Source organism: Apteryx mantelli, chromosome 1 (assembly GCF_036417845.1).
Source record: "Apteryx mantelli isolate bAptMan1 chromosome 1, bAptMan1.hap1, whole genome shotgun sequence".
NCBI classification, from domain to species: Eukaryota; Metazoa; Chordata; class Aves; order Apterygiformes; family Apterygidae; genus Apteryx; species Apteryx mantelli.
Window position 1 is genome coordinate 21,005,584 of NC_089978.1, and position 144,179 is coordinate 21,149,762.

The window sequence follows — 144,179 nt, forward strand, 5'->3', positions numbered from 1 at the left end:
ATCTCTCTCTTACCATCTTTTTTGTAGAGGTGGTACCATAGGTTGTTGGTTTTTTTCTTTATTATTACCTATTTAGCACTGATGGTCTAATTCCTTTTTTATTATTATTATTATTTTTTTTTCATAACTGGAGGCTTATCTGTCAGCAGAGCCTGGCTCAAGTCGCCGTAAGGAACTTCATGAATAATGGATCCCTCTCACAATTGCCAGCACCTCCCTGTCTCCTCAGCGGGACGCAGACCACAGCCCGATGCTCCTTCTCCCGACGGGGCCGCCCACCCCATCGTCCCCGCGGGCCGCGCTCGCCGCCCCCGGCCGCCGGCCCCGCCGCGGCGGGAGGCCCAGCCCGCCGGGCCCCGCGCCGCGGCCGCCGGCCACCGCGCCGCCGTCGCTCTCAAAATGGAGGCCTGAGGGCGCGGGCGGCTTCACTCCCGTTGAGAACAATGTAACTTGGCCGCCATTTTTAAAGAGGGCGCCCGGTGTGGCATTCCCTGAAAGCAAAGCTTTTTCAGCCTTTGTTGAGGGCGAAACTTTGAGTTATGGAAGAGAGGAAAATGATCATTAACTAAAAAACGACTTCATATTTAATCTTTAATTAAAATAAATAGGGCTTAAGATTCCAGTGATTTTAAACAATGCAGAGATTTGAAATATCCATCTTATTACCACATTAGGACAAAATTTAGGACAATAAATTTATACACAATATTAACAAAACTACAGATGGAATTAATTTTAGCTTCTAATCTAAGTAATTGATTTACATAATCTTATAATTGTCTCTGTACTCAAGAAGAAAGCACTGAAATCTTGATATATTCTCTACTTTTTCTTTGTGAAGAAGTTGAATCTACACAGATACCTATATTCAGGCCTGCACCTTTCTGAGCCCAGCGCCGTCTCCCAACGCACCATCCTCTTGGCCCTCAGCTTTGAGCACCCTCCGGTTTGACGGTGTGTCTGGGATGCCCCGTTGCTCATTCACTCTTACAAGACACTTTCTGAGAAAAGTGGCTGCTTCTTCCGCAGTCAATATATTTGAAAGATAATGCCGTTCTTTTGCTGTTTCTTTTGCTGCTTAACCTTTTTTTAGGGAGAACGTTCACTCTGCCATCAGTGGCGGTGTTGCACTCGCTCAGGCCTCTTCGTGGTTCCCTTGTCATACTTGGTGACAGCACCAGGAGCTTCGTGGCTTAACGTTTCTTAAAAACGCCACTCATCAGAATAACAGGAACTTTTAAAAGAAAGCATATTATACCAAGCTTTAATAAATAAAGGCACTCCAAGTCTATGCTAGTTTTTAGGTTGCCGCTGACTGATTTGACCTGGCAGAAGGGTGACTATTCACTCTTGTATTCACCACCTTACTTGTTTAAATACTTGCATAAAATCTATGATTTTAAAACCAGAAGATGACGCAAGCTATTTGAATTTCTAAGGTTTCAGCGAAAATTTAAATTCCAATGCTTTATACATTTATTGTTTAGTTAGTTTTTAGCTAATGAACTGAATTGGGATGATGTTTTGAACTAAGGCACAGACAACAGTAAATAATATTAGCTCTCCTTTTTTTAAGATTATCTCAAGCTAATTTTGAGAGTGCAGGAGAAAAGCAATGAGTGTGTTAGGGAAGGTAAGTGAGCATTTGGGGTAGATATATATATCCTCAACTAACTGAGTCTTTCTAAAGTCTAAAACTGAGTCAGATATTATGTGAATATACATGTTCCTTTTTATACAATTTCTAGCATTTAATTTCATTTAAAACTATAATTGTAATATATTTTACAACAGATACCGATTATCGCTTGGAATTTATTTCAAGCCCAAAATTAATTAGTGCATTAAAACTCTATAAAGTTAAACTGAATGTAGTTAAGATGTAAACTCTTTGGAACAGGTATTAAGATGTTTATAAAGTCATTAGCGCAGTGGGACGAAGTGATACTCTAAATGATAGTGAAGTGTAAAATATTATATTAAGTTAATCATTATACCATTGGTACTTTCTGTTACCAATATAAGTACTGAACATTGCATTATAAGATCTTATAACTTGTTATTAAAAAAATTTATATTAATAAATGCAGCAGGACAAGCACTCATTTACACCCTCTTACACCTCTACACAATACTGGTTACAAATTGCTACTTTTTAGTTAGACAGCAGTTGCCAGGACGTAGGCTGAAAAATGCTGGGTTTAATTTAAAATTTCATTGCCAGATTTCACACTTTATACTTAGCAAGAACTGTTTCTTGCCAAGCGAACTTTCAGAAGGCCATATTGTGCAAAATGGGTGATACTTTATTTGAAAAATAAGCATAAATCTGTGAACACTGACTACAGTCCATCTAGACAGTGTGAATATTTAACCTAGAGAAGAGCTGCCTGTGAGAAGCACTGTATTTACTGTTCTAAAACATTCTTTGTGTATTTCAGAATCACTTTAGGGAAGCCTATTCCATCATCCTTAGATGCAAATAATTTTGAAGATATGACAAAATTTTAGTTAATGAAGAACTAAAAATATATTCCATATTCTGGTATAAATCTCTTACTTCTCCCAATAGAAATGTTCCAGGATCAGAGGAGCAAACAGTACAAAAAGGAAAACTGAGGACATTGTAGAAATGTGGAAAAGGCACACATCATACAGAGGAATGCAGTAAGGCAATCAAAGGCAACTAATATTCTTTTTCTAAACTTGTGGAAAGAGGCAGAACTGAAAACTTGCTTTCCAGATAGTTTGCATGAATGGATAACTGCATTCACATTAAAGGCAGTAAGATATCAAAGAGCACAGAGAGACCAAAATTGAATGAAGTCTCAGTGAAGAAATACCTTCACAGATTACCTTGATATTACCTTGATCTTCTTGATATGCAAAATTACTTTATGTAGAATAACAGGAATTATAGTGAAAAATGGTTCAGATATCATCATACTGTGTCAGAAGAAGGAAAAGCATCCATCAACCCACTTACCTGCTACTCTTGCTGCGTGTTTCGGTTCTTATAGTCATATATGTTCTACCTTGCATTTGTCTACATTTGGCAGGTTTAAAGATCTGTGTGGACCTGTGTAGGAACTGGTCACAAAACTATCCACCTACAAAAAGAGTCTGATGAATGTACCTAGTGTTCCAAATAAAGGGTGTTCCAGACAATGCAGGTCTCAAGTTATGTACTTCTTAGTTACAACTACAAATCCATTTCTACTCACCTCCCAGATAAATTTGTCAGAGACTGTCTGGAAATAACTGTGAAAAACTGGTTGCCTAATTGATTTTTAAGAGACAGAACATTAAATCTCCCCATTTACTCATTTGAAGCTGTGATGAATATCCCAGGTTCTTGATTATTTTACTAGAATACATTGGTTCCTACTGTAGTTAAATGTGCAACTCAATTAGTTCAATCTTATCTGTAGAAACTGTGCCACTACAGTTGTAAAATTGTTGTCAGTGCATTTAAACCTCTATCTAAATTCTATCTTTAGTCTTTCATAATTTTATTGAGTAAATTAGCTTGCCCTGAAAAGTTGGACGAACTGGTTCTGAGTTCCAGATGATGCAGACAAAATCCTGTTGTTGCACAGCATCGACGTGTGTAAACTTGCTTCAACTCAAAACATTCAAGTTATTTAGAATGGGAGTTTGATAGCCAAATACCTTGTAGGATCTGGATCTTAGGATCCAGTGTTTCAAAAGCATCTATTTCTATCTTACCTTGCCTTCCACTTGTAAAACTTCTGGAAAAATAATTAATGGGATGTTTTACATGAACAGAGGTTGTAATTAAGTAAATCTACTAGCAGTTATGATGAATGTATTTCAAGGGCAATAAGCATCCTGGTAACTTACTGGAATACTGGTCACTTAAAAATATCGGAAGAAACCTTTGAACATGGTTCCAAGTTTGTATACTGGTTCACCTTATGGTACAAATTATACTCCAGGTCAAGCATGAATACAGCATGGCATTTCTGTCACACCACAAGAGCACTGATACAGTGTTTATGCCTCTTCTATACTGACTATTCTCTTTTATATTGTCTGTAAGAGGACAAAAGATCCCTGATTCAGCATAAAGTAAAAGCAGCTTGGTAAAATAATACCTGATCCAATATCTAATCCTTCAGGACAAAGTTAACCTTTACATTTTTTTACACTAACAAACATTTACTTCGAAGTTGCAAAGTGAGTTTGTATGAGCTCAGCACTTTGCATCGTGTGGCTGCAATGTTTCTGATCCAGTACTATTAGACCTCCTAGAAAGAGATTGATTGCCTTGTGAAACTACGGGCTTACAGTCTGTTCCTATCAAGCAGAAGAGGAGGACGGTCTTCAGAAGCCAATTACAGGATTTTTTCTTAATTGAAGCACCTGAGTAATGATTTCAACTGTATAAAGACTATTAAGAAAATGATTCTGAGCTAGTGCACTGTCAAAATTGCTTAAATAGGGACAATTTCAAGTAAATTCCCATTCTCACAATAGAATGTGCCACATGACAAGGCCACTGTTTACTTTCAGGCTGCAGGCAAATTTTTTTGGTATGCTGGAAACTGATTGTACAGCTACATTATGGATCTTTGTATTTTGACAGGTTTATAATGGAGATCTAAAATTAGAATATTATGTCCATATTTCAGTGTCTAAATACACAGTTTGATCTGGGCAAAATTAATGAACAGCTACCACTAAATTCATTAGGAACTATCAGGGGTGTATCACTTTTGAAAACACAGTTGCTTATTTAGTGTCCATCTTAGTGTCTTATTTTCAGCCTATCAAATAACATGTTAGAAAATCTACCCGATCTGAGTGATGCTTTCTGAAGTTTTTCTGGGACATTGAGAACTTACTTTATCTAGGGTAGGATTAAAGCATAGCTACTATAGTCAAGTTCCTGGGGCCCATCTCCTGGAACAATATACTTATATAAAAATCTCAGGGTTGTATTTAAAAATTAAAAAGCAAATTTCCAGGCTCGTGATTGTGAAGGAAACATTGAAATCATAAATTAGGTATGGCCAATTCAGGGGTGTCTCATCTCCTAGCATAAATGAGAAGTGCAAACAGCAACTACCACTTAGAGAAAGAACTCTGTGAACAGACGAAAGAAATCACAGATGGTTTCTTCCACATATAGAAGTATGCATAGCTTGGCTACAGAGAACTACTGTCTATGCATGTGCCCTTCTGCTGCTGCTTCTTCTCTGGCGAGAAACAGGGACCCCAGTAATCACTTGGCTGTGCCTGAGAGGTGTGCTCCCCTGAAGTATGCCTGGCAGGGGATAACAGAGTCAGTGCCACTGTTCTTGCGATGTTGGTGGGGAAGGAAAACCCTGGCACCACTATTCCAGTCAATAGCCACAGCAAAGCTAATGGGAAACCCATGTCATGGTATACCTGAGTCCATAGGCTACCTTAAGGGCTAGGAGAAGATGCCCAAACAGCCTATGGATAGAACAACTCAGATTTGTCAGACAGGTCTTTTAAGCTGAAAAGTTGCTGATGCACAGTGTAGAATAAGAAGGTGTAGGGGAGCTTCTGGTTCTTTGCAGTGTAGGACAATATAGGATGATGATGGTATCTTAAAATAATTGGAAACACTGATGCATTTATAAGCACATGGCTAGTATGAGTAGTCATGAATCTTCACTTTTCACCTGATGCTTCGAAGACAAACATCCCCTTCCTCCACCCCTCCATTTAAATACAACCAAGTTTTAAATTACAGTGCTTATTACTTGATATCACAGGCTTTTAGCATTAAAGAAGATAGAGGGTCAGTCTGCTACCTTAAATATACACATGTGCATATTAAGACTTTGTGGTCTTAATACATGACCGAAGTTATGATCAAATTGGTATGACAGATTGTATTATTTTTCAGGGAACTATAATAGTAATGGGGTAAAACCTGTTCTAAAAGGACTGATAAGGAAATATGCAAAGACTTGTTTCTTGGCCTATCAAGGATACATATCTTTGCTATGAGCTGCAGATGGTAGAGGGACATCTACTGAAGATATTTGGACAAAGAATAAAGGAAATATATATGGGTGTTACCACTGTGGGAATCTATTACAGATCGCCAAACCCAGGTTGTGGGCAATTATGTGTGGGCAAGTAGTCAAGTGATCCAGAGCAATTATTTGACAGTAATGAAGATTTTTAATTAGGACCAGTAAGTCCTAGAATGTTTCGATGACAACTTCTTGATATAGAAGAGGAAAGCACCTAGAGGGAGGGCTCTAAAAGATATATTTTTAACCAACAGTGAGGAACTTGTTGAAAATGGAAAGTTAGGAGAACACTTGGGAAGCACAGACTATGAAATAGAAATTCAAGATCTTTAGGAAAAAAAGAGTAAACAAAAATGGGAGAGAAGCAGCAAGTTGCTGAAAGAAATAATTTAAATACACAAATGCAAACTATTTCATAATGTATGAAAAATAGGAAGTGTAGAACAAGACCACCTTGGCTTAAGTCATGATTTCTTCATTCTTCTCAAACAAGAAGAAAGCACAGAGAAAGTACAAAATAGGTCAGATTACCAAGGATGAAATAAAAAAAATATATCATAAGCATACAGGGACAAAATCAGAAAATCCAAACCACAAAAAAAAAGGAAAAGGAGATAGTGAACTAAGAATATCAAGGAATAGTACATATATTTTAACTACATTAGTAATAAGATGAATATCAAGAAAAGCAGTAACCCATTAATCAATACAGAAGTAAAGTTATCAACAGATCTAACAGTTTAATGCCTTTTTCTGCATCAGCTTTCACCAGCAAGGTCAATTGAGATCAGATGGTAGCACAATACTACAGTTAAAGGAGTAAGTACTCAGCCTAGAATAAGAAAGCACAGATTAGAAAATACTTTAAATTGTGTATTTTCAAATTGTCTGAGTCTGATGAATGTCAATCTAGGATACTTAAGGAACTGGATGAAGTAGTTAGTAGTGATCTTTGACAATTTGTCAAAGGTAATGAGAGATTAGAACAGGGCAAACATAGTGCTTTAGAACAGGAAAAAGAGAAATCAGGGAATTCTAAACCAATCAGCCTAACTTCTTTTCCTGTAAAAATTTTGGAACAAACTACTTGTAAGAACCAGGAGGAACATAAGTAGCAACCAGTATAAAGCAAATCATACCAAGCTAATTTAATTGCCTTCTATGTCAGGTTAACAGATCTTGTAGACAAAGAAGCAGTTGATGTTTTGTATACTGACTTTAATAATGTCTTGATATTCTTTTATGTGAAATCCGAATAGCCTAGAGAAACATGACCTAGATGAAACTACTGTAATGCAAAACTATACTAATAGAGTTGTTATTGACTGTTCTCTGTCCAAGTGGGAGAGTGTATTGACTGGAGTCCTGCAGGGACCAGGTCCAGTATTGTTCACTATTTCAAAAGACAACCTGAATAGTTAAATAGAAAATACAACTTTGCAGACAACACAGAAATATTAGAGATTGTATCTATGTTTAGTCAGGATTCAAAATAATGCTGTAAATCAGAGACATAACATGGGGAAAAGAAAAGGATATAATTCAATAAGGACAAGTGCAAGATGCTACCTTTGCGCAGAAATAATCAAATGTGGCATGGAGAACAACGAAGTGCTTACGTGACTGTTCTACAAAGAAGGACGTGAAAAGAAGGACTTCTTGTAGATTACCAAGTCAACATACAATGGTCTTACAAAAAACCCCCAACATCGTACTGGGATGTATAAATAGGAATATAGTCTACAAGACAGAGAAAGTATAGACTACAAGACACAGGAAATAATTTATTTGGTTCTGGAGACTCTTCAGCTGGAAGACTGTGTCCAATACTGGGCTCTTCTAGAAGATCATGCATCAATTAGCAAGAGTCCAGAGGAAAACAAAAGAATGACTAGAAGTGTAGAAAATATGGTTTAAAAGGAATTGGGAATATAATCTGGGTATATATGTTCTGGAAAAGAGATCTGAAGACTGTCGTAAGATTTTAAATAGATTATTGGGTAATATTTGGAGGAAGGTTCTGTTCTTCATGTCCATTTTTTACAAGGTGAGAAATAAATGGTCTTAATCTTCATCGAGAAAGATTCAAATTGGATGTTAGGGAAAATTCTGAACAATGAAGGTGTTGAAGTGTTAGAATAAAGTTCATGAGGAGGTTGTGGAGTCTCTGTCATTGGAAATCTTTAAAAACAAGCTGGCTAAAGTTTTAAAGAATGGGTCAGGAATGATAAAGGTATCATTAATTTTGCCTCCGGGTAAAGTGATGGACTACATGACCCTGAGATCCCTTTCAGTCTTAGTGTTCTACAATTCCATGTCTTCTCCACAACCTAATTAGAACTATGAGATTTCAGCCTAATGAAGCAGAGGACCAGTCTTTGCCCTAATTACTCCAGTATTCCAAGTTGTCTCAGAAGTCTCTTTTTCTTTTACAAGAAAACTGCTTGCTCAGATGTTTTAAGCTGTGGTTATTTAGTCACAATATTTATTTTCAGTATCCTTCTGTAGATCAAGTATTAGGACAACCTGGTGAGGCCTTAAATTAACCCCTATAAGCAACAGTGCTAGAGTGTATTTCTGTAGACAGAAGATTATCATGGTGTTAACTAGCTTGAGCTAACTCGTTTAATACCACACAGGAATGGAGCACAGATTGCTTTTGTAAATGGCTGAATGAATCATTTCACTAATCCATTCATGGCAGGAGGGTAAGAGGCTGATGTTTCACTTTGATACCATTTCCTTGAAAAACAGCTGGAACTTTTCATATGTGAATTGAGCCATTGTCACTTATGATCTGTTCAGAAATTCTTGTTCTTTGGTCTTAGTACTTTCAGTTTCCAGTTAACTATCTGAATTTGCACAGAATACTTAACTATTCTAGACACCTTTTGCGCCCAAAGATACAGCACAGTAGTTGAAACGGATTTATTCATTCTCCAGCAGTATCAGAAAAATGCCAGGATTTTTTTTCATTTTCAAAAAAAGAGCTGGTGTGGTCTCAAGCTGACCCATTTGGATCACTCTGTGTGCACAGACTGCCTTAGAGTAATTAACTATTTCCAAAGGCACAATACAGCTTCTTTTGCATGCGTTGTTCCTGTTGTTCTACTTTATTGTGTTTCATAAATTCTCTTTATTTGTGGAACATACACCAGCATGTTTGTGACAATAATTCTAATTTTTTACCATTCCCAAATGGACTTCATGATGAATAAAGTAAGTTTCCCGGGAATAACTGTTCTGGTGCTTCATACAATTCATTTGATATACTCTAAATTGTTCATTTTAAGCAAATAAAGATGGAATCAGTGTTCATTTACATGAGTCTGTTTGCTTATTATAATGTAATACATATTAGCTAACACTAGCACACTTTTGGTTTCATGTTGCATCTTCTCTTTTCTCCAGGGTTCAATTTGTGCCATACAGACCAGATGAGCTGCTTCTAGTTGTGTCTTGACCTTCTCATCTGCCATCCCTGATGGCAAATGTGAGAAGTCCACATTACTCTGCTGATTGCTATTTGATTGGTAAGTGAGCTGCTGCAAGGACTAAAATTCCCAGAAACCAACCTAAATATATCATGTTATGTAGTCAGAATTACTAAAGATATCTTGTAATTTACGGAATTCTGGTCCTGTATTCTTTCTCTTCCCACTACAGTACTGGCACTTGCTTTTGATCAGATCACCCCAGGCCTCCACATACACTACCACTTTCTTTGGGTTTTTTTGGTCTCATCACTGTACACATTCTTGACTTGCTGCTTAATTTGGCACATCCTCTGATAGGTCTGGCTTCCTGAGTTCAGCATCAGTTTCTTCATTGATGATGAAACCCTGTGGTTTTTGCTGTGGTCTGTTTTGCATGGTCTATTGCTTGTTGAGAAATAATAGGTGTAAATATTACCTAGTTATTAGTATAAACATGGCTTTAAGTGTATTAATTCCAAGATGCTACTTACAACTGCCTTCAGTATCCATTGGCTTGGGCTAGACTGATCATGGAATATTGCTTATCAACAGTTCATAAGGCAGATATATGCAACATTTTAGGCAAAGAGTGTTGATCTGAAGACAGTATTAGTTAACCTTGGATATAAATTGAGAGCTTTGTAAGCACTTAAGTTTTATATAAAACTTTTCTATATTGCAAAAGATACTGAATGAGCTTTGCTCTATCTTCAAGCACAATTTTGCCTTCCTGTGTTTAAAGGTCCTGTGCTATGCTGAAAAAAGTCATAGTTATGTTGTCTAAAAGGTTAGCTAATTCTGTTTTGCTCTGGAGTTTTGTTTTTTCATAATGAACATAGTTGAATATTCCTCAGCCATTTCCTATCAAATATGAAACCTTCATTTCATGGCCCAAAAGTGTAATCATTGTTCCCTGGGCCAATTCCAAACGTACAAAACAACCACTACCTCAACTGGTAGGTGCCTGGGAATATTCAATACATCAGCTTGCAAGTGACAACTAGATAATGAGAACACTAAAACATAAGAATGCTGTAGCTTCTCTACATTCTTTTTATTTACACATGGTTTGCATTTTAGTCTGAAATTTAAGTGATCAATGCCCAAGAAACATCTGCTTTAGAGTTTCTACAATAGAGGGAATTGGGAGAGTTAGAAATTCTATGAAGCTTTTAAACCCTCCATTGACTCAATGAAAGAAAAAAAAATATTTTAGACTTTTACTCTGTATACTGAGAAATGCTTACAATAGAAGTGCACATTTTATAGTATAGAAATGAAGCTTTTTCTTTTAATATAATTTGTAGAGGCCAAATTCCTGTTTACCTTACTGTTACTTATTATAGTAAAACAGTTTCACTTTAATTCTGAAAACATTCATATTGGATTTATATGTATTGCGATGATGATCTTTCCAGCAGTGACAAACATGATACCCAACTGCAGCAATTGCTGAATGTATCCATTAACCCACACCAAGTGTCTGAATCAGATTATTCTCTCTAGCAAAGAACTAACAAATATACATTGATGACAATGTAACTATTAACTTACAGTATCTATCCAAGTTTGCATATATGTAAGTGTGAAGAAATGTAACCCCTTTGCTTTAGTTGTTGGAGGAAAGTAAGAATGAAAGAATGAAACCCAATTCAGAAAAATAACTGGTCACTTATTATTAACCCTTCATCATAAATAAAACACAAGTTTTTCCTACTATGCTTATCTTCTGAGAATTTAATCACCCTTGAAATGAGATCTCTCACCAAAATGAATAATTTGTACAACTTGGTCAACAAAAAACAACTGAGTAGAAAACAGAACCATACCTCTGTTTAGTTTCAATGGCTATCCCAAGTTTGAGTCTTGATTTGTTTCCTCTGCAAGAAAAAAATTATAATAGAGTTATTTATTTGATGCAATCCCACTTATTTCCAAAGAAATGAAAGAATATATTCTGAAGTATATACAAACAATTTTATCTTTCATTTACAGTGGAACAATAAGGAAGTAATGGTAACTCCTCGCCAACAGTTCTAAGTTCTTTTCTCTCCAGTCCTTTGATGTGACATCCACTTATGTATAATAATGTCTAAATGAATAATAACATGAAACTCATCAGTCTTCCTTTGACGAACTGATTAGAACACGTGGTTTACGTGCCACATGACATTTTTCCATTTTTCTTCCTAATTCTTGATTCTAGTTAAACTACTGGGGCCCTATTAATGACAAATGGATAATTCATGATGGGTTTATTGATTATAAAGCCAGAAAGGGCTATGTCCTCTATCCTGTTTGATTCTAGTTGGGATGCTTGGCTGCCTAATCAACATAGACCAAAATACTTTCTCATAATGAGCTTCCATCTCAGTTATAACTTTTAGCAAAAAAAAATCTGGTTAAAACATTTGCATGTTTTAACATGATGAAGAATACATAACAAATCTTGATAAATAGTTCCAAAGCAACCTATGACTTTCTTTTGTTTGAATATGTCTAACTTCAGCTTCTAGTCGATAAAGAGTGAGCTGTGATACTATCAAATGTAAGTTTCCCTGGTGAGAAAACATAAGAAAAGTTAGGTTTTGTATGAAGCTAAAGCCAGCTGGGCTTCTCAGTACAGTGGTGTCTTTCACTACAGATTGGCTTGGCTCTATTTAGACATTCAAAAGTTTGGCATTTAGAGTAAGTGAGCATCAAGACTACTCCCAACAGACAATGGAAAGAGAAAAAAACACACAGAAATACTGTACCATCTATAGGGGAATCTAGCTGGGTGAGATGAAAACCTTATCGTAAGTCTGCGTTTCCAGTCTTTTAGGTATTCTTTATGATATTTTCAATAATGTTCTCTACTTTTTGAGCATGTTTCAGACCAAGTACTCCAGTACTGGTCCATAACTTTGCCCAGTACAGTTGTAATATAACTTCCCTACAACCTCTTAATATTTTGTTCCTTATATATTTAGGGATTATAGTAGTTCTTTTATCTACAAGACTGTGCTGAAGGATCGTATTTCACTATGACCCAGTTATCACTGCTCAGGATAGAGTCACCTGGCCTCCTAAGGGTTGTCAAAGTTCTTCCAGACTGACAAGTTTGTTTGTAGAAATATTAAAATGCATATTTCCTCCTTGCATCCACCTACTAAATGATCCAGCTACAGATTAACTGTATTAATTAGCTGGTTTATAGTCAGAAAACAAGGAAGACCCCACTTACATTATAAATGCATTGCTGGATCACATTGTGTATGTGCTGCCACTAGTATAGTGAAAAGTGACTCCTCATTTTTTCCTTGTGGGTTCCTGCAGAAATTAAGGCAGGAGTTTCTTTAAATTATGCCATCAGCTTTGCTATTGCATAAGCTTTGCTGTTATTACCAGTGGCTCATCAGGTATAATGTAAGAAAGCTCTGTGATACTCCTTTCCCATTCCCAGTTTGTTCCTTACATGACTTCCCTCTCTCTGCCTCCCTAGACATCTACTGATGGAGAGTTCTTCATAACAGGAATTTTCCAGTAATTACCTCTAGCCATTTTACGTTTTGTGTGTTGAAAAGTGACTTTGTAAAGTTTCCAGCCCAGAATCTTTCTTCACAGACATCTTCATAGTTTTACTTCTTTTTCATAGTTTTACTTTTTTTTTAACCAAAATAAGTAAAAATGGAGTCAAATGCTTTATTATTCAATTTGTAAAATGTATCTGTTGACACTTTCCCATTAAATTAAAGGTCTATAAACTGCAGAGTTGAAATTTATGGCATTTGGCTCCCTTGTAAGGGAATTTATAATAAAGTATGTTTTAAGTTCAGCTCAAGCTTTCTCCTGCAGGTTATCTGGTCGTAAGCTTTCTCTCTCAAATGCATTACATCAAAATTCTGGATCTTTCTTCTCTAGAAACTAACTGGCATCTCACTCCTATATGAATGGAGAAACAAGCCACATACCTCTGTGGGTCATTTATTCTCTGGCAATAGTAGTGACTTTTGACAGATTGGGGTCGTTTTGCCGATATGGTCAATGTTAGGCATCTTGGAATCCTGAATCTACAACATGACACATGAGTAACTACTTTATCCAAAAGCCTAGCAGGAGGGCCCATAGCAATCCATTAACATCTCCAGTTTGTTCCAAAGAACCTTGAAACCTACATATTTAACAACTATGAGCCATGGTAGTTTTTGCAACCTGTTGTTTCCCACCTCTCTCCTTCTTGATGTCTATCCATTAACCTAGCAAAAGTTCTAAGGTGGAGGCTGAGAGAATATTCTGGGGAAACTTCAGTCTCTAGTTGTTGTCTGCTCTTCTCTGGACATCCACCATGGCCACTGCCAGAAACGGGATCCTGGGCTAAACAGACCTTTGGTTTGATTTCTAGAACTGCTTCTATGCTTTTATGTTCTTGTAAGCCTGAAAATTCTCTTTTTGCACAAGATAACTTGCCATTAATAAATTCTTAGAAGATTCCATCCATATTGATAATGCTCCAGTCTGAGGCACAAACCTTGTAACTGTTCCTGACAGACTGCTATACTGCCAAGAGCTGAGAGCAGGGGAGCTGTGCTGGAATACAGAAATCTGAGAAGCTATGCCTTAGGGGTTTTAAATGATTACTGAGACATGGAAAGGACAGGAGCTGGAAGGACGATTCAAAGAGATAAGGGCCTAGGATATTAGCCTCAGATATACCAGGACACATGTCCTAGAACTGGAAGTTAGAACATAGGTCAGCAAAGGGAAGACTCAAAATGAGACACAGGCTACAGGGCAGGCAGTGACAGAGAAGAAAAGGATTCTTTTGAATGCAGGTTAAGATCCAGAATTCCTGAGTTAGCTCTTCTGTTAGCAAACAGACAACATAAAATATTAGTTTATCTCTCCATAGTTGTTAGCTTGCACAGAATTCAGAGATGATAGTTTTCTGCTGCTTTCTGATGTTGTTAGCTCACGTTAACAAAATCTGTTCTACGAACTCCTGAGTTTTGAACTTTTCGAAGGAGCCCCAGGGATGTCAGTTTACTTCTACAAGATAGGATTTCTGATGGTTGTTTTTCTAGATTGCTTTTCCAGAAATTGCATCCTAAAAGTAATTTGGACAGTGTTAAGATTACAGAAGTAGGAACACCCCAAAAAATAGAGAATACTAGAACTCAAGCAGCTTCTGAAAACTTAATTCAGACCCCTGGAATATATGTGCTATGATACAATCTTTTATTTATGAGATCACATACTATTTTTACCACAGGACCATTCCTTGCTTCAGTACACAGGATACGTAGTGTTCAGAGTATGAAGTCATGAAGTAGCCCATTGTTTGTACAACCCTTTCCTCATCTAGTACAAAAGCTGGACTGAGGCAGAAGATGTCAAGAAGGAAGAATGGGTCATGTGTTTTGGACAGCAGAATGTCTCCTGAAGAATTGGATTCTAACTTTGTTTTTTTTCACTGAAAACTGATTTCGTGCTGCAACTCATTTAATTCGTATTCGGGATAGGTGACAAGATTTGAGCATTCCTCACTTCCTGGATGCCCAACTTCATGCTCTGAGACATCTCAGTTGCAAGCAAAGTGGAGGACAGATGTGATTTCAAATAAAGTGTAATATACTGTAATGTAAAATGCTATATCCTTGACAAAACTAGACATCCAAGCCAGGCACACAATATTAGCACACATTTTTGACACTAATATAATTTTTCCTTATATTTAAAATGGGGATAAATAGATTAATGTTTGTGAAGCTCTACTCTGCCACTGACAAGTGTCACAGGTAAATTATTTAGAGCATGGAACAGTGTTTCTTAAATAAAGCATGAACCATATGCCCTAATATGAGAATAAAACAAAATGTTGAAGGGCATTCATGAGTGTCATTCACCTCAAATGCTGAAAGAGACAGAAGCCATATGGAAAGGAGTATTGGTGCAATTAGGGAATATGACATAACACATATGCTTGAAAGTGCATTGCCAATTAATAACAGGTTCAAGGGGTGGAAAGCATAGGAGCAGGTCTAAAGGTGGGAGCACAGGGTGGGGATTTCTGAGTTCAACTCGGCATGAGCTGACCAAGTGGGAAGAGGAGCTGTTTGCTGAGCTGAACATAGGCAGTGTGACTCCACAGGCAGTGTGATTCCAGGATAGGTGACAGCAGCTCCAGGGAGTGGAGAGTATGGGAGGTGGTTCTCAAAAGCCGTTTCAGGAATTAGCTGTGATTTTAACAGCTGGTGTTATAGAACCAGACTGAACTTAAGTTGCATGGGCAAGTAGGGAATGTTGCATTTCTTAGCCTTTAAGCATTTGACTTTGCAAACTTACTATTCCTTAATTACTTCTTCATGCATAATATATATAAATTTATAATTAAGAAAATAAGAATGGTTTGGAATAAAATGAAAAAATGTTTGTGAAAGAGGATTACATTTTTAGAGTAAGACAGTGGAGGGAAGGTACCTTAAGAGGTATTAAAAGGGAGGGGTGGAGCTTTGGAGGACCACTAAAGTAAAGAGAAGACTGCAACAGATTTGGAATTTAGGGGGACACCAGTGAGGGGACTGAAAGGGGGGATCAAGGACTGGTTAATGCAACAAACAAGGAAAAAAAAACTTGGCAAATGTGAAAAAGAGGCTGCAAAAATAACAACAGATTTTTAAAGAGAAGAACAAGAATTTTAGCTTCCTGGACACAAGCAAAAGTCTCATTGTAATAGTCATTCTAAAGGAAGAAATGGTAAGATTAATGAGCCTTAAGAGGATCTCATCACGCAATCTTGTCTTTGTGGAAAATAAGGGTGGATCCATCCCATTTGTAAGGCCCTGTGTGGCACAAGTTTTGAGACTCATGGCAAGTGAGTGACACTGCTGCTTAGCATATCCTCCCATCCTCCTTTTAGCTCAATGAAGCCCTGGTGGAAAGATCCTGTAGTAAATCTCTTGGTGGTGTCCTGTCCTGGCTGATTTTTCCAAATGGCCCTTTAGCATATAAAATAGCAATACTTTAATCTAGTCTGAAGACACTGATGACCATGGCACACTCCTCATCCAAAAGGAAAGAACAAGTTGCCAAAAAAAAGCAACTTTGTTCACTGCTAGAACAGTCTGAGACACTTTGAATGAAACTGAAGAAAAATGTCCTTGCTTTGAAAAGGTGTGCAAAAATTATTGATTTTTCCAGTTTTTTATATGAAATACATATCAAAATACTGTTAAAAACATTGTCAAAATGATTTACAGCATGGAAATATTTTGATGACTTTTGATAATTTGATTTTTAGATTACTTTAAATTTCCTAAAATAAATTTCTTCACTGATCTTTAAAAAGCTGACCAATTTTAAGCCTTATGAAACAGAATTTGCTTCATAACTTCCTATTTTTTCATTTTTTTCCCCTCAGCCACCTCTAAACACCATTAATAACCAGTTAAAACCTACACTGTGAATCTCACTAAGATAAAGCAGAAGCCAGATTTTCAGTCAAAAAATGCTATTTGCTTTTCATCCATCCATCCATCTATCTATATCACCACCTTGATTTATGTAGGCTAGCGGTGCAGTTTCACAAATGGCATATGCATTGTTCCTCTGTGCTTCCCACTACATCCCCTTCTCTAGTGCTATCACTCATTTGATTGCACATTCAGCTATCTTGTTGATCCAATGGAAAATTGGCCAATTTTTAGCCACATGAATACTCATGTCAGCATTAGAAAGGTGACAGAAATGCATAGCCAGTGATGGAGGAGATGACAGGACCACTACTTCTGGCAGCAGCTTTATCATGCAGCAGCTTAAGCCAGTCATGAAACCACACCCTAAACCTTATCAAGCCTGATCTCATTCAAGGCCCTTTGTATGACAAATAGCAGGAAAATGAAGGAAAACCATATGCCAGATTTAATGGAAAGAAACAGATTTGAAGGTCCCTGTATACTGAAGTCCTCTCTTTCAACACTGTTCTTACAGACACCACAGGAAGAGATCTTTACCCTGTAAATAAAAAGAATCCTGTTAAGCAAGGTTTGATTTACCAAATCTAATACTTGCTTCACTACTTGTGATCAAATAGTTTCTAAGATTCTCTAATGAAAACTTTGAAAGAAACTGGATTTAGAAAGGATAAGGAGCTTTCTTTATATACATGCATACATCCATATAAAGATGCCGCTCCAAAGTCAGGTTACCGTAACGTGAGAGGCTAGGATCATGCAACTCCCTCTTGCTGCAGTGGAGCGTCTTTTTCCACTTCCTCCTTCTTGAGGCTGCTTGGTCCTGTATGCTGTCTTTGTGGGGACTGTGGTACCTGTCTGACCAAAAAGTCACTTCAACTCACTAAGCTGTCAAAAAGCTATTCAGTTCTTTTTTTTTTCTTGCTTAGCTTAGTAGATCGGAGAACAAATGTTACTAATGGTGGCAGGGCCCCAGATATAGCTGAATGTCATAGCTGGCAGCTTCTCTCAGCAAATGTCACTTAACCAGCACGAAATGATGCTATTTTAGACTTGGATTTATACTTGAGGATAGTACAGAATAGCTAATTGTAGAAGATAATCTTGAATTATTAGTTGATTCAGTCTGAATGGAATGGAAAGTAAACCAAAGCAGGTCTGTATGTAAGCTGGTCTGTGTGATTTCAGTAAGGAAAATTTTGGTAAACTAAGGGACCTAGTTAATCAAGTCAACTGGACTGAGGAGGTCAGCAGTTTGGAATGAATATGGTTTGCTGTTCCTTCAAGGGGCAGGGACTAACACGGCACAAAGCTGCACACTAAGCTAGTAGGAGAAAACAGAAGGAAGCGTGCTCTGATGTAACTATATGAAAAAATAACTCAAAAAGGTAAATGAGAATAAGAGAGCCTTCAGGAAAAGAAGGACTGACTAGCAAGAAAAGTTTTGTTACAAATCAAGATGCATAGGGATAAGATGAAATTTGCCAGAGTAAAATGAGGGAAATGGCAGCAGGTAGTACTGAGGAGGAGAGTGTCAGCCTGGAGGGTGTCTGCTAGTAGGCTTCTTCAGGAGTTGTTTTGGGGATTGATCTTATGTTTGGCACAGAAGACAAGATATGCTTACTGCACTGGCTGGTTTCACAAAGCTAGGTGGCATCATCAACACAGAGCTGCAGTGGGATGTCATCTGGAAAAGCAATGAATGACCTTGACGATTGAGCTAATGGAAACAAAACAAACTGCCATAATACAAAATGCAAGGTCATGCACTTGGTGGCTAATAAAAATTCTGCTTTTAACTTGGAACTTCCCAATAAATGACTGAGGTAGAAAACAATGTAGGTACTACTAGAATGGTAGCTGGTCATTATCTAATGTAACTATACAAAGAAATAAGTGTACACCTAAGAGTGTGATATTTCCTGGAGATACGGAAATGTACTGTACAGTGTACTGCTTCAATTTAAAATTAAATATTATGGGAATTTGAACCCATATTAAAGAAAGATGAACTCAGACTGGGAGAAATGGAGATAAAGACTAGTAGAATGATCAGGGTAATGAAGATCTGTTGTGTGAGAAGAGACTAAAAGATCCTTGTTTAGTCTAGCAAAAGGAAGGCTGAGAGGGAATATGATTACTGTCTATAAATATATCAGGGGGTAAACACCAGGGAGGGAGAAGAGCTATTTAAGCCAAAAGACAAATACTGGCACACGAACAAATGGATTCTTGAAAAAATTTAGTCTGAAAATTAGAAGAAGGTTTCTAACCACCCAAACAATCAAGTTCTGGAACAGATTTGCAACAGGAGCAGGGAGTAAACATATCAAACTACCATTAAGATGGAGCTTGAAAAGTTTCTGGAAGGGATTATATGACATAGTTTCCTGTAATAGCAAGGAACTGGACTCAGTGACCTAGGAAGTCTCTTCCAGTCTTAAGGTCCTGTATTCTGTTTTGCACTGTCATTTCTTCTCCATAGAGACAGGAAATTCACACAACTAAATCACTCAAATGTTTAAAAAATAATAACAAAATTCTATGCAAGTAAAAAAAGTTGTGATTATTGTAAAGCTCACTAAAAGTGATTTAAGAATAATACTGTATTGGATAAGTATTACAATCTTAGTCTTTATTGTATTAGAATATCTTTTAAGGAGAGGTTGCCTAGTGTAGAGTGTTAGTTGTTCCTTACTTTTTCAAAACTGAAATATGGAATGTGGCATAAAGGTCATTTCAAGGCATATTATATTATGCAATGAATAGTAATCTTATAGTATCCATTGGATAGCATATATTGTCTCATTATTTGACCTTTTGAAAGATCACTTTTGGTTAAATAAGATAACTGCAAATTAAACAGCTGCATGCAATTTATTTTTAGATACATATTGATTTGTTTATAAATATTATGAAAAGTATATGCAGCTCAAAAACCATAATGAAAACCACAGGTAATGCTTTGTAGAAAGCCATTTTTTTCAATTCTGCAAAGAATGGGGTCTGTTATGTACTGTACAAACATATACACACATATGGCCCCTTTTCCTTAAGAGCTCTAGCTTAAAGAACATCTGAAATGCCTAATGAAACTCAAAAATCAGAAAACCAATAGAAGGAATATTATAGAATAAAAACAAAATGATCAGGGTGTTACTGACCACAGGTGTTTTAAAATCCTAAGGTTCTTTTTTTTACTTTTTTCCTTCCACTACTATTTCTTGAAGTTGTGTTGGGAAACCAAATAGTAGACCAGAATTCCATTATGCCATGCCCATACAAATATGACAAAGAGACAGCAGTACATGTTCCATGGACAAATAAACTTTTTCCACATCTCCCTTCTCCCTGTTGGAGAACAAAAACATCAGGGAGGATTGGGGCTAGGTTGAGGCAAACAAATGAGATAAAAGATAGGAAAGAGAAATGTTGGCAGAAATTGTAGGGGAAAAAATAGGGAAAAGGATAAATAAAACTGTATGAGGCAGAGAGAAAAAGGATTGTGGGGAAGGACAGGATAGAAATCAGCAATGACATAACAGAAATCTGGGGGTTACATATTTTACAAAGGATTAGACTCCATTTTCACTTTCACATGTCATAGGAACACAGACATTTTTATAAACATGTTTTATTTGCATTCCAAACATAAATTTTTCCAAGCCAGTCTTCAAAACAGTTGTAGTAAATGGTGTTTTAAAGAGTTTCATGAACCACTACTTTCCAAATGTTACATATATGAAGTACTGAAAGACACCTTCCTTGTTCAAGTATTTCCTCTTCATTCTTCAGAACTCACAGTTCTAGACACTGCAAAGCTTCTGCTTTTGGTTATATTGACGTAAACCTAACCAGTGTTCAGGCTGAAGAAAGAGTTCTTCGATACATGGAATATTCTTATTTCTAAGTCTGGAAAGAATTCCACTATTCTTTGTCACAGATAAATATTGATGACAGCAGGAGGTATCTTTAAATTAGGTATGTTCAAATCTTACTGTGCATCATTTTAAGGTTGGCTTGGTAGTGTTCTCAAGATCCCTGCTAAAACATAAACTCTTTAAAATTTATCAAATTACTCCTTCTCATTTCAAATTCTGTTGACTGCTTTTTGACACAATTTTACTCCATAACACATAGAAGGGTGTCATTCTTTATGTTAGTCTTTGATCATTCTCTTGGTTCAGCTTTGTTGAATTATCTACTGGCAGTCAGTAAGTTAGAACTTTTACAGTGAAGTTGTTGACATCAGGCCTGTCTATGAAAGTAGTGGTGCGGAAACTATAAATACTTCAGTTTCAAGTCTGTGGTGTTCATGAAGAGGATTTCACTGCTCAGTGTTTGGGCTGTTAGCTTTTTCAAACCATAAAACAGAATTACTTGATCTGAATCATTAAAAAAAACCCCTCAATTATACATGGTTTTAAGATGAAGAAGAACTTACTAGGTGTCTAACCTTTTCCCTCACCTTCTACTGCTGTCAGTTGAAAAATTAATTGAAAAATATGTGGTGTAATCCATTATTTTTGTCTGTTTGAATATATGAATTCAAAAATGGGGTTATGTATCCATAGGGGGACTAGGTTTACTAGGATTATAGAGTTTCATATATAAATACATTTCACTACAGTTCCAAAATTGCAAGCTAAACATTAACATATCTGTTCAAACTGTATATTCTTAAATGTGAATGAAAATGGTCTACACTGCTATTTAACTAGTCCTAGGCAACGGTTAGGTAATATCTATTGTTAGGGCAGTGGTAAAAGCGAGGTGTTCTCTGGTTACTTTTTTGAATGACTAAGTAAGAATTACAGGTTTCACCAACATGTTCTAATTCAGAAAAGCACTCATTTTCTACAATCCATTTCTGTTAATCAAAGCTCTCCAAAACAGGTGCTTAAGTCTTCTTGAATTTTTTGCTGAACTTCACCAGAACTTAAATGTTTACCTATATTCAAGAACAAAGACATTTTCCTGAGATGTGCAACTGGAAAGGTAAGGAAAATATGTAGAATGACTTAAAATGGCTTTGACTTTTACCAACTGAGAAGATATTCAAGGCTAATAAAGGAAATGGTGAGGAACCAGCTGACCTGATAGACTATATGATATTTAATGTTGAAACTTCAACAGTTGTCTGGTTACCATCAATTTAAATAGCTGGACACTGTTATATTGTAGAACGAGGTTTATAAATCTCCAGGGCAAATTTGAAGAGACCTTCAAAATGGGTTATGATTACTTTCATTAACATTTTCTTCCTTTATAGGCGTTGTGGTAGGGCTATTCCACCATCAGCTCTGCTTGCTTTCAGACACGAGCAATGGCAGCGCAAGAGCCGATCCATACGCTGCCATAGCCATGAGGTAACTCTGTCCCCCCACACCAAGAAGCCCCCCAAGCTTCCTCACACAGCTAGGAGGGCGTGAAAAAAATCATTAAGTCCCATCAACAGCGTACAGTAATAGTGTGTCCTAGAAGTGTTTGGCTTGAGTTGTTGACTGAAGTCTGTGTCTCAAGGTGGGACTGGAAGGAATGAGATGTACTGTTGTGCCAACAGAAGACACAAAATTTCTGGTCTCTCCCACACATGAAAATTATTAACCAAACTCATCAAGGGGAAGAAGCCAGCGCTTAGGTGAGTCCTGCTCCGTCCCAAAGCAGAGCTCCTGCGCGGATTATCCAGGCTGATCCCATGGGGGCTGGGAGCTCCAGCAGGGGCGTGGAAATGGCGCCAGCGGCTTGAGCCCTGCTCCTTACCCATGCGAGAGGCGCTCTCCAGGGGACACCGCGCCGCGTGGCTGACACGAACTGATACCGGCTAGAGAAGACAGGGCGGGTACTTGCTCTCTCTTTCTCCCTCTTCTGGGCAGAGGAGGAGGAATAAATGGGGCAGAGCGGGACTAGCCAGCAAGACGGCAGGCTGAGCTCTTCAGGTCCTCGAAGAAGCAGGCGTGAGCGCCATGGCCAGAGAGGGGGGACGCAGCCTCGCAAGGGCAGCGCGCATCCTCCATTTTGGCGGAGGGCGGGCGCAGCGCTTGGCTCCCGGCGCCTTGCTCCCCTCGCCGCTCTGAGCACTCGTCCCCACCCCGTGGCACTGCCCGGGGCGCCCCGCTACTCTTCCCGCGGGGAGCGGCGCAGAGGCGCCTCAAATGGACGCCCTGCTGCGCCTCACGTTGGTTTGAATTGGTCCCAAGCTCCCCGCAGCGCATCCGACAAAATGGAGGACGTCACCACTGCTACCACCACCACCACCACCAGCTCCTCCAGGAGCCATGGCGGCGGCTGACATGGCTCCCTCCCCCACGGCGGGTGGGGGCAGGAGGGCGTCCAGAGCGAGGGCGGCGAGGAGGCTCTCCTCCGAGGGGCAGGCTGTAGGTGTGTGGGGGAAGCTCTGTCCCTGGGATATGTGCGCGCTCTCGCTTTCCTGTGTGGGAGTGCTTCCATTATTCACACTCTGTCCCTCATGGAAATGGCCCCAGGTTCATAGTCCTGCCGGGGGAGGAGTGGGGCGGGACCTGCAGAGGGCTATGGACGGGTCCTCCCAGCCCTACTTCTCGGGGCCGGGGGAGGGGAGGGGGCAAGAGGGAAAGATCAGCCCATGCCCCACGGCTGGGGCTGTTGTGTCCATAGGGACTAAGCACAAGGCTGGGATGGGTAGTGCAATTTCCTCCCGGGCAGATGGCTGGAGGAGCATAGCTAGCCTATCGCGGCAGTAGCGCAAACTTCTGCAAGTTGCTGCTGTCAAACAGCTGTACTGGGAGCCCGAGGGCAGCCTCGCAGCCCTCAGACCCGGGTAGGGAAGCTGGTGAGCAACGATTCGGGTTTCCCAAACCTGATGGATCAAAGTGGGAAGAACTCTAGACATGGCTAGGAGGGAGATTGACAGTTTATAGGGTCAACCGGCTGCGGGCAGCGCCGATGGATGGGCAGCCCAGGCAATCAGCTAGCCCAGCGCGAAAGCCCGCCCTCTGGGGGAGCCAATGGCGGGGCAGGGGGGCGGCCCCTTCCCCAAGCTCGGTTGGCCCTGTTCCTCCTCCCCTTCGCTAGCAGCTGCGCCTAGCCCGGGACTGGACCGAGTTAGAGTTGAGGCGCCGGAGGAGTAGCGCAGAGTGCGTGCGTCCCCCGCGGGGGGGGTCCGTGCCTGCGAGCGGCGGGGAGCCGGGTAAGGCGGGGGTGCGGGGTGCTGCGCCTCGGGGGCGGGCTGGCGGGCGGCTGGAGGCGCAGAGCTGCCTCCAGGGCGGGGATGGCAGAGCAGCCGCCGTGCCTCACGGCTACCCGGGCTAAGTACCCCGCGGTGTCGCCGCCGCGCCTCCACCTCTGGCGTCGGCGGAGGGGGCGTCGGGCGACGGCGGGGGCAGCCCCGCAGATAATCCGCTTGGCCCGGAGGTGGGCGGCGGGGGTAAATGGGGGGCGCTCGGGGGCAGTGGTGAGGGGGGGCCGGGGCATTTGGGGGGAGGGCCAGGTCTATTTTAGCGCCTCCTATTTTAACTCCCTCCCTCCTTTCCCCGCCGGGCCCTCGGCTGTTGTTCTGCCCCGGTGCCTTTCTCCCCTCTCCACCCACCTCCCTGGCCGCCCCCGCCCCCCCCGCGGGTGCCTCCCTCCCCTGCCCGGCGCTGCGCTCCGCGGATCCTGCCGCCGTCACTGCTCCCCTCCCGTATTGTTTGGCTGGGTCTCTCTAATGGCGGACAGGAGGCGGCAGTGCTGCCGGCCGACTGCAGGGGGGCAAACCCGAGGCCGGGGGCAACTGCCGCGGGAGCGCGCGGGGGGCCGCGGCGGGCGCCCGGCGCCGCGGCGGCACTGCTGAGGGCCCCGCGCCCCCCGGGGCGCCCCTTCGGGGCTGCTTTGGGCAAGTTCGCAGGTAATATTTTCTCCCTGCCCCGGGGGCCGCCGCTGCCTTTTCCCTGCGCTCGCTGAGGGAAGCCCCCGGTGCAGCTGCGCCCGGGGCGGCTCCTTGGAGCGGGGGCAGGAGGAGCGGGCGTGCTTGAGGAGTACCCCACGACCCACCGGCGAGGGCAGTTTCTCTTTTATTATTTATTTATTTATTTATTTATTTTATTTATTTTTAACGCTTGGTATTAGAGGGAAGTGGTGGGTGATGCAGGCGGTACCTGCCCTGGCCAGGCGGAGGAAAGCCTGCTCGGGGGCGCTGCCTGCTCCTCAGTGCCCCACATAACCCCACGTCTTTCCCTTAGGCTCCAGCCCAGTTTGGTGCAGCCTTGGCAGAGACCGACAAGGAGAGGGAGCTCTATTGTGAGTGCTGTTTCTGTATCTATTTCTGCCTCAACTAGACCTGCTCAGGGAAGGCCTGACCCCCGCCGCCACCCCCCTTCGTCTCCGGGGGATGGGGTAAAAGGAGGGGCCTCCAGGGTTGGGTGGGGAAATTCCTGGGTCCAGCAGCTGCTGCCCTGGGGCGAAGCCCCAGTAATGGCTGTGAGGCGGCTCCTCCTCGGGGTGGGCGCTGCTGCTGCAGACATCGCTCCTGCAATACCAACTCCGGCAAACAGACGACGGGCTGCCGCCGCTGCTCACGTTACCCGGCTCAGGAGGGAGGGGGAGGGCATATTTCGGGTGCCCTCTAGAGTTTTAGAGCGTACATTAAAATCCATAACGAGACAGCTTTAGCCATCTTTTTTCCCCCCGCTTTCTCCAGTCCCGTATCCCGTGTATCTTGAAGCTAAGAAGGGGAATGGGAGGTTTAAAATAACCCAGCAATTTGTGGAGCATACTCCAGCATCCGGCCTTTGTGCACTTGGACCAGTTCTTTACGCTTGTGGGTTTGCTTGGGCGGTTTTGGTAGGTGTCTTTGCCTTTCTGTGTGCCTTGGCAGTACTTCTGAGCCATCTGCTTTGCCCCTTCCCCAGAACACTGGAGGTCACTAGGGAAACCCACAGCTTCTCAGTAGTGATCCTTTTCAGTGTTTTCATCTGTATGGGATTTTCAAAGCAGATTGTGTTCTCTGTTGGGTGTTAGGTCAGCTAAGGAGAGACCAATTACCAATCCCTGTACATAGGACTGGGGAGTAATTTGACACTGGGTTGCACCCTTTTAATAACGTTCTTTGCCACGCATAGCGGAAAACAGGTATTCTGAAATTATGAAGTAGCGCAGTGAGGGCGAAAGTAACACGGTGGGTGTAGACGTTTTAGGAGCTCATGAGTTTGGATGTGATTGTTGTCTGCAGGCTCTTGTCACTAGAGGCCGCTGCAAAAACCTTAGATAGCCCTGAAAGATCTGGTTAATAAACGTGCGGCGCACAGAACAAAACAAAAAAGGAATGTGTACTTTGTGCTCTAGGTTCTTGACTTGGGTACAGGAGGAATTTAGGTTTTTGTAATGTTCTCAACCACTTGCATCTTGAATTTTTTTTTCCCCTTAATATTCTATGTAATAGATTTTCCAAATTTACATAGTTTGCAACTTCTTTTGCTGCTTTTTGGTGGCTTACGTTTATAAAGAATAAGTGATTCTCTGCATAGCACCATTGTATAGGAGGAGCAGCATCAAATTTTGATTTATTCTGAACTTCTAAAATTATCAACCTCATGAAAGGCACTTAGAATTTGTGTAGCTTGTTATTATTAATAAAATGGTCTGTTCTAATCTTTGACTTACTACTGTATTTTTTTTAAATTTAATTGTAACTTCTTGCATTTTATTGTGTTGGATGTAAGGCTACCATCTAATTTTACTTCTGACTCATTACACATTCTAGCTTAATAACTATTCTATTTTTTTATGATACTACTTATTGTTAAAAAAGGTTATTTCTGTAGTAGCAGTGACCAGGGCAAATGATCTTTTGGAAAGAGGAGGGTTGCTGTGATGGAAAGGAGTGAAAAAGGATGTTGCGTGCTGATCTGGAAAAAAAAAAAAAATTGCAGCTATGAGTGGCTGCGTATGCGAAGATGAGAATATCGCCAAGAACAGCTGTATGGCTAAGACTTGGTAAACCTGGATGAGTAATTGCCAGCTGGTTTGTGAACTAGTCTAGTTTTTTTGCACAAAGGCCTAGATGGCACACTGTCCTCTACCAACTGCGGTGGTGGTGATACAGCCTTTCTTTTAGCACATGGCCTGAGGGAAAAAAGTGTATTCCATGGCACATGATAGGCCGCACGGTTCCATGCAGGAATGTATTCAGTGTCTACTGCTGCATGGTCATTTCTAGGAACCAAACTTCTCAGCTGTGATAATTTGTGAAATAAAGGTGATGATGTAACATATATTAGATATTTGGAGCAAATCACTTTCTTTTATAAAAGACTGTCTTAATCAAATTTAGCAGATACTCTGATTTACATTATTGATATTAATCCTCTTTGACCTCAGCTACCTGATTACATTTTACTGTTGCTTTGGAATAATATGCTAAGAGGGATTTGCATCAGCAAGAATGTACAGATGCTAGTGAAAAAGTGGAAGTGGGTTTCTCTGGTCTTCTGCAGAGCTTGTGCAAGTGTGTGGAGGACTGCAGGACCAAAAGTAATATAACTTCCTTCAGATTTTTGCTGGCTTTCTTTCCTTATCTGTTATTTTTTGTCCAGCGCTGTCATGAACAGTCTCGCATTGTTACAGTAGCTTTCATTTTGGTTTCAAGGACTAAATAGAGAATTATTGAAGTTCCATCTACTTGTGTGGTAGTTGGCAACCAATTAATATACTCTGCAACAAGGGCAGAATGAAGAGTTTTGTGGAGATGTTATATAAGGTATTATTACTAATGGAAAATCCACTGTTCATGGAGAACAGTTATTTTGTTCCGAAAGCACTACACATCACAAATAGCAATGAACTCAACCTAGCTGTGAAAAAGAGTTAAGATTTGAAGTTCAGCAGACTTGAAAAGACTGGACTAGAAAGCTGCCCCTTCTGAGGTGTTTGAGATAATGCTTGCCTCATGATGCTCTTAAAACCCTGTATGCAGGGTTTGCATACAGTTTTGTTGCAATTTTGTTGTCTACTAAAACTCAAGTTGGTTTACTCAACAGTTGAAAGCTTTTTTTTTTTTTTTTTAATCTCCTTTCCCCAACTTTTAATGTTAAGCTTTGTTTTGTGGTTTAGTCTTACTAGGTGTATGCTCCAGGAAGATAACTGGGTTTCTGAGGGATTAGAGTTCAGAGAAAACTTAGCTTCTCTTCCATACTTGGTAGTCTATCCTACATGTTACTGACAAACATTGCTGTCAGTAGAAGTTAATTTGGTATATGAATGATCTGCTGAATTTAGATCCTAGTATCAAAACTCTTAATTTTGGACCAACGTTTGTGAGTTTTGTCAGAGAGTCTTTTGTATTTCTAAGAGGAAATCTTAGAAGGGAGTAGTGTGAGTTTAGGAATACAGTGGCATGGTACATTCTCTTCAGTTAATATATAGACTATATAGATTTAAACTGAACTTCCGTGTACTTAATTAGATTTTTGGCAATTAAAATTTTTTTAATTGAGCTTCCAGAAACAATCAGCTTTCAGAGGAAAAACATTAACCTGTGAAACTCTGTTCTACTAGAATTTAATGGGATTCGCACACAAAAAAAAAATGTACACCTGTATGGATGAGAACATCTGCAGTTACATTAGATGGGATCAACTGAAATTAAACGTTTTTAGTGTGCTTCAAGGCTTGAGCCAATCAGCGGCTGTCCTTTATAGACTTGTTAGATTGTAATTGTCCACTAAGTGCTTCATGGATTAGACATGTTGATGATTACTGTAGTTTACGTACTGCAGTGTGCTCTCAGGACAAACTTATTTCAACTAATGATTATAATACAGACAATGAATTCAAATTTTACTAATCTAACATAAAGAAAATGAAAAAAGATTTTTCAGTCTGTGGTCAAACAAGAGTCTGTGTAGTGACGTGGTTGCTGCCAGCGCATTTCTGAAATTGCTCTTTGAAGGATATTTACTCCATGTATGCTTGCTCTAATGCTTAAACTCTCCATATCTTCTCTCTGTGGCTCCCAACTGTTTTGGAGCTACCCTCATCATAACATTCTTCTCTGGCTCTTCCACCATCAGCCACAAACAGAATAATCTCATGGGAGTTGCACGGGTTCTTCACTGAGGCGGGGGATTCAGAAATAAGTGTTCGTACCTTCTAACTGCAGTCCTCACTTGAAATTTATCTGGGTGTTACCAGTGGTGCCTGCTTGACTGTTTGGGGAGCTCTCCCCAGCCATATTGAATATCAGTAACAAAAGATGATTAAAAAACAAACAAACTTGTTTTACTTGAAATAAACCAAGTAGGCACTCTGTATGTAACTGTGCACTATGGCCCATAAGCTTTTTATCCTAACTCTTAGAGTATAGGAATCCTTTGGTTTGTATTGCTGTAACATCCAAAAGCCATAATCTCTACATTTGTGTACCTAGTACTGTACAAACATCTATCAAGGCGTAGTTCCTACTCATTGGAGTTTTCATTTTAACACTTACTGGCACATGTTAAGCAGGATGTCATCTTAATTCCACCTTTTCCCCTATGTAATAGATTATGTAAAGTAGCAATACACATAATTGTGTGCTCTCTTAATTCATAGGACAATAACTGATTAAATACTTGCACCATAGCTCACCAGTCTAACTCTTGGAGGTGCTATGAAGAAAGCAGATTATTAGGAGAGGGCAGTGACATTATGGGAGAGTTTATACAGGTTTCTACGTGCAGTTTCCTCAATTTTTTTGGTCTTGAGAGATGGCCTGGGGAGGAAAAGGTCAAATTGGATATAACTGATGGCATAATGGACAAGGGAAGTTTTTATAGAAATATAGTTTTAATTTGTCTTTATGTTGCTATATTTGATGCCTTTCTTCAAACAAAATCAAAAACTGAACTAAACTGGATTTGTGTGCAAGAGGTAATTTAACTTGAACTCTTTCAGTGCACATTCACACTATGGTTATGATGCTATGCTAGTGCCTATTGAAAGTATGGTGCTAACCCAACAAATCTACTTTTAGCTTTGTAAGTGAGATTTTGAGCTTGTCAAAAAAGAATACTGACTTCCTAGAAGTCCGCTTTGCAATGCCTTAAACAGACCACAGACAGGATTTTTTGAATTAGCTGTACTGTGGCGCACAGTCACCAGTCACCCTTAGAAACAGGGACCTATTTTTTTTCCTTTCCTCTACAGACGTTTTGTTGGCAACATAATATATATTAGCCTCTTGTTGTCCTTTAGCCTTTTCCGTGTGCAGTATAACCACACTGAACTTAAAACAAAAGACCACTCATGATGCAACTGTCTTTGTTGTTGTTGTTCTTTAAAGTTTCAGCTTGGGGAAAATGTTACTTCTTTCTGTAGTTCTTTTTCTTTAGATCACTGCAAGACCTCTCCAGTTTGGCATATGCCTCTGGTACTCCATGAAATTTCTATATAACTTACCTCGCTAATCTCATTCATAAACTCAACTGTCATCTCTGTATGGATGACCTTCAGATCTCTCTCTATTCCAGAGTTGCTGCCTTCTATGCCAGATAAATCTCAGTGTGTGCTTCCAGCATCTCTTTGTGGATGTCTGACCTTTAGCTCAGGCTAATATTCTGAAGGCAATCCTTCCTTCCCCAAAAGGAGGACTGTCCATGCTGTCTTTTGTCACTTGTGGACAGTGTTGTCATGAGGTCTCTGCAACAAGCCTTTAATCTAGCCATTGTTTTAGACACAAAACTCCCTACTCTGCTAACAAATTGCACGTTTTTTCCCTCACATAGTAAGCTCTCTCTAAATTGTTTCACATAACTAAATCTCATATCTTGTCTTTAATCTCTGTATCTTGTGGTAACACTTTTTCTTATTGGTTTTAACAAATATGATTCTGCTCCGTTGATTTGGATTCAGAATCCTGAAAAAGTGTTTTGCTAGCCTTCTGCTTTGACAGTCTGGTCTCTGCATCTTATATTTTATAACAATAAAAGTAGCAAATTACCCGCCTTTAATTTAAAGGTGGGACTTAACTACAAAGGGACTTACCTATCATTTCTTGTTGATGAGATTCTAAGTGCTGTTTAGAAGGCTGACGACATGGGCAGTTAAACACTTTAGTTCATTCTCCTTTGATTCTCCTCATACTTGGAAAAATTCCCTGTGTGCACCCTTTAAAGCAATTACAGCCTAGTAATGCAGAAGAAGCAAACTTTAGGAAACAGTCTCCTAAAAACAAAATTGCCTTCTTCCCTCTGCCCTGGCACCAAAACACCCCATCCTTAAAACAAGATCCAGTTCTAACCATTGTTTATGGTGGTGCTGTTTCCTTGTATTCTCCTTTCTGTCTCTCTCCATCTGTTGTCCCTTATGTTTAGGTTGTTTGCTTTTTGAACAGACACTCTTATTCTGTGTTTGTACAATGGCTAGCATAATGTGGTCTGTGACTTGGTCTCCTAGGAGCCTGTGATAAGAGATGCAATATATGGGTGTATTATTACTGTCATTTAGGCCTGTTCCTTACTGCCCCCCCCCTTTTTTGTGGAAAGGGTAAGAAGGCCTAGTGTTCTGTTGCACCTGAAATGATTGCTCAGAATTTTATTTGAGCAATAACTGGTGAATAATATACCAACCAATATACATTTAATAACTTTTACTAAGCTGGAAGAATAGATTGACAGTTACTAGGCATCTTTTAAGTTGTTATTAGCTAATATGTCTCTTGGGATTTTTGGAAAAATGTTCTTTCAGAAGATGAGGTTTAATGAGGCACCACACACTAAAACAAAATTAGCCAAACAATGTCTAGAAAAGTAGGATAAGAGGTTTTCTATATAATATACAAATTAAAAAATGCAATTTGGAAGTGATAGAAATTGTAGAGAGCAATAAAGGGAAGGGGGTTTTTTCTTTTTTTTTTTTTTTATGGGATGCAAATGTTGAATATAACCTGAGATTGTTGCCATTGTCACCCCTGTTGGCCATCCATGTATACTTCTGTCCAAGGAATTACCAAATAGAAATACTGAGATGGTGTGGCTAGTATTGTGTATAGTACAACAATTGTGATTGAACTTAAATCCATCATTATTTAATAGTTAAAAATAATTGGAGAGTTCAGAGAAAACATACAAGAATGACTTGAGTAGAAAACATGTTTTGTATTAACAGATTTCAGAAACTCAACCCTTTTCTCAATTTGACTAGATTGCGATGAGACTTAATCCTTATCTGAGAGAGACTATGCACACAAGAAGAATGTATTAAATAATTGCTCCCCCTCCCCCTTCTACATTAAAGACTTAATTTCTGTGTGCTGATTCTTGCTTAAGCAATGCAAAGTCAGGGAATAGTGTGTAACGTTTAAGCAATTAGAGTAACTAACAGTTGGAATAACTTATTGAGGCATCACTTCTTTTTAGGCAAGAGTATAAAGAGGATTTGAAAAGCTCACCATTAGTGCAGTATATTGGATCTTTAGGAGGACTGGAATATACTTTGTGCTGTGCAGTTACAGATTTGAACTCATCAGACAATGTTGGCTTAGAACAAATGTTATATAATTTTCATGGGGTTGATTCAAATAAGCATATATGCTTGGTTGCATGACCTTTTAAACCCACCTAAATCAGGGCTATCATTGTTGTCTTTTCTCCTTTGTACTAGTGCTGGCCTTCTCTGTCTTTGGAGTGTGTGTGTGAGTTTAACTCCATGAACCAACACGATTTTTTCTTTTTTCAGGGGAGTTGTGCAAGTGTTGTGTAGCTTTTTTTTCTTTTTTTTCTCCTTTCTTTCTTTCTTCAGCTTTCTACTACTTTAGCTCTGTTGACTGGCTGGCTGTTAGATCACATGAACACCTTGGTGTAAATGGAAGAAAGGAAAGAGTGGATTGAGGAAAGGGGGAGAGAGGAGTGGGAAGTTGACACCACAGATGGCCTGTCCTAATCTGGATGTGTTTTATTGTTGTGGGACTGCAGCCTTAGCAAGTAGATATGTATCTTGTATGTGATTAAAATAAAGCTACTTGTTACGTTTTAAAACTAGCTGAATTCTTTGATTCCATAAACTGGAGTCTTGATTTCATAATGTAATTTACTACCAGCCAGGGAGTGCAGCTGTGAAAAACCTGTCTTACCTGCTATGCTGACCATATCCATTCCTGCAGTGGATTCCATTTCCTATCAACCTCACTTCTATATAGAACTTCAGCTTTGTTTGTTTTTTATTCTTCCCCTTTCTCTATCTCATTTTGTTAATGGTGTGAATATGATTTTCTTTCCATTGTTATTCTATGCTCCATTGGTTCTGTTGGCTTGTAGTTTAGCTGGGCTTCCCTCCAATATCTAGCATAGTATGGAAGTACTCTCTTGAGTTCTGTTTTTCTTGTTTTGACTTACCAGATGTGTCGAACACTAGTTGTCGAAGGCAGACTGTGTTGGAGAAGCTTGTCTGTACTTGGCCAAAAGTGTTAGGTTGTTAGCCGATATTTGGGTACTTCTTCAGCAATGAAAAATATCTAGTCAAGGCTGATGTTATTCCATTTTCCTATAAGCTTTTCAAGTAACCATGTACAGACATCTTGTTAGCTTACAAACTATGTGGCAGGGTAGTTTTTCATCCTTTTCTTTGTGCTGTCAGGCACTGAGAAACCGCATGTGCCATTAGGCATGATGGTTATCAGCTATCCATGCAGAGTTACTTGTTTCATGAGAAGTACATACATTGGGATAGATTGCCTGCTAGTTTAAAGTCAAAATACCTTAAGCAAAAGCACAAATGAAGAATAAAATTAAATATGCATGTTGGCAACCAGTAAAGTGTCTTCGTTTGTAAATTGTATTGCTGCCATACAGACTGGGCACTGACTGGATAGAAAGCAGCCTTGCAAAAAAGGACCTGGGAGTCCTGGTGGGCAGTAAGTTGAACGTGAGTCAGTAATGCATTGTTGCAGGGATGAATATGAACAGCATGCTGGGCTGAATTAAGAGTGTAGCCAGCAGGTTGAGGGAAGTGATTGTCCTCCTGTTCGGCACTTGTGAGACTGTGTCTAGAACACTTTGTCCAGTTTGGTATTGGTCCCTTTCCCCTCCCTCCCCCCAGTATAATTAAGACATTTATATACTGGAATGAGTCCAGTGGGAGGCCACCAGGATGGTTAGAGGGCTGGAGCACATAACAAACAAGGACAGGCTGAGGGGCCTGGGTGTATTCAGTCTTGAGAAGAAAAGGCTAAGGGGAGATGTTACTGTAGTCTTGAACTACTTAATGGGAGAGTATAGAGAAACTAAAGCCAGGTGCTTCTCAGAGGTGCACATTGATAGGATGGCAGGACACAGGCACATGTTGCCACAAGGGAGATTCTGTGTGTGTATATGAGGAAAAGAATTTCATAATGAAGATAATCAGACACTGAAAGAGGGTGCCCAGAGAGGTTGGGGAATTTGTATCCTTGTAGATACTCAAAACAGTTGGATATGATGCTAGCAACCTGACTTGACTTTAAAGATGGATCTCATTTCTAATTTGTCACTGCTCTGAGCTGGGATGGAATTTGATAAGATGACTTCCAGAGGTCCCATTCAACCTCAGAAATTTTATGATTCTAATTAAATTTGCAATGTTTAGGCTGTCTAATATCATTTAGTGACCAAGAGGATGCTCTCTATAGATATGTGATTCTTTAACTGTAGGTTAACTTGGACACTTACATTCTTAATTTTGTTAGAAGAAAAAATTGTGCTATTTGGAAAAAAATTTGGAATTATATATGAAAATGTACATGCACAAAACATTGTTTAAAGACTTTGTTAAAATTACCTTAGATGTACTGATTTTTTAAAAATCAAATGATATTTTACCGTAAAGCTTACTTCTTAATAGAATTAATATTACTCTAGCAAATAAATTTGTCTGTTTCTAGATGTGCAGGTCTGCAGGATATATTAGAACTAGTAGATACCATTCTCTCACACCTGAAGTGTCTTTTCCTTTTTCCTGTCCATAGTTGGCTTTTGAACTTCGGGTTACACATTATGAACTACCCCAACTTTCTTGTAACTTTACAAATTTGAAAGATAGCATGCTACATTTAAATATTAGGTGCTAACTGATCAGTATAGGTACTATAATCCTAATAAGTTGTATCAAAAGATATACCTGATGCAATTATCTTTCTTATGAAAAATATAGAAATAGATTATTTGCTTAGAGTTATAGAGCCTTTTCTCATTTGTGTCTATGCTACTTTTAAATTTACAAAATATGCTGTAATACATTTGTTACCGAAGTGAACTGAATACTTCCAATTCTAGTTCCTAGAACCTGGAACATTTAAATACTGTTTTTAAAGGGTATTATACATGTTGTGTATCACTATCTCAGTTTAATCTCTCAAATGTTATCAAAGGCTATGGACTTCATAGATTTGAATTTGGAATTAATTTTTATTAGTCCCCATGGAATGAGCATAAGGCATGTTTTTGAAATGTGTGCTGTGACCCACTGATACTTACTTATCAGTGGCCTGATTAATTCTTTTGCCCAGTCTGGACATATAAATAATTTTACTATTCTCAGATCTGTTTCTATTCTAGCCAGTCAATATGTATTTTTTTCCTACTCCATACTAAATTATTTTTAAAAATTAAGATATGTCAGATAACAGTTTGTCTTTTTTGCATGCTATATTAAGGCTTTCTACTTATTTCTTTATTTTCCTTTTCCAGTGTTTTTCTTGTCCTTTTCCCGTTTTCATATTATTAGCATAGTGTTTCTCTTCTGTGTTACTCTAATGCTCCCTTTCCGCTTAGGTCATCTTCCAAGTCTGTTGCTGCAGTCTAATGTTCCTACCTGCACTTGGATGTAACTAATAGATAAGCATTTGGATATAACTTCTTCTGTGGGTCCTTGTGGTGTTTCTTTCATCTTATTCCATTGTTCTATTCCATTTATAATAAAGTAAATAGTAAAGCAGCATGTTGCTGCTTGAATAGTAGAGGGACATAATTTACAGTTTACCACATCATACATTATGGCTTTTAAGGCTAGAAGTGGTTCCAGGTTCTTGCTGATCAGTACCTTTTCATGATTAAACATCTATGAAATATTTTGAAAGTAAGTGTATGAAGGGGAATAAATATCAGTATGGCTGTCCTAAACCTTATACATAGTAAATGCTATGATTCGCATTTGCCATGAATAGCTAAGCCAGTTGCTACTTATTTCCCTGTGAGTAATCTTGAAAATTTTGTGTGGTAGGTGTGGGTAGGCTTGCATTCAAAATTTGCCCTGAATAGACTGAAATTCAAGATTGACCCTGAATTCTTATTCTGTTCGTGCGTATAGGGAGCAATTCTCAACACTGGTCAAGTAGTACCACCAAGCAAAGAGGCTGTGTTAAATAAAGCTATTCAAAAATACCTGAAATTGTTGGTTGGAAAGCAGTTGTCACCATTCACACCTAACACTGATAGCTACAGTACAGCTAAGGTGCTTAGGATATACTGAAGTCTGCACTTCCCTACCTCTCACTTTTGCAGTGATCTTTAGTTTGTGTATAAGTAGTTTCTCTTTTGAATACAAACAAAATTTATTGACTCAACTGATTTGTTTCTTTCACTGCGTAGATGCTTGCTTTCTTTTTACTGTTTTGGATGTTATGTTATATAATGAATTTTAGTAAGTTAATTTCTTCAGTCCATATCAGTCTTTTGAAAGTCCTGTGGACAGAATGAAATCTGAAGCAGATTCCAACTTACTGAAAATAGTCTTCTAAACCAAATGACAAAAGAGAAAATGGCAAAAATCGTAAAAAAGAGACCTATTATCTCGTTTGCCATAAAGATCTTTAAAAAAAAAAAAAAACCCCTTCCATTAAGACTAACAGTAGTATTATGGTATAGGATGGTACTTCCTACCATTTATGAATGGAAAGCAAGTGTATATCATTTGCTCATTATTACTTCCAGAGTTGTTGTGCTTTTATCGTAGTCATAAATTGTATCGGAAAGTATTTTCTGCATGTTTTTGTTTTCTAAAATGTTAAAAATTCGAATCTTCCATGGAAATATCCTTAAGTTTGCATTTTACCTTAAGTTTTTAACACAGGAGAGCATTTTAAGAATCCGGATTCTCAGCAATGTCCCTTTCGTGAGGCGGCTGTCAGAGTAGTAAACATTTAGAGGTTGAAGCAGTAATGCTTTATTGAGTTTTAGGCTTCAGTAGTATCTCTGGACTGAAGTAATGAGATCTCAGGCTTTTCTAATGATGGTACTCAGACAATCAACAAATCAGATTTATGAACCTAAACTTAAGTCTCCTATTACTGAAAGTTTTTACCTGTGTTCTGAAAAGCAACAATATAAATACATTGATGGGTTAGTGTTAAATGTTATTCAGGCTCTTTGTTAATAGTTACAATTAATATATATAATATTTCAAGAAAATGTATTGTTTGATGTTGTGAGTGTGTGTTTAGCTTTAAGTATACAAGTACTTATGTTGAACTTGCTAGCATGATTTGTGTGCAAAGCTGGTTGATATATTTGTCATCATGGCCTTACCTTAGCATGCTAGGCTTGCCTAAAGTCTTAAAACTTTCAGATACCCTACTGATAATTAATATGATCAGTGGATATGCATACCTGCTAATACTCAGTCCGTCTTGTTGCATTGATGTGCTTCCTGCTTCCTTGTCATTTAGCACAAGCGTTTTGGAGTAAGACTATTTTTCACATGTGAATTGCTGTCAGAGTAGTGCAGTTCAGTCTCTGGCTATCAGCCTGTCATAACTATCCCTTCCACAAAAGTGATTTCTGCACTGAAGTTCAAAGCTGTGGCACCGACCTTCTAATGTTCAGGCACAGCTGGTAGTGTTGCTGCGCTGTGAATGTGGCTTGGGGAACTGATGTGGCTGAAAAGGACTTCAGAAGGAAGGGCTTTGTCAGCTGGATTGACTTTGGTTCTGTGTGTGGTTGCAGCAACAACTGTGCCACATGATAGCACAATGGAATGGTGACGTGGGGTGCAAAAAATTGTCTTAGGTAGTATCAGTAATGCAGAAATGCATAGAGAAACATAACTTGATTAAGAGATAAGACCTGGAATGCTGTTAGCCATTGGAGACTATAATTGAGGGAGAAGGGTCATGAATGTTTTTATGAAAACACAATCATACTACTCTGTCATGTTGGGAAATAAGCTCTTGGAGAGAGCAGTCAAAGGCAGTGGAAATTTAAGATTTACAGAAGTGAAATTAGGCAAGGTGGGATTCTATTTTAACATCCTCCCCTGCCCCCAGTGTTAGTAACTAATGCTTTTGAGAATTAAGTACCTGTTCTCCTTGCCTGCCACATTCTCCCTTAAGGGGCTTAGGAGAAAGGACAGGGTAGCCACATCTTCTCTCTTGAGAGACTGGGGACCTAATAAGTAGGTGGCGCTTTAGAAGGGTTAAAATTTTTGTTGTAGGCTGTGAGGCAGAGGTTATGGTAAATCAGAGCAGCCACATATCTGAAGGATATCCTTGCTTAAAGTGTTAGAGTTGATAACTGGATATCCCTCAGGAAGGATAGAAGGAGAAAACACAAAATGCTGAAAGCATATAGTAAGAATGTTTAACAAACAGAATTTTATTGTGTGATTACCTGCAGTAGCAGAATTTTGTCTGATGTCCTAGGAGGGCCCTACAAATCTATTGTTTCTACCATAGGATTCTACCCACACAGGCTGTACACGCATACTGTGTTGTATTGTTTGCTACATAATTGAGATTGCAGTAGCAGCATTCCTGTTTAGTTTAAAGCTGATGTAAATTGCAACCCTCTAAAAATGTTTGATTACTTTTTTCTGTTCACTAACACTTTCAACCTTTTTTGGGTGGTTATAGTTGGGCTATTAGTCTGCCTTCAGTTGTAGAGTAAAACAGCCACTTAAAGGTGGTTTTAATTGGTATGTTTTTACTTTGTGTTTGGAGTGAACTGTGGCATGCATTTGGTCAGCCACGGGAGGGGGGGTTCAGTGCGTGGATCATACCCCAGAAAGCCATAGTATTGCATCTGGTTGTGTAGGGAATGTAACAGACCTGAGTTGTAGTGAGAAATTACACTGTTAATCTGGAGAAATGGCTTCTTGATAGTTACATACAGAGAATCTTTACAATAGACTGAATTTTTGATAATCAGACTTATGAAAAGTCAAATGATAAATAAAAATTTCTGTAATGAGGAAGGGTGAGAACTGAACTAAAGAATTAAAATGATGTTATGGTCAAAGGAACATCAAGGTCAGTAATTGATCAGTAGAGCGTCCCAGAACTTTGAGATGAGTTCAGAGTAGTCTCTTACCTGATTATTTTGATTAAATATTGGTGGTTGTTGTTGTTATTTTTTTCTCTCCAGACTAAAGTCAACCTCACAAACATAGGCCAAAATTCAGATTTTGGTAAATGGGTGAAACATGAGACTAGTGCCATTTCTTTATATATAAGCATATTAGTATATAAGCATATTATTTCTACTCTCCTAGGTTAGAGTAACTGCTATACTAGGTTAGTAGACAGTTTGGTAATCTGTTTGCAGCAGTGAGATCTAGGAGTAGGAACTTGGCAGGTCTAGTGTGATTTTTCTGCAGGTGTATTCTTTTGGCTTTCCGCGACTGGCTGTTTAAGGACTTCCTGAATGTACAGTTGCATTTGGACTGTTGCGTTTAATGGTTGTTAATGCATTTATTTTCATGAGTTTGCCCAATCCCTGTCTGAACTGGCTGCGTTTTTGGCCTCTGTAGCATTTTGTGGCAGTCACTTTCACAATTAAGAAAAGAAAATGTTTTTCTGCAGAATAGATTATTAAATGTATGTAATTGTTTCATTGGCTGCCTTTATGTTTGTATGTTATCAGGCACTGGGCAGAACTTTCCATTTGTTCTCTATATTCTTTGTTTTTACAGATTTATCATCCTTTAATCATCAGTTGTCTGTCTTTTCCAAAGAGAAGACTTTTCCTTTAATATAAATAGTTCCTGTAACTCATCTCTTTTCTTCAGGAGTGACCTGAACATCTTTTGATTTTTAAAAACAAACACAAAGACAAACAAAAAACCCTCAGACAGTTCATCAGCTTCTTTATTATATAGCAATGGGTGTTTTCTGTACAGTTCTTAATTCTTTTAAGAATTCCTAACATTGTGGTTTTTCTTTGGTCATTGATGACTGAGTAGATTTGGTTTCAAAGAGTGATCACAATCTGGATCTTAGCCTTCTGATTTACAGAAATCACTACGTTTAACTTTTCTCCCTGTTTATTGTCTTCCATCTATCACCGATGATTTTTGCCTATTATACTGTCTGATTGTTCAGCATTGTGATACCCTTCTGCAGTTCTTTATAATCAGTTTCTGTTTTCAACTACTGCAAATAATTTTTTTTATCATTAAGAAAATGTCACTTCGGTAGTCATCCTTCCTTATGGTTGATTTATGTATAATGTATTGACCTTTAACTTTTTCTTTTGGGACCTTATTGGTCTCTTCTCTTTATTGTGATAACAGGAAACAATGCATGATTTATTTCTTTATCTTTAAATAATTACAAATCCACAAGAGGACCCTTTCTCAAATCTTACGACAGATAATTTCCACTGCAGTCTTCGCTGGGGAACCTTGCTGAATGCCCTCTGGAAATATGACTTCTCTGTACAGGTTTAATTAGTGTTGGTCAACAAGCATGTGAACCCTTCAAAAGACCTTTCCAATAGCCCTGTAAGTTGTTAACTTTCTGTTGCAAAATACATGTTAATTCTTTCCCATGTATTATATTTTGCTGTAATATATTTATTCATCTATAGTTTCTATCAGTTTCTGTAGTGATGGGTATAGGACTGTAGTCTGTAATTATCTGGGCAATTTTTATCACCTTCTTGTTTAAACAATTGGTTACAGATACCAAAATGTAAAATCACTGCTGTCTTTAGAAATCTTAAGTGAATGCCACATGGCCCTGGTGATTTGTTCCAAAATCCTCCTCTATTAGCACTTCAATATGGTATCTTTTCTCCGACTTGACCGTAGGAAGAGAGCTTTGATGTGGTCTTCCCTGATCTCTTCCTTACTGAACATCAGTGCAAAGAATTTATTCTGTGTTTTCTGCTGTGGTTTGGACTTCTTGGGTACTCTTTTTCCTTTAGGAAAATTTTACTGTTGTATGAGGATAGTTGCATTAGATGGACCTTTGTTCTGACATAGCTCAGTAGTCTGTCCTGCTAGTCGTTTTTACTCTGTCATTTAACTATTGTGGCTTTGGGGTCTTTTTAGACTGGTTATATACTTAATATGTGAGTTTTTAAATGGTCTCCTTGCTTTCAAGCAGCTTTCTGTCTTGCTGCTTCATTTCCTTTCCTTTTAACTGGGTTTCTTGCATTTATGTTGTTCTCCTTTATGAAGTTAAATATTACAGTAGTGAATTATTTTTCATTCTCCTGTGAATTAAAATATGCTATTCTGGAGTGTTATCTTGATAATTACATCTTGAACTATGTTGCATGGCTCAAAATTAGATCAAGAGTTGTTTTTCCTTGTGTTAGTCATCTAGCTAGTTGCAGTCAGCAGTGTCATAAGAAACTGTCTCCATCATTACTTGTTTATGTCCGCCCTCTTCTGCCAGCCTAAACAATAGTAGTTGAAGTCCTCAGTTATTAGTGTTTAGTCTTTGCAACCTCTTTTGTTCCCCCATATCTCACCTTTGCTGTCATCATGAAGTGATTGATAGTATAGTATTAATATGCTATTTCTTCTTGGATATGGAATTTAAATGTAGTACAGTACCTGTTGAGGTAAATAATTTAGTGAAGACCCGGGTTTCTTAACAGAAAGTGGTGTTGCTCCACTCAGGCAAATCAATCACTCTTGCACCTGTATTGTTTGTACTGCAGTACAACACTATCCCCTGAATTTTATTAATCCATTTAGTTTTGAAGATGTCTTAAGTATTCTCTTAAAACCAGTTTTTCAAGTTTTCCTTTTTTATTTTTAAGCTTTTAGACTAAAAGCTGGAAGCGCTTGCAGGTGTTGGTCTTAGTTTGGATGTCTATTTCAGGTGCTGTATTTAGTTGGAACTATAGTTTTGGCCAGACTTCACTGATTCCTCTTCATTTTTATGTTCTTGCTCCCAGCGTGCATAACCATGACTCTGCTCTTTCATTTCTGCCACCTTCCTTGCTGGTATTAGCAATGGCCCTTAATAAAGGCTTTTAAACTCAGTTTAGCTTTGGTAAAGGTGGAGTAGTGACTGTGGGTGACGACCAAACTGGGAGGAGTGGCTGATACACGAGAGGGCTGTGCTGCCATTCAGAGAGACCTGGACAGGCTGGAGAGCTGGGTGGAGAGGAACCTCATGAAGTTCAACAAAGGGAAGTGCAGGGTCCTGCACCCAGGGAGGAATAACCCCATGCACCAGTACAGGTTGGGGGCTGACCTGCTGGAAAGCAGCTCTGCAGAGAAGGACCTGGGAGTGTTGGTGGACACCAAGTTAAGCATGAGGCAGCAATGTGCCCTTGTGGCCAAGAAGGCCAATGGTATCCTGGGGTGCATGAGGAAGAGTGTTGCCAGCAGGTCGAGGGAGGTGATTCTCCCCCTCTACTCAGCCCTGGTGAGGCCACATCTGGAGTACTGCGTCCAGTTCTGGGCTCCCCAGTACAAGAGGGATGTGGCACTACTGGAGCAAGTCCAGCGAAGGGCTACAAAGATGATTAGGGGACTGGAGCATCTCTCTTATGAGGAAAGGCTGAGAGAGCTGGGCCTGTTTAGCCTGGAGAAGAGAAGGCTGAGAGGAGATCTTATCAACGTGTACAAGTATCTGAAGGGAGGGTGTCAAGAGGATGGGGCCAGACTCTTTTCAGTGGTGCCCAGCGACAGGACGCGAGGCAACAGGCACCAATTGAAACACAGGAAGTTCCATCTGAACATGAGGAAAAACTTCTTCACTGTGAGGGTGACAGAGCACTGGAACAGGTTGCCCAGAGAGGTTGTGGAGTCTCCTTCTCTGGAGATATTCAAAACCCTCCTGGACGCGATCCTGGGCAACGTGCTCTAGGTGACTGTGCTTAAGCAAGGGGTGTTGGACTAGATGATCTCCAGAGGTCCCTTCCAACCTCAACCATTCTGTGATTCTGTGAGTTGAGAAATCTTTATGTAGACCTCCTTTCCCTCCCCCCACCCCCAATTAATACAGTTCCTGATAACTGAACAGATGAATGGAAAAAAAAGTTTTACACTTAAGATTGGCCTATGAAGCGTTTCATAGGCCTGGTTGCCTTAGAGGCTGCCTGTATTTTGCTTTTTATTTCTTCCAATGATTAGTCCCTGAATGTAGCTTTAGGATTATGATTTATTTCATCATGAAGACTTTTATATATGCATGATGTAACCTAATTTAAAAGGAGGACATATAAAGCCTGATTCAGGAAGGGCTGTTGTATACTGGTGGTGCTTGCGTTTCCATCTGACCGTAGGATTGGTGCCTGTATGCTACCACAAAGCGTTGAACTCATTCTGCAGCAGTATTGAACACTGTTACATTCTTTGCAGACTAAGTCTCACCGTTTTTGTTGGTTTTGATTATTCCCTTTATTTTTCAAAGCCTCAACAAATCATCTAGCAGTCAGTCTGATCAATCTTATGGGATTCTAGCTATCATGTTTCTCTCATTAAGCATCTTTCACTGGTAGTAGTTTTGCAGCATGAGTTTTTTCCTGTTTTTGCTGCTCCAAATTTCTTATTTTCGTTCTGTAGATTTTCTCCTTTGGCAGTTGTTCACTTCAGAAATACTGACTACAACATTGCCTGTGTAGTTTTGTGCTTTTCCTCAATACTAGCATTTTTAGAAAACTAGCTCTCATTTTGCAAAAATGAAAAACAGTTTTGTAAGTTTCTGGAATTTCATTGCTGAGTCCTACAGAGGTAGGAGATGATATTTATGAGGAAGAATGTGCAGGTTTTACTTACGACTGTGTTCAGTAACAGGTAAGCACATTATAAGCTTTTCTTATTTTTATGTCATACTGAATAATTCTGGTCACCAAAACAGAATTTTCTTGGAGAGCCTGTGTGGGAGGGAGGAAAATGTGTTTAGGCAAAAAGATGTATTTCATGCTGTGTTACAATACACTCAGGTGACATGTAGCAAAGATAAGACCCAAGTCTGTCTTTCTACAAAGGATCTGTAAAAATAGGAATAGCAAAGGTTTGAGTCAGGACTGAGGCGTGGTCTTAGCATATTCTCATTTCCTCTTTGCTCCTGTCTGTTCAGGTATATTTAAAACTTTAATAAAAGCTTTATATGCTTGTGATGCTTTTGTGCTTGTTGTGAAAGAAAATATATGAAATGAAACTGAGAAACTTTAAGAATCAATAAACTGAATGAGTAATTTTCAGCAAAAGCTGAGATATAGGGAAATCCAACTTTGAATTACTTAGCCCTATAGGGAAAAATATGATATGTAAAAGAGAATATTGGATTAAAATAATCTTCAGTGTAACCAACTGATTTCCAGGGAGGTGCATTGATTATACAACTTTTTGGTAAGCAAACTGCTTTCATTCCAATTGAATGTTACCAATGTTACCTTTAGTAGTGTTTAAATGCTGTTACATAATGGCATTTGGCTGTAAGGCTAACATGCAAAAGGAATTAAAAGGCAGTCTCCTCTCTGGTTCACAGCTTTGCTCTTTAGATCCCCCCCCCCCCCCCCCCCCCCCGCTTAGTTACTTGACAAGAGGGCTTGAATAATGTTGTAAATGCTTTGAAGAATATTTGAGATTTATTCCTCTGGGCCTCTTTACTGTCTGGGGATTCTAACGACTGTCCTCAAACAGTAGATAACTACACAAGTTGATACTCTCCATTGTAAACAAAAAAACAAACAAACAAAAAAAACCACCACTGCCGAGTCTGTGAAACCTAATGACTGTTGTAAAACCTGTAGAATAAATATAGGTTTGAACTTTGAACATTTTCAGTCTCTTGTAAATTGTCGTATGCATTACTATAAGCTATGGGTGTCTGGTCAGAGTGAGAATCTTAGTATCACTTGAGTGCAGTGTATACAAGTTGAAAATATTAATAATGTAAGGCTTATGTTGCATTCTAAACCTGATTTATAATGTATATTCTGCAATTTTCCTTTTGCCGTGTCTTGATTTAAACATTGTATAATCTGCTACAAGCATAAGGGAAGCTGACATGGTAAATGGAAAAGAAACATAACTGCTAAGGCTTTTTTTTGGCAATAGCTCAATTCAAACCATTTATTTATTTCCTATTTATTTCCTAAATAATATACTCACTTTTTAAATCTGGTGTTTGATTACTTAATTACAGCCATGTCTATTTCTTATCAAACAATTTTTTTTTTCCATCTATCTGTGTAGTATCAAATAAAGGATTCTGGAAATGTGAGATGACAAAGTGGAAAATCTAGAATAAACAATAGTGCTGCTGATTTACTTTTGGAAATAATTTTATAGACAGACATTCTCTCTAATATGGTATGACAGCACTAAAAATCAGGTTCAAACTTAAACTGTAAATTAGAAGGAAATAAGTTTAATAAAGGTTGGTACAAAGAGGTTAGAGATGAAGAAACTGTTTTAGAAATTTAATATTTATTTGTTTTAATCCTTTTTCAGAACACACTGTTTTTGTGGAGGGCGGCAAGTTGATACAAGAAGAGCAGGTTCCCCAAAGAGAGCAGGGGAAAAGTCTTGGAGTAACTTATTAAGGTAAACAGATTGCAGTGGATTTCTGAATGGGTAAGTGTTGATGAGCAGGATTTTTCTGCTTCTGCTATTCACTTTTTTCTTTATAAATTCTTTTTAAAGAAATACACAGAAGGCTGCTTCTAGCTTTGCGCAGAGGTTCAGTGGTATCCCACATTAGCATATACTCCAAGATGTACCCAAATTATCATATAATTATGTCTGTATTTTTCTTGGTATATCAATATCAGCTTAATTTACTAACTTTTAGTACAAATGTTCTTTACAAAGATTTTTCTCTATATTGATTGTAATGTATGTATGATTGTATACTTGCTTGGAATTACAGGTACAGATATAACTTAACTTGATTGCCTTTTGACACTTTAAAATTCATGCTAGAATTGACAGTGTTAAACGGCAGACTCCCAAAACTATAAAATTACTAACAGCAAACAGAAACCCATGAACAAAGTAACAGTTGGGAGGGAGACTGAAGAAGCATCTCATGCTGAGAGTGAGAAGCAGAGAAAGTTGTTGAAAGCTGCAGTGGAACATGAGGTGGTAAATCAGAGCCTCAGATGAGCTGCCTCTTGTAGTGACTTAGAAACAAGAAGTTGCTCTGCATCCTCCATTACTCAGTAACGATGCTCATTGCATGCAGCGCTCTCACTTACTTCTATGTCTCAGTTATACTGTGGCTGTGTAAGGAGCTTCTAACTATGTGGAATTGGGGAAAAATCAGTTGAATTTCAAGGTTATTAATATGCAAAATGATTTTTACATTTGTTCTTTTTGCTGGGCACTTGGATGTGTTTTGATTGGTCTGGCTTCAATCTTGTATTGTATAAATCTATTGAAGTTGCGATTTTGTAACATTTCTAATAGGAATCAAATGTAATAAGACTTCAGGCTTTTCAATCTCCTTTGTCTAACCCTTGATCTTACTTTGCAATTGAACAAAAACAGTGTTGCAGGACCATTTTAGATTCAAGGGTGGGAGAGGGAGTGAAAAATCAAGCTCATGTAATAAATACCAACAAATTCCATTTCCACTGTGTGTGTATATATATTGTGCTAAACAACGATGTGTAGCTGTTAAGTGGAAGTGTTGGTAATGGCAATGTCTCTTGCTAGTGTAGTGTTAGAAAGGAGATAAATGTAAAGACAATCAAAGAAGAACATAGCGAAACTTCATATTTTCTTTGGATGATCTCTGTTAAGAAGAGAAAACAAGTAAAAGCTGAAACTATTTTAGTTCTGTAGTTATTTTAGAAACGGTTACTGAAAGGTTAAATCTCACTCTGAAGTTGATCTTCTCCCCCCCCCCCCCCCCCAATGTGTTTTTCTTTAAACAGCAGATCTGGAATGGACACAAGTTCTCTGGGAGGATTAGAACTGTCTGAACAAACCCCTAGTCTGCTAGGGAATACCACCATGGCAGCGGGCCTTGCAAATGTAGGAAATACGTTTGGAGGTCCACCCAGTTCTTTAGTTTCTAGACCTAATAAATTCCAAAACTCACCTATAGAAGATGATGATGATGTAGTTTTTATTGAACCTATACAACCTCCACAAACTTCTACATCACTGATACCAGATCAAAGGAGCACTGCTTTTACATCCTCAAAAAATGAAGAGCTTCAAGGGAATGATTCCAAAATGCTTCCTCCTCCAAAAGACTTAAATTCTCAAAAGGGAAGTATAAGTGAAACTATTATTATTGATGATGAAGAAGATATTGAAACAAATCAAGGACAAGAGAAGAATGCTTCCAGTTTTAATGAACGAAGACTTCCAGAGTGTAAAAATAGAACCAACGATATGGAATTCTCAGCTTCCAGTTTTTCAAGAAGTAAGGTAAATTCAGGAATTGGTAATAGTGGTATAACCACAGAACCAGACTCTGAAATTCAGATTGCTAATGTTACCACATTAGAAACAGGTGCTATGAGCTCTGTGAGTGATGGTCATTTAGAAAATGCTGAAGGGCGTGACATGAACTTAATGATTACACATGTAACATCACTGCAGAATTCCAACTTGGGAGATGTATCTAACGGACTGCAGTCAAGTAATTTTGGTGTTAATATACAAACATACACCCCATCTTTAACTTCACAGACCAAGACTGGTGTAGGACCTTTCAATCCTGGTAGGATGAGTGTGGCTGGAGATGTATTTCAAAATGGAGAATCTGTCACTCATCATAATCCTGGTAAGTTATAATATTGAACACTTCCTTAAAAGTTGAAAAGAAATCATAAAATATTTGATTAAAATGTTCTTGTAAGTTACATTTTTAGAGAAGAGCTTGGTTTCCTTCGTTCCCACCACAGCCATATGTGACTCTGTGGAATAAAATATGCTCAGTCAATGACACAGTGTGTTGGGTAGATAAACTGTTCCAGTTTAGCAGTTAGTAATGCCTTCAGATGTTTTGAGACATAAGTATATGTATCTAAAAAGCAAAGCTTTCTTTATGCCTTTGGTGTGCCCCTTTAATGCACACAAAGGTTAGAGCATCTATGTAACTTTTGTACCTTTTTGTATACCTTACTTCTACTAAAACTATTATACAGTTGTGACTAGTATAATGCATCAAAATTATTTAAATAAGTATTATTTTGCTGATTTTTATTGTCTTGTCATCTGAATATTATTTGTCATGCAAAAAAATGAATTTGAAAGTCTGATCTTAGTCATCCAAGTAGTTAGCTAACATAGTACACTGCATAATAATAGCAGTTCTCCGTATTTACGATGCTTAATAAAATGGGGTCCAAGTTATTTGTTTACTCACATGTTCCTGCAGTAGGTTATAAACACTTTGATTAGTATTCAGTCACCTGTGATAACAAGTATTGTATTATACAATATTAATTGGGTTCAGGAGTTGGCTGTTTTATTTCTGTATCTGTGTGAAAATAGCAGTAAAATGTCTCCTGTTTAGCAAGTAAACAGGCCTCGCTCATGGCAAAATGGGGCAGCTGTGAATGATCTTCTGGAATTGTGTTCTACAGAATTTAAGCTTTCACATATGTAGTTTAAAATCTTCCAGTATGAATGTGAAGTTCTAATACATACTGATATTCTGCTGCTCTGTTAGGCTAGAAATGGGGAAAACAAATTATAACTTCTGCTACAGGTTTAACTTCAGATTGGGTGGGATCATTTTAAAAGGAAGATCTAAAACAGTTAAAATCCAGTTGCAGTAGACCCTTGTTATTAATACACAGTTTCTTAACTTGCTAACATGCAGCTTAAAACAAATGGATTTTCTACTTGTTTTCAACAAATACTTAAATAAGTTCTTCAGTTTGGTCATACATTACCAAATGTACTTTGGCAAATTTATTTTATTTTAATACCACCTTTCATATTGCACTATAAAAATGGCAGTATAAAACTAAGCTTTCTTCTAAAAGAAGTCAGTTGTTAGTGTTGCTTTTTAAAACTGTGTTAATCTTAAAACTAATTTCAAAACTTGACTTGTGAAGTTAAACTTAGAAATTTTTGTTGTCTGGTTGTCTTCATTGGATAATTTAGAAATTCAGTTCCTATTTGATCTTTTAAAAATAACATTCCCACTGTTGATAGTTAATCCCCCAGCCATGTGGTATGATTATTGTGTCATCACAGATGGTCACAAATAGTAGTAGGTGTATGGGAACTTACGGTATTTGTTACCTTAAAATATTGCCTTTGTTTTAAGAAAACCAGCATGGGTTTTCCCTTGAAATACTGTACGTTTATTTTTGTTGTGATTAACAGTGACACACCAGAATTTTGCATGAGTGAAGTCTGATATGCAGGGACCATAGCAATATTGAAATAGATTGAGTTCAGAGACCCTGGGGTAATGGCTGGGTGTCCTTTTAAGGACTGAATGAAAGGAACTCACTCAAAGAAGGGAGGAAGAAAGAAGCCTAAAAGTGAATATGAGATGTGTGTATATAGGATCTTTTTTATGCCTGTGGTCTTTGTATGTGAAAAAGAAATGAAGAGCAGTAGGCTCAAAAGGAAACGGGAAGGGCTACCACAGGTAAAAGGGAAGGAGGAAAACACAAACAAGAGAGGAACGAGAAAAATGACCAAGAGCATGAGAAGAAGAAACAAGAGGAGGAAAAAGGGAAGACAGCTATAATGGAAATGACTCTTACACAAGAAAAAAAATGGAACACGGTAGGTGTGGATCTTTACAGGTTTTTGTACTTACTAAGATGTAAGAGAGCTTTTTCAAGATACGCATTTCACATTTTGTTATTTTTCTTCCCCAGAAGCTGCCTCCTTTTCTTCTAGAGAGAGACTCAGTATGTGCTTGTCAGTAGAAGTTAACACTGCCTGTTAGAAACTTTTCTCTAATATCATGAGGAAGAATTTGATCTTAAATATGTTGAAAATAGTCTGCATAACTCTCATCTGATTGCTAAGGATAGATCCATATTTTCTGGATCAGTGGTGTTCCATCTGTTCTGATTTTCGTATCTCTAAAATATTTCCAATAGAAGTTAAGAATCCTACCTAGTTAAAGCCTAGTGATGATAAACATGCTTTTCTTTGTATCATGAAAAGACCACAAATTGAAAACCACTGCCTGTAGTTCAGAATGGGATGCAAGAAGTCGATAGCAAACTTTAAATGTATTCAAGTATCACAGCTTTCTTTAGGGATTCCTGCTTGTTAGCATTTGTTATATGTGAAATCTTTGGATAAGAGCTTAAATATAATCATTTATAAAAGCAGTTTTGGGACTAGTCCATTACCTAAAGACATTCTTGCTAGCATCTTGGAGAATTATTCATGTTTACTTCCTAATATAAATCAAGACTTAAAGTCTTGAAGATGCAAACCTAGGGTATAGTTTTCTGATACAGATTTTATATATATATTTATTTTTTTTTTTTCCTTCTAGTGGAAAAGATTACATCTACACATTCTGAGGAAAATAGTAGATCAAAATGGTTGATGGTGAGGCTTGTCAGAAGTCCATTATATGTGGTCACAAACCTATTATAGGTGGTTTGGAAGATTTCTTTTGGATTAGTGTTAGCCTGTTTCCCTGGGCTAAATGCATCTGCTGTATGGGAGGTGTTTGGTGCCCGCTAGAGAACCTTGTGGTCCACACGTTAATTTGGAACCTAATGCCCTAATAAGCTTTAGAGTACATTTCAAGTGCTTTTGGGCTGGAACTTAAGTTTAGTGTCTGAAAGGAATCTTAGTTTTTGTGCATCAAAACTGTCCAAGAACAGAACCAACACATAGTAAATAGGACAGCTAGGGATACAGCTCAAAACTGCACTGATCTGAACCAGATAACTAGTGTAAATGTAGCTGACTTTCAAGAGCTGCATACTTCCACAACAGTTCGTAAACCTTTCTTCCCTGTACCAAGTTGTGCTGATGCAGTTTCTTGTGCTTTAAGGTTTTAAAATGGCATCATTACATTGAGCCACTTTGCAAGATGCCTCCACAAATAAATGTATTGGTGCAGTTGAGGGGAAGCAATAATTTTATAGCAGTTTAGAGCAGGAATGAGTGAGAAAAGATAGGAACATTGTAAACTGCCATTGGAGTAAGAAGAGATCAAACATAAAACTGTACCATAAACTTGACCATTAAAGGAGAGATTTGCAGATAGGAATCTGAAGGATGAAGATATTAGGACAGTGGAGTATGCAAACTGATTATGAATCAACTAAGGAAGTGTAATATACCTTCTCAATTCAAGGACATGAAAAACATTTTATGGGTTCTTCATAGAAAATGGTTAAAAAGTGAAATGTGACAAAAAATCATGGTATAAAAATGAAGTCTGAAGGTGGAAGATGGAAAAAGTGAAAGCAAAAGAGAAACAAGATATCTTTAGATGTTCCTGTGGTGTGTTTGTGGAAGGAAAAAATGCAACAAAATGTCAATTTGGGGGGGCTGTCTGGAGCCTTAAGATTTTAAGCAAATAGAGATTATCTCAGTGAGGTACTAGGAAGTCATGGTAGAAGTTTCAAACCCAAATAACCTAGCAAATTGATGTTTTGGTAAGTGGCAGTTGAGTGCTACTAGAATTACAGGCATATGTTATGTAATCTTACTGGGCATGCCTTTTATTCTGGATAGAGGAGAAATACAGTGCATTCCCACTTGAAACCTGTTATAGAAGAGGAGAATCTCAAAATATTTTGACATATTAAAGTGCTGCCAGGAGATGCATATGTCTGAGGCAGTTGACACAATAGTACAGAAAAGTTTGAAGAGGGCACTCAAATCAAATTTAAATTCAAGCACTGTGGTGACATGCCTTAGTTTGTCTGTGTGGAGACTCAGACATTAAAGGAAACTTGCCTAAAGGTTTAAAGAAGAATGTGTTTTGTTCTGCTTTCTTTCAGTTTTCTCCTCATGTCTTTGTCCCAGCTCTTCTCTTTACACTCATGCTTTATAATGGGTCAGTTTTCAACTTGTCTTGCACGCCTGAGAAATAGGACATCCTTGATAGCTACAGAGTCATACTGGGAAATGATCTTCCCCTTGTACAGGAACATCCACTGTTTGTTGGTGTATCAAGGGTTCTCGGGACGTAATGTTCCTAAACTGAATTTTAAAACTGTGCAGCAGAATGTTCTCAATAAAAGCCTTTAGGGGAAAGAGAGGACTTCAGAAAGTAGAAGGGAGCCTTTCCTCATATGATTTAATGAAGGGTTATGGACCAGATAACATCCATTAGGAACAGGTTATGGACAGTTGCTGAAATCTGTAGGTAACCACCTGAATTGTAGACCTTAAAATTCTTTTATGCGGTTGTTAATACCCCTTGTAATAACACTCCAGGAACATATTGAGTTACTGCAATAAGTCATTCAAGGCTTTAGTATTTTTATTTAGTTATGATAAATTCTGTGTTCACTCTAACTTAAAAGCGGTAGCACAAGTACTTACATAATAGAGTAATATTTATGTAGATGAGGATGTAGTGAAATGCCAAGCTAGTAGTGAAATACTGTTTTAGGTGCTTGGAATGACAGTCTTAAATCCACATGCTGTGACAGTATTTGGGATAGCTGACACACCACTGAAGACATACATAAATGGTTTGTTGTAATGTAAAAGTTCCTGTTTGGGTGTGGTTTTTGTTTGTTGTTTTGGTTTTTTTTTCATACTTAAATGTCTCATTCTTGGCATCCTTCAAAAGCTCAAAGTTTCTACATTCTGATGAATACTTAAAATGAAAGCTTAAATTCTGGAGAAAAGCCTAGAAATTAAATTTTAATGGAGGATATTTTTGCCAGAACTGCATATTCTGGATCAAACCGAGATACTGAGCATATAATTCAACAGCAGCACGTGACATTTCTAGATGCATTTCTGTGGGACAACAAACTTTGCTTAAGTTCCTATTATGCAAGCTACTCTAAGATGTTATGCTGTAAAAATTGGCCAAGGATGAATTTGTTTTGTAGTAGCCTGTTGTCCAGGAATAAAGACAGAAGACTACCGGAGTCTAGAACATGGGGAGATGGATTTGTTTACTGCCAGAACTTAATGGAATGTAATTTCCTAGCCTTATTGTTTTCTGATGAGGAAGGCTAAAGGCTTTGAAAGTCTCATGAATTTGTGAGTTTGCGGATTAAGTGATAGCCGTTGCATTGAAAGGGTTATTGAGTAAAACAAGAACACTTACAGGAGCTGTTGACATAGATGCAGATCATGGCTTTGTTGACCCACTGTACTTGGCTCTAACTGCAGTACCGTTCTCTGGCTGGAAGCTAGGCTAAGAAACTGTTATGGGAACCCTAACTCTAGGATTATCACATATTAACTTCTTCAGTTGCTTGTTAAAGCTTACTTGAGATGAAGATAACTAATGAAAACCTAAATTTTCATGTTTTTAAACAAATATGCAAAGCTTGTATCTCTGAAAACTCAGTTTAGAAATTCCATGTTCTTCATTGGTCTCTCTTTTTAACTGCAGTTGGCAATTGCAGTTTTGTTTGTCTGGAGGTACAGCTGCCCATTTGCAGACACTGCAAGTCAATTAAGGTCTGTAAAACTTGCCTCCAGATGTAGAATGGGGCCATCTTGAGACTTGTTCATGCTCTGAAGCTTTCTGTGATAGTGGAGAGTGATACCATCAAACTGAATTTTATTGTAAACCTGAACTTCTAAAGTAATGATTTCCTCTATCAATTGTCAGTTCCAGCAAATAATTCTTTTCTGATTGCGTATCTGTGTATATTGTCATGTTTTGTGTATACATAAATGTCAGTTCACTTAACTTTATGGATTTTGTTTTTTGTCTTTAAGATTCCTGGATATCCCAGTCAGCTTCATTTCCTAGGAATCAGAAGCAACCAGGTGTGGATTCTTTGTCACCAGTAGCATCACTTCCTAAACAGATTTTCCAGCCCTCTGCCCAGCAGCAGCCTTCTAAACAGGTTAAAGTCACATGTGCAAACTGCAAAAAGCCTTTACAGAAGGGACAGACTGCATATCAGCGAAAAGGATCAGCTCACCTTTTTTGTTCCACTACCTGCCTGTCATCATTCTCACACAAACCCGCTCCAAAGAAACTCTGTGTTATGTGCAAAAAGTAAGGGTGTTTTATTGTGTTCCGTATTAACAACTAAATCCAAAAATACTTGAAAATCTCATGCAATTACAAGCAATGCTCTATTAATAATAATTATAAAACCTGACTATACAAATGCTTCATATACTGTCACTTTAGGTGACCCTGCTTGAGCAGGGGGATTGGACTTAGATGATCTTCAGAGGTCCCTTCCAACCTCAACCACTCTGTGATTCTGTGTAATTCATTGTGTATGCTACAACAAAATAAAACTTTATCGGCTTTTGAGTTCAGAGTATGGCAGATTCTTTCTATGAAAGACAATATACTAATTTTTTTTTTTTTTTTGACAAGGTGTCTTAGTGGGTTTCATATGCCAGGCTCAAATTCTCTCAATGCTTATTTCTACAAAGCTAGTTAAAAGCACTCTGTAGTCTTTTTCTTAGTTTGTACGCATGTATACAGCTTTAAATAGTAATTTGGTGACCTACCATATTCAGCTAGCTGTATCATATACAAAGACTTTTTTATTATTATTTCTGAATGAAATTTGGAAAACTCATGACTAATTATGTTAATTTGCTAATTCTTGCAACTGATTGCAACATTGCCCTAAATGAAAATGTTTTTTTTTTGAATGATGAGAAAATGCCATATTTCTATTTTTTTATTAGTTTGTATAATGCATTTGATTCCCAGAGAACCTCTATGAAGTCACCTTCAGACAATTTTTGAGAATATGTTGGTCTTTGAACTCTTACCTTTATTATTCAGTTGCTCATTAAATCACAGTTAAGTGGAACACAGAATATGGATGAAATTGTTCCTCATTAAACCATTTCCTTATGAAGCCCAATCTTCCCAGGTTCTTTTTGCTATATTGCTAAATTTTTGCTACCTAGTGGTAGCAAGCCAGGTACTCTGTATTTTCTTCTGTGTTCTTTTCCTACTGATGCAGATGTAATACTAGTCAGATGGCAGTTCAGTGAAAGGCTACAGGAACTTCAGCAAAATTCATGAGGTCTTAAATGTAGGTTGGGTAGATGATAATTGCTTTGTCATAGGTGAGATTTTTCAGAGGTAATGCTCAGATTTATCTTTAAATGTAGGGTTTTTTAAGTGCAAAAAGTGAGGCCTAAGATAACTGTGTTTTAATTGTGTAACTTCATGTGTAAATTCATAATTTTTGCATAAATCAAACTAATTTTCAAAGTAGTATTCTTCTGAAATAAAACCTTTGTAGCTAGATAATAGTGTAGGAATGGTATTAAGAAGGAGAGTATAAGGGATGCTTGGCATTCTTAGTGTTTATAAAACTCAATTTTTACTGGCACTGTTACTTTTTGACTTAGACTTGAAACTACTCATGTGCTTTCCTAAAAGTTAATTGTGTTTGTAAGTCCTTGTGGAATTCAGCTGGAAACCGTAAGCTCCTCAGGGCAGGAGCTCTGGGTTTGTTTTGCAAAACAGAAGTGATTAGACTCCCCACACCACCCCAAATCCTTTCTGTCTTTCTGTTGCCAAAATTTGCCAACTTTCCTGTTGATGGAAGGCAGGCTTCCAAGTGTTAATGTCCGGGGCAGTACAAGTCATTTTCAAGGGAGGGTGTCTAGGGAAGTGCACAGCATTTTTCCAGTAGCTGTACATGGCCAATATTTTTCACTCATCCTAGTTTTAGGGCTTCTAGATATGAGTGTCTGGGGCATGGTTTTCCCATTGTGATGATCCATCACTGTGTCAATAGTGATTCAGACCTGCCCAATCCATTTTTTCTTTATTCTGCCTAATGGCATTTCTAGTATGTCAATAATAAAGAGTTTTCTTATTCAGAAGGCAAAGAGAGAGTCTTATTTCTTCTCCTTACTGCTTATAACTTATGGTATGTGTATGAATAGTCCAATGCTTCATGTGTTTTATAGCCTGTCTCTGTACTTGTCTTCAGAAGATACAGATTTCTTAGTCTGTCACTCTAGTTTAAGCTATAGTAACTCATTTCTAGATGGCTTAATTCTTGTCAAGATAAGGGGGGGTTCTTGCTAAATAACGACATTTATCAGGAAAATTTCTAAGCTATGATAATGTACCCAGAGCAAGTCTGCTAATTGATTACATGTTGCACCAGTCTGTGACACTAATGGACGTAACTTCTTGCTGATAGTCACTGCAGTGTGAAGCATTATGTATGTTTAAATTGAAAATATTTCATGAATCCTTCCATCTCAGAAAGTGCAAACTAATATCCTGCAATTTTACTCAAAAACAAACAAAAACCCACTTAACTACAGCTGAAACTGAGTAGCTTTAAAAACAATTTTTACAAATATATTATGTAAATCAGGAATGGTAGTTTGGCATTAAGAGGGAAACTACCCAGTGGGATGGCCTTACAAATTCGGGAGACCTGATTAAATAACAAAGAGAACGAGAAGCATTGCGTAGATACTTTGCTAAGTTTGCAAGCTGTGCAGCACGCAATCAAAGATCAAGGAATTCTAGAATTAACTTGAGTGAGAAACAATGTGATTCAGTTTAGTTAGGAGAGGGTTTGTCCTATCTCAGATTGATTTTGTTGCCAATGACTTGTCTGGTTTAACAGATTAAGTTGTTGCAGTTTCATGGAAAGCTACAAGAACTGTTAAAGTGATTTGGAACTTTAATGGTATCGTTAAACTTTTTTTTTTTTAATTGATAAAACTTGTATAAGGCAAGTTTGCGGTAGAGTTTTAATCTTGATTATGTTTATAAGAACACAGTACCTTCTCTTCTCCCTTCGTCCTATCCTGAAACTAGTGCTGAAGTGGTGGAGTTCTCATAAGCAAGAAATGGCCTTTATTTGTGCTTTATTATAGTTCTCATTTTTTAATACGAAACTTGACTAAGTATAATTTTTGTGTAAAGCTACAAAAAATGCTAGTTTAATTTCAGTGTGTTAATTCTTTTGCATAAGATTGAATTTGCCACAGTTGGTACCTAATGGTATGTTAAAAAAGATACTTAGTTCTGGAATAATGTAATGTGGAAGAAAAAAAAGCCCAATTAGAACAACAAAACAGATTTTTACACTGAAAATACAGTGTACTTATAAATATTTATATTAGTTGTAAAAATGTTATTAAACCTAATGTTTGACACAGGGCTAACAATAGTATGCACCCAAAACCGGTTTGAAATGTAAGCATTAAGAAGAATAGTCTTTATAAATGTAAAATGTTCTATCTATACCTATTACATATACCCCCCCACACACACTGTAGAGGGCTTTTTTGTCTTTCAGAGATATAACAACAATGAAAGGTACCATTGTTGCTCAAGTTGATTCAAGTGAGTCTTTCCAGGAGTTCTGCAGTACATCATGTTTATCCTTCTATGAAGATAAACAGAATCCCTCAAAAGGAGTTCTGAATAAATCGAGATGCACTATCTGTGGTAAACTAACTGAGGTCTGGTTGTGTTGTTTTTTGGCTTGGGTTTGGTTTTTTTTTTTTTTTTTTTTGTTCCCCAACCCCCCCCACCCCCTGCTCCCCAATGACAATAATAGTAATAATCTCGACTTAAATATTCTAAAATAAGAGAATTGAACATACGGAGATTAAAAAAAGTTCCATATTTTCATATGCAATGAGATAGTTGATATTTATTAAGAGCGACTGAAGGAAGAAAGAATTCAAAAAAGTTAAGTTATTCCTGTTGACTTCTCTATTGGAACTTTGTTTAAGAAATGAAGTGCCTCATGTTAATATTTTGTACCTACTGTTAACAATTTTATAATTGCAACTTTCAGTGCTTAATAATACAGATTGATCTGCTGCATACAAGAATTGCCGTTAAAAATTGGTTTACTATATTACATATTCTGAGATTACTCAAATGTTTTTAGAGATATATGTAAAATATACTTAATGATTAAATTCTCATTAATGTATTTATCCTGGATGCCACTATTGGGCCCACCATTCTTCAGGCTATTCCTTTGCTCAACCTTGAATGCATGTGTTTCTGGCCAATCTTCATATGCCACATTGTCAGCCTACAAATTGGATTTTTGACAAAATTGCAGAAGTTGACCTTCTACTCTAATGGACGATTACTATATCCTTCCCTGTGACCTTTGCTTCCAGGCTCCAAGAACAAACAGGTCCAAGAGTTTGCCCAGAAATTTGGAGACAACAGAAACATCAATGTTTATATTTCATAGTCATTTCAAGCATCTCTGTCACTAAATTGTGCAGTGAGCTAGTGAAATCTGTGTTTTAGTTGTGCTAGAGCTTAAGACTTGATTTGTCTGATAGCTTTAAGTAATAACTTTGTGCTTCTATGGTGATGAAATACTTTCTTTATTTTTTAGATTCGTCATGAAGTTAGCTTTAAAAATATGACTCATAAGCTGTGCAGTGACCACTGCTTCAATAGATACAGGATGGCAAATGGTTTAATAATGAATTGCTGTGAGCATTGTGGGGAGTATTTGCCCAGTAAAGGAGCTGGAAACAATATTCTTACTATTGATGGTCAGCAGAAAAGATTCTGCTGTCAGAACTGCGTTGGCGAATACAAACAGGTAATTATTTCTTAGCCTATAAATTAAAATGAAATAAATATTCATACTGCTTAAATTTGTCCTGTTCTTCATAACATGGTTTTAATCTTTGTTAGAAATCTTTAGTAGTATAGACTTCTAAAAACGAAATTAATGCAAGTCAGTGCAAACTAGCTGGAATGGGCCTTCTACTGCTGCCTTTTTTGATGTTACAGTAATAGCAATACCTATGTATTAAGCAAAATATCATTGAAATTAAACCTTCTGTTAATATTTTCTACCTCTTTCTAATGAGCATCATTTAATAATATGTTACTAGCAAGCCTGCTGATATGTAAACTTACTAGTCCATAAGTGATGTTGTTACAGATATAAAAGCCTGCTTGTATGCAGTTGAAACATTCAGAAATATGCAGTGCATACAGGTGGGAGCTGTGCGAATACTCTCTAACTGATTGCACATTGGCCACGTGCCTGTACTATGTCTAATCTCCTTCACTGTGTAGCATAGGATTCCAAAATTGCTTGTCACCTTCATCCCTCTGTGTGTTTTCATCTTTCTTTACTTGGTTTTGTTTTTATTTGTTCTTAAGACTATTAAGCTAGTAATATTTGTGGTTAAAAATAATTCTAAATCAAGAAGTCTGATACTGAGTGGTGATGTCTTTTACATACTACAGAGCCAGATGAGCTGAAGCATTTCTAATACTAGTTGGAAGGTTCAAATGTTAATCACACTATTGATAGTGTAATAGGATGGTTCCAAAACATTAAACATTTTGGGGGAGGATATGGAATTTGAGAGTTTTATGTTTTCTTTATTCTTTTGCATATTTTATCTTATTTCATGATGGCCTGGTACATACAGCATTGAGTTTCTAGGGATAGTGTTGCAAAATGATCGTTTTACTTGGAAGGAATTTCCTTACTTGGTTTTGAAGGTCATGCTTTAATGCGAGTGGTGCTAGTTCTGTACACTGCTCTGGGGTCCTTCTTCATCTCTTTCCACTTTTAAGAAATCAGTGACCCAAAAGAAAGGGAGCTTAGTGTTGAATGCTAAAAGTTCCTTAATGTTGCATCATCTATGTTTGTATTTTCTCTTTGGATGCTCAGTTCTGCTACTTTTGGGGATGGCTGTTCTTGTGTGTATGCAGTGTCCAAACAGCAAATCTGGAAACATATGCATGTGTAAATAGCGCGACTGAAAGCATAACATAAGCATTGTTCTTTTGTCACAGCTAAACCAAAAGGGACAGGATAGGTTTCCGAGATACTAAAAACATAGGCATGCCCAGAAGCCATGGAAAGACTTGAAGAAACGTTGAATACTGTCTCTCGAAGAAACAAAAAGACATGAGATTAACTTTGAACTTGAGACATTCCCACACAACCAATATAACATGCACTGCATATGGAATTATGAAATGAACGTGGAATTTTGAGAGGTCGAATGATAAATCTGTACTTGCACATTCATTACATACTGTACTCTATTTGTTCAGATATTTTTGTATGTTGTGTTTAGATGTGTATTTGAGAATGAGATGGGATGGGTAGCAAGTTGTATGCGCTAGTCTGATTTGGGGAGAGGAGGAGCAGTTTGCAGTCCCAGGAACCTTCACGAGTGGTAGTGGGTATCGTGAGGAAATTGTGACACGCATTGTTTGACTGCATCCACTCCTGACAGCAGGCTTGATTCAAGCAAGTTCTTAATTCCTCTGGGAAAATATTTGTTACGGGGGAACTAATAGGCTGTGAGAAGCTTAACTCGAGTCCTCATGTGCATTTAGCTTGAATTGGTGACTAAATGTAACTCTTAGCTGATAGTTTTCAAATATTCCTGGTGTGGGGTTTGGGAAGTTTTTTTGTTTGTTTTTGTTGTTGTTGTTTCTTAATATTAGGAGAAACTCAAACTATAAAAATAGGATTTTTTTTTTAGTGTATGTTGTCGTAGGTGTCAAAGTTGCTCAGGGCACAATTATTTCAGAATAACTAGTTGTGTAGCAGGATTTATTTAGGTTTAAACTTGCATTTGCATTAATGTTGAATATACTTTGGAAATGCTTTTTTTTTTCTGTTTGTTGTTGTTTGTAAAACAAGTAATGCTCAAACCGTAAGTACAGACACGGAGCCTTGCTTAGAAGGTTTTTGAACTGCATGGATTCAAGTAATTTGGTTATAAACAGGAATTTTGACTCTGGAAACACCACTGACAACTCTTTAGACCACTATTGGTAAATTGTAGGTTGTTTTATTCAGTAGCAACAATGTTTCCTTGGAATCTTTTTTTATTTGGATCTCACTTTTAAAGGAAAAACAGTTAAGGAGAGAATATGGGAGAGTTTCTTTTACATACTGAAATAAACTCATTAGAATCAATAATATAGGAAAAAATGATGTATCATTTGATTACAACATTGTGTTGTACAGCCAAATATGTGTCATATAACAGTTTTAGCAAATGTTTTCTCTCAAGCAATTGTACAATAAATAGGTCTTACTCTGAGCTTTGTATTAAGTAGTTTATAATATATTGTAAATGTTATACACCTATCAATATGCTATACGTTTGTAGTAGTAATAAATGCAAACTGATTTTTACTACTTGTACCTATATACTTAATCCCTATTTTTTGAATAAATATTACACTGATTTGAACTATTAATTTTCATAACTTATCATGGACATTTTTTCTTCCTGGAATGAAAAATTAAAACTCTGCATAATAAAAATACTGCTGCTCTTGGAATGGCCACCCAGGGCAAATATTTCATCATTTGTAAAGGGTTTCTTTCCTGTGCTTTAGACTGTGTTGGTGGGAGGCAGGGAAATCAAAAACAGCATTATTCCTGGGGTGCGGAGTAGTTTTTTCTTCTTTTTTTTTTTTTTTTCCCTCTTCTAGAAGTGCCAAAGTCATCTTTCAAAGTGATGGATGCACTTAGGTTTTCAAACCCAATTTCAAAACCTGCTTAAAACTGACACTGAAATGATCTTGAATATTCTGTCCTGTTTTGCATACCCAAGAGGTGATGGCTGTCCTTTGTTACCTACAACGGATGTAACAACAGAACTTATGTTTCCTTAATATGAAAAAGCTATGAATTAAAAGAAATAAGTGAAAACTAATAAACTGTGTAAGAATTTAAGAAAAAAAATTAAAATAGATACAGCTTAACTAATGATCACTGTGCGCAAGAGCATGTTAGCTTCCTGATGGCGGAACAGCCATTCATGAAGACAGAAAAGTGCAAGTTGTCTTTTTTGTTTTGTTTTAAGTATAAACAATAAAAAACCTCCCTTGGAAACAAAACCCCAAAGACAATTTAGATAAAATGTCAAAACAATACCAAAAAAATTCTTATTGAAAGCATTTTTTTTCTTAAACCTGGAAGACCTTCTCTTCTAGATCCTAAATCCTTTACTTGTTACACTGATGTTCCTACTGTTCACATCTAAAAGGGGCAAGAAGGATGTAAAGCATGAGGCTAAAGAAAACAAATAACAAAGAAAAACGAAGAAAAAAACTAACAACCCTAGAAGAGAATGAGATGGCATATAACAAAGAGGCTATTAAATTGTCCCTATTTAATTTTGTAAATGTTATATTTTATTACTTATTGAGCATAAATTCCATATAATTAAAATGAGAACCTACTTGCTTTAAAAGTTGTGATTTATTTAAAAATTAGTATCTTTGCAACAGATTGAAATAGACCCCATGTATGCTTGCCATTAAAGACATTTAACCAAAAGCACATACATATGTTGGTTCAAAATATCTGCTTCTGGTGCTACTGTATATTTTCTGTGTCCAGAAAACTAGCCAGCTTCCTTCTGAAGGAAGTTACAGTGTTGGTTGTGTCCCCCTTTGCTAGATTTGGGTACAGGCCTGACAACTTTTTTTAAGAAGCAAATGAATACTGTGATTCTGCTTGTGCTGCCAGCCATATCTGTTAATTTTCAGCTCTTTAACTAAGATAAGGCTGAGTTTTGTTTGTGTCTGGTTTCACAGATACCATCTTTAACTGCTTTGCTTACTACTGTGATCAGTCCATAGTGCCCTCAATCCTGGCATGGATTAGATATTTAATGCTTTATGCTTTTAAAATATTCCTCTCCCCCCCCCTCCTTTTTTTTTTCCTTAACTACATTTCTTCTTGTTAGATTATGTGCTTGGATTTTATTGCTTTGGCTGCTTCTTAAAAATGACAGTCTTCATGTGCCGTCAGAGGGGAAGGAGCCCTAGCTGTTTCTCCATAGGTTTCTTACTAGTTTTGGCATGAGCTACCAGGTGAATGCAAGCCAAATGAGTATTTTCCTAATTGGAGAGGGTGCTTGCAATGTCTTTTCATTTGGTGAAATCTTTCCTTCTCCACTGACTAAAAGTGGTCTTGACTGACTTCCTCGATTAGACAAAGACTTACCAAATGGAATACGCGTGCTTCGAAGCTAACAGGGCTCCTGCCATCCCTCTAAGCTATTCACTTGCAGGCAAGCAATAGAAAAAAAACCAACCTAGCTTCTGTTTAAAATCTGCTCCTCACTAAACAATTTCTCACATGAAACCCCTCCTAAAACTCTTTTCATCCACTTTTTGTGTGCAGGGATTTAGGAGCTTGTATGCAAAACTAATATACGCGTTATTGTAACTTATGATTATTATTTATATAGAGTTTGCATTTTGTCTGGCAAAACTTATCGGCCTCTACTGGATTAAATTTCATGGAATGCTATGCTATAATGGATTTTTAGAATATTGTGTCAGATAGGAATTGAGTGGAAGTGTCTAGGTTCTTCAGCTTTGTCTCGGCCCATGCAGTGTCCGTTCTTTTCTTTAAATTCTTGAGCAAGAATTTTTTGTGCTTCTCTGCTATTAAGACAAATCTGTCCTTTTTGTTTGTTTTAGTTTTGATCCTACAATTAGCTACAAAATCTACTGCTTCCTGCTTTGTAAACTCTTGTTTCCAAGTCTGTCTTTCAAGATTAGATGCTGCTTGATAATGAAAAATCAGATTGGATGCTTTGAAACTTAAAAGGGCTCACATTAAAATCCTCACATTTAAAGTTGAAATATTGTTTTTTATTTTTTTTTCTGATTTATGGTCACTTTCAAAGAGGCAGCCACTTCTGCGATTTTAGTCAGTTAAGACTATGGTTTAATATTCTTCCTCATGCAGAAAGCTTCTTCTGTCTTGCTTTAGATAATACTTAGTCTGATACTAAGCACTCTCTGTTAGTACTAAAATCTGATATTATGTACGCTTCTAAAAATGGAGATAGCCAGATGTCTTTTTCCCTGTCTCCCCTGGTTAAATGACAGAAATTTCTATCAAGCCAAGCAACAATCAGTTCTGTTCCTCCCTTCTCCCTCCCCTGCCCCTTTTTTGGAGGCCTCTTGATGCTTCCTTTTCCAGTTTCTTGTGTCTGCAAATGTCTTGTTCTTCTGTCTTTTCCTTCCTTCTATCTTGCGTTTGCACCTATTCTGGAACTGTTTATTTTGCTACTTCTGCTTCAAATGTCTTTCTTAAACTGTAGAATTGGCTAGTCTCCAATAAAAACTATATAATCAGCCTCCTTTGGCGCCTGAGTATTAATCATAGTGTTCAGGATATTACTTTTGTCCACTTTTGTAGTAGATAACATCTTTGACATATCTATCTCACTTTAAAACAACGTTGTAATTCTTAAGAAATTTACTTATGGCAGTCAAAATCGTAAGATTTGGTCTGTGTGGGAGCACAGGAAATTCTTAGGAAGAGGAAGCAAGGAGGTGACATGCCTAGGTATTGGAGTTAGGATGGTTATAACCACATCAGTGTATTGCTGCATCTGGGTTAACTGGACAAGGATGAAGGGAAGAGGGAGAAAAGGCAAAAGAAAAATGGTTTGAAAGAAAAGGAAAAGGTTCCACTTAACGCTGTTAATGTAAAAGTAACTTGTTTTTTGAGGTAAGGGAAGATGAGTTTTTCAGCCCTGCCTGTTTTAACGGCTTGGAGGCAAGTGTCTGGACAGTGGGAGCAAAGCTGGCTAAAAGAGGGAGTGCTGGCAGTTGGAAATGCCAAAGAAAGAAGTTACTGAACATGTGGTTGATTTGGTATTTTGCAGAGTTCAGCTAACAGAAGGTAAACACATGAATTACTTGGTGTGTTCAGAGGCCACCAAAGCAACTACTTCAGCTATTGCTCTTGAGACTTGGGCTAATGCTTTTGAGGTGTTGCTAATCTTAGTCTGTTTAGCTGGAGCAGGGAAGTTTACAGTTGTTATGCTTGGGGGTGAGATGGTTTGGGTTTGTTATTTCAAAAGACTGAATAAATAATATGGTTTCTTCTTTCTTTGCTGTTACAGATTCTGCTGACATCTGGTTCTTTTCTTAGAAGTGCGTGTTGCTTCTGGATCCATCCGGACCAGCCTTGTCTCAAATATAAATCTGAAGTAGTTTAGCTACTACTTGTCGATTGCCTTACTAATGAATCTCTGTTATAGAATTCCATGTAGTGAATATCTCTGCCTTTCTACTTGCAGAAAGCCTCTACCTTCTTTCTCCTTTACCTTTCTATTTGAACAGAGGCTTACTGTGTTTCTGTGCCAGAATATTCTTTTTCTAGAAGCCTTCTTCATTTTTTCATCTTAATTTCTAATTGTAAATTGTTACTGTACAATTTTACTAGAGAAAAGTTTGCCTGGATTGAGAAGTATGTACAGATCTCTTAGACCATATGAATTGAACTACAACAGCATTTCCTCCAACTGTAAGGAAAGTAGCCTTTGGACTACTGCATAGCGTTGTTTCACAGTTGTAGCACACTCTCTTACACTGCAGGTTTGTTCTTCATCCTGCTTTCTAGGGTCCTCTCGTGATCCTTTCACTAAGATACAGAGGAAAAGGAAAACTCCTCCTAAAGATTGTTGCTGATAATTGCAAGAATAAAAGTTATTCAAACTCTCCAAATTAAATTTCTCTTATTTCCAGGAATCTAGATTTTTCTTGAAACAGTGCTTCTGCTTCTGCAATATATCCAGCTCTTCTGTTCACTCTTGCATCCTGATAGCCATTTCTGTAGTTACCAACACAGTTCAACACTGTCCTAGTAGACAAAATGAAGATTTGAAAGATACAGAACAAATACAAGAAATTGAAGATATCAGATCAAATGGAGTGTTTTATTAAAAGTGTTTTTTAGTTGTCTGTCATGAAGTAGAACTGATTTCCAGGATTAAGGCTCTAATGGGATGTAGAAACAAGTCATGAAAGAATGAGTGGTTCTGGGATTAAACAGAAAAAGTACAGAAGAACGCTCAAGATTTTGCAGTACTTTAGACTGTACTTTGAAAGAGGCCAAATATGAATGGGATCTAGCTAGACTTAGGCATCTCAATGCAGAATCTAGATGGAGAAGAGGGAGGGAGAGGGGTAGTCAGACTGCATCAGGCTTCCTTTCAGAGGATATTGTGCCCTTATTCTCTAGAAATTTTGCCTCTGAGGTAACATAGTTTTTGTGTTGAGTAATCTAATTGAAGCAGTTCTCCTTACTAATTTGATAGCAGTGTTTACAGTTTCTCTTAAAAATGCAGTCCTTAAACTTGTTTATGTTTTTTGTAGGGCATTGTAGAAACTCTCAGGGATAGGCTGAAGATAGAAGTTTTTGAATTTGCCAGAAGCAGTGTGTGGTAGGAAAATGTTTGCTACTTTTTCTTAAGTGCTCTGAGATCATTCCATCTTTAAAGGAAGATTGAAGCTGAAACTTGAAACTGAGGCTAGTTTGAAATCTGTAGGTTTTTGTCTATAATCATTTTTGCCTACCATTCAAGTATCATGTAAGTTGCAAGAAGAAGCCAGCACCTCATCTGGGATGCAGTAAGCCCTTGCAATAGTAAAGGCTGGAGGCTGATGGCCTAGAAAGCAGCTTTGGAGAAAAAAGACCGATGTGTCGTGGACAACAAATCTGAACAGCTGTTAACAGTGTGCTGTTGTAGCAAAGACAACTAATTGGGCTGTATTAGCGACAGTGTAGCCAACAGGTCAAAGGAAGTAATTTTTCCCCTCTGTTCTGAACTTTGAGATTGCATCTGGAGCACTGTCTGGTTTGGGGCTTCCCAGGACAAGAAAGAGTGACATACTGAAGCAAGTCCAGCAACAGGCTGCCAGGATGTTTAGAGGGCTGGAACACATGGTTTAGGATGAGAGGCTGAACGACCTGTGGAGAGATCAGCTATCTAATGGGAGGGTATAGAGAGGACAGAGTCAGAATCTTCTCTGAAGTGCACAGTGGAAGGATGAGAGGCAACAGGCACAGGTCGGAACACAGGGAAATTTAATTGGATACAAGGGAAAGGTGTGGGGGGGGTTTTCTGTGAGGATTGGCAAATACTCAAAGAGGTTGCCCAGAGAAGTTGTGGAATGCCCATCCTTGGGGATGCTCAAAATTTGACTGGACAAAGCAACCAGCTGTGGACCTCCTTTGAGCAGGAGGTTGTACTTGCTGACCTCTGGAGGTCCCTTCCTGTCTTATGTGATTCTGTGATTATATACTTCTGAAATGAGCAATGAAGCAGTGATGTTTAAAATCAAGAGTCAGGAAGTTTCATTGTATTTTTTTCCCCCCTATTTACTTAAGACAATAATGAAAATTTCAGAGTTCCTTGTTCTCTTTTTCTCTCTACAAATGAAGTTGGTTTTTGTCTCCTGACTATAAAATATCAACAGCATTCACACAGCTTAACGTTTTTCTTCATTTCTTCTCTGAACACCCCCGTTTCCTTCAGGATGATAAAATATTGAAGTTCAATTAAAAAAAAAAAAAGTTCTGTAGTAAGAAAACGAGAACAGCTATACCAGTTTGGATGAGGAATTGTGAGCTACTGCACTGTCTATAGGTGGACATGTGGGGAAGAGTAAGAACAGGATGGGTGTATGCATTTCACTTGAGTATCCTCAGCCTGTGGCTATTTAGAGTTCAGGGAATCTCTTAAACCTTGTACAGTTGCCCTGTTTACTATTTCTTTGTGAATCTCTCTTCCTAGTGCTTGTCCAGTCTTCCCATGAACACATATATAGTGTTTCTATCCATGACATTCTTTGGTAGGAAGTTCTGCTGACCTGCTATTTGTTATGTAAAGAACTGCCTCCTGTTGTTTATTTGAATCTTTTTCTATTGATCTTAACATAATTTACCCCAGTTTTTAGAAGAGGCAATGAACGGTTGATCCACATTGTCCCTCATTATATTGTTTTTGGTTCTGTAGACCTATCATATCCTCTGAAGTTGTCATATAAGGCAAGGACTTTTGGCCTGGAAATAAGAAAGCTCTTCCTGCCGATGTGTTATTGTAATTTACCTTAGTGTTACTGAGTCTTCTGTTTATTCCAGCTTCAAGAATACTTCTAGAGAAAAGACTCTCAAATGTTAATTTTGTCTGCAGGTTGTAATTAATACTGTAGATTCTTAGAGATAAAAGACATAACCTATTGTGGTGAATGTGAGAGTAGAAATGTTGCTGAGTTACCTGGGAACCTTGAGAAGAGATATTCTCATCCTGAATTTTTACACTTTAGAACAAGAGAAAGTTCTTGGTTTGTATTATGGCTGAATCTATAAACATACAGAATAGTGCAGTACAGGGATCTCTACTGACATTGTCAGTTGCAGGGGGAAACCCGTGTATTAGACTACTTAAAAAAAAAGTTTTTGAGAGATCTGTATACTACTGATTGATTAATACTTTCAGGTGTACTTTAAATTTTTTTTTATCGTTATATTGTACTCCCTAGATTTTGAATGATTTTAATATTCAAACCTACAAATTTGGGAAGTGCTGACAAGAATAATAAAAAATGCAGAAGTAGTTCAGGTTGAAGGAGATGATGATGAAGAGTCTTTGGGAGGAATAAATTTGCGTGAAGAGCATTGGGGCTTTTTATTTTTTAATTATTCCTTCACCAGTGGCACACCTCCTTCACCCCTGTAGCATCATGTGTTTAAACTGCCAATAATGCAAAAATGTTCAAATTCTCTTCTTTAGGTGCTGTTATGCTTACGTTTCTACCCACAGAATCTTCTGCATCCTTGCTAGGTTTTTTTGAAAACTCATGTTTCTCATAGTGTTAGTATAGTTTGTGGCTGTATGGAAACCATTAGTGGATGATATATATATATATATATATATATATATATATATATATAAAATCACTGCCCTTTCTAATTTTGGAATATTTAACTAGCAAATTGGTACTTCAGATCTAGATTTGGTAGGTTATTGCAAGATATCAAGAAAGATTTTTTTTGTTGTTGTTGCATTTAAGTCCGATAGATCTAGCATGAAACCAGTGAACAATTCCAATATTGTAAGGATGTTTGAAATTCAGAGGTAACAGCTGTGCTGCTGCATTGTACCTGGAGTGCGTGATCCTTCCTCAAGAGTTAAATAATGAGATGTAGAGAGCTTAGCAAAAGCTATTCCTCCTTTTGAAGTTTTTTGTCCAAACAAAATATCCTTTGACTCAAGGAGTCTTTTCTAAATATGGTCTAGTCAGCTTACTATAAATTAATTTGTAATAAACTATGTTTTTGTCTTGCCACCTCTTGAAGTCATCATGGCTTCGGTTTGATTTTCTTTCAAGCCCAGAACTTACCTGTATGTTGTTTTCTGATTATTCTCCTGAACGCTGTTTGTTAAGGTGTTGTCAGCATATTTGCATCAATGCGTCTAGGTTTACTTCTTGACTTGTTCTTGAAGTACCAAGGCTATTTGTGTGTTCAGATTTTTTGATGGTCATTGTTCATGGAGCTTGTTCCAAGAAATCAAGTCCTGTGTAAATTGTGACCTCCTATATTCTCAATGGTAGTATAGCTTAAAGTATTCTTAATGCCCGGCTTTTTGTCTCCTCAGCTTATCAGAGGAGGTGAAGGCATATTGTCAGAATAGCTGAAACGCCTAGAACAGTACAATTGCTGCATTTTGTTCTTGGTACTTAGCTGTGAGTTTTGTCAATATTGTGGCTGATTAGGAGGATTTTCAGGTTTGGGGTAACATTTCTAAAAGCACGCAGAAAACACTGAAGACAGACTGTGAGGAAGGATCCTGGAGTTCTATAAAATAACGTCCTGTAGATGGGAACTTGGTACCTTGGCACAGCCGCCTCCTTTTTGGAGGAAATCCACAGCAAAGAGTTGATCAAAGCAGCGTGTGCAAATTATGAAGTTGAAATTGCAGTAGTATCTTGAAATTTTGCAGGTCTCTGCAAGATGATGCACCCAATTAGTAGCAGAGGCATGTGTATGGGTATTTTTTAATATATTTTGTTAATATAGGGAAGATGATACATATTATGAAATCCTTAAGCTTCTTCACTGGCTGTCTGTAAGTGTAAATTGAGCTAATTCTCAAATGTAAGTAGCTAGAGATAGGAAGACCCAGCAAACCCAAAGATGACCACTGAGGCTTCTGTTACTTTGAACAAAGTGAAGCAGCTGTGGGAGATGCTTTGCCTTTCCTTCTCCCTTCAGTCCTTGAGAAGGGGGGGGGAGGGGGGGGGGAAGGTAGCGCCAAAATCATTCCTGAACAGAAAGGGAGAAATCTGAAGTGTCTAACTGTCAGTAGGGCATTTTCTAGTACCCAGTAATCAGAAAGTCTGTCTCATATGACACACTCATCATTGTTCAAATGAAGAATTCACTGTGGTCACTGTCAAAACCGTTATACTCTTTCCGTGGGCAGGGAAGGCGGCTAGACTGGTTTTCTGCAACTTGCTAATGCTTTAGGCTGCATAAGGTATTTACATAACAGTGAAGTATGTAATTCATGGAACAGGTCAGAACTATTGATTTTTGAGTATTGACTCTGTGGTTGGTATTTCTGCTTGGTGCAACTTACCTGCATTTTTTTATAGAACATTTGTTCACTTCTGTGGAAAACTGTTGATTGATTACTGTGTTGAAAGATGTCAAAACTGAGTCTGTTATCATCAAGTTTATGGAGTCAGTTTGTCATTGATCAAATGAAGAGCATAGGAACTCTGCAATATATTTCTCCTGCCTGGGGGACTGAAACTAAGAGAGTTTAGAGAGGTTCTCCCAGTAGTGCTGTTGCAAATAAACTGCTACCACTAACAAACCTCACACTTGATAATATTAAGGATGTTATCATTTGGTAGAGAGTACAAGTTTTTTCATGTTTAGCACTAATATCTATTTTTCCTCTTCACTATCCCAAACTCCTGTTTCTTGTCTTACAACAATTGTCCCACCAGCAAGGAGATAGAAACTGTTTTCAAACTGTCCAACTCAGCAGAATTAGCTTTATACTCTTAACACAGCGCACAGTTTGCAGGTGGCAGGTTTTTGGTGGTTTTTTTTTGCTTTTTTACATGAAGTTTAGTTTTAGGCAGCTTCCCCCCAGGAGGAAGAGACCCGACCATAGTGCTGAATGCTCTGAGAGGATGGTTGTAAGATTTAGATAATGTAGAAAAGTTCTCATGGGGAAGAGAATTGCAGAAGTAAATAAGTAAGTTGTCCTCTGTGTTTGTTATAGTATAATTTAAAACTAAAAGCCAAACATAGTTATAACTAATGCATTGTTTTGCTTTGTTTTATGTTTTAGAAATATGGCAAATTAACATCTTGTACTGGCTGCAGAGCTCAGTGCAGGTTTTTTGACATGACTCAGTGCATAGGACCTAATGGATATATGGAGCCATACTGTTCAACTGCATGCATGAACACACACAAATCAAAATATGCAAAATCACAAAGTAAGTGAAAAGGATGATGGATTTTCATCACTGATAAGAGTAGACCTGATTTTTTTTTAAATGAAATTTGAACACGGGGGGGGGGGGGGGGGGGGCTTGTTTTGTTTTAGAATGAATTTATACAGATATCTGGTGACTTTATAGGCTTTTTTAAAGTAGATTTTAAAAAGAAAAAAATAAGATTATGTTCAAGGCTAGTGAAAGGACCTCTGATGGGTCTTTTTCCTGCTGACCTTTTTCCTTAATTTCCGGAACAGTATTCAGCCGTTTTAAGGCATCTGGGGAGAAAATATTGAAATATAGCGTGCTCTGGTGTGCCACAAAATGATAGTGCAGTTTTCTTGCATGGACTAATGTTCTTTTGTCTATGACCTGCCCCCCCCCCCCCATTTTATCTCTTCTCAAGCAATAGTTGATAAATTTTGTCTCTCGGAGAAGGAGAGAGATAGTTATAATGTATATAAATGTTCTTCAGCTAAAATTTTTAGTCTGGGGGAAAGGAATGGATAAATATTTCAAAGTGTGTATTCTTCAGTATGGGAAAGACACACTGAGTTCCCTAAATTGAGAGCATAATTGAAAATGCTTCAGTGAATTTGAGAGGAAGGAGGTGCTATTTCAAATTTAATGCTGAGCTTTAATGGAAGAATTCAGCAAAAATAACTGCAGTTTCTTTTGTGTGTGACTTCTAGAAACTGGCTGGAAAACAGACATTTTTATTTTTTTACATTGAAATGGTGGGAAGAGCTGACCTGTAATCCGGTATTTTTACGCTACTATTTTGTGTTTATTTTGTTTGTAAACTACGTTTTTCTTTTAGGTATGGGAATTATTTGCCACTTTTGTAAACGAAACTCTTTACCTCAGTATCAAGCCACAATGCCTGATGGAAAACTGTACAACTTTTGCAGTTCCAGTTGTGTAGCTAAATTTCAGGTTAGCTGCTGTGTTAAATCTTTTCCTCCCTAAATATTTGTGTACCTGTGTTTGTGTTACGTATGTACGTATTTAACTAACTTGCTTTTATATACATGTTTATGACTTATGATTAACATAGCAGATGCTGCTGGCTCATACAACTTCTTTGTTATCAAAGTACAGTTTCATAATGATAGCTGCTATCTCAAATTTATAAAATAGAATAATAACCAACCCTTTTTTCCTTGATCTGTAAGAGAACACAAAGTAGTATCAATGCTCATCTTATTTTTCTCGCCCCCGCCTCTATATGGAGATGAGCCTTGCTGTTTTGCATTGAAGGTCAACAAATTTCAGCTCTTGTATACTAAAGACTTACACTAAACTTACACTTTTGTACAGAAAGAAAATTCTCATGTTGAATATTGTACTAACAAAGGTTATAATTCTTGGTCTGTGTCATGGGGAGTAGCGACCATCTCTAAAATGAAAGGTTAGATCCTAAGCCATTAGGACCTTTAGGGATAAAACTAAGCATTTACATTATATCTGGAAACCAAAGAGCTGCAAGCCTAATGATAGGCACGTGTTAACAGGCTGCTCTGCTTTTTGAAAATGTCATATTTTTAATATGACTTAAAGCATATGTAAAATACATTGTAGTAATTAATCCATAGGTGGTGAAAGTACATTTCAAAGAAATTGTTTTGCTTTCTATATGTAAAAACAAACAGTTTTCCAAATGTGTGCTGTTCACTTGTTCAACGTGAGAACAGTTACCTATGCAGGGTTTCCCATTTGTCATTAAAGTTTGCATTTTTCTATGAACTGGAAAGCAAATCCATTTCCTAATTGCTTCCTTAATATTCCCAGATGGGGCTTCCATCATGAAGCCCCATTCTGTGCTTCCATCTTCTAATTTAGTAGATGTCTGCCAGTACAGTCTGAATGGACCTGGTTAACAAATTAAATGTATTGTTATTCTATAATGGCTTGCAAACTCACTCAGCATCTTTTTCATCCTGTGTGATCCTACAGTTGATTACTGCCCCAAGAGCTCTGAGAATGAAAACACTCCTCTGCTCTTTGAGTGTGGAAAAATAAGGCTAGTGAATGACAAATGCAGTTTGGCCCTGTGTGTGTTTGCAGATCAGTCAACATTTAGCAACATTATTGAATGTAACTACTAGATCAGTTGATGCCGTTGTGTGTTACTGATCTTACTGAGATCTTGCTGATACTCCTGTTGCAAATTCAGTGCTACCTGTAGGTCTATCTCTTTATTTTGTAGTGGAATTTAATTAGAGCAGTCATACAGCCTGAGAGTTTTCAGCAAGTCCAAGAGAGGTGATCATTTGCTTACACTTAGTTAGCTCAACTGTCTGTCAATTTACAAACTTTTTATAGTTTTCACATACTGACTGACTAGAATAATAATTTTTTTCACCATTAGAAAAGAGTTGATTTTATCGGAACAGCTTATTTGCTCCATTCGTTTAGTCTTGCAATGCAAAGGACAGAATTCTACAATGCGACTTTGGACCCTAAATGTTCCCATGGGGTTTTTGGTACCTAAGTGGCACATAAGGGATGAACCTAAATAGAAAAAACGGTTTATTCCATTCTGTCAAGTTGCAGTGCTTTTTGCAACAATGGAAAAATAATTGTTTTACTATATTGCTCTGTATATTTTGATGGTTTTATAATGCAGATAACTTTTGTTTTACCATTCTGGCATTATATTCACTCCTTTCTCTCAATGTGCATTTTTTTGTTGTTAGGGGTTACCCTTCTCACAACAAAATAACTACTGTTCAAGACTTGTGTCTTCCTTCTGCAAAATTTTTAGTCCTTTTGGATTATAAGTGGGTTGGAACGTTTAAATTCCTAATGTTAGTTAAAGTATTCTAGGGTTGATTGTCACTTTACCTCATGAATAACCTTTTGTTTCTAGCTAACTATTGCTTTAATATATTAAAATATTTGAAAGTTGTAGTTGAGCTGCTCATTGTGCAAGTTATATCTGTACCTGCACCCTCCTTTGTTAGGACAGCTTGCAGGTGCAGTCATCCTTGTAATACAGGCAGGAAAGCGGGCTGCCCCCCCCCGTGACTGTTGTTGCGTGTGTGGTTGGTGATAGAGTAGTGCAGCTGTGTCTCGACTTCTCTCATGCTCTGGATTGGAGAATGTTGTTGCAGTCAAGGACAAAGTTGTTCGAGTCGTGTTGTCTTCACTCACAATTTTGCTATTGATAATTTTACTGTCTCAGCTGAAGATCTTGCTCTGAACTCGTCTCTTAAGGAAAAGTAAAACTGCTAATTTATTTCTTGTGAGCATCGGCTGTAGTACGAGTGGCTTACGAAAGCACTCAGTAGAACAAGTACAAATGTCTTAAAGTACAAGTTCTCTTGCCTAAACAAGGGCCTATACATAGTCTTAGAAAACTTATGCTAAAATTCTGATTTTCAATTTTTGGATGTATCTAAAGAATTGTAGAGCCAGTATGTGTAAGATTTATAATACAGGATTTTGTAGCAGGTTACACACTGGTTGTTCAATATTATGTTGTTTTGTGTTCTCTTTTGCCGCCATGGTGCCTGTAAGCGTTCTTCCTTAAATTCCTTCCTTCCATCCATCTCTCTCTCTCTCTCTCTGTCTCTCACTCAAAAAAAAAAAAAAAAAAAAAAATTGGCAATGGGAAGCCTGGTGGAAGCATGGCATGCTTGTTATAGAAATAATGTTCCAGATCTGATCATAATGAAAATATTTGAGGCTTCCATGCTGATATTGGAAGCTCTGTATTTGTTGAGGGTAATGTGAGTGTTTTCTTCCTTCCCTGTTTAATTTAGTGCCCTAATTTTGCTTGTGGAACGGTTGTAGTGGATGACTATATCTGTGATTGCTTAGGAGATTCCTCATGAGGCATTTGTTTCTCTTTTTCACATTAATAAGAATCTAAGTCTTTCAAAGGTATTTTTTCTGAACTAGAAAAAGACTGACTACAGTTTGACTACCTATTAGACCTTCAATGTACACATTTGTATACAGAAATATATCCTCAATTTGACTTTGTGTTGCTGTGAGCAAGGATAAGTGCTCTTTATCACTTACACTGCAGTGATAGGTAATAGCAGAGGCAGGCCAGAAGCTGTGCTACTGACCTAGTCTGCTCAGAGGAGCCCTAGGCTGTGTCTGCCTGCTGTTTAGCAGGAATTTGACAGCTCAGAGCAGTTTCTGAGGTGGTCACGTTGAAGCCTGGAAAAGGCTTCGTAATGCTTTTAGCTGTGCTTGGCACTTCCTGTGCTCTTTTTGTACAGGGCAGGCTCAAAAAAAGCCAAAAGGAAACTTGACTATTTTTGGATTGGATTTAAGGTCTTCAGAAAGAATATAAATGCTTAAATTTAAAGATATCTTTTATAAAGTATAGCATCAATAAAACCTTGCTGTTCAGGGTGAAAGATTTTAATGAATTTATGGTCTTTTTGCTGCATTATTCTTTGTGGATATTAATGCTTCCAAATAATTCATATTCTCCATTCTAAGCAGCTTATAATTTGGAGGGAAAAGAAAGATGGTAAAAATACTATGTGCATGTCTTCTTGACTCATTAAAACACCATGAAGAAGCAGTCCTTTATTGTAGGCAGGATAATATGAACTTTAAGGAGGCATATAAAATCATGTTTTGATTAACTATTGATTTTACAACTTTTTTTTGTTTATTATAGTACTATCAGTAATGTGAATTTGGTCCTTCAGTGATCTCTGTGGGGAAAATATGTAATAGAGCTTTCATTTGTTTTTGTTTGCTTTAAAACTAGAAATGCTTAATTCTTTAGATAGACATTTTATCTACAGTTAGACATGAATACTGTTTAAAACAAATTTCGAACAGTCTAAAAATCCATTCTTAAATCTCTAGCTTTTGCTGTTGTTCAATTGCCAGTCTGCTAGGGTAGATTGGGTCTGACTCTTTACTTCAACAAACAGGTGGGAAAAGACACAAAAGAAGCTAAAACTGCCACACATCATAAAACAAAAAAGGGCATTTTTTTTTCCTTTTAATTTGTAGCCTAAAAAATAGGGATTTTTGGTCCCATATTTCATGGTAATTACAGACATTCAAAAACAGTCACTGTTCAGTTGGTGAGCACTTGATATTTTCTTTCATCATCATTCCTCCCTCTGTACCTTGTATATTTTTGTACAGGGTGTCACATCTGCTGGTTCTTTAACATCGCCTTCGTTCCTGAACTGGGGGTGAGAAGTATACATGCTTCTTCCTCGCGCTTGATTTTTTTGCTTGTTTGTTTTCAACCACATGCAACTTCTTCTGGGACCTTCATTGCACTTATATAATCCATATGGCAGCACATGTTGAGATCAGTGTGTGCTTTGTAAGGAAACCTGCAAGTGCAGAAATAGCACAAACTGGACCTTGACCTCAGAATGCCTTTGTGGCTGTCCTGTTAGTACAATTGTTCAGCTGCCTGGTTAGAGCAGCCAAAATCTAGTAAACCTCTTTCTACTGCATGGAGATTTGCTGGATATAGTGTGATAAATATGGCAATACTCTATGTGGACATCAGACTCTGTTAAAGTTGTTATGGGACACTGAACCATTGGGATAAACGTGGCATCTTTTCTGCTATTTATTGCGTTTTGTTCTGAGGCCCTGTGTATGATGGGGAAATGTGCATGACTACTTAAAATAGGTACAAACTCCTGATACAGAATTACTGCATCTGCATAAAATGGTATTGCTCTCACCACTAGCACTCAGCAATATTAGTCTGCTTATGTGGGGGGTGTGCATCAATCATCAGTCTTACTGCAAACTTATTTAGTGTAGATGAAGCCTTAGTAATGTGCAAGTCTGAAGCAAAGTATCCTGTAACAAAAATGTTTTGCTTTTTCACTGGTATGAGATGGAAATGTAGTAACAAGTCTAATTATTTGAACAGAATTTGACTTATTTAAAAACATTTGACTTGTTGCAAATGGTGCAGGAAAGCTTGCTGAGAAGATGCATGCAAAAAATTTGTCCTCTGGATTCTTCAAGTATCCCTGATCACTGCTGATTCAAACTTTGTCTTGAACATGGTATCGGTAATATACTAATAGTTGTTGATAGATCAAGGGACATGCAAAGATTGTCCTGGAAATATATAAAAGACCTACTGGAAGGCTGCAGACAGTATAATATTGAGTTCTCTGTCTATTAAATGATTGCTGCAGAAGTGCATTATTAAGTGAATTAGTTGGTTACAGAATTAAATCCTCATACCTCTGTATGAAGTCTATAACACCTTCCTTGTTCTGAAAACCCTTAAATTTGGCTTAGGGCCTGGCTATCTGAGCGCCTGCATCTTCCTGCCGTGGTGATTGAGAACAGTTAGGAATGTTAGGTAGCTTTCTCTTAATCTTAACATGACTAGATGCAGGATTTCTCACTGAAGGCCTTTTATGTTAGGATTTTTTTTTTTTTCAAGTGATATGTTAGGAGTCGATTTGATCTTTGACAGGATGCAAAGTCCCTCTCTTCTCAGGTTTAGGTAAGATGATGATCTGTGGTAGAATTTGGTTTTGAAAATATTCGTTTGTAGGTCTTTGTCTGAATCTGTGTGACCAAAATAAGGGAAGCTGTGAGTTGTATTTATCTAAAAACATGTGTCTTGTGATTAACAGATGTTCAATTTGGGGTGTCTGTTTTGAGCATTTATACATTATACTCTCAAAAAACGGACATTAGAAAGGTAAGGTAAAAGAAATATGACCTAAAATAATTAAAGCGGAAGCAAAGGTAAAGATCTGACATTGTAAAACGATGGGGGGGGGGGGAAGGGAGGAAAAGGAATCAAGGGAAAAGACTAATCTGCTGTGCTTCTGCTACGAAATGCTCCCGAGTTCTATACTTACAAACTTCCAGATTCTCAAACAGTGTAGGTTTAATTGAAAAACATATTTTAGAAGTAACTTTATTTTTTAGTGATGTGTGTATGTATATATATATTCATGTTTTTCAGACTCTTAGTGTGCAGTCTTCAACAAATGGTCAGTTTGTCTCTCCTAGTGATATTCAGTTGAAATGCAGTTATTGCAAAAGTTCTTTTTGTTCAAAGCCAGAAGTACTGGAATGGGAGGTAAGGGGGTTTGGTTTTATTTTTGGCAGTCTTCATAGAGAAGGAAGGGTGAAGTGTTTATAAAAGTTTAAACCTGTAATTGCATTAAATTTTTTTCTAGATAGCTGTTTTTAGAAGGTATTAAAACTATAAAATTTAGTTGTTAAAATCTAGATGGTTCTGTAGAACATCATTCAACTTTGGTATGGATAAAAGCGAAAGTCGTTATTCATAAATAATAAAATAAAAAAGCACCCATAGAATTTAAAGTAAAATTTTTTCCATCTCAGCTGTACATTTAAAGTCAGTTTTCATCTCTAGTTATTTTGTTACTGTAGATATTACTATTGTTATACTTCCTTATAAAATGAAAAAAAGTACCTGAAGAAGATGAGCTAAGGTTGATTGGCATATTTTCTGTTTAGCATTTTCATATGAGATGATGATGAGTGTTTCTTTGTAGCACTCAGCATCAACTTGAGCAAGAGCTACTAATTTTTAGCATTAGAAGTCATCTCTTTACTGTGTACTTGCACTTCTGTTTACATTGCGTGTTAAAGTTGTGTATTAAAAGCAAACTATTGTTTAAAGTTGCACTCTCCAAATCTTGAAATTTCATCTGTTTAACCCTCTTTGTGATGCTTTGCAATTTTGCATTTAGAACAAAGTGTATCAGTTCTGCAGCAGAGCTTGTTCTGATGATTATAAGAAACTGCACTGCATAGTTACCTACTGTGAATATTGCCAAGAGGAGAAAACGCTGCATGAAACGGTGAATTTCTCTGGCATCAAAAGACCATTTTGTAGCGAAGGTATGTATGTATGTATGTATGTGTTTAGGTTTTTTTTTTTTTTTTTTTTTTTTTTGGTGGTGGTATTGATCATTGTAGTTCTCCTGCAGCTGACTTACTGTGTTAGTATGTCATGTTAAAATTTAAGGTACCAACTCATTCTGATGCACCTGAGGCTGAAACAAAAGTTCCTTTACTCTTAGTGAACGTACCTGTAGTATTTTTGTTTGGTTGGTTTTGGGTTTTTTTTTTAGGGGGTGGGGGAGCTGCTCTTACGGTTTTCTGAGTTTTTTGCTGCTTACTGCAGGTTAAGGAAGGCTGAGCAATGCTCTTAAGCCTGTGTGTGTGGATATACATACACAAAAATTATATGTATAAATTTATTTTTTGAAATTTATGCAGCAGTGCCTGTACCTGCACTAACTAAACTGAGGGAATAGCAAGCTTTCTGTTTGATTGACTTTTTTAAATTTAATATGCCAGTTATATTAGCTTATAAAGGGCATTTGAGCCATAGCTTGCTTTCTGTTGATACATGTTGATTACTGTCAATGTAGTTTCCTTGACTAATAATTTGGATTTTCAAAAAGAAAACAAGTTAAAAAGGAAGTATATAGGTATAGGATTATGTTAAGTTGCATTAAAGCAGGCAAAGGATTGAGTATTTAAAAAAAAAAAAAACAAAAAACAAAAAACACAACCCCCCCCAGCAAAATAACAATCTTAAGAAGTTATCTTTCCTGCTTTTGGGGAGTTGTCCTTTGATACTGGTATTTAATCCTGATCTTAGACGTTTACCTACAAGTTTGGATGACCTATAATTTGGAGGATAGTGAATATTTTTATTTTTTTAAGTAATTTCAATAATAGTGCTTTCACTATCATTTGATAAATCTTGCTGAAGATTCTCTGCTTTCAAGTAGAGTAAACAGCAAATTTGCCAATTTTAATTGTAGCAGAATCCTGTTAACACAGGGAGAAGGTTAAGTGTGATAGGAGGCAGATTTCTGCCCCTTCCCCATAACTCCTGACTTGGGAATTTTTTGCCTTTGATGGCTGGAATGCAGTGGTTTAGATTTCTCTACCATCCTTATTTTCTTCTTGTGTTCTGGACTGCAAAGTGATAGCTAGAGAGGAAAAAAGGACAAAACAAGGCCTAATTTTACAGTCTATCGTTGCAATGCTCAATAAACAAACAATTCCACGGAATACATTCAAAGACAAGAGCAAACTTCCTTCAGTGCGGAGATTACAGAATATTCTCATGTTACTCTGGACCCTTTCAACTTCCTTGTTTTAAAAGAAATTGAAGATCTGTTTCAAAGCCTGGTAGCTGTCAAAATGAAATCAGTAAGATTCGTAATGCAAACTAATATTCCTACTTCTGTAGATATATTTCCATATGAGGAGGCTTGGAATGAATATTTCCTCAAATTCCTTAGAATTTATATTTCCAGTTGGAAAAACTGAGGAAGGAAAGAAAATGGAGGTTCTCTCCTTCATGAATACAGTTACTAAACGGGGGAAATCCATCTCCAGAAGTCTTAGTGTGGGTCCTGACTTTGCATGTGTTGGTCTGCCAGCTTCAGAGTAGAGATGATCTTTATCAGGAGGAATACATGAAATGTTAATGTTGAAACAACGTATAACAATGAATATCAACTTACTGTGGCCGTCTGAACCACTGAGTAACAGAGAAAGAATCAAAAGCACCATAAATAGGATGTAACTTGAGTAAATATGGCTTTATTGCACACATTTGCTAGCCACAGCTTAGGTCTACTTTGTGATGCATATGAGAAAAGCTGTCTGTGTTACCTGATGGAAAATAAACTGCTGATTGGACAGAAGCTGTGTAGAAAGGAGCTAGGCCCTGTTTTTCAAGGGAAACCATTGTTTGTTATGGATTGCTGCAGAAATACTGGAATCCAGGAAACTGGTTCCTTTCCGCAGTGTTTCAGTCTGTGATGTGGGGAGGAGAGGCCCAGGTCTTTAGAAGGACCCAGAGGGATTCAGCAGATAAACGTTCCGTCATCAGAGGTGATGGATTTCTTTTCCCCCTTCCCCAAGCACCGAAACGCCCCTAATTTTTCCTTGGTATCATAGCCTTTTGCTAGAAATACATACCCAACTGTTTGTAAAGTAGAAAAAGCAGTAGATGTACCAGATAAACAAGTTGGGTATTGAGACTGCTTTTTTGATTTTGGAAAAATGTCTTTGATGAATCTGCACCAACATAGGTAATTTCATTGTGCATGCAGTTACTCTTCACCAAAAGACGCTGCATTACATATTATGTTTGAGAAGGAATACCTAAGGCATTCAGCCACAAAAGACGCTGGCTTTCTGGAAGCAATTGAACTCTCGAGGGAAAATACAGGCAAATTTCTGCTGTGTGTATATATTTAAAAGAAGACTCCTAAATAAAGCAGACAGAAGTAAAACAGGCGTTGAAATTTCTGCAAAAGCACTTATTTGTTTGTCTTAAAACCAACTAGTGGGAAGCATATATAAGGTCAACTACAAATACCTTGACTGCTCATGCCTGCTTAGCCAGAATACTGAAGATGATGCCATTCCTCTGCTCACATTCTTCAAACTTGAGTGTTTTACTCACTCACTCACTCACTCACTCACTCGTATAAACCTTTGCACCCACATTAAAATCTCTGGATTCAGTACTTCTGTGCACCTTCATTCCAAGTCTGTATGTCTTCCTCAAGGAAATATTTGAAAATGTATGCTGTGGCCTGCTGAAACTTCCCTTGTGATAGGATGTAATTAGAACTGGCCTGTCAGTCATGCTAAAGGTGGTTGTTGACTTCATAGAGTACAGTGTGGTTTTCCTGGTTTTGTCCAAAATTCAAATGCTACATGGGCAATGAGTCACCTGACCTGACTAGTTACAAGAGATTGATCTCTGGGGCTTTGGAAATTAAACTATCCTAGTGTTTTGCCAATAGAGAAGTATTCTAAAATACCAATATCTAAATGAAATAAGATATTGGTAATAAGATAATTGCAAAAGCCAAAGCAAGAAGATCAAAGCCACTTGTGAATTTTTATGTACATGTAGTTATATTAGTGACAAGTGAGGATAGGCTGTGCAAGCTTTTTTTCCTCAGGAAATCCTCAAGATTTTGAGTGTTTTTATTTTTATTACTATTTTTTTAAATGTGTATCTCCTTTGAGGGTCTTGGAAAACAAATCAGTCTTTGGCAATCCAGCAGCAGAACTATTTTACAATGAATATTTTCATAACTTTTTTTACTTATAGACTTGTTTTGTCTGTATTTCATCTTTTCAATAGAACTAAGGGCTAACATTTAAATAACATAGGATTTGTAATAGTTTTTGATATGAATTTCAATTATGTTGATTCATGTCTGCCTCTTTCTGCTTCATAGAAGGAGAAGGTCATTAAGCTATGGAATAGCTCAATTATCTGATGTTTGGAAGTTTCTTTCAAATGGTAAAATGGATAAAGGTCAACTATGAAACCAGCCAGAGCCCTGTCATCTTGGTAGCACACTGACACCTTTTGGGAAGTATGTGTCTCTAAGTACAAGGTTCTGGAAACTAAACTCGGTGGGAACAATTCTGATGTTTCAGCTAAGTAGAATACAAGCTGTTTTGGCAATACTGTAATGTTGACTATTGTATAAGTAGGAAAAGAAATTTAGAAAATTAAGTGACTTCAGAATTGAGTATATCTAGGAAAGATGTTTATCTAGTTAAAGCACTGTAGATTTTAGGCATTTTTTCCAGTCATTACTGCACAGTAGATTGTTCATTAAAGTATACTATTAAATGTTTAGAGCTGATTATTTTTTAGCTTTATATAAAAGCACTGTAGAAATACTGGGAATTCCCTAAAACCTAGTGTTCTGAACTACAAGAAGTATTTACATATGAATGTTTCACAACAAAGAAAGAAACTATGTTAAATTTATAACGATTCCTATTGTTGCTAGAAACATTAAGAAACTGGTTTTGAAAACGGTCTGTGATATGAAATGTTGCTAGAATTTTGTTATAGTTGCTGGCTTTCTCCAGTAGATGGAGAACTACACTGAGGAAAAGTTGGTATCCTGGCCCTGCCTAGCTGAGCTGCTGTGTTCCCCTAGACTAAAGGAAATGCAATTAGGCCTGAGGCTTGAACTTCTCATCGCTGATGTTTGGTTTCATTATTGTTAAACTTGAGAGCTATTGAAACTGTTTGTTTTAACATGTTTTTTTATTTACATTATCAACTATCTCTATTTTTAGAGATACTGATACCATTTTAAAAATACATGTACAGAATTTAGGATGGTGTACAGAAAACTTTGAACACAGTAGTGAAGCATACCCTTTATGACAAATTTATATAACATAATTATAATTTCCTAACTGCATACTACTTTGCAATAGAACCTCTTATAATGTTAGCAAGGATAGGCAAGTGGTATAGAATATAGTTACAGAAAAAAGGTGGTCTGTAATATATGTCAGTAATATATCACTGTTTCCTAATTTGCATAATGAAAATCCTCTGTTACAAACTCTCAGGTTTGTGCTTCATAAAGCTTTTATCTCCCTCTCTGCAGCTCTGCTGGTGGCCTACCATATTAAAATAACTTGGGCTTCCTCTGGTGTCTTTTCAGCTTCAACCATCCATGATAAAAAGTTTGGTTTTGCTTCTGATCACTTCCTTTGGCAATGTACAACAAATCCCTCTGATGAGCTCTAACCTGAAATATCAGCTTCCCTGTGTCTTTGAGGGTTTATTCAGTGATGAACTGGAAGACTCTGGCAAAGGGAAACAAGAAGCAAAATATGTGTTAAATGCTGTAAAATGTATGATCCCCAAAATGCCCTTTCACAGCTACCAGTGTTATTGTTACTGAAGGGTATGATGATCCAGTTGGAAGGTATTTCCTTCCCACAGATGAAGTTATTAGAAAAGTAGAAGCCAGGGATTTTGAGGCTCTTGAGTTACTCAGAGAGAGAATGCTATGTGCTTTGACAGTTACAGAAAAAAAAATGTAATGGATCAGTCCACGTTGAACCACAGCAGTTTTTGTTAAAGAACTCTCCTTGGACGCAGGACAATTCTTTGGGCCATGTCATCTTATTAAGTAGTCTGGCACCATATTCTTACATTTTTAAGCTGCAGATGACTATTCCAAACAAATTTTGTTTCTGTTAAAGTTCATAGACAGTATCCTGATGAGAAAAATGAATTAAGTTAGTAGAGGAGAGCATATTCAAGTCAAAGTAGTCCATTATGAAATATTTAACAGGCTATGTCTCTGCAGAAGCACAAGTGAAGGTTTTTAGCTATGCTGAAGTAAAGCACAGATCTACACCACCCACACAGAAGAACTGAAGAGGTGGTTCTTGTGGTACTCCCCAAGTGGAAGAGTCTGATAGAGTAGATGCAGTTTCCAATTAGTGCTTGTTGGATGCATATCTTCTGGCATGTCTTGAAAATTTTAACATATTACCTTGGCTTTTGTTACTTCTGGCATATCTGCTGGTAGAGATATGTTGAGAAGGAGGTTATATGTTTATCTTCTATTCCTCTGTAGAGGGAGAACATTGATATTGTTAAAGCAATATCATTTGCATTTTAATATGAATCCAGCTTGTGCAAAATCTGAGATTTTTATTTCATTTAGAGCTAATTTCTAACTTTCTAAAGAATATAAAGTGAAACCCCACACATTGTTGAATTACAACAGTCCTCATTAGATTAGCTTTCTTCAGTTTTGGTTCCACTATTGTGTGTTTGAAGAGATTTGAAACAGTTCTTTATCCAAAGACAGCATTGGCTATTTAAGATGAGACATGATGACAATTTAAGGTGCTGAAGTTATCAACACTAGAATAAGAAAGTGTTTGAAGATGCTTCTTATCAAGCTGAAAGAATAATCAACTTGAAAAAATTTAAGAATTAGCAGAGACTGAGAAACTGGGTCAGGGGTAGGGAGGACAAAGGAAGGAGCTAATGTCTAAAAGCTCAGAAAGTGTGAGGGTAAACCAAAGATGTATAGAAGTTGAGCTGATTTGGGATAATAAATAATGAAAGATTTTTTAGGCAAAGATGAAGAAGGAAGTGGGATACACAGCCTCTCTGTTACACAGAGAGGATGGGGGTATATTTTAATAATAATCGAAGTAGGACCTGAAATTGAATGCTTTGCACCTGTTTTCTTAAGGATAGTGATGTTCATCTTGAAGCCAGAGACAGAGGGGATAATAGTAATGAGGATATGGAAAAGATAGGTACCATCAATTCAAGGTGATTATTGCATTCAAATCAATGTGGAGGGTACAGAAGAAGACAGCAGACGAATGCTGGAACTATGTTCACCCACATCTTTCAGGACCTGGTCTGTAGTATTACAGGTCTATGGTTATTCTCTCAATGAAGTTGTTACAGGATGGCAGTTCAAGTTATTACAGGGTGAGGGAGCAGCAAGTCTTGTATGTAGCTTGAAAAGAAGAAAGGTAGTCTAATCAAGTACAGCCTTTCAGTGGCAAAAACCTAATTGCTTTTAGGATGGAACAGTTATTTTCTGTGGTAACAAAAGACTTAGGCTGATGATTCAGGAAATGTTTCTAGTTCAGCATTCCTTTTTCACAGCTTCTGGATGTGTGAATGAACTGGCCTTCGGTAATACACGTAGGCACTGCAGGTGGGATAGAATCCGGTTCTTAGCAACTTCTTGTACTCCAGTCTGTAGACAGTCAAGTGAAGCACAGGTTCTGCCTCAGATAACTCCGTAGGAGTGGAACTGGCCATTTTGGGGGCTGCTGAGAAGTCCCTCTGAACCTACAACATACCTCAGTGACCGTTTGGAGGAATTGTTTGTCTGTCATCCTGTCCGTAAGCCTTTGCATGTGTTCAGACACTTATCCTTTCTCTCCCCAGCTGATGGGCAAAATCAGAGTTTAGGGTTGCAAGGGTTCTGGGATGACTTTGTTTGGAAGCCAGAATTAATAGCCTAGACCAGGATACGTTGATTTAGCAGATACTCAACTACGTCTTTTGTATCTGGTTCAAACTTTGGGTTGGAGAAACTTTGAAAATGCTCCTTAATAGTTTCTCTGAGGGAGTGGATTTGTGGGATGGTTCTCTGTTAAAATCTTGCAAAAGAGTATAACATATCACCTGTGTAGGTTGAACCAAATGACCTGCATTTAAATTTTTCTTGAAAGTTACTGGCAGCTAATCTCTCTTGGAATCACTTCAGTGCAAAGACTTCCATCTAGTCAAATTGTAACTTGTGTATCTGGTATCATCACAGCAGAAATCCTGAGGAGCTTAGGATTTTAGATGCATCTTTTTGTTCAAGATGATGGGGTCATTAGCTGTTGGTCTTTGGCAGTGTTTATTTTCATGACCCCAAGTCCTCAGGTCTTAGGGCAGTTAGGCTGGCCAAACCCGCAGGGTTCTAGCGTTGATATTGAAAAGACCAGGCAACCAATGCTCTTTGTATTGCTCAGCAATAATGTTCTGCCAGTTAAAGCCCACTCTTTGGTCACCACCGCATCCATGAAGCTAACATCGATGCTGCTGCTCTGTTGATTCTGGGTTTGCATTATACCTTGTGAAGACCAAGTTTTTTGAATGAGCTAAGAATCTGTTTTGCCAAGGGTGAATGCCTTCTTCCATACTTCAAAGAAAGTCTTACCATTCCAGTAAAAATCATATAACTGTGATAAAAAGTCATAACCCAGGAATACATGGAATACCAAGCACTTAATAAAATATATCTCATAAAAAGATAGGGGAAAACAAAATGCCTATCTGAAGTGACAAGGTCTTGAAGCAAATGAATGTTCCTTGGTCAAGTGGATTACGTTATGTATTACAAAGACATAAAAAGCATCAGACAAATCTTTCTGCACAATTTTGCTCATGACATTGCAGAAGTACAGGCTTTTCTTTCACTATAGAAGTCTTAAAGAATGTATCAGTCTTATATCGACATCTGAACTTTTATAAAGATGGGTGTTCTATCCTCTGTACAGGCCTCCTTCAGCAAGAAGTCCTTCAGTCAGTGATCTAAAAATAACATGCTTTTCAGACATTTACTCTCAAGGGGAGAATTCTGTATTTTGGACTGTTTCTTTGTCTCTCCCTGCTTAATTTTCACTGCTCATTATTTTCCATGAGTCACAAAAATGTGGGAGATGTTGGACTGTAGGATGGAAATTTTTTTATCTAATTATTTTTTTGTATGTAACAGCAGTATCGTCCTCAATCTTACTCTCTCTAGTATAGCAGCCAAGAAAATGTAACTTCTGTCCATTCATTTTGTAGACAGCTGCACATTGCTCACAGGATCGGCAGTAGGGTACTTTTACTAATCTGTAGTGTTGAAAGTTTGGTACAGCACTGAATGGCTCTTCTGAGGCAAAGCTGAAGAGGATGATACATTGTGGTGCTGAGCCATTTCTGGAACTGTAAAGAGGTAGAAAGAGTCTGCCCCATAGAATAATGAGATGTGGCTAGCAGAAAAAAATATTGGTAAGAAATTTTCAATGCCTGAACCAGTACTTTTAAGTAACAGTCACCTTGCATGCTGGCATCTTCAGGATTATTATTTCCTTTACACCAGCGCATTTAACATCCCAATTAGTTGCCCTGTAAGGATGATTGCTTGATTTAGCATTTAACTTCTGCACTATTTTGTATGTCATTAATTTCTTTATTCTGGTGCTAAAGAAACAGAGAAGAGGATTTATAACTTTAAAAAAACAGTTTAAAAGGCAGTTAATAGCTCCAGCATCTTATTTGTACTATATCCTATACATGTCTTGTCTTGACACTGCTAACAAATTTAGTATGTTAGCAAAGTGTGTAGCATTAAAGTTAAAATTCCTCAATAACTTTCTGCTCTTGTAAGATTGTCTGCTGCAGCTTCTATTTGTATTGCTGTGCTTTTAGTGATTTTAAAATTAGTCTCAGTTTTACCTACCAAACCATACCATAATAGACAACAGCACAAGACAGTTAATTGAAATTATTGAATACATTATCATTATAGTATTTCCGTACTGTCTGTGCCAGAGAAAGTGTGGAGTATGTTACCTGTTGAGTTTCATAATTTACACAAGCACAAAAGTCAGCATGTACTAGACAGTATGCCCCAGCAGAGCAAGCACTTAAGACTTGGGTTCTGGTCTTGGAGCTACCATTGGTTTATTAAATTATACTTGGGAGACCATAAAAACAGCTGCACTGTGTCGGATTAAAGGTCTGTCTAGGCATTATCCTGCCCCTCCAATGGTTAATGTAGGCAGTTACTTCATCATCTTGTACTGTTATTTTCTCTTCTATAAAATGAGAACAATTATAGTGATGTATGTTATAAGATTTAGACATCAGCTAATGAATAGGCAGTAGATTTGAGGCAGTTTAAATATATTACATTCTCAAAATAGCCTGTGTAATAGGTACAGTATTTATCTATTAATGCATTTAATGCATTAGAATGTCCTTTCTAATCTACTTGAGGGAGGACCAGATTATTGAAGAGTGCATCTGTCATTGTGGGGACCTTGGAATTATGACTGCATAGCTAATGCAAAAAGATAAACTAATGTGAACAGAAAAAATAAAGGATTCATGTATACAGATTGTATACAGATTTCATATGTAAACCCCTGTCATTGCATAATCATACTCAGTATTGATCATTGGTCATTTTAGTTAGGTTTTGTAAGCAGCTTTTTAGTTCTTGGATCATCTTGTCTCTATTGGTACTCTTAAATGAGTTGTGTAAGTGGTTTGTTGTGAAAGTCATAATAGTAGTAAGTTGATCCTTGATTGGTATTGTTTTGGTGGATAGTGTTGCCTAGCTTACAACTTCTGCTTTTCATGTTTGTAGCATTCTGAGGATATCTAACTGAGCAATGTAATTCTGAGTCAATGCTTTTGTAGGGGTCTTCATGGAAAACAAAAATTACATAATTTTTCTGGCGATTTATTGAAGGACTTGGTAAGCTGAGATTCAAGCATAGTGTTTTGAGAGAGGTATAAACACCACATGAAACCCTAGAGTTGTGCAGGAAAGGTATTCGGGTAAAAATATCTTGAAATATAGTGTATAATGCAACCTGAATTTGTCTGAAGCCCCAATTGTTAGCTGCTGTTGTGTTCATTTAATTTTCAGTATTTAATTCTTAACTGTGATATCTCTCTGTAAAAATTACTTTGTTCCTAATGTTTAAAATCTGTTTCCAGGCTGCAAGCTGCTATATAAACAAGACTTTGCAAGACGGTTAGGACTGAGATGTGTTACTTGTAATTACTGCTCACAGCTGTGCAAAAAGGGAGCAACTAAGGAACTTGATGGTGTAGTGAGAGATTTCTGCAGTGAAGAGTGCTGTAAAAAATTTCAGGACTGGTACTACAAGGCAAGTAACTCAGAATTTTTGACAAGCTCCAAAGTTAAAAAAGACAAAAATGCACATGTGAGGATATCTCAAGGACTGTGCAGCAAATATGGCTTACTTCAGCACAGCATTTGCTACACAATAAGCAAATGTATTAATTTCTTCATTTGAGTTTTCCTAGAACTTAGAGCAGCATTTCTACCATCTGATTTATTAAATTATTTGGCAAGGAAGTCTTGAGTTACAGCAAAACAAGAAACTACTATGTATTTGTTGTGTTACAATTCTGATTTTTTTTCCCTCAATTGATACCGTATTTTTTTCCCATCAAAATTATTTAATGTGTATTCAGAATGTTGAGAACACTGTTAATAGCAGCTAGATGATACCATGAGTTGACTGATGACAGATTAGGTTAGCAGAGTGTTTTTTTTTTTTCCTTGTTCCTGTTTTTGCCTCCTTTTTTGCCTTTTCCCTTCTCCCACAGTTTGAACTGCAGAGGCTTTGGTTGTTCAGTATTTCCCAGTGGAAAGGATGCCAAAGGGAAAGCAAGACCAAATGGATTTCTAATAAAAGTTTAAATCAAATGTGATGGCATCTGTTTCTAAATCTCTGGAAGTTTAACTACCTTGTGAAGCACAACCAGCAAAGAGTTCGCGTTAAGATTTTTTTTGTTTTCATTTTTTGAAAGAAATAAAGGTGAAATTGGACTGGGTTTAACCTGCGATTAGTGCCATGGATAAAATATTTGGCCTCTGATGTGAACATCCTGGAAAACTACATTGATAATATCAAAACAAGAACTACACTTGAGGATGCAAATGCAAAAAAGACAGTGCAAAATTCATCACCTAACCAAAACTCTAAACACAGCCTGGAAGGCAATAAAAAGCTTGAAATATTAGAGGGCTAGATACAAGTCCTGTAATTCAAGATGATCTACCTACCATAAAAGAACTGAATCTGAAGACACATTTGATATTTTGGAATGGCGGGTTCCAGAAGTCTTACAGCCAAATATTATAGTCTTTATTTTGAATAATGTGTGTAGGGACCTGTTAGAAATTCCTGAATGAAAACTACTGAAGACCAGAATGTATTTCTTCTGTCTCATGTGAAAGCAGGGTGACAAAACTTGGCTGCAGAGTTCTTAAACTTACTGAAATGTTACTTCATACAATAATATTTAATCAGTATGCCTTAAAACTTGGGATATGAGATGAAATTTATTCCTGCATAAAAAGTGCCTTCTGATAGAGAACCTAATAAAGCTTTGGTATGCTTTAGAAATCTCTTAGTGATTCAGCAAAGAAAACAGTTTGGGGAGGTCATGTACCAAACTGGCTTCATATACCTAAATTTCCATGGAAGTTTGGACTCTGATTCAGGTTTGGGAAACACTTGAAAACTCTAACTTCAGATTATCCTTCTCATCCTTTGGGATAAGGCAATAACTTTAATTGGCCTATTAAGTCTGCTTAAGAAATGCTGTTGGTACTGTGCTACAGGAAACTTAGACATGATGCTGTGAAAAGGCAATTTAATCTAAGTGGACTTACTGGTAATTAGTGAATTTTAATACTTTTGATGGTACTGAAGTGTTAGGTATTTTTACTTTTTGATTCTTATGCTTGCAAGTGAAACTAGTGTTATGTGATGTTGTTGAATTGTTGTCATTTTTTTCAAATACTACTTAAAGCCTTTTCCTAATTTAGCTGTGGTTATAAAAGTTTGGGATTTATTACATGGAGAAGACATGTAATAGGTTTTGGGAAATCTGTGTATTTTGCTAAAATTGTTTTTCTTTCCATCTTCACTGATAACTCCCCTCCCCCTCCCATAAAAGTCACCCCAAATATTTTAGATTTGGTAGTGCATTGTTAGTTAACACTCTTCTCTAGCCATAAATAGGTAATGATCAAAATATAGGAAGACAGAGTAGGTACTCACTCCTCCCTCAGTTTGTACTTCATTTGCTGTTTTGTCTGTTAGCTTCTTAAGAGAATAGTTACGTATGTATGAGCTTTGTCTCATTATTGCAATATCCCATGTTATACTGGAGTTTCAATAAATGTATACATGAAGAGAAATAAGTAGTAATAACCTAGTAATGTTTTAACACCAGCATTGTGTTCATTAAACAAGTGTTTGTCTCCATCTTCTTTGTCTACTTTTTTTTTATGGACACATTTTTGTTGTGCAGTATTATCTGGAAAACAAAACAAAACAAAAAAGTATTTATGAGAGGGCTTCCCTGAAGGCCAAAATTCTCTACTCGAAGTCAGGGACAGGTAGCAGTGGTAGAAGTCTATCAGACTGTTACCTGGAAGTACCTGAGGGATTGAAATGTAAAAGAATAGTTCAGTCCTCATTCTCTGGTGGATGACAGCTAAAATTGTCAGTTGGTGCCAAATTTTGAGGAAATTTCTGCAGTATGGTGTCCATTCACTCCTCAGAAGAGACATTAAAAAATTTGGTGTATAGAGGCTAGCTTCCTAAGTTATCAGAGCTCCTCCTCTAAACTAATTACAGGCCGTGGTTCCGATGTTATTCTGAAAAAAGACTGAGAAATTTCAATATGACATTTACTTACAATTTTGATCATTTGATATTATACTAGAACATTAAATGTACCTTGGAAAAGCGTGTACAATTCTGAGGTAACAGTACAGAAATCTCTTTTTTTCTTTAAGTTTACCTTGTTAACCGTTGTTGAAAATACCACAGCTGAAGTGCACGTAGAAGGTGATTCAAATCTACAGTGGGTTATTGATGGGACTAAGCATGTACGGTGGTGACAATGTGTGCAGCAAAGGTCCAATGTCTGCAGCTAAGAATAAGTAGGGGTGGGGAACTGCAGTCAAAGGCATCGAAAATTATGGTGGATGGTGAGCTGCAGATAACAATGATTGTCAACCATGGCAAAATTTGAGACAGTGGAGCCAATATTAATCTAAATGGTGAAGGCAGCAAGACAACCAGGTGGAATTTCGCTTGCCCAAATATGACCATTGTATAGTTAGGCATCTTAATTTCAAGTGGGTACCCATTCAGAACAGTTGATCTCCTCTCTCTTTCAATGAATTGCACTCTGGAAATACATCTCACTTCCTATTTTTTGCAGATGGAACCAAAGTAGCTCAGAATAGACAGCAAGATAAGGTCGAAGTAATGCCACTCCAAATCATAAGAGAACACTGGGACAGGTGTGTGGAGGATTGAAAATGTATATAAGAAGCCTCACGCCTGAAAACTTTTTTTAAACCAAGCTGAGAAAAAAAGATAGTTTGGGACAAACATTTGCGACTTATATGTGTAAGATGGGCACTAGCAATTTGAACATGCTGGAGTCCGACCTGGGAAATCAATGCGCAAATGGGCTGCACAAAGTATAGATGGACTTTTGAAATATAGCGATACAGCAGATTTGCAGGTGGGAATTTTGGGGATTCTATTAACATATAGTGGCAGTATCCTAAATAAAAACAAAGGGAAAGGTGAAGGAAGATATAAACAGGAAATTGTAAATTCATGCTTTTGGCTTCAGTAATTTTGTGGTAAAGTAAGGGGAAGAGTGAGTGGATGGGAGGAAACTTTAATGCATGGAAGGGTGTATGGCATTGACTGTAAGTGTGATTATGGAATACTAGGATTAGAGAGCAGCAAATGCAGAGATGAAAACTGAAGCATCCTTACAGAGGAATCTAGGGATAGACCTGGAGCTATTGCTAAGGGATAGTGATTCACCAAGTAGAAGAAAACCAAAAATTTCTCGCCTATGTATTTTAGTAGCAGCCTGGGAGAAACAAGAATCTACTTAATCAAAGGCTTAAATGAAAGAGCAGAGCCAGGAGGGAGAGGAAAAAATCAGTAGCAGGAAGGCTGTAGTTGCTGCATTTTGCAAGATTTAGCACCTATTTCTCTGAAGGAGAGAGAAAATTGAGCCACTGAAGCCTTTGATAGTCAAGCTGTGTGCAGCAGTTCAGAGTAGGTACGTTCCTCGTGTACAGTAGTCACCTGTCATTCTCAATGATTCATGTTAGGTGAGATATAAACCTTTTTAAAGAGATGGGGGGGGTACAGTTTTTGTACTGGCATTTCAGCCTTTTTGTTGGCTTTGGAAGAAGCATTTGCATTTGAAGGCGTGAATTTACAGTTTCCCTGAACTGATAAATTGGGGCTATTTTGGCAACAGTCCTCACTTTCCATCTTCCTCCCCACTCGCTTCCAAGAATACAACTTCATTGCTCTCTTGTCCTGCTGAGAACACTAATGTTGCACAATGAATTGCGGACCAGCTTCAGCTGAAAGCCAACCTGACAAATTTAAAAAGAAAAGAAGGATAGGGGGATGCAGCCCTGCGAGGTCTCTGACCTTGTATACCGTGCAGGTGCATAAGCACGAGTGCTGACACCTGCACAAAGCCGGGGGAAGAGAGGCTGTACCTGCCCTTTCTGTAGCATCCGGCACTTAATGTGAGGTGGTCCTGCAGCCACAGGCTGACCTGCTCCCAGAAGGGCCAAAGCATTTTCATTTAACAGGAAATACTTTTTTTTTTTTTTTTAAGCTGGTGCATAATGTTAGTTTCAAATCTATGTATAGTCATCTTAAATACTTGAAAATTGTGCCTGAGAGCTGGATTTCCTACGTTGTCAAAGAATGATGCCGGGCCATTCAAGTATGGAGAAGGAACTCAGGACTTGATCGCTTTTTTTGCTTGCGCTAATTGGCCTGATGATGGTTTTTTGGGGGCGTTGTGAGAACTACAGTTAAACCATTTTTCAGCCATCAGAACCTTGTACATGCCTGTAATACTGTGTATGGTTTTACATATTAATTTGTTATGTCACATACTATCATAATTTCCCTCTCTTGGCTGTATCATTAGGTTGACTTATTTTGGATTCTGTAAGCATCCATAAAATTTTTATTTTTGTTTCTTATTTTTAAAGTGGTTGGGGAGGGAGGTTGCAAGCAAATATCAAGAGGAGCAATAGTGCAAAGAACACTTCTTTGCTTGTTGAAGATCTGAAACTGGGGCTACTAGTGTTGAGATGATAGTTTATAGCATGACTGATTGAATCAGTGGAATCTATTAGTAGAAAACTCTGTTAATGATGCCTCATGAAATTTCCTTGTAGTATGTTGAAATATATATTACTGAATGTATAGGCAGGGGTACAGAAGAACAAAATTCTGAGTTTTAGATTTTTGTTAACTAGATATTGTGGAATCCTGATCAGAAACAAGGAGAGCTATTTTTGTTGTTTATGTATCATAGAGAAATTTTGAAGAACTAATGAATAATTGGAACCTAAAATTGATGTCAAACTATAGTAACAGAATAGAAAAGTTATTTGCACTAAAGAGCCCTGATCTAGAGATGTGATTGTGACTTAAAAAAAAAAAAAATCACGCGCACACATGCACCCGTGCATGCACACAAAAAACGCAACACAAAAAACACACTTGGGGGGGGGTGTGTGGGAATCTAGTTGTCCAGCTTCAAGAGAGTCATTAAGGAGTCTCTGTTACTTTCTGCTCTTGTTTTGCAGAATTTTTCAGTGGAATTAACTAAAATTGTTGCATAAAAGTCATATTCTTTTGCTGAATGTGCAGAGATGAGCAATTTTTAAGGACTTAGTGAGGTAAAGCTTATCGGTTCTGTCTCCCCAGTAACTCCCAGCAAATAGCTGAAAGTAAAGTGCCGGATGCATCTATACATGAGGGTTAGAAGGGAGTATAAGTATCATAGAGCCTACATGAGTGAGACTTCACTGTTTAGCTGTAATGATTTTCAGTGCTTTTAAAAACATAGCCTTTTAAATTTTAAAAATAATTTTTTCCAAAGACTGACTTAAAATGTCAAACTCTTCCTTTGCATTAAGGCTGCACGATGTGACTGTTGTAAGTCTCAAGGAAGTCTCAAAGAGAAAGTGCAGTGGCGTGGAGAAATGAAGCACTTCTGTGATCAGCACTGTTTGCTGCGGTTCTACTGTCAACAAAATGAACCAAATCTGGCAACACAAAAAGGACCTGAGAACTTACAGTATGGTATGTGCTGCTGTAGGGGTGCTAAACAGCAAATAAGATGCTTCCTTTAAATAAAACTTAAAAGCTGCTTGAATTATTTATTTGTTGTAATAAACCTGTTTGGGTCAGGGACTGCCCCCCCCCTTTTTTTTTAAACCGTTAAGGGAATTATTTATTCAGGTGCGTGGCATTTTTTTCATCTTAGTTTCTTATTTTATTGTTTAAGAGATGAAGCACTGTCAGATAATCAAATGTTTTTGTAATCACTTTTTAAAATAAATCTTCTATTTAGGTTAAGTGTAATTTTAATGTTGTGCCTTCATGGGGGCATCAAATATTTTCCCCTTTCATTGTGCTCCTGTTTGCCGTTGCTTGCTCTGTGGAAGGGTTTCTTTTCCAGATGTGTTTTGGTCCCAGAGAACAGAGGGATGCCCTAGGAATTAAAAGGAAACAAAGAAATGTGCTAAATGAAAATGGAAATTTAAGTATCTAGATAATAGCAATGCATTGCTTTTTTGCTCTGTTGGCAATAAGTAGCTTATAAATTTTCTGATGGGACAGAATGCATGTTTACATGGTTTTTAGTGATCTAAATGGTATGTCAGCACAGAAAGTTCAAATAAATCAGTTTTTTAATTAGTGTAATTAAATCAACACAGCTTCTTTGTATGGATACTTTCATATTTGGGCAGTTTAGTATTTACTTTTCTAAAACAGATTATAGTCACATCTGGATATGGCCTTGATTTAGCTTTTGGGATTTGTGTAAGGTTCAGTGCCTGAGGAGTGACGTGCCTATGATCGAGAAATGTCACTTCTCACTTGAAATGATACTGTGATAGAGTAGGGATCAGTGCTGTTAATTTAACATTAGTTTGACATTGTCTGAGTTGCTTATCAAGAATTGCTTTGATTCTGAAAAAGGGAAACATGTAATTTTCTAAAAAGATTCTTTTTACATTTTCAGATCAGGGCTGTCAAACTACCCGAACAAAAATAATGGTAAGTATATGTAATACATAATGTAATTAGAAGCATATAAAATATGACACACTAGCAGCTTAAAGGGATGCTATTAAAAAAAGTAATACTTTTGAATTATAAAAATATTAATCTGAATTTGTGGGATTATTAAATCTTTATCACATCAATAGTTGAAATTAACTTACTTTTTAAAATTAGGTTCATATTTTGTCTTTTCAAATGTATTCTGGGAAAACAGATCTGCAGCCATGTATTTTATGTATGTAATGCATGAAAGTATTGCTTAAAAATTAATCCACAAAGGATGTGTATCTTTTTTATGTGTTTAGACCAATTAGGTGTATTTATTGAATATAGAAAGGGAAGATAATTTCACTGAGTTCTTAGTATTTTAAAATTGTATCTCAGCTTTGAAAGGCCAAAAATAAGGCTTCAGATGTTAAATTATTATTCCCAAGAGTAGAATAATTGGTGCTCGAAGTCCCACCAACTTCACTGCAAGTGACAGAGTGGTGAACCTTTTGCAGGACTGATGTGTGTGAGGGTGGAGGTCATGAATGGAGCAGCAGCCTTAACCTTGATTTAATCAGTTTTTGTCAGCTTCTTGTAAATACTATTATCAATAATAATTTATTCCTTTAGCTTAGCGTATTTTATTTGAAACTTAGTTTTCTTTTGTCTGTCGCATGGAAGATCTGAGAAAACACCTATTTTTCAATGAAAAATTTGATTGGCTCCCTTTTTAAATTAAAATATGTCTAGGCTTCTCTAAGATAAATCTTAGATTTAAATGGAAGTGTTTTGATGATATGATAAAAATATATTAATGAAAAACACAGGAAGTAAGATTGCTTAGGTAGCTGGAGTTGTCAAACAAGCTAAGCCAGCATGTTAGAAACATCTAGTATTTTATGTTTAATAGCTTCTAAGAATGTTAATTCAGTTCACAGTGTTTTAAAGGTCATATGAAACCTATCTGTGATTCAAATTTTTTACATTTTATGAAGTGTACTGCCTGACAAATGAAGTCCTCTACTGCTCTTAGTACTTTACTTTCTTTCTGTATTTAAAAGGGTGTATGGGGCCAGTTTTACTACATATGATCAAATACAGGTGAAAGTCTCTGTTTCTTAAATCAGGTTCTAAAGCAGGTGTTAGGGGACAAAATATGTTTGGAACAAGTTTTTCTTACCTGTTGATTGTAGAATGCAGCTCGAATTAAGTGATGTTAACTGATGTTAAGTACCCAAGTATATGTTGATAGTATTGTGGAGCCAGCAGGGGGAGCAGAGAGTTCATACTGTAGGTATTGAGAAGAAATTTTTTTTAGAAAAAAGTTCTATTTAGAAATAGGAGTTTTGGATTATAGTACACTTCAAGAAAGTCAGACCTTGAGCCAAAAGTTTGTAGTTATGTTGTTTATAATGAAAATTTTTTTAACTAAAAGTACTTTTTAAGTTTTGCAATAGCTTAAATTGCACTTTCATGTAAACAAGAATGCAAAAAACAGTATCTTAAATTTAAACTAAAATCTGAGGCAAATATTGTTAATCGAAGTGTTAGCCCAGACTGAGCAAAATACAGATACGTTACATTCCTGACAGTGGTAGCTCATTACTAGAAATGCAAAATAGCTTGTAACTAAAGCACAATGGTGCTGCTGTGTGCTGTGAGCTTCCTCTTCAACATCTCATGCTTGAAAAGCATCAACTGATATATAAAATTGAAAGTTTGGGTTGAAATCAGTAGTGGTGCAACAAGTTCTCTTTTATATGCTTGTCTGTAGGGCTCAGCACCACCACCTTCTCCAACACCTAATAGAGAAATGAAGAACAAGGCAGTTCTTTGCAAACCTTTGACAATGACAAAAGCCACATACTGTAAACCTCATATGCAGACAAAATCTTGTCAGACAGGTAACTGTTGAATTGTGCTAGAACCACTTTTTTTTTTTCATTGCAGACTTTTCTTTTAACTGTTACTGTCTTGGAATGTATTGCAAACATACTGATTTTTTCCCTAAACTGCAAGTGTAAAATATATTTAAGTACCTGGCAGGGTTTGCCTTTTTCTTTTTTCTTTTAATAGAAGATGACTGGAAAAAAGAGTATGTCCCAGTGCCTATTCCTGTTCCTGTTTATGTTCCGGTGCCTATGAACATGTATAGTCAAAATGTTCCTGTTCCTACAACAGTTCCTGTTCCTGTAAGTCAGACTTCAGCTTTATTTTTAAACTGACATCCAGTCACATGCACGCGAGGGCACTTTTTATTGTTGACTCTTCTCATTCTAGTCCATCTAAATGACTGCAGGATGCTGCAGCACTCTTTATTGAAATAGAATCAGAAATCTGGCAGAAGCACTTAATTTCCTGATTGTTTTTTCTGAGTGGTGCTTTTGTACAATGCATGTGTGTTAAACAGCGAGATTGATTCTGGTAATGGGGAAATTAAAGGACTGTCTTGAAGGTGGATGACAGAGTGGGATAAACAGGAGGAAGAAAGGCAAAAAAGGAACCTTGTGCTGACAAAAGAAAATAACTGTAAGTTAGATTTGTTATCACTTACACAGCATACCACATCTGAGTGGTAGAATAAACCATCCTAAATTCCTAAAATTCCATATTTGAAAAAAAAGCCACTAAAAAACAGTTTGATGATTTGTCCAAACTGTTAGCCTGGAGTTATGTCAGATTGAGGTTTAAAGCTCAGGAGCTCCTTTCAGTCTTATTTTGACTCACTAAATTTTGTCATAGTTTTTTTTTTTCCTGGATCCTCTCCTATTTTCCCTTCTGTTCTGAACCATTTTTATTGAATCTTTTAACCTGTCAGCAATTTTTTGTTAGCCCATGCTTAGATGATACGCTTTTATTCTGTGTTAACTTTTAAAGGGGGAATGTATAGCTGATGTTTCTGTGTTGATTGCTGTTGATGCTTTGTTGCAGTGAATTTTTTTTTTTTTCCTTTTCTAACCATCTATTCCTCCCTGTCTACATAGGTGCCAGTTCCAATTTTCTTGCCCACTACTCTGGATAGCACTGAGAAAATTCTTGCAGCAATAGAAGAGCTGAGGGGAAAAGTGCCCTCAAATCCTCTGGAAGCTGAGCTATTGACCTTGTCGGGGATGGTACCGGAAGACAATGGAAAAACAGAGTCTTCTGATGTGACCAGTGAGTTTGTCTTTGACTTTTTGGAGTGTTGGGGTGTATGTGGGATATGTGGGTATACAGAGAAAGGTTATTATGATATTAAAAAAAGATTCTTCTGTTCCAGTGCTATTACTGAGTTCTTATATTAACTTGAAATCTTAATTATTTAAGTATTTTCTAGACTATGTCAGCAGAAAGCTTCCTGAAGTCTGTTGTGTGACTTTGGTCTGCTGTACCAGACTTTGGTCTTTAAAAATATGGGCATTCCCTTTGTGTACTCCAGCTGCCTGGCTGATGGCAAACAGTCATTCAAGATTATACTTGGGGGTTTCTTCTCGGCATCGCTCAAAACAAGCCAAAACCAAACCAGTCTTCCCTGAAAAGCTCAAATCAAAACCTTAGGGAAAATGATCACCACAGCTGTGTCATACTGTTGGGATCACAGCTTCTTCTGAACAAGACAGGATGCAACAAGAGCCTATTCTCTTTGTATTAACACTTCATTAGGCATATTTTACATTGTCTGTGGGAAAGCAGGGGCTGTTAAAACTCAGAAACATCCATTTCATGAATGGAACCGTGATCAACAAAATCAGGTGACCTAATGATGCTTTGGCTCTTGAGTTGTCTAAAGATCCTCACCTGCAAGTATCATTTCTTTGAAGATAGTAATGCTTCAGCTGATGCATCATTGTGATGTTGAAAAGGCTTGTCATTCCACCAGCTTACCTAAAAGGAGAGAACTCTGTCTGGGACAGCTTTACAGATGAAGATCAAAAATCTTGAATATCCTGCAGTGATATTTTTCTAGTGCACATACCTCTTTGTCTCTATTTCCCAGTTCTGTCTGTCAAAATGCTCAAGTCTCTTCTGTATCTTCCCAGGAGAGTTTGCCTTCTCTTTCAAAAATTAGGTTTTAAGGTTTTTCCATGGCAAAGGTGAAGCTTTTTTCAAGCTCTTTCAACTGATGTCTCAAAGGATGTTGAAAAATGTATGCCTTGGTATACAGGAGGCCAACAGTGGTTTAGAAATTGCTGCTCCCTCAAGGCTTATTGTTCCCCAAATTGTCACTATTCCCCACCAAAGCTGGACATTTCTGACAGCACAGCAAGGTTGTCATGGGCAATTCCTTGCACTCTTATGCTAAGTACAGCTAGCTGGATGAGCATCAAAACTCAGTCTTTTGCAGAGAACTGAATTTGGAGAACTCTGCTTTTGCCAGAAGTTGGAAAAAGGTCAAGTTTCTGTTTCTTTTGACCTGCCTTCCTTGTTTGGTTTTGTAGGATCTCTTTCACAGAGAACAGAATCTTGTAGAAAAATAGATAGATGGTTACATTTTCAAGCTAATTTATTTTCTGTGATTGGTTAAGATGATCCAGATCCCCCTGTATTTGATTTTCTGCACGCATGTTTTGCTGAGACTCTCATCTAAATGAAAAAGAGCAGGTGGGCTAACAAGTAACTTTTTGTTTAAAAGAAATTGGAGAAGTAAATCTGGGATGTCAAGAACAACAAAATCTCAGATGGTGGTGAGCAGACCAGGCAGCTTTAGAACCACTGGGTATCTGCCCTATTTTGACTAATCCACACATTAATTAAAATGAGTTTTGTTTTTTTTATTTGTTTGCAGGTGTGATAGTTGAATCGAATCTGCTAAACTCTGAAAGAGAGGCACAGACAAGCTTGCCTGATGTTCTGTATGAACCAGACCTTGATATTGAGATAGACTTTCCAAGAGGTATTTTTTCTATCATTTTAATAAATACTGTGAAGTAGACATTATGGGTAGTCCTCGTACTTTGTTTAATCAACCTTTTGGGTAAGCTTAATTTGATCGCAAGATCTGCTTGTCTTACTCTGTTAGATAAACCTTTGCCAAACCTTTGCAAGACTGGAGATTTCTGAAGGAGTTTCTCCATCTTTCATAATAAATCTTTCTAAATAGAGTACTTTAAACAGAGAAAGGAGGAATTAACTTTGGACAAAAGAACTTGACTGCATCATTTGGTTTTGGACGTGGATTTAGGGAATATGTTTTGAAGGCTCAAAGACTCATATGGTATGCATCACTGAAAACAATAGTGAATGCATTCTCCAATCATGAGATATTTGCGTGGGAAGTGAAATGGTGGTTTAGAGTAGGAATGACAAAAGGGCTGATTTCCTACTGAAGTTTGTTAGAAGGTAGCAAACTAGGAGATACTGCTCTTCACTTGTGTTGTCTTACGGTTTCTTATTAATGTCCATACCTATATTTGAAAAAGGTAGTGTTATATGAATTGACAGGAAAATCACTACTTTCTGAGATCTTCGATGAAGGAAGGTCCTCGTTTTAATTATCACAATTCCTTCCACTCTATCCACAATGCAGGCAACCATTTTTATTTCCTTATACCATGTCCTAGGCAATTCAACATCCAGGAGACCTCCTGGCTATATACCGTATAACTCATTCTTCCCCTGGACAGCTCCCATAGCTGCTTTTGGAAGTCGTCTTTTGCCTTGTGCCATAGAAGTGACTACCCAAACTAGGTTTCTCAGTTTGTTTTATGTCTAATTTGAAGATCAAGTCTGGCAATTAGGAAGAAGGGTTGATGTTAATCTGAGGAAATTTGTTAGTAAGATGCATACTAAGTTCTTTAACCCTCTTCATAAGGGAGATTTGGTACATGAGAAAGAAAAAACATGAAGAAAAACAAAAATAATGAAGGTGAAATAGTAAACAATAGCAGTTTATAACATATTAATTATGTTGAGGAGCTTCTGAGGTTAGATTCTTTGGGACAGCAGGAGAAGGACTGGTGTTTAATCTGGGGTAGGGTTCTTAAATCTTTGCATGTGAGTGTTATTTTATCTATACTCTTTTTCCTCCTTATGATATTAGATTCAGTAATGGTTTGCATGATGTCTTGAATAGTAAGGTGGTGAAATCAGGCTGGTTATCAGAAGAGCATTCAGCTTTGAATGAAGTCATTGCTTGATAATTAAATGAGAGATGAACCATGTTCAGTAAAGTAAATAAAGTTGCAACCTGCAGCATTAAATCTATTCATATGTCTTGTCATCTCATTCTGCTGTATTGCCTGATTTAAGAGTCCTTCCTTCTACCCCTGAAATGTTAAACAAATAGTATTTTGAGATATTATCATATATCTATTTACTTACATTACTGTTACATCTGTCATGAACAAGGCTTCCACCACTTGTATAAACATAGTCTAAAACCAGTTTCTATGAAGGAGTTCACATTCTGAATCTTAACTTTTAACAGTGTAATGTGCTGTATAGAATATAAAACAGAAATAGAAATGACAGAAATACATGAACAAAGTGCATGTGTTAATTTGTATTTTTTCCACTCATAACTGTTCATTTTCACCATAAATTACACTTGTTAATACCAAAGATTGCCTAGGCATGAAAAATTATGGAAGGATCTGCAGTAAGAAATGCTGCCTTGGTGACTTGAGAAAGTGTCTGAAAACGGTCATTATTGCATGCTTTATAATTTATTTAGAAATAAGCATCTTGATAGTTTTGCCTTACCTACAATAATAGGAATAGGTTTATTTCCTTGCACTGAAATCCAGTCCTAGTTAATGTATCGTATCATATACATGCTTTTGTAGACTCCTTGTATTAATGAACATCAATGTAGTTCATAGATTTTTTCAAATCAGTATCATCCAAAAGGTGTTTAAAAATTATTTTCTGTTAATATATTTTCAGCAACTGAAGAGCTTGATACAGAAAATGAGTTTTTATTGCCTCCTGTTTTTGGGGAAGAATATGAGGAACAGCCAAGACCACGGTCCAAAAAGAAGGTAATTGTATCACGCTATTAAAAAATCCCACAAAATTTAAGTGATCAAAAACATGCCAGAGATTTTTCAGTTCTCAGACTACTCTAAAATGGTATTGCCTATTCATACCTAATTCCCTATCTTTTTTGTTGTAGAGTAATATACTAATTCAAGTAATAAAATTATTTCAGTCATGTCTATTGCAGTTAAGTGGTAGATTGAATAGCTTAGCTCCTGAATTTTGATCCTGGTTTTGCTATAGATGACTCGTATTGGTAGAACTGTTGATGTAATGTACTAGTGTTTCACCCTGTTTGTTACATACTTACTCAGTAATGCTCCTCTACCTTTTACTTTGAATAAAATGCTGTTGTTTTAATCTGATAGTAAAAGGAAAGAATGTTGACTTTGCCTTGGCTTATAATGAGAGCTAAAGCATCTGCTGTATAAAATAGTTAAAAGACTTTTTATTTGCTTGTAACTTTCCCAGATTTTATTTTCAGTCAAAAATCTTAGTTTAAACACTGCAAATAATTTAGCTATGTCCTTTTATTTAGAATTAAACTAACAGGAAAGAGACTTTCTGGTGTCTGGCACAAAGCTGAAATGATTTTGTTGCAAGAACTGCAGTAGCTATCCCAGCTTTAAAAAACAACCTACTTCTAATAAAACTTACTAAAAATAAATGTGTCTTTCCAGTTTTAAATTTGGAGTCTGACCTGTCTGTTACTGTGCCTTAATTATATTGCTGGCTATGCTTTAATTTGAGACCAAATCAGGCTCTTCCATTGATGGGCTCAGTTGAGCCTGAAGGTTGACCTTCTGACACAAGTTTATAGCATCTCTAACTTCCTGTACATTAACAAAATGAAATTCTAAAATTATACTGAATTATTTGATGCTTTTATGTGCTTGTTGCTTGATATGATATAACCAATACAGCAGCTCTGTTATCAAAAGTCTTATTTTGTCTGTTTTAGAAACCAGTTTGAAAGATGGATTAGAAATGTCAGTTGGCTTAAATAAATACAGTTCTTAGAAATATGTTCAAAATAGATACTGCCTACTGGCTCCAGCTGAATGAAGCATATGTTCTCTACCCTGAACCTTTAGTTTGCAATTTGGCCTGCAGCTTGCTTGTTTGCCTAGCTTCTGTGTTATTCCAGTTAGCAGTTGTTATTCGTATTAACCACTTTGTTTCAATGGCAGGGAGTGAAGAGGAAAGCAGTGTCAGAATATCAGTCTCATGATGATAGTTCTGAAAACTCAGAGAGTAGTTTTCCATTCAAATACACATACGGTGTAAATGCATGGAAGCACTGGGTGAAGTCTCGACATTTAGATGAAGATCTTCCAGAATTAGAGGAACTGAAATCAAGTAAGTATTTCCAAAAATCTGGCATCCAGATTTTTATTTGATAGTGAGAACTGCTGTATTTCCCTGTACTCTTCATCCTTTAAAAACTGATTTTCATATAGAATTTTTAATAGAAGTTTGCAAGTTTCCCTAATGTTCCCACAATAACTGGGATTATTTTACCACAGAAAGAGTTGCCAAACTCTTTTTCCTCAAGAAATTTTCCCAGCTTGGTTCTTAGTGCTAGGTCTTATGCTTCTAGTGCAAGACAGGATGGAACCTTTCTAGGTCTTCTAACTGATCGTGACCATTTTGACTGTTGTTGACATCCTTTTTTTCCTTTTGTTCTAACTTGTCTTGGACTTGGACTTTTCTGGACTTCTAGATTGCAAAGGAGGACATACTACTTTTTGTCATGAAAAGAGAACTTCGTTTGAGGCTGGCGTTACATTGCTTTGGAGCTTGGAGATAATGTGGCCTTCACTCCTATGGAGTGTTGCTGTCCTTTCTGCAAAACTCCTCTGTATACAGATTTACCCTGGGGAAAAAGGGGGATTGCTACTCTTTTTCTTCAGCTCCCATATGCTTAGCACAGTTGCATCACATTGTTGGATCTTTGGAAATTGCCACTTCCCCTGAAGGTCTTTCTCTACAACACTGCATTCACTTGAGTATCTTGGGTCACTTCCTGCCTCTGTGTCATCCTCAGCTGTGCATGACAGTAAATTCTTCAGCAGGTGATACTGCATTTGGTTAATTAGACTTTATTCTAGTAGCCTGGTTTATTTTAATTTAGATCTAACATTTGAACTACTTAGTACGTTTAAACTCATTCATTGGTTAGTGGAGAGGACATCAAACCAATTTCACCCTTTACTCCAAAAACACCCCATCCCACCCCCAGCATGTAATAATACTGTTGTATAATGAGGCATTTTTTCTTTATTTTACAGCAAAGTCTGTGAAATTAAAGGAAGATCTATTATCACATACTTCAGCTGAGTTAAGCTATGGGTTGGCTCATTTTGTCAATGAAATTCGAAGGCCAAATGGAGAGAACTATGCACCTGACAGCATCTATTATCTGTGTCTTGGGATTCAGGAGGTTAGTAGAGGCTGTAGAGTTCGAAAGTAGAGCTGATGATTTAACTCTAATACATTTCAGTGGAAGAATGGAAATAATGTGGATTTATTGGCTGAAAAGAGGCTAGGAGCTATTCTTAATATAATGGCTATAATCTGGAACACAGTCTGCTGTATAAATTACATTATAGAAACTTGTCCATATGGAAGATGAGTTTGCAAGACCCATCCTGAAAACTCAAATGAAAGCTGGTATATTGTAATAATTTTAAGTCTCTTGCTGGGTGAAAGCAAAGAATTTGCAGTTTAAGGAATCTGCGATCTAAAAATGATATATTTTTTCCAAATGCTGTGCTTCAATTTGGTCGCTAAAGACAGCTTAATGTAAAAGCAGAATGAAACAGGGATGAGCTGTAAAGGTTTACTAATTCTGTTACTCAGTTATTCTAATTCAGTTATTTCAGACAGTGGAAGCAAGCTATTTGAAGTACCTGCTGGGGAGAGCCTAATTTACTGAATTTTGAAGACTGTAGGCAGTCCATCTTATTTTCTGGAATACAGAAAACTCTGCTACTTAGTGTCCTGTCCCCTTTCTGCCCTTGGAATTATATTGTATAACAGTATGCATATAATTGTATATTGTATACAAATATATTGTATGCTTCTGTAAAGCAGAAGGGAGTCAGTTTAGATGTCTTATAGCTGAAGGCAATAACATATCATTAGTTACTTAGAAAAGCTATTCCACAGCTTATATTTTAAGCAGAGGATGTCTTAACTTATGGTGCATAAGGCAGATCATAGATAAAATAAGCAATGTTCAGAGCTGAAAACCTTAACACGGAGAATTTCATTCAAGTTAATAGGGAATAAAATGTGCATGGAAAACAAGCTGTTCACAATCCTTGTCATCCTACTTTTATACTTAAGGCAGAGGACTAGAATTAAATAACATATCTTTTAATCTTTTAATCAAAATCTCTTTTAATAAATAGCACTTCCACTAATTTTTCTGTAATGAGTTTATACAGAATTAAGGAGTTGATATCTTTCCCTCATGGTTGAAATTTGAGAAGTGAGCATCCATTGTTTGGCATTATAGTCAATATTGCTATAAAGCATGTTTCAGTCTTGACTAGCTTTCTACCACTGCCTTTGCATGATCTACTGTCCCTCTGTATCTTTCTGTCAAATTTAAAAATTCATGTTTTCATAGCAGCTCAGCTTATAGCTTTTCTCCTTTCACCTTTCTCTTCATGTCTTTGACATTGTCTATTGGGAAAGCTAGTTACACATCAAATTTTGGTTTTAAGCTTATCAGAACCAATGTTTGTGTGACACACAAGAAATATCAGGAGTCCTAATACTTATATACCATACTGAAACATTAGAGGAACAACTTGTGATCATGTTACTGTAATTATTGCTTATATTTGGTGTCCAATATTTTAATTCAGGTGACATTAACAGCCCATGTGGTCTGTTATGGCCCACTTGCGCCAGTGCTATTCAGACTCATAGGAAGACGTGCCCTGATCTGAAGAGTTTGCTTTTCACAAAGGCAGACAGCAGAGTGAAGGGACTGAAGCATGTAAACATGGGCGCAGGCAAAGGTTGCAGCCAACATCTGTGTGCTAATGGCAAATTGTATGTATATGCACATGTGTTAGGGACATACTCTTAGTGCTCTTTCACCTTCTGAAGAAAGAGGTTTAAACTTTCTTCAAACTTAGTGGTACACTAAATTCTACTTAGCTGTGCAACAAAACTCCATTGCCTTCTAGTATTTTCTTACCCCTTCTTTCCATCTATGTGGGTACTTCTGAAATAGAGGAAAACTTGTTACATTAAATCTTTACTGTACAAAAGGTATTGGTTCTATTTAACTCAGAAGGATTTCAGAGAAGATTAAATAATGCCAGATAAGGATAAAATTACGCCAAAGATCAGCAATATTTTACTAACTTACAGTAAAACTTAATAATGTGTATTTCAAAAGAGAATAAGAAAGGCATGGGGTAGAAAAAGAACGCTTTCCCCTCCAAAGGAATTACTGTGCTTACTCTGGCTAAGTACTGACTCAATGTTGGACCTTTTCCTGATGAGTATGTTATGGTTTGAGCACAGCTGAAATGCTTGAAGAGTCTTCAAGTCTTAATTTGTTTTTCTGACTTTGTGCTTGAAATAATTGAATGTTTTTTCTTAAGGGAAACACTTGGAAAGTCTGTTCCAGCAAACTAGTCCCTGAATCAAACCAGTACATTTTTTCAGTTCAGATTCGTTTGCAACTGAAATTATTCTGCTTCAGGCTGGAAATGGTACATTAATGGTTTTGATAACACTGAAGCATTGTTTTTCAAAAATGTAACACTTCAAAGGTTGTCACATGATAGGGTGGGCATCTAGCAGAAAGGGTTCACCTAGAGAGAAGGTGTTCACCTGCCTTGCTGCTCTGCGTATAGTGGCCTTCACTCTTTGCCCCAGTACAGATTTTTTTTTTTTCCCAAATGTAGCATCTGGGATTGATGGGGGAGAGTCTGCAATATTTGATGCAATAGTTACTTCAGTGGGAGTAGAAGTAGTCTCGGTACACTGGTAGAGAAGGAGTAAAAGACTGTTTAGTCGGTCACCTTTTCTCCTGTCCTGATAAATCCACGCCTACATGTGCTCGGGAAAATGGTAATGAAACAACAGTGTATAATCTAATAATAAGTGTAATAGTGGGGTGCTTTGGGGAAAATTCAGGCTGCCAGAGCTTGGCAGATACTTGTCTTAAAGTGCTGTGGGCAGTAATTCACACTGTTCTCCACTGTGGGACTCAGAGGCACATCCAGTTCCTTCCTATTAGATATGGTTTAGCTAGATCTCATCTTCAGTGGCAACTTCTTATGCTGCTCCTGCCCCCCTCCAGAATTTGTAGAGGAGCTGAGCACAGTGTTGTGGTATAGAAATGAAGCTTGGTTGATGCACGTCTGGTTAGACAGGGAGCAGGAGAGACTGCAATATGCCCTTGTTCTGCAGCCCCTGCAGTGCTCAGGGTCCCAGCACTTCACAGATTTCTACTAGGGGATGTCAGGGTTTAGCTGAACAATTATTCTGAACCAGGAAACAAAAATATTTTTGGTCCAATTCTCAGTTGTGTGGAGGGGATTGGTTTTGAATTGGTTTTCAGTCTGATTTCAATTTTGCTCCTAGCATTCAGTAGAGACCTATGCAAGTGTTTAATACAAAGCAGAAAAAGAAAATTTACTGAGGGAAAATGTGTAAGGGAACATAGGGGAAAACCCTGCGAAGCTTATAGTAAGTTGTATTGTCTGTTTAGAGTTGCATTATAAAGTCAAAATTGCTATATGTAGAAACAAGCACGTTTACTTAGAAGAATTAGTTCAAATGTATCTTTTAAAATGGTATCTTAATGGAGATGTTGTGTTGGAGACTTCTAGGATGTATATTAATTCATTTATCTGTACTATAAAACTGAGTGCAAAGATAAGGAAGTCAAGATATGCTGAACTGCTTAGTATAGATGAGTGCTATGTTTAATGTTATTTCAAGTATGTGTGCAGAAATAGATGCTATTTCAAGAAGTGAGCACATTTTTTCTGTCTGTCACTTTTATTGCATTCACTAGCAACAGGCTTGTTTGCACAAAGATAATATTGAAGTGGAAATTTTAAGAAGCCAATCCTCCAATTCTTAGAAATGTCTCTAGAGATGATAACGTCAAATACTAGTATAGCCTTTGGTTATTAATTCTTGGTAAAGGTTCAAAAGAGTTTCTGTTTTTAAGGTCAAGAGGGTTAAGATAATTAGACTGCAGAATAGGCAGGCGCCTTGCACCATTCTATCATTTTTCTTGCACTACTTCATATTATTACTGCAAATATATGGGAGCTTTTTTGCTCTGACTTCTATGTTGAAGATACTTTTGGCAGTGTCTAGAGTTCACATGTAAAATATCCCTTTCTTGCTAAATGTTTTTTCTACTTTGAAGACCTACCTGGAGCAAAACATAAATTAATATTTTTTAAATGATTTCCTATTCACTGATACAGTGTTGGTTACAACACACTTTTAGAGATAAGTATAATTAATGTGGGGTTGTAATTAATGTGATTCATATCCAATTAGAAATTTGCAACATTCATTGTATTGGAGCTAACTTTTAACTGCTAATTATTGGAAAGGTTTTCTTGTTTCATTTTTGTATACTGTTTTTGTGTGAGTGCAATCGTTGTACTGAAAAAGAACCTTGTAGCATAGAGTTTGTTCTAATCTGGCATTGTAAATATTCTCTCTCCCTCTCTTCTTTGTAGTATTTATATGGAAGTAATCGAAAAGACAACATATTTATTGATCCAATCTACCAGACATTTGAACAGGAATTAAATAAAATCCTTAGAAGTTGGCAACCAAGCATACTTCCAGATGGTAATTTTATTTTGGTCATGTATGTTTTTCATCTCTTAATAGTTCTATACTCTTAAGCATGCAGATAGAAACAAACATTTTATGCACTGCAACAGTGATTGATTAAAAATCAAAAAGATCTCTTGTAAGAGTGACTAACTGTACCTGTTCTTACTGTCTTGTTTCTTGGTAATCCATGTTGCAAGAGCTGATTTTTTGCCTACCTATTAATTTTAAATCATCCGTTTTCAGAAGAGAAAGTTAGAATAAGCAGCTGGTCTTTGACCTTTTCTTTTTACCTGAGCTGAATTTATTTTTCCCCCATGTGGGTTCTCAAATGGGAGATAGGCAGGCAGGCACTGGGCTATGTGGGAAGAGCTAATGAACGATGCATTAAGCCCCTCTCAGCTGGAGTAAGAGACTTCTCTGCTATAAGCCTTTTGCTCAGAAGGAACTTCAGTTCACAGAGAAAACAGAAGTAGAGTCTTCTAGGAAACTTCTCCCAGCAGATCAGTTCTGGTACCAAGCTGAAGAATCTGTTATTCTTCCATCTCTGTCACAACCTTCTTGGGAGTGAGAGATCCTCCTTACCAGCCCTTTTCGTCTGCCTTCTGGATATTGTCTTGTCTCTCTGAAGCTTCAGAGGGCCTCTGTGTTTGGCCGTCCCTAAACCCTGATAAGGCCTGCAAGTCCTTTCCAAGTGAGATTTCTCTTGGCAGTGAGAAAGAAGGAGGAGTAGCTCTTTGGAGGCCTTGCCTGAGCAGAATAAAACAAACTCAAAAATGTGTTTTTTATGAAGGGACTAAGATTTGACATTTGATTTTATGTAATAACATAATGGGGAAGCCACATATAAGAAGTGCTATTGAAATAATTAAATAGAAATGTGTTCTGTGTGAAATTGCATATGTCGAAGTTTCCCATTGATTTTCTCTTCCTTGAACAGTGGGTGTCTATGTCTTTAAGAGTTGGTTTTGGGGATATGGGTGTATAATTAATTGTGGTTATTAGAGGCTCCTGTCTTGAGCATTTTGTTAAGTCAACAGAAACTTGATTCTTTTATGTGTGGACAGTTTATGGGCTAATCCATTGTATTTTCTCTAATAAACTTTTTTGAAGGGTCAATATTCTCTCGAGTTGAAGAAGATTATCTTTGGAAGATTAAACAGCTAGGATCGCACTCACCAGTTGCTCTTCTAAATACTCTATTCTACTTTAACACTAAGTATTTTGGCCTGAAAACAGTGGAGCAGCACTTAAGACTTTCTTTTGGCACTGTTTTTAGACAGTGGAAAAAGAATCCTCTAACAATGGAAAGCAAAGCTTGTCTTCGATATCAAGTGTCTTCCCTGTGCAGAGCTGATAATGAAGGTACTGTGATGGTTCCAAAATAAGTATTGCAGGAGCATCCACATTTCACTCAGCCAAGGGACACTTGGGCCTCTTGCCAGGAGCCTGAGGTCTGCATTTGCGTAAAGTTTAGCAGCTTTCAGCTACTGGATCTTTAGGAGGAGTGTGTGGTCTGTGGAGACTACAAGGTCTCTGCATTAAATGTTCCCTTTGAGCCCAGTGGTCTCCGTGCCAAATGCTGGCACTTTGTTGCATTCCATTTACAGATGTGCCTAGCCATGGGGACCACATTGCAGTACTTGGTGGGTTGTGCGTCAGTCACCCCAATCTGGGATGTTTACTGAAAAATGTAAAATAACATCAAGTTATGACTTAGAGGTTGTTGGTTTTCCTTTTAAAGATAAAATTACTACTGGAAAAAGGAAACATGAAGACGATGAACCAATATTTGAACAAATTGAAAACACATCTGATCCAGCTAGATGCCCTGTGAAAATGTTCGAGTGCTATCTGTCTAAAAGGTAAGTATTAGATGGGGTAACACAGAAGTGTTCTAGAGTAGACCTGGTACAAAAGGGGAGTGTTTTAGTGCAACATGAAATAATGCTCAAAGTGATTGAATTGAGATCTTCTGAAAAAATATCTATATTAAAAACACTGAAGTGTCCAATTCTGTATCTGGACAACGCATGCAGAAAGTGTGTGAGCAGCAGAGTACTTCAATGTTAATTGTCAAGGACTTAATCTGGGAATGACAGTGTGATTCAATTTTCTTACCTATAACACCAAGTATCTCTGCAGAGAATTACCAGCGAGGGATCTGGTAGGTTTTGCTATTGAGGGTATCTGTTGTGGGGGCCCTGTCTGTTAAGTAAGAATTGGATTGAGACAATGGACTTGCTTTTTGTTAAGTCTTCAGGAATTTGAAATTTAAATGCTTTTGAGATACCTGATTTGAAAGTATGCTTAAAATATTTTTGTAATAGGAAAAAAATTAGTGACAGTAATCCAGCATTTAGAAATAGCTTGCTTCCTTCCAATCTGCTCAGAAATTAATGTATTAAAAAGAAAAGCTTAGACAGGGAAATCTGAAAAAAATTAATCCAGCAGTGAAGTGTTTTGGAAGTGTTTGAAAACAGGATTTCATGGGAAATATATTTTTTTAATTGGACAAGCCATTAGAGTGACTGATCTAATGGAGATTTTTTGTAACTCTAAGTGGAATAAAGGCAGTGATACAAAAGAAGGAAAGTCACATTGTATATCATATGCATATGATATACAATCATATGTATATATGGCACAATAAATCAAATTAAATATGAGACCCAACGTGTACTGGGAAACAGCATCTTACCCTTAAAAGTAAAGAAAGTTTACATACAACGTAGGCAGAAGCCCCAGTATATATGATTTTACAACAAGGAACAAGTATAAAGTAACTTGTGGTGTTCTGTTAATGCAAACAGCTGTTTTTGAGAAATTTAGTTAATTCTGGTTGTGCCAAATATTTTTTGCCTTTACACTGACCACCACCTTAGTGTGAAGAGGATGTTTTATTACAATGTTGAAGCTGGATTTTTGAACTGCTGCTACAGAGCCAGTAGGGGGAGAACAAATCACTTCTTTTTCTTTAGGAGCATCTCAACTTTGGGAAAAAGAAAACAGTTAAATCCCTTTGGAGCATCATTTATGGTGTGGTTTCCATTCGAGTTCCACTTTCTCGTAACTATTGGTCACCACTGCTGACTAGAGTACCAGACTGCTGCTCTTGGTTCCACTTCTAATAACATAAACCTTGCATTTGCGAAGAAATAATTTTTCTAAAATATTTAACACTTTAAAAACTCTTGTATTTGAACTATTGTAAAATATAAGGTAATACCTGTTGTTTGACATACATGTTGCAATCAATGGACATTTGCAGCTGCAGTTTAGGGAATCCCCTGATTCACAGCTGTGGGCAATGTTTTCTTGCTTTTCCCTGCACAATTAGTGGCTCATGAAAAAGTAGAGAGGAGTTTAAAATCAAGTATGAAAATATTTTAAACTGTCATATTTTGGCTTCTAATCTGAGTCTTAGTCTGATTTATGTGAGAAAAGAAAAAGACAACATTCACCCCAGCAGGTGAAGATCAACACCTGAAATTTTATCAGCCAGTTTGTGAAGATGAGCTTGATATGTTCACCAAAGACACTTGAAGGTACAGCTGGCTCCTGAAATCTGCAGTAGTTGGGAAGGGGAGAGCAGCATGAGTGAGCACTTGTAAATGCAAAACTTAAAATTATTTTCTGAGACTTGCCTAAATGGACAAAATGTTAGAATTTCTTTAAGGGTCTTCTCTGGTGGCTTAGAGGATATGTCTGAGTTGGATCAAACGTATATGAAATCCAAACTATAGTGGGTCACGAATTAAGGGATTTTAAGACTTCTAGTGACCAATCCTTTGAGTAAAATAGAGAGGAGGAGGAGGGTTTTTAGCTTTTTGTTGTATTTCTGTGCATCTTTCAAAGATACAGTTCTTCATTTTCAAGGGAACACCAGGCTCTATATTCAAAAACAGTTGCATCACGCAATGGTACAAGCAATTACTTGTGTCGCTGTTGGGATCTGTTTTCAAATCACAGGGAAATTGTTGATTGGGGTTCCTAAATACATGGAAAGTACTTTCTGGTTTAGTGAGTCCTGGAGCTGCAAATTTTTGAAAGCTGGGAGAGTATATGGTCTCCTGTACAGTCTCACTGCTCAATCCTAGACACCTGCTCTCAGCTGTCTGGAGCCAGGACGTGGGGCTCTGACCCAGCACCATTCTTTCAAGGCATCATTTCTCCACAGTAGTCTTCATTTCTGACCACAGTAGTCTTCATTTCTGACTTGCCTAAGGGCAATTAGAGTTTTGTTTATACAGGATGTTAGAAAGGACAACATATTAATTTGTCCTGTGAGACTTTTTTTTACTTTCTTTTTTTCTCCTTTTAGTCCACAGAATCTGAACCAGAGAATGGACTTGTTCTATCTGCAGCCAGACTGTTCGGTCTCCTCGGACAGCCCTATCTGGTATACTTCTGTGTCACTGGACCGCAACACTTTGGAAAACATGCTCGTACGGGTTCTTTTAGTAAAAGATATTTATGATAAAGACAATTATGAACTGGATGAAGACATAGATTAAAACAATCTTCCAAAAACAGTCAAGAAAACAAACAAACAGCATTAGATATAGTCATGCTGCTAGACCTTTATTATGGAAAACATTTCAAGTTTACCCTTTGTTTTATGAGTTTTGTAGCAGTGTGTACCCTCACCTGGGTATTACCATGTAAATAGTCTGTGAGTGAAAGTTTCCATTATTCTGCGTAGTGGTTTAGGATACTTAACAAACACACTTCAGATTCTTTTTTTTATTATTATTATTTATTTGATTAGATATGTTTGTAACTTTTTACATTGCAAAATATGAATGAGAATGTGCCATGTGTAATTTTTTTTTTTTTTTTTTTTTTTTTTAGTAAGAAACATCCATATTGCACAACTCTACTGTTGCAAGCTCCCTTGAAAGGAGGTTCTTTTAATGGGTTCTTAAAGCAGATGGTTGTGTATGGGTAGCACTACTAAAGTTTAGAACTTGCTGTGTCTTTCAGAATTTTTAAATAAATTGTAAACTAATAGGTTTTTTACTTTTTAGTTACTGAAGCCTTATAAGGTAATGTAGAGAGATTCCATCTTATGTACCAAAAATAGACAAGAGAATGCTGTCGATATTGGTGTACTGTAATGTGAATCTATTCTGGTGAAAACATTTTTTGTTGCCCTTATTAAAACCTTAGTGTCCTTTCCTTATTTGTGACTCTTTCTCAATTGCCCCTACAAATAATAATAAAATATATATATATATATATATATATATAAAATAAATGAATATAAGCTTAAAGCATGTGATCATCAAGACATGTATTTTGTAAAAAAAAAAAAAAAGGAAAGAAAGAAAAAGTAAAAAGAAATGTCTGATGACAATGCTATATAATTCTTTTCCATCTTTACTTTTCTGACCATAAATGCTGGTACCTCATATTACTGTAAATCTGTCCTTTGTAGCCTTAGTGAAAGGGATTTTAATGCTGTATTACATAAAGTTAATACAGTGTACTAAATTTTTAACTTTTGTTTGTCCTTGCATTGCTGTACTTAAATACAGTTAATACTTGACTATGGGTGGGAAAATTCTTTTAACTAATGCCTCCATTCAAAAGCCATATGACACATGATGTTGCAGAAAGTTGAAAGATTATTTTTCTTAAGAAAACTGCTTTTATTTGTTCTATATCCTTTCATTGTGCTTATTTTGCAAAAGCAGTCTGATTTCCAGATATATGTTTAGCTGCTTAAGTTTTGTTACTTGCTCTTGTTTAATTAATGTGAGCAATATGGTGGTTCATGCAATGATTCTCCTATTGTACTCAAATCGTAGTAGAATATTCTACTATAAAGTAGTCATAAGTTTAACTTTCCTGAATGATTTTAAGTATCTGTTGAGAGGAATCATCCATTAAAGGGAAAACATTCTGCATGTATTTATGTATGTGTGTATGTATATATATACATATATATATGTAAAAAATATATACACACACACACACATACACACAAATATATTACCACCTTAGAATTCATTTCTTGCAAGGGCTGTATGGCTTTCTCATTTTTCTTAGCTTAAAAGAATGCACTTGGGGACTCATATTTCTATATAGAAAAATAAAGCTTCAGTTGCTTTGTTTTGTTAAGCAAGTTTATTTAAATTTCTGCTATTCTTGTGTGTCTATGAGTTTGTATTAACTTCAGATATACCACTATTTCAAAAGTAGATGGGTATGTACATGTTTAACTTTTCATTTATTCTGGTGGCATTAACCTTCCTGGGCAATCGAGAAATATCACACAGCAGCAGTCAGTAGATCACTGAACAGCTTCAATGCTCTTTTCCTTTTTAAATTACCTGTGAAAGTACACAGGAACTTAGTTTATTAATGCTTGTTTTTTCAAGCAACAGCCATAGAATGTGCCCACAATATATAAACGTGATGATAAAATCAGAAATTATGATCACAGGGTTTTTGGGGGGGCTCTCTAGTTGAACACATGACTTGACCATATGTTAGATTTTAAACATAGGACTTTACTATTTTACCTGCCTAAAATGCTGCATGTGCTTACCTTGAAATATTTCATTTAAACATACATTTAAGTGTTTTGATAAATAGAAATAAGGATCTCTCATATCCCCTGCTCTCTAGTTCAGACTTCAAGCACTTCAGCATGGGCTTCAGTCTATCCCTATTTAGGACAGTGCTTTCCTACAAACTTTTAACATGAAGCTTAGAGTATCCTAAATCAGTACTACAGTTAAGTGTGTGTTGAATGTTTTGTCTTAAATGGAGTTTAAATTGTTGTTCTCCAAATCAGATTATGGCTATTCCTTACATAAGGTCAGTTTTTAATAATGGCATGCTGAAGGATTGATTTACATTTTCAATGTCATTAGAAAATAATGAATACTCCCTGAAGTTTATCAGAAATCACGTTATCCTGAATTCTTCCCACTCTCTACCCAATATTCACCTTCCATTAGTAAAAATATTCAGGTTATATTTTGAAATAGAAATTTTTACATACAGATCCATGTTGGATATATAAAGATGGTTGTCAAGAAATAACTTTTATTCCAGAAGATGGAGCTATTCCGTCATCAGCAATAAGGTTTTTCAAGTTTTAGTTGTGTTTAGATCAAACATTGTGAACTGCTGAGATATCGTAGTCAAGAAGGCATCATGGCTCAGTGTATATATGTTATTCCAAAAATTGAGTGGTGATGCAAAATTCAACAAAAGGCCTTAGTTCTGAAAATATAAAAACATGCAATTTTGTAGTAATTAGGAGTTAAAAGCAAATTTTTTTTCTTTTAAAGAACTGTCACCAACTGGACTAGAATCAGGTTTGTGTCAAGGAGTTACCTGACAAATTACTGTGCAGGAAAATGTAAGATGCTCTGTTCTGTGTCGAGCTTCTTAGTTAATGACACATATCAGCAACCTTCCCTCACTTCCCACCTTGAGAAGGAAGTGTGAAGCAGTAACCGGTCTCTTTTGACCAGGTGTTTGCTCTGGCACAGCTCGCCTGAGCAATGCAGCATAGGAACTATTCAGCATCCATGATCCACATTTAGCCCTGCAGATGGTACCCGTAATGCAGTCCAGCCAAGACTTGATTTTCCTAACTCTTTCCAAAACATGTCAGCATGTGCTCTGTGTCTCCCCAGTATGAGACCTAGTTTTGAGCAATTCACAGATAAAAAGTAACCTCAAGATGTTAAAAAAATTAGAAGACAGCACTAGGCAAACTATGTGGAAAATATAGTTCAGAGTGAAAGTAGTGGTAATTTCATGCAATTTTCAGAGGAGAAATTTGCTTTGGTTATATTTTTTGTTATTAATAATTCCATGGGGTCATTTGGGGAGTATGAGAAAAATACAACCCAGGTGTTTTTGTAATTACTGAACTAAGCTATGAGTGTGTGAATTATGACAGTTACTTTTTTTGAACCAAAGGGTGTGGTTGTGGAGTAATTTCAACACATATAAAGTTAATTGTCTTAAAATTGGTAATAGTGTGGATCTGCCATGCAGCAAAATTTGTTTTCTTAGTATCTATGATTTTGTCCTGTGAGATGCTGTGCAAATACATGGGAAAGCAGGATAGGTGGCCTGCAAAGCCTGCAGTCCCAAAACCAGGTGAAGGGTTTGGCATGGGAGAGAAAAGGCATAAGAGTGATCACGTTTCCTTTTTTGCTGTCTTTTTTAGTATATCAAAGTTTGTCCCTCTTCTAATGTTCATTTTCACATTTTTTCTGTTACTATTAGGAAGGGTATTAAATATTTTCATTTCATTTTTATAAACATCCACTTTTCAGTACCTTACTATTTTGTCATTACATTCATGTTATGCATTGTGTGTATGATGGAGAGTAAGTTCACTGGGAGCTTTTCTATGTCCTCTTGCGCTGGAGGAACATGGGGACTCTCGGGGAAACTGAAGAGGAAATTCAAAATGTTTTAAGGTCAAGAAGTTAACAAGATTTAAAAAGGTATTAGAGCATTATATGGGGAAGAAGTCTGTCCAGGTTATAACAGCAAATGCCAACAATGTTTTGGAAGTGTATTTGAAGCTACCTTGAAGCTTAAATTACCCTTTGTTAGGATTAGAGTGAAACCTTAGGGCTCTCTGTGTGTCTTCTGAAGAAGCTGACTGTGGCCACAGCTCTGAACATATTGTCCCCAGGGGCTTGATTAAGTGTGGCAGCTTCTAATTTGTCAAGTCAGAAATAAATCTTTCCTCTAGCAGCTTTTCAACTTGAAATGTTGACATATAAAAGCCTTAGCACGTGAACCCTGACATGGGTTCTTGAACCCGCAGTGAAAAGGGGCACGTGCTTCGACATTTAGGCTTGTGTTACAGGCTGTATTATTAATTAACTGTCTTTTGGGGGACATCCACAAGCACAGCTGGTGTCTCACAGGAGCAGGAGGATGAGGAGGGGATTAGACTGTTGTCCATGCTGCTGCGGCAGGAACCAGCAGTCCTCGAAGAACAGCTCTGCCTTGCTGGGGCTTCAGCTCGGTGCGGGGGCCGGGGAGGACGGGCTTTGCATCGTGGAGGTTTCTGTTGTTCCCACTTTCCTTTGCTATCAGGGATCTCCTGGTCACTGCAGTGTTTCTTGCTGTTGATCTCTGACTGAAAAATGAATCTCTGACGGCACCGAGTATTCATTATTGATTACAAGTGAAGCCTTTGGAGCTCTAATGATAATTCCACCTGTTCCTTGTCTCTTCTATAAGCCTTAATTTCACTTTGCTGTTACCTTTATTTTTTTTAAAGTCCCCCCTCTCTCCAGCTCAGTTCTCACAGACAAAATACCAAAGAGGATTGGAATGAGACGTTAGCATAGTAGAGAGATTCAGGGATGTATGTGATGATCATTGGATTAGCTGTTATTGGCGAGCAAGGGAAGTGAGTAAACGAAAAAGGAAGAGGGGACAGAAAAACTGATTTTATCCATTTTGAATAGTTAATAGAATTTAGGAGTGCAGATTTAACTCAAATACTCTGATTCCTTCTGACCTGCTGTCATTTATAACAGGTTATAACGTAACCTAGCTCAAAGAGTTTTACCCAGTTACTACTGCATGCCATCAATGGACGGGAAAATGAGTTATTCATTTAAAAGTGCTTTGGGTTTTCACACTGCAAGATGTCAGTAGGCTGGTGTTTCCAAACACCTTAATAATTTCATATACCCAGGAAATATTTGTATTTCTTATTGCAAGAATCAATTGTCTGTCTTCATGGAGTAAAGCCCTTGATACAGTAGTCACACCAGGTTTGCACAGGCGCAATTTTAGTAGAGTGCAGTTAAATCACTGTATTGTGCCGCAGGTAGGGGTGTTGGCGAGGAGTCTGGACAGCACTTCAACTAATTGTTTAATCAAGTGTTTTTCTACCTCTGACCTCCTTTTTTCATTTTGTGAAATGAGAAAATCTGTGAAGATAGTTGAGTCCTTGGAAAGACCCTTTGAAGACACAGGCAGTAGAGTTTCCTCCTTCGCTGGCAGAAGAAGGTGAGAAGTGGATGCAGGCAGAGAGCAATGGGGCGACCTCGGAGTGAGTCACAGCTGGGCAAAGCAGCCCAGTGGCTTTTGCTCCCCTCCTGAGACGTAGTTTTATCCAGGCAAACTAGTCCTCGTGGCAGTCCTGAAACCACTTCTGAGCCAAACAATTTCTGTGAACATTCACAGAAAACAAATGCAGAAAGAAAGTGTGTGTGGGGGGGGGAGGAAACAGAGCTGTTTTCAAGTCATTCAAGTAAGTTCTTCAGACTCTTAAATTCTAAGGATGCGTGTATAAATGGGAATTTGAATGTGATCTGGATTTTGCTTTCTCCGCTGTGTGGAATTTCTCAGGGAGATGGCATGCGTCCCTTGATAAGGGCTATTTCTACCTGCCACCCTGGCCTAGGAAAGGGGGCAATTGCAAGGGAGCAGCAAAACTATTACCTTCCTTTCTGACATGATTGCTGAAAGCTTCCCAAGCACACGTCCATTAAAAACAAACAAAACCAAGAAGCATCCGTGGCTTGTTCTTACATGCTTGCTTCCAAAACACAAACGGGATGTTTTGGTTTCTCTAGGAAGAACACTTCAAAGATGGGTCTTCTCCCACTTACAAAGAGGGTTAGGTTCATTAGTATCCCCCCTCCCCTTTTTTTAAATAAGTATTATGGGTTCACAGTTACAGCAGAGGGAAGTGTGCAAGGCATTAGTGGATTGTGTAATGTACAAGTACATTTTGAGAGTCTGCATCAAGATAGGATTCAAGTCCTCAGTCTCGTTACTACATTGAGTTCTAGATCATAAAACATTAAACCTCCCTGCCTTTTCTGACAAATGAGCAGGAACATCCTTGTTATCCTCATAATTTAAACTGCTGATGTTTCCTTTGTGTCAAATCACTAAAAGTACTTTACTGGTTGAAAGTATGAAATATTATTTTATTTCTTAGTATGTCTGCTGAATAAGCAATATGCTTCCTACAGTCATAAAGGTGATGATTTTCCTGTTTTCAGTATGCATTATGCAAGGCAATATAACTTCAGTATTTGCATTTCTAGTCTTTAATTAATAATTTTTGAAATACCTTACTTGGATGACAAGAGGAAGCTTTTCAACTCAGGGACAAAGTTGTGTCACCAAGGCAAAGCAAGGGGCCCACTATCACTGCCAAATCATCAGTCTTGTTACCTCTGGAAAAAAAATTCTGAAAGTCTCCCCTTCTTGTTATATCTAAAAATATTTCCTATTTCTCTTTTCTCTAGCCCCAGATATGAAATCCATATTAGTACATAAGAAATCTATGATAGTAATTCAAAAATATATAAAGATTTATAGTCTGATTTCCATTAAGTTAAAGAAATAAAGCTATTTTTTTCTCTGATGCACAGTGTTTGTATCTGTGATCTTATCTGAATTAAAGGTGAAAGCTAGTTTAAAAAACAAAGTTTTGAAAGAGAACAGGAGGAAGCGCACTCTTTGATGGGCTTAATGTCTGCTGAGGGAACTGAGCAGAAAACATTTCTAATTCTCCACCGGCATGGCCATTTGGGTCAGGTTTGCTGGAGTGTAGGAGTCCAGGTGTCTTCTGCAGTGTAGACTTGTTCTTATTTTCTCTGTCTATATCTTGGACAGTTTCTATAGCCAGAGATCTAGAACATATACTTGAAGTGATATGCTTTAAGAAAGTATCTGTAAATTGATTGATCGATCGATTGATCTGTGTCTCAAAACTTCTGTCTTCCGCAGTCTGCAGCAGCAGCACAGCACTGCTGCCTCTTGCACTTTCCTACCTGACTTTTACAATTTCACCAAGAGACTCCTGTGTATAAGGGCTTCTTCCACACTCTCCTGTGGTGGAGCCTTCATCAGGAGAAATGACCACATTGTGCTGAAGCCATCGTCTCTGCTGATCCTCAGGTGGAAAGTATTTCCTGTAATAAAATCCCACTTCACCCCCAGAGACAATGTCCTTTGTGCATTTTCATGTGTTTAAAAAAAAAAAAAGTGTACTCGCGCCTGGGGAGAATGTTTTTTAAGGTGATTTCTCTTCCAGCTGCAACTGGAGAATCCCACAAAGGAAGAGCCTTAGGGAAGAGGAGGTGCTTCAGAGCCACAAGCCAACTGCTCACACCAACAAAATCCTCCGAACCACAGGAAATAGCTCCGGCTGCTGAAGTTTCAGTAGGTTGCCAGAATAAAAGAATCCTATGAAGCTCCTTAGTAGCTCTGTGGTCAGAGTTTAACAAGGAACCAAAGTTTGTGGGGGAATCATTGAATTTTCTAATGAATCAGAGCCTAGCGAAGATGTAAAAAGAGTTTTCTAGGAGAGAGACTGAAATATTTAGACTGTTTACACTCCACAGGGAGGAAGTGAATAACAGGAGATGTTAATAAAAACTTGCAAGCAAAAAATTCAAAATTGCAAAAAAAAAAAAAAAAAAAAAAAAGAACAACATCCCCTTCACAATGCATTAGTAACCTGCACAAACCCACTGTGATGAGGTTTCATGGGAACCAGTGCTGAGTCTTCTAGGTAAGACACGACATATTTTTGGATCGGGAGAGCAACCACAGGAACAATGTAGAGATTTCCTTTTCAAATACAAGAAAGCAACACCCGTCCTGTATTTTTAAATAAATATCCCAGCTCCTTCCGTTCTTTCAACATCACCCTCAGGCAGATTTCTGCAGTGCAGAGAGAACTAGGTGAGCAAAGGAGCCTCAGAGAAGTAAGACAAGACCAGCTACTAGTTGTTTTGTGCTCTGCCTTCTCAAAAGCAGTTCCCAACACAGGAAAGGAGTTTTTGAGTTAAGGGGAGCTGTCTCATGCTGCTGTCTTGCTCTGAGACAAAAGTTCTCAGGAGGAAAAAGATTTCTTGATGCCAGTGGGATGCTTACAGCCACCATGCAATAGAGGTGCAGCTGCATGGGCTTCATCTGATCTGCTGAAGGTGGCCTGGAGCTGAAGTGCTGTGTTCCTGGTAGCGCTGCAGGTGCCTTTCCTGGGAAAAGCATCTCCAGCCGTTCTCTTGTGTTTGCAGGCAGTTTGGCTGCTCCTGTCTGTTCCTTCATTTCAGTAATGGAGTAATTTCGATGTCCTGCTGGAAAAGGTTCCCATATCCAAGGGGCGAGGCAGCAACAGGTCTGCTAGAGCACATGAAAAAGCTTTATGTTTTTAGAATAGGTGTTTCAGGAGATGAGGCAGCAACAGCTATGCAAATTTTCTTCTAGCACAGAAGCTCCCCGTACAAAGGTAGGAAAAGTGTATTGAATTAGTGATATAGCAAATGAGTGTGAGGGATCAATCTTAAAAATGACAGAAGGGATGTTTTCCGTTTTTTATAGTAGCATTCAAAAGTATGTATAGTATGTCCCGGAACTATGAAGAGGACACCTGTTAAGATTTAAAAATCTGAGCAAAAGTGGCCAGATGTTAATAAAGCAAGAACACGACTACAGCAAGGGTTCAGTTTGAAAACAAATGAGTTAAATTGGAATTTAGTTTCAAAAATAAAAATTCCAAAAAGGGTGTTAGCATCAGCAACCATGAACACAACATGTCCTTCAGAATAGCCCTGGTGATGCAGCGTTTGACAGCTGTGCCCTGCCTGCACAATTCATGCGGTGGCAGGAATATGGACCCAGCGCGTTGCATGAAGAGCCTCACCTCATTATAGACCTTACAGCACTTGGGGTGGGCAGCTCCCGAGTGTCTGCAGCTGGAAATGGTGAGAGCCCTCCTCCAAGATCCACAGAGCTACATTTGGGCACTAGTCCAGGTTCACATCAGAAGTTGCCCCAGCTGTTAATGGGTCATTCAGAGCAGGAGCTGAAGCCAATGAGCTATAATGTAAATGCATTGCTCCCCTGCACGTATCAGTTGCAGATGTTCTGCCCTAACTTTGCAATCCCAGGGCACATTGGCCCTGGCACGTTTTTGACTGTTTATGACGGCAGAGCCTGGAGTCCTGTTAGAGCTCACGCTGCAGAACCTGCTGTGATTTCTCACCCATGTTGTGGGATGTGTTAGGGCTGTATCCTAACGTTAAGGACTCATAAAGCAAAATGTTTTTCTGAATGTCTCGTGCTGTGGGTAGCCACAAGCAACAGCCATGCCTGAGAAGTTCTGTTCTGTTTTTTGTCTCCAGCAAACACCTGCCAGCTCTACCAGCTGCAGTGTTTCTGGCAGACCTTATGAAGGACAGGCGATTTGACATATGCTGGCTTGTTTGACTGCAGGTCTAGAAGTAAAACCTATTTTTATATGATTCTTGACTTACGTGGGAGATTAGCATTCAAGTTCCCAAACTGCTCCTTGCAGAAAATTCAGATACCAAGGAGAGTTTTAGGAATCTTTTAAGGGCTTGGACTACTCTACAGAGCTTTTTCTTCAGGAAATTTTGAAGATGAGCATTTACAGCACATCATTTCTAGTTCTTGACAGTCACTTTGTTAAACTATTGCTAGAGAAATTAATAGATATGAGCTTGTTATTTCAGGAAGGTAAACTAACACAATAGTAAAGGCTTTCAAAATTTTCCACCTTGGTTCCATAAATCGAGATCATGACACACTGCAGGCTGTAACAGCTCATGGTTTGGACTCTGCCAAAGATTGGCTTCTCAGTGCCTGTGGGTAACAAAGGCAGTACAAAATTGGCCAGGGGAATGGGTGAGCTGATCCCAGGATGCCCAGGAGGGTACCAGACTAATTGGGACCAACTCAGAAAAAAAGAGTGTTATCATCAGCACAATGCTTGACTTCTGAGAAAAACGTGTCTTCTGTACAGAAGAAGATCACATGGAGGAAACTAATCTTATCATGAATCTTTTTCAGCCTATGAGCACCTATTTTTGGTCATATAGAAACCTGGAGTGAAAGCTCATTTTCAACAAATACACCAGGTGATAAACGTCATTGTGAAGGGGGGTCTTGCTCAAGGGCAGAGACACATTCAGGTGCATTTGCTGTCAGATTCTCACTAGACTGACTTCCTCAGAAGGAAACTTCTGTGGTCAGAGCAAGGAGTAAGCGACAGGAGGCTGCATTAGAAATAATTAAGGCTCACGGCATTTTTCTGACTGCCCCCGTAACAGGTCTTTCAGAGAGAATTTTGGTTGTTTTGCCTGCTTTAGGGGTCAAAGCTTGCTGAAAATATTCATGATTGTTATTTTGCCCCCTGCACCTTTCTGTAGATGTTCTGCTGGCCTCCAGGCACCACGTACAGCAGTTCTGGGGGGTGACCAAAAAATGGTTCTTCAAGTGCTACTTCTAAAAAATTCCCCCCTAAGCTTTCCCCCTCCTCTTTAATAGAAGCACTTGAGATGCTGCTGCCATTCCTCCCTGGGGAGGATGAACATATCGCAGAGAGGTTTGTCCAGCCTCTTTCCTCAGGTCACACGTGTGGCACAAGGTGATACATGTTACTGCTCTGGCCATGACAGTGGAGACTGGGCCCCCTCCATATGCTAATGCTGCACTGAAGCTGCCTTCCTGACAGCTGAGGTCTCTCAAACTTTCCTAAGTGTCCTGGCCCGGTTTGATAACTGAGGCTTCTACTGTGCCTTTTGATAAATCTTAAAAAAAAAAAAAACAGCTGAGACCTGGCCCAGTGAAAGAAGAGGAAAAAGATTTTAGCTCTACATGGAACCTGCTGGAATTAACAGAATTTTAAGGGGAAAAAATTGGAGAAATTTTGAATTTTAATAGAAAATCCAGTAAACCATGTCCCATTTGTCTCAAATTATACCTCTAGCAGGGATAAGAGGCAAGAGACTTCTTTAGCATTCTTTAGCATTCTTTAACATTTTAACCAATGTAGGCATTGGTTAAAAGATAATCATGTTTATGGCATTTTTAAAAGGCATCCTTTAGGTTCATCCCAAATTGAGCTGTATCTTATATGAATGATTTTTGCAGTCTTTCTAAGTTCACTGTGGATAACGCCTGGATAAGGAAAGAATGCTGATCTTGAAAGAGGAACCACTTTCCCTGCAAATAATTTGCCACGTCATAGAAAAAAAAGGAAAGTCTACATCGTTTACTTGATGGTAGATGCATGAAGCTCAGAGGGAAGTACAAATGCATTCCTCATCAAGCAAGGAACCTCATTTTAGAGTTGTCTCAGGGTAGATTTGCTCTCTACCCATACATCATTCCCTGGAGATGTGCTGGCCAGGTGTTGTGTCTCACCTCCGGAAGGGGGGGGTGATTCAGATTCACAAATCCCCTCGGTGTGGACTAAGGTGAGATAACACTCGAGGTCCTTACATAAGCATCAACTTTACTGGAACAAATATCCTGCAAACGTTGGCCCTCTCACAATTATATCTACCCACGCTATGCGGCTTTATGAGACATACATAAACATCAACCTTAACGGAACAAATATCCTACCAACATTGGCCCTCCCACAATTATATCTAAACCAAAGTAAGCTTTGCGCTACTTCACAACTTTAAGAGAAGGGAAGAAGAGAGAGAGAAAGAGAGAAAGAGATGGGAGATGACCGGTTCTGGATCCAGTGTTCGGTGTAGAGCGCTCCCCAAGGCTCGTATGTGCCCCTATTTATCGCCCCAGTTCCAGGGCTTCCGTAACCTTCTCTCGCCCCGGTTCCAGGAGCGGCTGAGACACCCGTCAGCCAAGGGAAGGGACACCAGGCCCCTCCCCGTGACTTTCTGGGACTTTCTCCCGTTTCAGGAGCCTTCCTTCAGGGCGTTGTTCGGGCTCACAGCGCAGCCGCTCGGGTCTCGTCCCCCACACCAGGAATAGCCACCGCGACGAGGTGTCTGTGTGACTGTTCGGTGGTATGATCCCAACAGCCAGCAGACTAAAGAAATGTAGAGACTTTACCAAATTGTTACACACCTAATCCATGGCTTATGGACTTTGTACATGAAACCATCACTGAATGCAATGCATAAATAACGGATATGACAGGGATGAAAACACAGGTTTCCCCTCTTTTGTGCTAGTGCTTTGACCCCTAGTTTTGCTCATTTTGTGCTTTCACTATCTGACTTAGAGACTCTTTACCTAGTCTATGCCAAAGCATTACAGCTTCAGCAAACTTTGTGTGGAGCCCAATCTGCGGCAGAAGACCTGTCCTTGCAGTGGATCCAGGGGGGACTGAAAGCGAATTAACCAGCCGGCGGCTCTTGCAGCGCTGAGGTGCTCCTGGACGTGCCCTTTGGTACGAGACCGGTTGCTGACTGGTGAATCAAGGCTTTTTGCCACCAACTTTACTGCATGGAGTAACACAAGGTGGCCCAAGTGGACGGGAGGTAGGACAGAAACCCTCGGCGCCTTTTCCAGGTGCAGCTTGCTGTTGCAAGCAAAACCGCCTATCAGACCACAAGCCTTTCTTCGTCTAGTCAGTGGTCTGAGAAGCTGCTGTGTTCCTCGTGGCGCGTTGCCACTAACCTGCCCCCAGCGCAGGCCACCAGCGCACAGGCGCCAACGGCGTCTTCTGCAGGCCGAACCCTCGCTCATCCTCCTCCCCGCTTCACGACTGTAAATTCGTGACAGCTAATCCTCTCCTCTGCTAGCAGCAATAGCACAGTCGAAAACCCTCCTTCGGCCCAGGCAGCAGGAACCATGGATTTTTCTATAATACAAAAGCATTATGTGTATTTTAACCTTTGTGAGAAGCTCATCTCATAGTACCTGCATTACTTGCAGCCAGTAGGGCCTGATTCAGCGCTGGCTACAGTGCGTGAAAGCGGTGACACTGATTTCAGCGAGCTTTGCACACAGCTCTACTGGCATAATTGCGGTGATTACGTTCTCCAGTTACAATAAGACTTAAATCAGTCGGATTTTTTTTCTGTAGATGGGAACACTATTTCCATTTAATATATGTTGCTATAGTCTCTGCCAGATTTGCTTTCCATACGTCCTGGGTCAGAAAAAGTTCAGCAGAAACAATATGTGTCAGCAAGCAAGAACCTGCTATACACGATACTACTGCAAAACTTTTACTCAATTTCAACAGGATTTTCAATTGTTCAATCTTCTAAGTGTTATAAAACATTTCCTGGCTTAGAAAAAATCTCACTAGCAGTGTCAGGTAAAATAGCCTGTGATATTTTAAGCAGATATAAGGCAGATTACAGTGCAAGTATTACATATTTCTCAAAGAACGGATTGGGAAAGTTTCAGAATTAGGCAAGTCCATGGCAATCTGTGATGAATTTATTTTAGATTAGGAGCTTAGGTGATCAAAATCAGTTCCTTAAATATCATCCAATGCTGTCAGCACCTAAATTCACATTGCATTAGTTGCAGAAAAAGATAAATGACAAACCAGGGATGTTTCTACTAAAATATATCCTCTTGCAATGAAAGGTAATTGTTTGAAATATTTTCTTTCTTTTTTCTCCAAATCCGGTGTTGCTGACAAGAAGAGAGCCTTTTATTCCATTGTATGAGGTGTCTGAGACAGTCACGTGGCGGAGCGCACAGTCAATACCTAACAAAGACGAGGGTACATAACTGACCCTGCATACAATGAAAGGTTGATGTAACCACATTTGTGTTAACTCTGTGAAAAATCAGGAACATTAACAATGCAAGTTTCAGAGGGTTTCATGTTAGAGTGAAATGAGATACATTACCTACATATTACTGTTAACAAGCACAAGATTAAAAAAAAATCCATTTATTTAAGCATAAGGGGAAAAGCAATAATTTAGTTTCAATTCTTTCTTTTCTGAACTTACTGCTTCAGTGCTTTATGTGTTCAAACAGCTCCAAGCCGGCATCACTAAAGTGTTGACTCCCTCTTTTTGTACGGTAAGTAGCACACCATCATTGCTGGGTTTTAGGGAACACAGATGTGCTACAATAAAGCTGGACAAGACGAGGGTTCATGCTGCTTCTGCTCTTGGGTGATGAAGCAAGGAACTGGTCACAAATACAGAGCTGTGCCCGCATGGTCAATGCTCGCACCCTGCATGTTGCACCTTGCAGATTTAGCCACTCCATCATGCACAAAAACACCACAGACCAGACATTTTGGTTTCTAATGCCCTCAAGTAAACACACAGGGAAGCAAGTGTTGCTGTGAGCGACTGCCGAGACAGCCAGGGTGACTACTAAAGCCTGTGTTTTAAAGCAGCTGCAGCAATGGGGTTTGGTAATGATGCCTGCATAGTAGGAATAGTATTTAATATTAATATTTAATAATCCCATCTGCACAGAGGTGACCCAGCAAGAAACAGTTGCTTCATGGGTGGCCGAACAGGGGACAAGCTCTGCTCAGGTGCAGAGCTAAGGGAGCACCATGCTCAGTGCAGTTTTGGATGGCGTTTGCACTTTTTGTGGTAGTTTTGAGAAATGTTGAGTAGCAAGGCTCATGTGCTTCACTACATCCTGCCTAACACACAAAGCTGTGGTATTCCTGCAAAGAATAGTCACTGGCCTGAACTGGCCATGCTGAGGCTGCCCACCATCCCGGGGCTTGGAGCGGTGGGGGGACAGCGCAGGATCAGCTGGACGCCAGGAAAGCCTTAGCTGTGCTTATTTCCATGTTTATGCAGAGCATAAGCTTTGACTGGAAATGTTACTTATCAAGAAAGAGGGGCTTTATCACAATAAAAAGAAAACAGCACATGCCACTGAGATTGCTCTTGGAGTGGAGTGGTGGCTATTGTCTTCAGTTTTCCTTGTTCTGAGCCCTGCAGAGACTCAGCATAACTGTGCAACAGCATTTTTGAGGCAAAAATATACAAGAAGATGTTATAATGGAGACTCTAACTCTAAACTGCATCTCAGGATCTGCCAGGTGCCCCAAAACGCAAGGAATGGGAGCCTGCGAGGGCAGCCAGTGATAGCCTTCGTATCTGAACCCCCAGAGCTGGCCAGATGCTCCTCATCACTGATGCTTGCTCCTGTCTTCTCTCCTCCCCAGGAAGACAAATACAAACATTTTTTCCAGAGCCATACAAGCAAAGGTCACTTGTCCAATGGAATAACAAGGCAGAAATTTGTGACATTTCATATGAGCATGTTGCCTAGCTTTTTGGCCAGATGTTCCAACTGGTGTCTTAGATAGACTTTTGTAAAGGGGAAGGACAGGGTCCCTCGTGGAAGAGGTGACCCATGGCAGAGGCAGGGAGGAATGGTGTGCTCTGAGGCCACCCAAATCATTGGCTGGAGGAAAATGATGTGGAGGAGGCTGGGAAGGGAGCAGGGTCTCCAGCTTGGAGGCAGGATTGGAGGTTTCCAACCCAACGCTCATGACACTGGCAACCATAGACAGCTGAAGAAACAATACCAAAGAAAATCATTATAAAGAAATGAAAGGAAGAAATCACTCTGAAACCTGATACTCTGCAGCCTGTTCTTAGTCATCTCATGGATTCTGGCTCGTCTCCTCTGGGCTTCCTTAGCTGTTCTGATCTCAGATATCAGATATTTGGATAACAGATATTTTTCCTGACTTGAAGATACACAGAAAAATCACTGCAGCTTTTCATGTTAGAATTCAACACTATGGTGATTCTTGGAGTGGAAGAGGTTTGAATATCTGGCTGTGTTTTAAACCACTGGCACGTCAGTAGCCTTCCCCATCAGCAGAGCCCTGATTACAGTCTGCGAGGGGGGACTCCTCTCCCACAGCAGTCGGTCTCTGCGATGCAGGAATCTCTGACAGTGCTCACCACCTTGGCTCCCTCTCAATTCAGTAAGAGAACAGGCAGTTTTAGGGCACAGCTCTGTTGTGCAAGTCCTAATGCAGATATCTAAAGCAGATCAGATGAATCACACTACAGAAGTACTTGTTTCTCGCCACTGATTGTAAAGGGAACGCAGATTTACTACCATCTAAACTTAGATGAGTTGAATCCCATCCCAAAGGTGTTAAAAAGAACTAGAGGCTCTTAGGATGTCTATTTCTTTTATCCAATTTACTTCATTTTCTACATAGATATCCTGCCAAAATCAAGAAGTTATTACAAAGAGGTGATAAAGGAACATTTCCTTGTTAATAACCTTATCACATCTGGGTACCTTTACAGCCTGCATGAACCTGGGAGTCCTGAGCTGGCTGCACCATTGCCTTTCTGTATGACTGTGGGCAAATTCACTAGCTATAAAACAAAAATAATGAACATTTCCTTCTTCACACAGGTGTTACAGAGTGGGAGGAGGCCAGATACTGCAATAAATAGCACCACGTAAGTGCTTAGATACTGCTTGAAATCATGATTTAGCTATTATTTCAGGTGGCTGTGCCAGAATCAGTGCAGTCGGGACAGAGCTGAGTGGGGAGCAGGTGCCGAATCCGTTGTGTGTGGTGTGGAGCCCTACGGCGACTGCAGCTAACGGCAGGAACAAGCCCCCGCTATCTTCCTGCTAAACCTTTGCCTGTTACATTCAGTTCTGTGCTTCTGAGATGGCTAATGCTGTTAACAGACTGTCTCTTTGGCCTGAGAGGAAAACATGAGCAACTGAGAGGGGAGCTATGAGCACTGTGAAAGAGGGATTTAAATTGAAGAAACTGAAGTTTTGTGATTCAGGTTGTTTTGTTTTTTTTCCCTGAATGAAAGCATTGCCACTAGGTGGAAGCTGGTCATCACTGCTTGCCTGGATTTCAGCAAAGCTAGAGGAGATTCAGTTCAGAAGATGAGTTAAATAGGCTCGGCCAGAGGCGTAGTTCTGAAACACGCAGGTGGCCGTGCTGGGACCAGGAAGCAGGGTTACAAGGACAGAGGGATGTTGCCTCCTTCTGCCCAACCATGCTGGCCACCAGCCTGATACCTTTCATTTGGACTTGCTACTTTCTAGGGCTATCTTTATACTGCCAAATAAAAGAATGCCCAGACCAAACCCCCGGCCCCGAGGCACCGAAGAGGTAGCGCCCGCAGTGCTCCGAGCCAGTCCGGCTGGAGCAGCTTTGCCTTGGAGAGGTTGCAAGCAGAGCCCCCCAACCCTTAGGTGGAGCGGGTGACCAGGCATCCCCTGCTCACATTCACAGTCTGCCCCTTAATTTCATGAGCAGGTAAACCCATCAGACAAGGCATGAAGGGCAAAATAAGCAAAAAAAAGGCAACATAAAAAGGGCAGTGCGTTGGTAACTGCAGGCTTCCAGCCAGCCTTGTACTTAGTAATTAATAGAGACAATGGTAAAGAAAACTGAGGGGTGTTAACACCAAGACTGGGGAGGAATTATGAGAGTAATGATGAATAATGATAACTAAATGCATACAACAGAGAAAAAGAAATCTCCAGGGTGAACCTCCGGCTAGGCTTTCTTTTGGGCTCTGGCTTTCTTATCATGTTTCACCTGGAAGTTCTTTGGGCAAAACCCAAGAAAATGGCCCGGTGGTGGCACCCTGCAGAGGGACCACGGTGAGCAGAGGCAGCTTTTGATCGACCTGCGGCAGGTTGTGTGCTGCGTGCCCTTCCCGCAGCCCCCTCGCACCTCCGTGCCTGCCACCTGCCCCAGCGCCAGCGGCGCCGCTCCGGCAGCGCTGCCCTCGCCTCTGCTGGGCTTCAGGCAGCACCTTGTTACCTTCTGTTTTCACATTGCTTTGCCATGTGGCTCTCTTAAAAAAAAAAAAAGAGAGAGAGAAAAGAAAAGAAAGGAAAAGAAAACAGAAGAAAAAAGAAAAATCTCTTTTGGCTGTTTGTGTCACTCAACAGAAACAAGAAACAAGAAAGTTTTCATGATATTATCTGCAAATTGTGTGTATTAAATTTGAACCACGAAGGTGCACTTTTGCTCTTTGATAGCATGATTGCTTTCCTAAGCAATATGTCAACACTGCACTGCCTCATACAAACCTAGATAGAAAGATCTAATCAGGAGCCTTCAACTCTTTGATATTTATCCTCATCGTATATTACCAGCATGGCAAGAAAGAGAATACACACCACTGAACAGAGATAGCGTATTCAGTATGAAGCTGATAGTGAATAAAGTCTGAAGCTGATACCAGCTTGGCTGAAATCAGATTGTCTTGAGTGATGTCCTATAATACTGCGAAAGACAGTTCTTCCTCACTGTTTCAGTTGTTGCAGTTTATTTTAAACGCATCAGGACATTTTTTTTGGAAGACGGAGATTTCTATCAAGCAACGTTGGCCAGACTCCAGATTTCTTCTATTCATCTAGAGCTATAACAGCACTGAACGCATAGCTGTGAGTGTGAAAGCAATTTTCACCCCTGCATTTTTTTGTTTCTGTTCAATCCCCTTGTCCCTTTAGACAGCATAATAGAAGTGCTGTAGTAAGCAGGGTCAAGTAGGATATGCCAGTGAGAAATGTTAAAATGAGACTATAGGCTGCGATTATGGGCTCTAATGTGTGATGAATCCTTTTTAATCACATGATATGAACTAATGTCACCATTTATTATAAAACAACAAAGTGTCCAGCTACAGAAGGAATAGAATGGATGACAGCTGCATTTTTAAACGTTTTGTTTAAGCAAGTACAGTGTGATCTTTTTAGACAACTAGGAAAAACTGAAGTTAAAATAAGTGCAAGTATTTCCAGCCAGTTTCAATTAGAACTAGTATTTCTTTTCAGGGGGTGAGGATTCAGTATTCTTTATGGCTCTCATGTAGAATCAGTATCCATCCTCATCTGGGAAGTCGAGTAAAAGCTAAACTTGGTTATTAAGCTAAAAAAGATTGCAAAATATTTAAATTACTTAGTGAATGCAAGATGCATTATTAAAAAAATGTACATTTAAAAAGTGCAACTCCAATTCCAATTATTTTTTCTGTTCTAAATTTTTTAAGTTGTTCCTTAATTATCATTTTCTTAAGCTATAGACTTTGTTTTATGCCAAAATGAGGGAGAATAACTCTTTACTGTCAATTTTGGCATATCTTTAAATCTCCATCCAATCTTCTAGCTAAATGTATTACAAAATATTTCTAGTGTTCAGGACAATCAAAAAGTATTATATCTGAAGGGAAAATATGTGGTAGGACATTCCAGTATTATATCATCACTCTGAAATCATGGTTATGACCCTGTCGCCAAACTTGGGGGCCAGTCGGTCCAGCAACGCCTGTTGCTCTACATTCTAGCATTGACCTGTTGAACATATTCTGCCATGTATGACTAACTGTAAGACTCATGAAACATTTGGGGGCTGGTAAGCTTAAAGTTACATATTAGCTAGCTAAATTAGTAATAAACTTGAATATGTGAGTAGATAACTACTTGCATATAGGAAAGCATCACACAATGGCTAACAGGCAAACTAAGTTTTACAAATGTTAAAAATCCCCTGTTCCTATTCAATATCTCCAACATAAAGCAGAAAAAGGCATTGTAGCCATTTTGCTAACAAAAAAATTAAATGGCCATATAAACTCTGCTTTACGTGTAATATTTTGCTGCTTTTGACACTGAAGCTAGGACATTCAAGTGAGTCCCTCACTGTGCAGCTAGCACGTTAGATACTTGCTCTGTGCAAACCGGTGCAAGTTCAGGTAAGACCACTGAGATGGTTGGGGCTGGAGCACATGCCCTGTGAGGAGAGGCTGGAGGCAGAGATGGCCTTGGGGGCACCTGACAGCAGCCCCCAGCGCCTATGGGGAGGTCATCAAGGAGACAGAGCCAGGATCTTCGCAGTGGTGCATGGCAGGAGGACAAGGGAAAATGGGCATAAGCTGAAACAAGAGAGGTTCAGACTAGATACCAGCAGAAGCTTTTCCCCATGAGGACAGTCGGGCAGAGGTTACCCAAGGGGTTGTGCAATCTCCATCCTCAGAGGGTCTCAAGACCCCACTGGATCAAGGCCTGAGCAACCTGGTTTGATCTCAGAGCTGACCCTGCGGTGTGCAGGAGGTTGGACTGGAGACCCCTGAGGTCCCTCCCCACCTGAATTATCCTGCGATCATTCTGTTATCCTACGCTGAATGTAACCAGCTGTGCTCAACGGCCCTTCTGCACATGGCTGTTCTGGCTGGGGAGCCGAAGGGGAAATCCAAACCCTGCCAGCCTGGTGGAAGGCTTTGGGTCTGCCGTCATTGCTCCAGTCAAGCAGTTGTGTCTTCACAGCATCCTCAGTAGGGTCTGCATCTGCGGAGCGCTAGGAGAGGGACACCTAGTGACCTACACGCCCTTGCTTGGCTTGTCAACTACCCTGTCAGATTGCTTTGGGATGAGCTGTGCAAAAGCAGCCCAGAAACCACCTCCAAATGCAAAGAGCGTCAGGGAAAGACAGGGATGAAATGTCTGGAGAGAAAGGAATTTCCAAAAACAATTTCCAGATAGGTATGAAACCAGGGGCATGACATGCGTGAGTCCCCAGTGATGGTGCCAGGTGCCACTGAAAGGGAATAAAAAATAATTGAAGCAGCAGTTGAAGCAGATGGAGGACGAGGAGCTGCCAGAGGTGGTGAGATCCAGCAGCTCTGAAGACTCTCACTGGAGACTCAACCTTCCCTCTCCGCTTTCATGTTTTCCCTGTGTGAGGACCTACACAGCACTTTGCTGAGAGGAAGGTCAGAGAAACGAGTCCAGCTGGTGGTAACTGGACTTACAGCGTGGCATCTCCCCCTTCAGTCCGCTCCCAGCTGCTCATGCGTGCGCTCTCCCTGTCGGCACGCTCTGTCTGATCTAGTAGTTCTCGTTCTGCTGATTTAGTGGTTCACCTGAGCACCCCTAGCCTGTCTCTGCAACATGCTCCCAGGATGGGGGGAAAAAACTCAGCCAAACACTATTGTAAAAAAAAAGAGTTCATTTCTTACCTAGCTTAATTCACAGGACCAGGAAAGGGCAGTAACTCCTGGCACGGGGCAGTGAGACTATTGGGGGCAGCAATCACTGCACTCAAATCCCCAGCAGCCGGGTTAACTTGTTTGATCATGAAACTGGGGACATGCTCTCACTGTGCGGCGTTTTAAACTGTCTGGATGGCCTGGTCAGAAGCCTGTGGGGGTTGCCACGCTTTCCGCTGCCTTCTGCCATCCCCAAAAGGACTTTCCCACCTCCTCTCCGGACTGCACTACAGTTCCAATTCTTAAGCTTTTTGGACCAAAAAGCAACCCTACTCACCTACTCACCCTGCTCCCTAGTCATCGCATTTTTACCTGAACACTGCTATAAAGCTAAATGTCACTGTTTGATGTGACCCTGTAGACCAGCTGTAACCCACTTCCCATGGCCAACATATCAACTTATTAGAACATTATTGGGTTTATAATTTTGAAATATATTGATTTAGACAAAGAGTTGCAAAACTCTTCCTGACTTGGGCTATAAATTAGTTTTGCAGAAATGTTTTATAAATCATATCAGCTGGGAAATTTAAATTTGAAACAGATGATACACCATGGCAAAGTGTCTTATGGGGAAGAATACTGCAGTGACAGGAGGTAAGAGTTTCTTCCATTTCCAAATCCGAGGGCTCCTAAATAAGAACATGTCACCATTCCTACATAGGCCCTTTCTTAGCATGGGAACATATTTTTGTTTTTTAAAGGAAAGCTCTACCTACAGTCGTTTGGCTTTATTGCCACAGGGTCTGTGCTGATAGATGCTGTATGCATGGCAAGAGTTTGCTCTGCCTCTTAAGTCTCTCCATCGAAGACATTCTTCCTGCAGCAGAGACTCTCCTTGGGAAGTGGGGTCTGGTACATGGGTTGGCATCCCTGGAAAAAGGGATTTCTTGTTTGCTGCTGGTGACTACCACCATTCCAGGCCTGGTGGTTATCTATAAATAAAACAAAACTAACATATAACTGGATGTTCTGCAGCACTACCTTTTTCTTCAAATGAAGTGTAAGGGTGACAGAGTAATTATGAGTAACATAGCTGCATCTCAGTGTCCAGTCATGTTCAAGACTGTGTTATTCTTGCTTGCTTACAAATAAGTAATAAGAGAATTATAATCTCAGTTTTTTTCCAGACTGAGAAATCAGGACAAAACAGGAGAGAGAGAGGAAAAAAAGAGTAATTCTGCATTCTAATTCTCTTTATATGTGGAAAATCTCCCCTGATATATTTGTGAGGGATGTCTTTTACAGTTACTATAGTCACATTATATTTTTAAATATATATTTGCAAAATTTGCATCTCATTAACAGTCATGTGTGATAAAATTCACAAGGAAAAGCATTACATCAGCTCTTCAGTTTGCATATGAAATCTCTGAAACCCAAGGCAAATACTGGCTACTGGAGACAGGGAAATGCTGACATCCGTGGTGGAGTTGCTGGAGACAACAGACGTGGACCTGGCTGTATGTCAGAAAAATCATTTTCTGTAGCCTTAACACCAATCAGGTGACTGCAGCTGGGAAAGAAGATTCACACATCAGCTATGTATGATTTGCCTTTTCATACAAGCTTTTTCAGTAGAAATCTTTATTTGAATCCCTTTCTGTCATTATTTCAGTCTCAGAATATCTGGCAGGAGCATGGAGCAATGTTCTGCACTTAAGAGACAAGACGAAGCACTGTGAAAAGTGTAAGTGAAATGATCAAGAAGGCTAATGATTGCTACATCTACAGTACTTTCTCTGCTTGCTTGGTTTCTGTCTCCCTTTAGTGACAACAGTGATGGGAGTTCAAAATGTGGCCACTGGATCAGAAAAATTTTCACACAGCTCTGCTGGAAGGAAAGGGAAATTAAGGTCAACAAGAAAGGAATGCCACCGTGTGTGATCAGAAATCATGTCTGCAGATTCCCATATCCTGGAACTGTATGATGTATTGATGAATTAAATAGAATAATACTAGAACACTGCAACACAGTGCCCCATCTAAGTGATCAACATAGAAATTTTAATGCCTTAAGAATACAAAGTTAGAAAGAACTAAAGGAACTAACGGGAAGATCAGTCTAGGAAAAGCATGATGGAAAAACTTTAGGTTTGGACTGCAGCACAACTTTAGAAGGACCAATTGTCATCAACAGAAGAAATCTCTAAGCAACTCAAAGTTCATTTAGATTAAACAGCAGTTCATTCTTCACTGGGTCATCAGTGTTGCACAGTGTCTTCCTTCTAAGTTCCCAGGAGACTTAACATTCGAGACAAGGTGTTGCCCTCTGAAGCTGGAGGAAGAGAAATGTCACAGGACACCTGGCTAGTTATCCCTGTTACCTCTTCAAGAGCAAGAGTTATGTTTTTAATATGAGTAGAACAAGTTCACAAACCCAGATGTTCCCTGGGAAACCAATAGAGTCTGGCTTGATTAACAGGTGTTGTCACCTTCTTGCACTGGCACACACTGGTCTTGGGGGAAAAGCTCTCATTGCTATGTAGGTAACTTCATAAGCATGTCCATAAAGTGATCACGGGCTCCACATCCAGCCTCTTCTCTCCTGGTGGCTATATTCTGCTTGTGAGGGGGATGGATATTATGTGATTTCAGTGATTTTTCAGCCTCTATCCTTTCTTAACACAGAAGCTAACAATATCCAAATGAACAGCCTAAAATTGCAGGAAAGAGCTATAAGGCTGCATGATTAAGCTAAGCAGGAAAACTATAGTGGCTGTATGACAAAAAGCAATCAAGCACATATTTACTAGGCAGATGTTCCCTTAGAAAAGGGTTGCTCAGGAAAGTGTTTTATTTCTCCAAGTGGATGTTGGGGTGCCATAGCCTCATGCCAGGAGCCGAGCTGCATCCAACCTCCCTCTGGGGCCTCCCTCCCAGGCTTTGCTGGCTTAGGAAAGTCTCTGTACTTGCCAGAGGAAAATGGTGTGGGAGAGACGAAGTTTATCACACACTGGGGAATTGGATGTCTTTTCCCCATACATGTGGGAAAGGGGTCTCTGAGGGTCTCCAGGTAGCTCCTCAGTCCCTGGCGTGAGGCAGTCCACCAAACCCCTGGCCCTCATGCTTTCCTGGTCCCTGTAAAAACTGATGTGTCAGCCAGAACACCATCCCCCAAATAAGCCTAACAGATCTTTCCTCAAATACTGATTCCTTTAGCTGTCAAGCCCAAACCACCTCCATTCAGGAGTTGCACAGCCACTCTTCTGTATCAGATGCGACAACTCTGGCCCATCCTGGTGGACCCTGGGTTCATGTTTCTGCCCTCCAGGAGTGGGGCTGATGCCAGCAGGTCTCCTCCGAAGCCCCAGAGCTGCCCTGTCTGGGCTGTAGCGGCTTAGGCAGGTTTTCCTTTCTTGTCAGAGGATTTCTGTGACCCTCCATCACAAAACTCTCCTGCTTCAGGCCACTGACAGATATTCCCCAGTGGGCCTGCTACAGATTTTTTTTTTCCAAGCTGAGCTGGCTTAGTGGGGCAGCATCTATCATCCCCCAGTACCCCCCTGTAAAGAGGAAATAGTAACCCTCAGTTGTCTTTTTTAGTAATTACCCTGCTTGACAGGGGGAAAGAAAAGAAATGACCTGCCCTACTTTGGGGCCCTGCCCAGGAACAGGTGAAGACATCTCTGCATCCACTTTCACCATTGCTAGCAGCCTTCCCTGCTCTTTTGTGGGCCTTAATTTGCTCCCGATCCCCAGAGACTATAGGTTGGCTAAGCTGAATCCACTCCAACCAAGGTGATGGCATCTGGAAAAAAAAAGCCCAATGCCGTACACAAGATGTATAGCAATTCCCCCAGATTATGGAGCTAAATACCTTTATTTCTTCTTTGATTCACTTAATCATGGGTAGGATTCACCTCTAACTATTCAAGATTACGCATCTAGTCTAAGGTAGCTGTCTTGGCTGCCTCTGCAGTCAATATAGAAATGAGTCTTTCTAGGGCAGAGTTGTCCCATGAGAGACATATATCTGGAAATACCACTGTCTCCCCTTTGCTTGTTGGAGAGCCTAGGTAAATAGGATGGACTAGCTGCACAGCATTTTAGGCAGCTGAAGCTGAATAAGCCATGTTCTGCCCTTCTCACAGGGAGCTAGATCGTGGGGATAAAAGAGATGTTACCTGAGGACTGACGTTTTATATGTCTGTACTCTAAGTTAGGGCTGCCTGTTGTAGCCGGTCCATTATAAAGTGAATTTCAGTTCCCTGGTCCAGGCATCCCCTGCTTTTGATCAGCTGCTCTGAGCTTTACCATTAAGTATCCTTGGACTTAGAAGTGATCTCTTCAGAAGGCATAGCTCTGTTGGGAGGGAGGAGAAGAATGTACAAAACTCCCAGGAAAATGGCTATTGCTGCTCCCTGTCGTGTTCTGAGAAAATCAGGAGCCTAGACAGTCTCAGGGGGAATGTAGGCATATAGAAACTTGAATATCAGGTAGACTCCTGTATATTCCTGAGACGTGAAAACAGGAACACCACACACTTTTGATATGTGCATATAGGAAAGTCAAATAGGATCAAAACTAGACAGAACTGACTATTTTCCCACCAGAGAAAAGTTTGTTCTGGTTTCCAGAAGGTAGGCACTCTGAAATTCAGATTTTTTTCTTTATTTTGTTGCTAATATAAAGCATCAGAATAGAAATCATAGAAAAAGAAATCAGAGTGTGGAAATGCATCTTCTGGCTATATTTTAGGAATAATTTCCTTTAGGATGTAATTTTTAGGTTTGAACCAAAACTTGTAGAAAGGTGAGGAAAGCCTTCAAGGCTTCTGTATCAAACCCATAAACTCTAGAGTAATTTCCCATTTTAAAGATAATTTACCAATACCTACCAGTCCAGCTATTCAATATGTGAATATTGGGACAGTCTTCATAATAGAGTACCTTCCTTCACTGTTATATCCCATTTGGAAACTTGCCACAAGAGAGCATTCTATGGCGGTATCATTTAAGAAAAATCTTACAGACACTTAACAGCAAAACCTTTAAGCCCTAGATTTTTCAAACACACCATTCTTATGCAGATAATTTATAACAGGAGAATTGAGCCCAGGAACTTTGCATCACACACATTTTGTCATGTTGGACCATTTCACAGGACCATTTCACACTAAATGAATGCTTCCTGAAATTATCTGAGTCTGTTGGAACTTTAATATTTTTTTTATATACAAATGTAAATTCTAGCAAATTGAATATAAACCAAAACACTAACAAATGAACTGTTTTCTCTAGTTTTTATATTCCTAGCTAATCAGATTCAGTGGCATCAACAATCGAAGCTCCAAAGGAATGGAATAGTAAGACTGGGAAAGCTATAGAGTTGATTAAATCAAAAAAATATTGAGCATGGCAGGGCTGGGGGTATAGTGATCTCCTTAGAGCATCCTGATTCTCTGCTCTGACCATAGGAGTCAGTATTTGCAGTGCAATGAGGTGACTCTAACATGTCTCCTCCCAGGCTGCTGCAAGGAACTCACAAATCCTCTGATGACTGTGTATGGCTTGATATGCCCTGCTTCTTCAAGCAAAAAGGAATGCAGGGGTTTCTTTGGGGGTTTTCATAGAATATATATATAAAAAAAAAAGAGAGAGAAATTGAAAAATCCCAACATTTTGGTAAAAAGGACCAGGTGTATTTTCTCAGGAAACATAGGAACTGTGATTTTCTTTTCCTTGCCATTATTCTGTGTAAGAGAGCAGTAACTTGTTCCACGTAGACTATCTGCCTGGAAGTAAGGATTCTGTGTAAGGTCTATTCAGAAAAGGATGGTAGTGTTTATCCTTAAGTAAATCGGTTCAGACAGCCAGGGCAGCCTGAGCTCATTGCTCTAATGACTTTGTCTGCCTTGCCTCTACCAAATTTAGACATTTATTTTATGACCTGCATGAGGGCAATGTAATAAAAATGCAATGTAAAGTAAATGCAATAACGTTAAATGAGATTAAGGTATGTAAATTATGAAACACTACAGCAACATATAGGCTGTTACATCAGCATCCTATTTTTATCTCATTGGGATATTTTTTTTTTCTTTTTCTCAAAATAAAACTGAAAGCAACAAGCTTGTATTCTGGGTAGTAGCCAGAATATAACTTCTAAACATGCCATCCAACTTGTCACTGGTTCTGTCTTTGCATCTCTCAGTATCTCCTTTTTATTCTAGTATCTTTAACATTGACCTGTAGCTACAGCACACCAAATGTCATATCTGTGCAGCATCTACAGCAAGTTTATTCTGGCAGAAATTATCTCTGACCCTCTCTGTGTGGGAAATGTGATATTCTGCCATGTGACTCCAAATTAATTTCCTAACAAGATGCTGAAAGTATTTCAGCTCTCTCTTTGTATTAACCATGTTCCCTCCAGTTTTCTGTAAAAGCTGAAAGTTAATGTCTATGGGAAACAGCAGTTTAATAACAGCTGAAGTCCTTTTCTTTGACAGATCAGAGGCACCATGCTCCCTCCACTCCAGCTCCTGAGTACTTTCAGCTGGGATCTCAAGTGCCGGCATAATGGAGGAGAAAGAGTAAAGCACTGAGTGTCAGTGCACTTTTGGTGCTTGACCTCATCACTAGTACTGTCAGCAAGTTGCCTTTTGTGTCGGGGGCTTTTGGTGTGTAAACATCTGCACAGGAGGAAGGAGACAACAGCTGGGCACCATTTCCCATCACTGCACACTGGATGGAGTCAAGTCCGCAGCCTGGAGGCTCCATGCAGTGCTGACAGTCCCAGTGTCATCCTGTTCAAGGTCTAGTTCATGTCCAAGTCCACTCCAGAGCACATGCTCTCCAGTTTCTGATGTCTGAAAACAAACTGTCACCTAGAATTGCCTTCCAAAACCAACCACAGATAGATATGTTTCTACTGAAGAATTCTGGGACAGAGATAATAGGAGCTAAATGACCCCCTAGGAATGCAGAAACAGTAAAATGGTGTTATAAAAATGATTGTCTTGGTATTACCAGACTGCAGCAGAAACCCCATGATACACCAGAAGAGAACACTTTTGGCAAGTGGCCTTCTGAGGCAAGACCATGAGCCCCTCTTGCCTCTGTTAGTTGTCCCAGTTTCATAAAGACTCTGCACTTGGCTTTAGCCAAAGGCACTCTACTTCCTTGGCTGCATGCTTTCAAAAACCAAGTCTCGCAGCTTAGATGATCCCACAGAATGCAATGGTTCAAAACCTGGGAAGTTTGTTATCGCCATCTGGTGCTTGGGAAACCAGTTAATACAGATAATCTCTCATGATGGACAGAACGAGTCTGGAGCTGTACAGTGTTTGCCTTGCTCAGATCGTTTCCCCAGTGGCAATTTGTATTTCCCCATCAATCATGCTTCAGTGCTTTCCAGGGTTACAGTGAACCCCTCATCACTAATGGCACCTCCTCAAATTATTCCCCAGTTTGGGGCTTCCCTCTGCAATTACTCTGGCTTATATTTTAGGGACTTAATTGCACATAATTCAGTAGCAAGAAGACTACAGTAGTGCCTGTGGAACTATGTGGGAAGTGTCAATAGCTATTTAGTGAAGCTATAGAATAAAGAGGGGATTTCTAGAGCTGTGGTAAAGAGTGAAATAATGTATGGAATGACTGTTGTTGTGATTAGAAATAGATCATTTTTTCTTCACAGGTTGTTTTCTGCAGGACTCAAAATTTGCCTAGACCACACAGTTTCCTAAATGACACTTGCTGAATTTTAACTATTACTGTATATTTTCTTCTAGGCAAAAGCTTTTGTAGTCTTTTCTTTAAAAATTACTGCCTTTCCAGTGGCTGACACTACCTCTATACACCATAAAGCTTTTCATCTGCAGATGTCAAAGCACTTCATAAAGGAGATGAAAGTCACTGCCCCCATTTTACAGATGGGAAAATGGAGATATGGGGCAA

General features: G+C 38.4%; 1 protein-coding gene across 1 annotated transcript; it reads left to right on the plus strand.

The window, feature by feature from the left end:
• The first annotated feature begins 23,997 nt into the window (after positions 1–23,997).
• ZMYM2 (zinc finger MYM-type containing 2) lies at positions 23,998–115,708 on the plus strand. The gene is made up of 26 exons (XM_067290166.1): positions 23,998–24,130; positions 25,161–25,218; positions 45,568–45,690; positions 46,995–47,496; positions 47,761–47,854; positions 53,932–54,217; positions 57,471–57,636; positions 58,542–58,754; positions 71,332–71,482; positions 72,303–72,418; positions 78,426–78,542; positions 79,183–79,333; positions 89,553–89,725; positions 95,593–95,758; positions 96,705–96,739; positions 98,508–98,637; positions 98,810–98,925; positions 99,718–99,889; positions 101,499–101,606; positions 103,598–103,692; positions 104,881–105,049; positions 105,982–106,133; positions 110,428–110,542; positions 111,641–111,892; positions 112,272–112,392; positions 114,852–115,708. The coding sequence occupies exons 4-26, from the start codon at positions 47,005–47,007 to the stop codon at positions 115,042–115,044; spliced, it is 3,783 nt and encodes a 1,260-aa protein (XP_067146267.1). The 5' UTR covers positions 23,998–24,130; positions 25,161–25,218; positions 45,568–45,690; positions 46,995–47,004; the 3' UTR covers positions 115,045–115,708.
• The last annotated feature ends 28,471 nt before the right edge of the window (positions 115,709–144,179 follow it).

What these genes read in the sequence shown, in the direction of transcription:
- ZMYM2 (XM_067290166.1), top strand. Translation starts at nt 47,005, where the DNA reads ATGGACACAAGTTCTCTGGGAGGATTAGAACTGTCTGAACAAACCCCT. An exon ending in CAGAAGTACTGGAATGGGAG is followed by an intron (nt 78,543 to 79,182) that starts GTAAGGGGGTTT and finishes TTTTGCATTTAG; the next exon opens with AACAAAGTGTATCAGTTCTG. An exon ending in ACCTGAGAACTTACAGTATG is followed by an intron (nt 95,759 to 96,704) that starts GTATGTGCTGCT and finishes TTACATTTTCAG; the next exon opens with ATCAGGGCTGTCAAACTACC.